Source organism: Eptesicus fuscus, chromosome 3 (genome assembly GCF_027574615.1).
Source record: "Eptesicus fuscus isolate TK198812 chromosome 3, DD_ASM_mEF_20220401, whole genome shotgun sequence".
Lineage (NCBI taxonomy): Eukaryota > Metazoa > Chordata > Mammalia > Chiroptera > Vespertilionidae > Eptesicus > Eptesicus fuscus.
The window spans coordinates 70,420,454-70,563,518 of NC_072475.1; the positions used below are offsets into that span (position 1 = coordinate 70,420,454).

At 40.0% G+C, this 143,065-nt stretch overlaps 1 protein-coding gene and 3 long non-coding RNA genes across 4 annotated transcripts; all 4 read right to left on the minus strand.

Moving 5' to 3' along the window:
* Nucleotides 1–29,139: 29,139 nt before the first annotated feature.
* LOC129148598 (uncharacterized) lies at nt 29,140–36,247 on the minus strand. Its single transcript, XR_008555593.1, has 3 exons — nt 36,193–36,247; nt 29,679–29,713; nt 29,140–29,208 (listed from the first exon to the last, which is right to left on the minus strand). It is a non-coding gene; the product is annotated as an uncharacterized LOC129148598 (long non-coding RNA).
* A 1,756-nt stretch (nt 36,248–38,003) lies between these two features.
* Nucleotides 38,004–47,047, minus strand: LOC114233411 (uncharacterized). Its single transcript, XR_003619557.2, has 5 exons — nt 46,866–47,047; nt 45,595–45,664; nt 44,226–44,260; nt 42,777–42,842; nt 38,004–38,291 (listed from the first exon to the last, which is right to left on the minus strand). It is a non-coding gene; the product is annotated as an uncharacterized LOC114233411 (long non-coding RNA).
* Nucleotides 47,048–52,036: 4,989 nt separating this feature from the next.
* On the minus strand, nt 52,037–66,740 carry LOC129148596 (uncharacterized). The gene is made up of 3 exons (XR_008555592.1): nt 66,628–66,740; nt 53,016–53,082; nt 52,037–52,209 (listed from the first exon to the last, which is right to left on the minus strand). It is a non-coding gene; the product is annotated as an uncharacterized LOC129148596 (long non-coding RNA).
* A 9,963-nt stretch (nt 66,741–76,703) lies between these two features.
* LOC103290762 (T-cell receptor-associated transmembrane adapter 1) lies at nt 76,704–110,315 on the minus strand. The gene is made up of 6 exons (XM_008146677.3): nt 110,309–110,315; nt 100,048–100,158; nt 86,980–87,016; nt 82,869–82,930; nt 80,521–80,609; nt 76,704–76,961 (listed from the first exon to the last, which is right to left on the minus strand). Exons 1-6 carry the CDS (start codon nt 110,313–110,315, stop codon nt 76,704–76,706), a joined length of 564 nt encoding a protein of 187 aa, XP_008144899.2.
* Between the last annotated feature and the right edge of the window lie 32,750 nt (nt 110,316–143,065).

Below are 143,065 nucleotides of genomic sequence, written 5' to 3' on the forward strand. Positions count from 1 at the left end.
TATATTGGATTTTTTTAGAATATCATGCCATTTTACCCATTAACTGGTGAAATTAATGCCAATATATACTATAACTATTACAAAGCAATATAAATGCCATTTGGAAAAAAAAATTGATACTGGTGGGATTTGTTTGTTTTGACAACCTCTCTTTGAAATTTTTGACTCAAACTATGGGAAATAACATTTCCTACAGATTCATGTTGCTCATTAAATGAGATCTGGTGACTCAATAGGATAGTCATCACCACAAGCTATAATGGGCCTTCAGGGGAAAAAAAGCTACACACATTTATCCATCTATTTCATCCTAGTGCTTGATGGAAGCAGGCATCCCAATTAAATAAAAAAGGGAAACATGAAGAGATACTAAGAGGTAGGAGAGAATGGAGAAAGACATGCTCAGTAAGCAGGCTTTGATTTAGTTCTACATTCAGGTAGGATCTTTCCATTTGTTCATTCATTCAAAACCTATTCAGCAGTGTCTACCAATTATCAGCTCAATGGTAAACTATAAGGATGGCATGGGTGACGTAAATAATCACACAAAGAAATATAAATCAGTGACTCTAAAAACAGAAAAATAAAAGATCTTGTTAAAGAACTTGGGTCATCAGTTCCAGGAAGTAAGACAATAGATGACTTAAATTTTCATATTTGTATTTTATTTTCTGAGTTTTCCTAATAAACATGCATCACTCTAATAAGAAAAAAAAAATGAGGGCAGTTTAAAATATTCATTAGTGCTTCACTTTCTGAAGCTCATAAACCATGATGACACTTGGCCCTTGATAAGGCTTATCCTTTATATGAAAAACATCACACAAATGGCTCAATCCTACTTTACTCATTCACCTTAGATGTCGAAATTCGGCAGATGGTAGTGGACTCAGCGATCCTGCTTGTTGGTATAAACTGAGGCTTTTATGGAAAAAGTCATTAGACAAATGTGAGTAACAAATAACTTTCAATTGGCATATTACAATAATTCAATATTCTTCATTTCTTAGAAAAGAAGTTGGAGATTGCATATCCTCACCGATAATTGGTAATTACTTAGGGGTCCCTTTTAGTTTAGATGTTCTGCTTAGTGGGGACTGAATGGTACAAGAGAACCCGATGGCTGTTGAAGCATTACAGATCAAGTGTCTCATGAGCAAGGTCCGGGTGCTCCTGCATCAAGTATCATCTCCCCAGGCCTCTCTCCCCTTTTGGAGACGCTTGGTTTCCTACTCAGAGGTCCCAGCATCTGGAATGCAATCTGACCTTCAGCAATAGCCCCGTCTAGGTCAGAGCTCCAGGCCTGAGCATCAAAGGACTTTTGAGGGTAGAGTGGCTTTAACGGTGTCCCTCCTCACTGGATGCTGCCTTAGCCCCCACATCCAGCTGCTGCCTTGTACGCAGAGGCAGGGCTACAGGGAGAGGAAGCATTTTCTCTCCCTGAAAAAGAAGCACCTTTTAAGCTAAATTGGCTGTGATGATCGTTATCCTAAAATAATGAGACACTAATGAAATACACAGAGAGGATAAAGAACCACGCAGGCTCTGCACCCCAGGCCCAGCTTCACTCCCCTTGGGTTGGAACCCTGGGTAGGGGACCACTTGCACCTCCTTTCAGTGCACCCATCATCTCTTCTGTTCCATTGCAGTATCAGCTCCGTCCAGATTCTCTAGGACAGAATATTTACCTTGCTCCTGTAAGTACCTATCCCCCAAATTGGTCCTGACTCTGATTAAGGGTGAGATCTGTCTTCTGCAGAAAATTTTTTAGATGTGGATGAAATGCAAAGATTTTGAAATAGTGCCTTTCCCTCTGTGCTCAGATCCAAATGCCCCCTGGTGCATCTTATAACTGCAGGTACCTTCAAGGCAACCCTTCCAAAACTGAATCCATTATTTTGCCTCTACCTGCACTCACCCCAACCAGTACTTCCTAGTGCATTCCTCTTTCGACTAATGACATCATCATACACCCAGTCATCCAAGCTAGGTTATCTTTGGCTCAACGTCACTCTCAATCTCTTCCACCTAATCAGTGATCAAGCCTTGTGGATTTCTCCACTTAAACATCTTTTAAATCCAAAACTTTGCACTAACCTTGCCCTGACGTGTTTGGCTCAGTGGTTACAGGCTTGGCCCTGCAGGTCAAAGGGTCACAAGTTCCATTCCCAGTCAGGGCACATAATTCAGTTCTAGGTCCCATAGCCCCGGTAGGAGCTTGATGTGTTTCTCTCACATCAATGTTTCTCTCTCTCCCTCTCTTTCTCTCTCTCCCCTGTCTTTCCTACCTTACCCTCTCTAGAAATCAATGGAAAAAATATCCTCGGATGAGGATTTATAAAAAACAACACAAACTTTGCACTAGCCTCAAATAACCACATTAAAAAAAAAGCTTTTATCTTCTCTTGATTGAACTATTTTCTATCATCTATTTTCTTGCTTCTAATTTAGAGATTTTCTAGACTTATGTCACAACCACTTTCTATACAATATTACTCCCTTCATTAAAATAAGGAAGAGGAGCCCTAGCTGGTTTGGCTCCATGGACAGAACATCAGCCTGTGGACTGAAGGGTCCCGGGTTGGATTCTGGTCAAGGGCACACCCCTGGGTTGTGGGCTCCATCCCCAGTAGGGGACATGGAGGAGGCAGCGGATCAATGATTCTCTCTCATCATTGATGTTTCTATCTCTCTCTCTCCCTCTCTCTTCCTCTTTAAAATCAATAAAAATATAATAAAATAAGGAAGAGAAGGAGGAAGAGTGGGGGTAGGTGGCATTCTCAAAATCTAATGCATGTGATTAGAATCACCTGGTAAGTCTTAAAAAACACACACAACCAAACAAAAAAAACTGCTGATGCCATGTCCTTACGCCCTAAATTTTTCACTGAATTGTGTGGAGTGGGGACCTGGCATCAGCATTGTAGAGCTCAACACATGATTCTAATATGCAGTCAGGATTGAGAATCAACAGCTAGGAGATAGATCTCATTTCTGCTGCACTGGGCACATGGAATGGCCCATACAGACATTCAAGTCCCTTAAATGGAACCAAACAGCACCTACCATAACATCAAACAATCAGCTTTCCAATGGTTGCTCCTAAACTTTCTAAATTCCTCTTCTGAGCCATTTTCCATCTCTCTGGTGCCCCCTGTTACTCTCACAGATTCAGTGCCCAATCCTTATTTCCCAGGTTCCTTTGTATAACCCATTTCCTTTGTTTGTAATAACTTTCCAATCTCCATTTGTTAAATTTCACACATCCTTCAAGTTCTAGTTCAAATCTTTCGCATTCTGAATATATCCCCCAATTCCACAAGGGAGAATTGCTTTATATTCTATGCCCCTGTAGTATAATTTATTTTTAGCTGTTTACATACGTAGTATATTCGCATGGAGTGACATACATTTTTAAAAGTCTATTTTTTTAAGTCTCCTTACTACTCCATTCTCCATCTGTCCTGTTCATGTTCCACTAACAAGTAACCACTGTTGCTACTTTTTTTATCTTTTCAGATATTTGTTTGCACATTGTATATCAGCATATGTAAATAAATGTTCTCCACTTTTTTGAGGTACAGAAAAATGGTAGTATATTATACACATTGTCTACATCTTTCTTTTTTTAAATTTTTTTTGCTGATTTCAGAGAGGAAGGGAGAGGTAGAGAAAGAAACATCAATGATGAGAGAGAATCATTGATTGGCCGCCTCCTGCACACCCCCCACTGGGTGTCGAGCTTGCAACCCTGGCATGTGCCCTTGACAGGAATCAAATCCAGGACCCTTCAGTCAGCAGTCCGATGCTCTATCCACTGAGTCAAACCAGCTAAGGCTACATCTTCCTTTTTTCTTAAAGATATATATATCCTAGAGATCTTTCTTTATTAATACTTAAAAAGCTTCTTTATCCCCTTTTTCAGCTGCATTGTATTCTAATGTATTTTGGACAACATTTTATTTAAGCAGACCTGTTGATAGACATTTAGGTCTTCTCAATATCTTACTACACAAAATATTTTGCAGTGACTGGTAAAACAGGTAATTTTATAAATAGGTGATTTCATATTTGTGTGCGTAGACCTATACAATCAATATCTAAAAGTAAAATTGCTGGGCCAAAAGGTATATGCACTTGTAGTTTTGATAAATATTGCTGAATTGTTGCTAGCAGGCTTTTGGTTTGCCTAGCATACAGTCATTCCTGTGAATATTCCAAGAGCACTTAATAAAAACTTCATTCTCTATTTTGAGAGTACAATATTATATACATATCAATTATATCATTATTAATATTAATTGTTAGGCATTCCTAAGCTGAGAGCAAACTAAAGTTTCTTATTACTAGTATGATTGTCTCTTTTTCCATGTATCATTAGTAGGTTTTGCTTTATGGAACTCAACACTACATTAACTGATGTGAGAGATTTGTAATTGATACATCTTCACTGTGAACTAATGGCTTCAGCCTAATTAAATGACCTTCTTTTCACTGTTTAAAATTTTCCCCTTTAATTTTAACTTGTCTGATTTTAGGCTGGACCCCTATTTTATTTTTGTATATTTTTCTGAATTCAACCCTTCTGAATTATCATTCTAGATGTGTATTTTGTATACATTGTAGGCTTGATCTTTGCTATGTAATACAATCTGAAGTTCCTTATCCTTTATTAAGCTAAGCTTGGGCCATTTATATGTATTGATATCATATATTTATTTGGTGTTAGTTGTAATATGATTTTATTTTTATTTTTTATAATTTCTTTTAAGTTTTTAATGATACAATCCATTTTTTTGGTTAACTGTAGACACTTCTGATATTATATAGTTTTTTTTCCTTGTGACAACCATTATAATGATAACTTTACATAATACTTTTATTCTTAGTTCTTTATATTTCCTTGTGACAGCCATTATAATGATAACTTTACATAATACTTTTATTCTTAGTTCTTTATATTTTAGATAATATCTATAATTTTCCTACTGTAAAGAGTCACAAAATTTATTTTATTTTCCCTCTTTTTTCCACACTCTGATATTTATTGATAATATTATCTTTGTTAGTGTTTATACTAGTACCAAAAAGTATGTTTAAATTGCTTAAATGATATATCTTAATACCCAAACTACAAACCTTTCGCCTTTCATTCTTGACCTCCTATCTTTGTTAGTTGAATTATTACTACATTTCCAGGACATTTCCACTCAGTTTGCTATCTAATGTCACATGAGTTTTAGTCTTATTTCTAGAATTAAATGCAATCAATGCTTTTTTCTGAGTCTTTACTGTAGAATTTCCTGATATTTCTTGACTGATTCAAGTTTGACCTCTAGTTGTTTCCTCAAAAGGAATCATAAGAACAATATTTCCTGAGGTGTTTTTTTTTTTTCTATTTTCAAAATTATTTGTAGGTTTTTTATTTGAAAATGGTACAGTGAATATGAAATTCTTGGTTTACAACTCCTTTCCTTGAGGGTCTTATAGTTTACTTCACTACCACCTGGAGCTGAGACTTTTTAAAGAAATATATATATTTCTTTATTGAGTTCAGAGAGGAAGGAAGAGGAAGAGAGAGATAGAAACATCAATGATGAGAGAGAATCATTGATCGGCTGCCTCCTGCATGTCCCTTACTGGGGATCCAGCCCACAACCCGGGCATGTGCCCTTGGCCAGAATCAAATCTGGGACCCTTCAGTCAGCAGGCCAATGCTCTATCAACTGAGCCAAACTAGGTAGGGCTGGAGCTGAGACTTTTGTAGAGAATTTGAAGCTAATCTATTTTTTTTTCCTATAAGTTATTTGATCTTTAGGCTTATTTACCAAAGGATTCTATCTTTTTCTTTCTGTGCTTGTTGTTGACTATTCTGGGACAGTTTACCCTACCAGGCAGTGCAATTTTTCAAATATGTAGTTCCAAGTTCTATTTTTTTCTTGAAAACTTGAAAATATTTTTCTGGAAAAAGGAGACATATATAATACTTTCAACAATAAAGAATATTTTTAAATATATTTTATTGATTTTTTATAGAGAGGAAGGGAGAAGGATAGAGAGTTAGAAACATCGATGAGAGAGAAAACATCGATCAGCTGCCTCCTGCACACCTTCTACTGGGGATGTGCCTGCAACCAAGGTACATGCCCTTGACCTGAATCGAACCTGGGACCTTTCAGTCCACAGGCCAACACTCTATCCACTGAGCCAGGGCAAGAATTTTTAGAGAAATTAAAGAATTTTTTTTTTTAGAAAAAGAATGAGCATTAGTTGAAACTGAAAAAAAAAAAGTGTTCTTCTCTTACTTTTTCTTAAACTTTTACTCAGTAAGTTTCCTAAAGTAGCTTATTACTCATTGCTCCCATTTCTTTACTTTTCACTGACTCCTCAACCAACTTGGCTTATTCTCTGAAACTTATCTTTTTATATATATTAGGATACTGTTATGTTCATTGCAGCATTATTTACAATAGACAAGATGTGGAAACAATTCAATTGTCCTTCAATGGATGACTAGATAAAGAAGATGTGGTACATATATATAACTAGAGGCTGGGTGCACCCTCTCACAATCCAGGACCTGTGGCTCCTAACCACTCACCTGCCTGCTGCCTGATCACCCCTAACCACTCTGCCTGCCTGCCTGATTGCCCCTAACCACTCTGCCTGCCTGCCTGGTTGTCCCTAACCTTTTGCCTGCCTGCCAGTCATCCCTAACTACTCACCTGCCTTCCTGATTGCCCCTAACTGCTCACCTGCCTACCTGATTGGCCCTAACTACCTCTGCCTTGGCCCCCGCCACCACAGCTTCCTCTGAAAGGACGTCCGGAATGATGTCTGGAAAGTTGTTTGGCTTTCCAGTCTAATTAGCATATTATGCTTTTATTATTATAGATAGAATACTACTCAGCCATAAATATATGAAATACTGCCAATTGCAACAATATGGATGGATCTTGAGAGTATTATGCTAAGTGAAATAAGTCAGACAGAAAGGGACAACCACTGTATGCTTTCACTCATATGTGGCATATAAAACAAAAAGCAACAAGGAACCAAACGTATATATACAGACAATAGAATGGTGGTAACCAGAAGGGAAGGGAGATGGACAAAGGGAGCAAAGAGGGTCAAATACTAGGTGACAGAAAGAAACTAGACTTCAGATGATAAGCACATAATTGAGAAGTCTCTAAATAAAGGAAGGATGATTCTAGAGCATTATGAACTGAAGGTCATAGACAAAAATGAGTTAGTTCTCTAGATAACTAAAGCTTATCTTGTTAGTGTTAAACATTTTTTTCCAAAAAACATTAGGGATAGAAATCCATCTGTGTATCTACTACCAAATAGTTCTGCTTATGAGACACATGGATCATTTGCATGCTGACTCAGGTTCACTGTGAAGACCTGTGAGGACTGTGATGTGATGTACTCACCGACAGCCTTGGGGGAGTAGTAGAGTTCTTCACCAAATAACCCACCAAGTACTCCCCCTGCTGCAGCGTCCTTCTCTCCTACTGCTATCAGTGTATCTGCTTCTGGTGATCACTCTGCTTCCCAACCTCACTGATGTGCTGTTTCTAATCACCAGGGTTAACACAAGTATATCATCAAATAGAATTGTGTGTAAATGACAAAAAAATAGACTGTAATGAGGGCTTCCCTTGTTATGCTTATAAAAATGCTAATGACTTTTGAGACATATGATTTGAAAGGTTTGAGGCCTTTCCCCCCTATTTTTGGTTTTGTGGCTATGTGCTGGGAGCTGAGTCAGTCACACTGTTAAAAAAATGAGAGATTATATTATTCACCTTGGAATTGAGGCTTGGCAAGAATAAGAGGTTCAACTCCCACTGGTCATGGCTTTGTTTCATGGCTGGGGATATGCAATTAAGGTCAAAATGTTAAGTCAAGTCTTAGAGCCTGCTTTACACAAGGGTTTTCTATTACACAGGTACCAAAAGGAGGTGGAAGGGACAAAATAAATGTGTATTAGGCCAGGAGAGTGGGGAGGAGGTTGAGAATAGAGAGAGGACCTTGTCCCATCTGAAATAGTATGGGAAAAGTAAAGCAGATCAAACCCACAATTTCTCTGCTTTGGGGAGCTGCGGCTTATATTTTTCTTGCACCCACCAACAGAGAAGAACTACAAGCAAATTCAAGTGCTACTGTGAAAAAAAAAACAAAAACACCACACACACTTAATTTCACCCACATATGGTATTTGTTGTTATTGTTCTTTTCAAAGAAAGGTGGTGGGTAAACAAATCAGGGGACACCTACTGTATATGTAGCCACCTGTGGTGTTGAGATGAAGACACCTGTGGGGTGGTACCTCTAAGGTTTCTATTTCATGGGAGAAAGAACCTGTGGCAGCAATAAGTTTTTATTCAAAAAGATAAACCCCAAGTATTTTATGAAAGTGTAATCCATTCAATTGTCTTCAAGTATTTTTGAAAACAAATAAAAATTTAAAATACATTCAATCTAGATATTTTTCAATATTATTTCCAAAATTCAGGGTTTTTGGTTCAGTCAAATGGCAGTCATCATTTTTGCTCTGCTGGTGATCCTGATTTTCAATGCAGATATACAAAGCACGAATGTAATGGAAGCGTTCTGCTACCTATTTCTTGGGTACTGTGACAAAAATGTCTAGCCTCCCTCTGGGCTTAAAGTGGAAAACAAAGAGGGGCTTTGGTGGTCTGAAAAAGAATGGCTCCACTTTACCCTGCCTCAGTCACCCACTCTGATAATGCCATTTATGCAATGGTGTATTTTGTCACTATAAAGTATTAGGCTGGAATTAGGCTTTCTTAAATGTAAAGGATGCCCTCACAGCGTGGGTGTAGTAAGGAGGAAAGAGTACAGGTTTTGCCTCAAAATCCTTGGCTTCAAGTTTCAGCTCTAGAGCGGCCTCCTAGGCAAGTCACTGGACCTCTCTTAGCCTTACTGTTTTCTCTTCAGAGAAGCACAGAAAGCTCATAGGGTTATTGTGAAGTTGAAATTGAAGCAGGATTTTTTGGACTGGAACACGCAGTGTTCCCCTGGGGAGGATGGTTCCTGGGCTCTTTGTCAGAAGGAGTCTAAGAATGAATCAATCCACAGACAGAAGGTGGTATAGCAAAGGTGGAAATTTATTAAAAAACAAGTACAGACTCCCATGTGGGGAGGAGGAAAGAGTCCCATCGAGTCCCTGTCTTCAGGGTTTAATAAGGCTGTAGATATTGGTGCCTTGATATCCCCTCTCATTGGTCACTGTTCCCTTAAACTGGTTATAGAGTAACTCCTGAGTTTAAAGGTCAAATCTCACATGGGACATGTGAGGTTTTCCTCCCATACTTCCTTATTGTTTTCCTATTCCCTTTGGGTTTTCTTCTTCTCCCTTTGAATGAGGGGTTTCCTTCCCTTTATTTTGTAAATATAGACCTTCTGCTGTTTCCAGCTACCTCTTCTGTGGAAATGTACCTGTTGAAGCTTTTCAGCTCCCCTATTCTATGGAAATATACCTTCTGTTGCTCTGCAGCCCTGTGCTTTTTCCATGGTCCCCTTAATTTCTAAAATTTCCTAAACCTATCTTTTTCACCACTAAAACTTCCTGTTTCAAAATGAGATAACACATGTAATTGCTTTGTAAAAGAGAGTTGCTATTGTGTTTCCTACCCAAATTCTAGGTATACTCGTTGTTTATTCAAATGCTGTTCATTGGCATTAACCCTGCTGACAATAAACTATATTTTCTGTAAATATAGACAATGCCACTTTTCATCCCATTACTCTGTTCTTCCATTCATCAAAAGTTGCCTTGTTACAGAGAACCAGAATAAATCAAGCAATGCTCAGAGAGTTTGGAGTAACATTTATTACGCGCAGGTCCAGAGGAAAATGTCTTTCAAATTCTGGACCCCAACATGGAGGAATTTTCCCTATTTATATGTTTTTACCTTCTTTGTCTCTCAAATATGGGGTGTTTCCGGCCCCTTTTGCAAGTTCTTAAAGAGCCCCTATGTGCTGGGGCCTTGAGACCTCAACCAAGGCCTGGCCTGGTGCGAGCACTGATAATTTTGTCGGGGGAAGGTTTAATGGCCTCTCTGAAGTGGGAGTAGTCTTATTTTTCTTATTATTTAAGCAAGCAATCATTTACAGAAGCCAAATAGCAGGGTTAAAATTTCAAACAGCAGTTTTTATATAAAATGGATGCTTCAGCCTAATAACTATCTATACTCCACTTCTCATCACTTTAATATATGCACTTTATGTGATTCTATCCAAATCTAATGGCACAGTTATATCAGGGTTTTGTATAAAAATGATCTATTTCACCCATATTCTCAAAGTACTCATGGCCCGTCCAGCCATACTGAATCAGAGGACTGAGTGAGGTCATCAGATCAACTTCTCTTCCCCTGGAAATCAGCATTTCTACTTGCTGTCAATATCTCCCATAAAGTAAGTATATACCTGCCTTGGTAATCAGGAATTTTTTCTTTACATCTCCCCTAAATCTCTTGCTGTCACTTTAACCATATTTTGGTCATAATCTTTTCAGTGGAAATAAAATACAGATGGTCATATGTCTGTGTATTTAAAGAATCAAGGACTTAAGAAGAAATTATAAATATAAAAATACTTTGCATTTTAGGCTTTTCCATTCAGTTTTCTGTCAGCATGCCTGTCATCACAAGTGGCACTATTTTGATGTGTGAAAGAGACAGAATTAGCACAGCTTTGAAACAGTGCTCTGTGATGGCATCCCTACTTTTCAAGGAGAAGCTGTAGAGAACAGCTTCCCAGTTCTAAGACTGGACCTTTGGAGAGGGGCCAAAACTCTCATCGCTTGTTATCAAGGGGCCCCAGTGACCAGGAACATAGCAGATTGACCGTACAACGGGCCCAGCTAGACCCAGAAAAAATGCAAAAGATTACACCCACCATTATTATACCCCATTCTAGGTGATAGAAAGATGAGTTAAAAATTGATTGGAAACATGTCCAAGGCTTCATAGCTAATGAAGCTAGGCATCAAACCCAAGAAGTATGGCTCCAGGGTCTGATCAATGTTATTAACTACCCTTTTTGTTTTTTGAGGGTTGGGGGCTTGGGTCAATTTTATTTACATTTTCAAACCCAGATCTATCCACACACAGCAATTAAAAAACAACTAATTTCTATTAACACTTGGATAAAAATAATGACACTGACTATGAAAAACTACATATCCGACTATTAATAGTGAAACTAAACCAACATTTTAGTAGAATATTTGGGAGATATTTAAGCTCCAGGTTAGGGCTGAAACCAGGTTAGGAATCAAAAGATGTTGGCAAGTGACTTCATGAACAGGTTTCTGAGGCCCCATTTGGGCTCCACTTTTCACTTCTCTAAAATGAGAGTAGCTCAGTGTTTCTTAAGCACACTCCCTGGAGCTCTAGGTTTTTTGCAGACAGTAGGGAACAGAAGTGGGAAGTGGATAGGTACCTTTGGCCTCCAGATTTCCAACCTTCAATTCAAAGCAAGACAATTCTGAATTTATCTAGTTCATATATTAGGGTCTGAAGCAAATTTTATTTGGGGGAAAACAAAATAGGTTCCACTGCAAACCAATGAAACAGGAATTTTGGGGGCATGAAAATTTTAGGAAATTTTAGAAATTAAGAAGACCAAGAAGAAGCATAGGGCCAAAGAGCAGCAGAAGGTACATTTCCATAGAATGGGGGAGTTGGGAAGGGCAAAAGGTCTATATTTACAAAATAAAGAGAAGGAAGCCCTTCATCCAAAAGGAGAAGAAAGCCCAAAGGAGAATAGGAAAACAATAAGGAAGGAGGGGGGGGGGGGGGGAGAACCTCACATGTCCCATGTGAGGTTCAACCTTTGAACCCAGGCATTATTATAGTAACCAGTCCAAGGGAATAGTGACCAATCAGAGGGGATATCAAGGCACCAAGATCTTCAGCCTTTATAAGCCATAGGGAAAAAGGAACTCAGTGGGACCCTTTCCCCCTCCCCATGTGGGAGTCCATTCTGTGGGACTCTTTCCCTCTCCCCATGTGGGAGTCTGTACTTGTTCTTCAATAAATCTCCACCTTTGCTATACTACCATCTGTCTGTGGATTCATTCTTCAACTCCAGTGGACAAAGAATCTGGGTTCCAGTCCAAGGGAACACTGTGTGTTCCAGTCTAAAAATTCTGCATCATCAAGAGAGGGAACAGGAAAAATCTGGATCAAGTGAAATATAAGAGCCCTGTCATCTATGACTTTCTTAGTTTCTAACTATGATTAACATGGGGACTCCCATGGGGTTTTAGTAGTAGTTTTTTAATGTTTTCTTCTTTTAAATTTTTTTATTTGCTCTTTTTCTGCCAAAGGCTGGATTAAAGTAATCCAACAAGAGCTATTAGAACACTGAGTAGAATAGACGTGACCCTTGCCCTCAACAACTTTCTGTTGAAGCATCCATCTTGTATGAAAACTGCTGTTTGAAATTTTAGCCCTGCTAATTGGCTTCTGTGAATTCTTGCTTGCTAAGACTACTCCCACTTCAGAGAGGCCATTGAAACTTCCCCAGACAAGGTTATCAATGCTGGCGCCAGGCCAGGCCTCTGGTTGAGGTCTCAAGGCCAGCATATACGGGCTCTTTAAGAACTTGCAAAAGGGGCTGGAAACACCCCATATTAGGGAGACAAAGAAGGTGGAATCATATAAATAGGGAGAATTCCTGCATGTTGGGTCCCAGAATTTGAGAGACATTTTCCTCTGGACCCGCACATAATAAATGTAACTCCATCTCCCTATATTGCTTTGTTCTTCTTCGGTTTTCTGTAACATTATTGGTTCCCTGAACCAGGGAATAACTGAGCTTGGCCTTTTGGCCTCCGGTGAACGGGCCAGGTTTGGGGCCCTGGGGAGCCGGATAGGCCTCCTGGAGGTACCGCTCTGCTGATTTAGGAGAATTGAACCAGGGGACTCCAGGCACTCCAGGACCTCAGCCCAGAACCCGGCCGGCATCTGGAGAGAGTGGACAGACACTTCTGTACCTGTTGACAGAATCAGTAAGGTAGGGGCCCCGTCAGTTCAGCCCACTCCAAGTGAGTGGAAGGGGGAGCTTGATCACCTCCCCGGAGGCCATAGAGCTTCCTCAGACAAATTAATCAGGAGTCAGGAATCAAGTGACTGTTTAAACTCTGGGTAAATATCTGGTAGGAGTCAAAAATTCAGACTGTTTGGTATATAAATGTAAGTGTAAGAGTCTGTGTGAAGTGAAAGCTACTTTGTGCTTTCTGGCTATACACATGAGAGTATTTGTTATCTCTTTCTATTGTTTAATTTGTTTAAAGATAGGGTGGACCTACTGTGATGGTCTGCAAATGTCTTAAGCAGCTCTGCTGAGTTATTTTTCTCAGAGACATTTGCTCTCTACCACAGTGGGAGGGAATCAGCCCATTTAGCTAATAAAAATTTCTCTCTGTGTTTGTATGTTTGTATAAGTAAGGGTTTCAGTTTGCTCTGATTTGTGAATTTGCTGTATTAAATTGAAATTTTAAAGTCCTAGGGTTAATTTAAAGGTTTAAATTTGTGACATTTCAAGGAACAAAGGACTTTTATTTATGGCTTTCTTATCTCTTTTGGTGAACGGAGACTTCCAGGGGCAGGGCTTACAGCTCTGCAGGGCGGAGAGATTTACAGGCCCTGTCCCTGCCTGTAACATCATAATCCAACGTGAGCCACCTGTGGTGGAACTAAGGCTGAAGTTATTATTAACTGTCTATGGACCCCGATTCTAATAGCATCTGTAACTGGATTAAAGATCTTTTCTTTCAGGAGGCCATCCAGGCTTTCAGTTCGCAAGAAATCTCCCTACACACCCTTATCCTCATCCGCTATCTTTCCAGGCTGACTAAGAGTCATTTTTTTCCACAGGTCGAAACTCAGCCTTCAAAAGGGAGGACTGCTACAGTGGTAGTCTGTAGTTTTCTCTGAAACTCCCACTGTTTCTATTTCTCCCTCTGTAGAAATTGTCTTTCTCTGACTCACAATCGGAAAGGGAGACAAGCAACTGGACTGGGGGATGGGACGGGTGGGGAAGGAGGGGTCGGAGAAATCAAGAGTGGTAAAGGAGGAGGATTTAAGATCATCTAGGAGTCTAGGGGCTTAGAGTAAAAATCTATGAGGGAAAACAATGATTACAGATTTGAATGAGAAAAAAAGTATCCTTAAATGTAAAAAGCCTGGTTATACAGGATCTCAGACCGCTTGCTTTATTTCCCCTGCTAAGGACAGAGTAAATGGTTAATGCAAAAAAGGAGGGGAGGGTGTCAGCAGTTAATTATGAAGCTGGGAGAGATAGGTTTTTGTTTATTTTTACTGGCTGCAGACCGCTCTGCTAGCATAGGTGTCTTATCAGAACTTCTAGCTGCCCTAGTGATTTAAAACTGGTTGCTAGGCAGACTCAGGACCCAAGAGCCAGATGAAAGAAAGGGGTGCAGGGGGCTGAATGCCTAAGCTGCCTGCAGTGGCCCTGGAAGAAGATGCAGCAGTGGGAAAAGTGGGGGACAGCAGACATTTACCTGACACTAGGGCTGCCCCTCTGCTGCCCAGTGAGTAATGAGAATTTTACAACAAGCAATACAAGACTTAGGCCTTTGGCTTGCTGGCTGCAGCAGTTAAACCAGAAGCCAGTGACTGTTACTAGCATCCTGCAGCCCCAGGAATAGAGCAACAGGCCCTGGATCTGTAAAAGCAGCAGATAGAGCTAATAAAAGCTCCCTGTTCGCAAATGTACTGAAAGGGTTCAGTACCTGTTGCTGCTCGAAGAGAAGGGGCCGAGATCCCTTTCCAGTGCACTCCCTTGGGAGAAGCCTGGTCGCTGCTCTGCCAAAGGGGACTGGCAGGAAGACATGGAGCCTAATACCCAAGCCACTGCCACAGAAGCGCTTCGCAATATGCAAAGCTGTTTCTAACTGCAACAATGGCTGTTTTGGACTGGCAGCTTAAAAGTCAAAGAGCAAAGGAAAGGCACTCTCCCTGGACCGGGGAGCCTTCAGGACTTTGAGATTCTCCAAGAGAGGAGGAGTCTGACTGAGGGATGGCAGAGACCCTGCTGGGCTAGAAGGACCTAAGGCCACATGTTAAACTTATAAATTACGGCTTTCTAGGCAGATGTCCAAGCCCAGATATGTAGGGGTTAAGCTGCCTGTTTACAGCAAAGCAACTTTCTCCCGTGCCAGAATAAAATTTAGGAAAATTAGACAGGCTGTGTTTGTGGCTAGAAAGAAGAACTGGCCACCTTGCACAGCCCTGACAGTGACCTGCAGAAAACTGTATAATAGATTTAGATGATACCTGCGACTTCATGGACATGACTCCAGAAAGACAAGGACAATTTTGCTTTGTGTGGGAAGGTCAAGAATAGACTTTAGTCCACCATCCAGAACTGAAATATCATTGCTGACATGTACACATAAGGAACTGTTTGACATTGAAATTGGGTCTCAAAAGAACTCTTGGCCCAGAAAGAAACTCACTACAGACTGATTCATTTGCCTTTCAGCATAACCATTATTGCTTGTCTCATTTTCGGTTCTTATAAGTGTATTTCTAGTAGGATATGATCTCACTCATCTAGGGGAAATGATGAACAACATAGACTGATGAACAAGAACAGACCCAGAGACAAGGAGGCATGGATCAGACTGTCGGACATCAGAGGGAGGGTAGGGGAGGTTGGGGATAAAGGGGAGAGATCAACCAAAGGACTTGTGTGCATACATATGAGCCTAACCAGTGGTCAAGGACAACAGGGGGGTGGGGGCATGCATGGGGAGGGGTGTGGGATGGGAATGGGGGATGAGGACAAATATGTGATACTTAATCAATAAAGAAATTTAAACAAAAAAAAAAAAAAAGAAAGAAATGTACACTTGAAACAAACAAAAAAAAAAAAAAAGAATAGACTTTAGTCACCTCCCTAGGATATTTGTATAGCCCTACCATGTGTCATATATGGTAGCAGAAGATTTGGCTACCTAAGGTGGCCACAGTGCCGATGTTACTGTCTTGCAGGCCTGTGTGACCATGCCCATGTCAGGGGTGGCACAAACCTCAACTTTAGGAAACCGGGTAAGGCTTGTTTAGAATAGAGGGAAGTGGTGAGTACCAGCCCTTTGTTACAGGAATTACAGACCCCGTGAGGTCCTGTGACATGTGAGACCCTGTAAAGCAATAAAGCTCCCTTAGTCCTTTCTCAGAGGGCATGTCACCCCTCTCAGAGACCATATGAAATTTTTAGGACAGGTCAAGAAGGGGGAACCCTACTAAAAGGACAGCTATAATTGTCTACTTGAATATAGACACATTTTAAATTTCTGCTTGCCATTTGAAGACAGTTATATTACTCTGAAGAATCCATAGAAAAAACTGACAAGGAAAATTAGAAGATCTTAAAACAGGTCAGTATATTTTTCTCCTTATATAATTCCTCTGAAATTTGGTAATGCTTAATAAATCATGGCAATACATTTCTCTGCATAAATTCAATAAGACCGGTTTCTAATAGTGGTTTTGTTGACTGGAAACTTTGACTGGAGTGTCATGTTTTAAAGAGCCCTGTCTGAACTCTGAAGACTTGAAGCCAATAAGAGTGCCAAGGAAAAGCCTGGTATCCTGCTTGGGAGCCCTGAAAAAGGCTGGCACTGGAGCGTCAGGCCCATGCCCTACCATCACTGTTGGTTGGTCAGAGTAGAAGGGGAGCAATAAGGACGACTCTGCATCCCTGCAGAACCCCCACACTCTCTAGGCCGCGACTAGTAGGAGGGCTACTGAAATGGGTCTTAAAACCTAGGGCATGGGCCCAGGTGGAGACACTGCAGGTGAGGGATTCACCTAACTCAGCGGATACTACAGGCAGGCCTGATGGCAGCTGGATGGCTTGACTTCCTGGCCCTATGGGGCACAATAAGATTCAATCATGAAATTCTGGCAAAGTTAGTCAGTTACCATTCTTGTTGTGATTATGCAAACAATCAGGCCAAATTAAATACAATAGGTAAATTAGTCTTTATCTGGCTCTTTTGATAAACATAGAGGTAATTTTGAGGAGAAAAATTATATATCAGTAGAGGTCATTAAAACTGAAATGTTTTCTTTCCCTTCCACCAGATCATTTGTTACAGTTTGTCTCTGCAAGGTCACAAGGCCACCTCCTTCTGTGCCCAGTCCTCGTAGTCCCTGTGACAGACAGCAAGGATCTCTTGGCTCTGAGAGAAAACTTCATCCCTCCTCAGCATGAAGCAGCTACAGAAGTAATTCAACGTCCATTTTCTCTAAAAGAATTCAGAGCCAGGATCCTTGAGGTAATATATTAGGCAGTTAGACATGAGCAGAGCAAGGACAATGGGTCAACTTGCGCTAGCAGATGTAACTAAGTATTTAAGATAAGGGGCATATCCAAAGAGGTATTCACCTAAAGTGTCAGCCCTTAGAAAAGGCCAGTAGCCTATTTGACCAAAAGACTTGACCCCTTTGCATTTGGGTGACATGCTTGACTACAGGCAGTAGCAGCCACAGCTATGCTTATCAAAAAAGCAAATAAGTTAACCCTAGGTCAGTAACTAATCCTAACTGCCCCACATGAGGTCGAGGCTTTACTCTGGAACACACTGGAGTGCTGGATGTCAAACACTCGAGTCAGCCAGTTTCATGCTCTCTGGTGGACAAAAGAAAAATCAGTAACAATTTATACTGATAGCAGGTATGCATTTACAACATGGTAAGGGTTCTCCACAGAAGCAAGAGGGAACCGGGCCACAGATGAAGCTGCCCGGGAGGCTGCCCTAAAAATCAGTGGGGCCTCTACATATTCTAGTGACTCTTGCAGACCCTGATCTACCCAATCTAGAAAAGCTGAAATCCATAACCAGTCTTTATTCAAGTTCTTACAGGCTTTGCAGTCTACCCAGGAAACATCTGAGATGCTCTGCCTGTACCAACTTCTGATCCAGTTCATCCCTTCCATCCCTGACTCTGTTTGGGTAAAGAAATTTGCCACCCAAGGACTGACTCCCACCTGGAAAAGACCACCTCCACGGCAGTCAAGGTCAACAGAATCCCAACGTGGCTTCATCACACTCGGCTTAAGACAGCCCAGGAAAAATTGAGAGTCCAGGACTCTTCGGACTCCCTAAAGATTACTCATGGCCCTCATTTTGGGCCCTTATCTTATAAGCAGTCCCACTAACTTTATTAGGCAGAAAATTAAGATTATAGTCCTCAGGGGTAAGTATAACTACAATGACTAAGAGTCAATGATTTAACTCATGTACATAAAACCAGTTGGGAATGAAGTATCCATCTTTTATGAAAACTGCTGTTTGAAATTTTAGCCCTGCTAATTGGCTTCTGTGAATTCTTGCTTGCTAAGACTACTCCCACTTCAGAGAGGCCATTGAAACTTCCCCAGACAAGGTTATCAATGCTGGCGCCAGGCCAGGCCTCTGGTTGAGGTCTCAAGGCCAGCATATATGGGTTCTTTAAGTACTTGTAAAAGGGGCCAGAAACACCCCATATTTGGGAGACAAAGAAGGTGGAATCATATAAATAGGGAGAATTCCTGCATGTTGGGGCCCAGAATTTGAGAGACATTTTCCTCTGGACCCACGCATAATAAATGTAACTCCATCTCTCTATATTGCTTTGTTCTTCTTCAGTTTTCTGTAACAATGTCATGGTAGGAGAAACAGATTGAAAGACGTAGGTAAATGAACAAGATTATTTCTAAGAGTGTTAAGTGAAGGTAACAAAATCAGGGTATGCAATAGAGAATTAACAGGAGTGTGTCATACAGAGAGAATGGTCAGAGAGGCCTCTTTCAAGGTGACAACTGAGATGAGATTCAAATGATAAGTCAGCCAGTATGGCTGGAGGGTTAAAAGCAAGGAGGTGAATCATAGGAGAGAAGGTCAGAGGGCAAATAATGCAAAAAATTGAAAGTATTACCTGTGAGTCTGAATTTTATTCTAAAGTAATAAAACACTAAGAGTTTTAATCAGCAAAATAATATGACATGATTTATGTGAAAAGAAAAAATCCACTCAGAATTTCTGTATGCGGAACAGCCTGTCATGGTATAAGACTTGGGGGTGAAAGAGTTTGGAAATTACTGCAGTTATTTTCTGTGGGTCCAGATTGATCTGGCTCAGTGTGGACAACAGATAGATTCTATTTTCAGTCATCAGATACACTTCTCCTTCTAACTTATTACTCAATTTCTAATTAATGTTAATAAAGAATCGCTCTCTCAACACTAGTGGACTTTTTTTATTTAAATACTACTCTTTACGTCAACTGACATGTGTTCCTTCTGAAGTTCTGACTATTTGTCACTTTCCTGCATTTTGATCATTTTGTTCTGGAGCCATATAAAATGAGTTGCTTCCTTTTTTAAAGAATTGCCTTAAAATGTATCACATATTCTGCTATTTATTTTAAGAGTCCAGGAAAATGAACTTCACATTCATCCTAGAAGTGGGAAACAAAATTGCTTTTTCAGTGTGGTTTTCTCACAAACTCTGCTCTCTTATTTAGTTAAACTAAAGAACCAACAATACTTACTAATCAAACCTGGAAAAATAAAAATTATCCAAACAAAGTCAGAACAAGAACTGAGTAGGCTATTTGAGCATTCCTAAACTTGGTAATAAATTACTCTTTGACTATTCAGACCAAGTGGGAACTTCCAAGACTCAGAAGAAGAAAACGGCTTTACTTTGTATTCTCAGCTACCATCAGCATGAATGAGCATTCCTTCCTCTGGGAACTGACCAGGATAGTCCTATGTTACTTATACTAGTACTCCCTCACCATGTTTAAACCTAGTGGTCAAAAAACTTGGCTTGTGTCACATTGTCCGAGTAGAGAATATGGGGTGTTATCCAAGGTATCCCTTGAGATAAACTTAATGGTGCAGGTGTTTGGATATTAAGTAGTTACTAGCGAAGAGACTACTCTAAGCAAGCAGGACCAAGGGTAGGCATCATCATCTGACCTTATATTAATACTAGAGACCCGGTGCACGAAATTCATGCATGGGGGCATGGGGGTCCTTCAGCCCAGTCTGCACCCTCTCCAATCTGGGATGCCTCTCACAATCCAGGACTGCTGGCTCCCAACTGCTCGCCTGCCTGCCTTCCTGATTGCCCCTAACTGCTTCTGCCTGCCAGCCTGATCACCCCCTAACCACTCCCCTGCCAGCCTGATTGATGCCTAACTGCTCCCCTGCCAGCATGATTGCCCCTAACTGCCCTCTCCTGCAGGCCTGGTCACCCATAAATGCTCTCCCCTGAAGGCCTGGTCACTCCTAACTGCCCTCCCCTGCAGGCCTGGGTCCCCCCCCAACTGCCCTTTCCTGCAGGCCTGGTCACCCCCAACTTCCCTCCTCTGCCGGCCTGGTCACCCCTAACTGCCCTTCCCTGCAGGTTTGATCGCCCTCAACTGCCCTCCCTTGCAGGCCTGGTCCCTCCCAACTGCCCTCCCTGCTGGCCTGATCGCCCACAACTGCCCTCCCTTGCAGGCCTGGTCCCTCCCAACTGCTCTCCGCTGCTGGCCATCTTGTGGTGGCCATCTTGTGTCCACATGGGGGCAGCCATCTTTGACCACATGGGGGTAGCCATCTTGTGTGTTGGAGTGGTGGTCAATTTGCATATTACTCTTTTATTAGATAGGATAGTTAAAACTGCCGGAGAAATTACCCCACACAAATATATGCAGTTGCAAATCACACAGCACTTTATTACTCACACAAATTAGTGGTGCCATGGGTACAGGCTTAATAGGATCCCAGAGTGTGGCTTCCTCAGTGGGACAGCTACTATGTCGTCTCAGCTGATGGCTGGCAAGGTTCAGGTCAGCAGGGAAATCTTCAGGGCTTCTAGGACCCAAGATCTCGCAGAGTTGGATCGCAGCTTGATCGGGGCTTCAGCCGTCTTTTGTCGTTTGGTGTGGAGTAGGACGCTGAGTGAGCATGGATCATCAGTTGATCTGGGATTCTTCTGGAGGTGATTCATCATCTCTGGTTTGGGTGCCCGTTATATAGCCAGGTTGTTTATCCACAGTAGTCCGGGTGCTTATCAATTAGGGTGCAAAACCAGTTTCTATCATCATGCCATAGGTATGCACTTAAAAACATGTTTTTAACCAAAGTAAGTTCAAAACAAGTCCTTATCTATGGGGTACACTCTTCTAAGTTACTTCACAAACATGTTTATCCAAAAATGTTTAAAACAACACACAGGTGTTTATCACACTAAGTTCCACAGAGATATTTTTCTACTATAACATAGTTTCACACAAATATTTTTCTACTATGACACACATACACAAGTGTGTTAAATTCGGGGTTAAGCAAGCCCCAAATACTCAAAACCCACATCAGAAGAAATAAATAACATTTCAATTCCACAGCAAACAGGTATTATGCACCTACTATGTGCTGGCTTTTTGCCAGCCTTGAAGATACAAAGATAAGGTGTGCAATGTATTGCACTTATTCATTATAATGGGTACATTCAATTGAAGCAACTAACCTTTGAACATGCAAAGAAAAATCACAAATAGCTAAAAACAAGGTGAGAGGACCTCTACCTCAGGTTAAGGAGAAAATTTTAAATAGCATTGGAAACTGCCTCAGAGGTCTCACAAGCAATAGCTGCAGGATGGTCTAAAAACCAATCTCAGAGTGCAACCAGTAACTATTTGTATTCCATTCACTGCCAGATGCTTTTTCGTACAACTAATCAGGTATCTTCTGCCTTTCATTTTTCTGGCAATATTTTTAATTACATTCACTTTTTGTCTTGGTTTTATATGGTTGCAATGAATTTATTCTGTCAGCTGAAATAATTAAGTCAAAAAAGTTCAACTATATGTATGGCAGGGTTTTATCTTCCATAATAGCTCCATACCTGTTTTTGCAGATGGCTCAATTGACTTATTTTATGAGTTTTCACACTGTTCCCTCTAACAGCCAGTTAGGTATCTAGATAATTAACTTACCAGGACTCATACCATATCCATCATCCAGGAAGTACATGAATCCACCCTGCATTTTTTCATTATCCACTGAAGGAGAAAGCAGTTATTACTAATAAATATTGAGCTTAATTTGTTCGTCAGAAAGTCATGCTGTTCACATAATTACCCATCCTCCTGAAATGCAGCCACTGAGTGACAGAGCACAGTGAAAAGCATTTGACTACAATTTCACAAGAAATTAGAGGCAAAACAATCAAGCAACAAAAAAGCTTTTTAAAAAAGGTTTGATTTAACATAAAACATCTGCACATTAATAAATTAATGACTTGCCCAGCTCTAGAAGGTGACTGGCCCATTAGACTCTATGTATTTCCTCCCTGGAGAAGGGAAGAAAGGTAGATGGTGATGTGACCCCAGGATCCACCTATCCTAACTGATCAACCTGTATTCCCATCCACCAAAGCTCAATTCCAAAGTCAAGCCAGGCCATTCTCATTACCAGGTGTACCAGTTAATAATGCAGATTTTTCTCAATAGATGGAGTTACACATATGTTGATATATATGTGATTTGATATGTATGCTATTTTGTTGTATTGACAGCAAGCTTCAAAACTTCATATGTAAAATTTGCTGAAGGTGTTAACATCATATATATTTTTACACTTAACAATGTCGAATTTCATGCCAAAAAAAAAGAGCGTTTGCAGAAACGTTTAATTCATTACTTTATTTTGAAGAAAAGTGCTGCTGAAAGTTATTGTATACTTCGGGAAGCTTATGGTGAACATGCTCCATCACAAGATACTAGTGAACACTGGTTTAAACGCTTCAATGTAAAAGACAAAGAATGTCCAGGTCAACCGAAAAAGTTTGAAGACCAACAAGTACAAGCATTATTGGATGAAGATGCATGTCAAATTCAAAAACAACTTGCAGAAAGATTAAACATTGCTCAGCAAACAATTTCTCATCATTTACAAGCAATGGGAAAGATTTTAAAGGAAGGAAAGTGGGTGCCACATCAACTGAACGAAAGACAAATGGGAAACCGAAAAGTCATCAGTAAAATGTTGCTTCAACAGCACAAAAGAAAGTCTTTTTTGCATCGAATTGTGACTGGTGATGAAAAGTGGATTTATTTTGAGAATCTCAAATGCACAAAATCATGGGTTGATCGAGGTCAACCATCAACATCTACTGCAAGGCCAAATCACTTCGGGAAGAAGACAATGCTCTGCATTTTTTGAGATCAGGAAGGTGTGGTGTATTATGAGCTTCTAAAACCCGGTGAAATGGTTAATACTGATCGCTATGGACAACAAATAATCAATTTGAACCACACTTTGATCGTAAATCAACCAGAATAGGCAAGAAGACACAGCAAAGTAATTTTGCTTCATGATAACGCACCATCACACACTTCAAAACCAGTTAAAGATAGGTTAAAAGATCTTGCCTGGGAAGTATTAACCCAACCTCTGTATTCACCAGACCTTGCTCCTTCAGATTACCACTTGTTCAGATCGATGGCACACACACTTTCTAAGCAGCACTTCAAAACGTACAAAGAAGTGGAAAATTGGGTCTCTGGATGGTTTGCCTCAAAACAAGAAAAGTTCTATTGGGATGGTATCCACAAATTACCTGAAAGATGGGGGAAATGTGTAGCTAGTGATGGACATTACTTTGAATAAAGCACTTTTTTAAATATCTACCAATTCTAAATAACACCATTCTCCCTTCCTAGGAACTTGTTGAGATGGTAAAAGCAAAGTAAACTGCTCTAGAGCAAGTACTGAATGCAAGTAGAGTCAAGAAATAACTTAAGACCATCTTTGTAGTGTGTGCATTTTTATTATAAAACTGAAATACTTTACAAGTTTTCATTCTTAAAATTATACTTATGGTGAACATTTGCAAGCATGCTGTTCTAACATAATTTCTCAGAAATCTACCATTCACTGTGGTAGTATTATCCTTTGAAAATTTGATGCAGTATTTCATTTAAATTTCCAAGTATGTATGTTCATTTTTATTTTTTTCCTTCAGGGATTGATAGCTTTAAACTTGCTAGTCTCTGTTAGTTTTATAAATATATATGTTCAAAATATTTTGAGCCTGGTTGGTGTGGCTCAGTTGGTTGAGAGTTGCCCCATGCACCAAAAAAGGTCACTGGAGATACAGAAGAAGGACAGGAAGAGAGACAGAGACGGGGAGGGGAAAGGAGAAGAAAAAGGATAGAAAAGGGGAGAAAAGGCAGATATGTTATCTATCTCCTACTAGTTCTGTGTCTCTGAAGATCTCTCACTAATATACTCTCCAAGCTCATCTCTGGTCACCCCTCCTCCACCAATACAGCAATCTTCTACTTCCACATAGATAGTTCCCATGAACTAAATCTTCACCATCTCAAACATTTTTGGAGTTCCATCAGTGTCCAGATTCTCTCCAGATTCAAGCACTGCATACGTACTCTTTTGCCTTTCAGATTCCTTATTCACCATTCCAAGGCCTAGTTAGGTCTTTAGTTCACTTAAGATTTCTTCCAGAAACTTTCCTAATCCTTCCACATCACCAGTAGATGCCCACAATGAATGTTTTCTTTATCATTAGTGGTCCCCACCTTTCACAGTATATTTAAATACCTATTCACATATCCATTTCTCTTTCATACTAGTGGTTATTACACTCTTTGCAACACAGTTGCCTCAGAGATATGATGAGAGCTATGGACCCTCTCTACCCATAAAAGTGCAGATACACACCATGTTTTCCATGGATCCCTACACTAAGATGCCAACTCCTTAAAAGCAGACACAGTGTGTACTCAGTATTTGGCCCAATACCTCTCCCTTGGTAAGCACTAAAAAAAAAAAAAAATGTATTGGCCCTGTCTGGTGAGGCTCAGTTGGTTGAGCATTGTCCCATGCACCAAAAGGTTGCTGGCTCTATTCCCAGTCAGGGCACATGCCCAGGTTGCAGGTTTGATCCTTGGTTGGCATGCATATAGGAGGCAACTTATCAATCCTTCTCTCTCCCATCAATATTTCTCTCTCCCATCGATGTTTTTCTCTCTCTCTCTATCTCCCTTCATCTCTCTCTAAAATCAATTTAAAAAACCAAAACCAAACAAACAAAAGAAAAAAAATGTATCAAATGCATACCCATGTTTACTAGAACTAATACACACATAGAGATAAAACACCCATGGCTAAACATATATTTAGTTTCAAATTTATAACCTGAGGAAAACCTAACACTGGAGAGTAATTCAGGGGCCTCAATTGAAAATTAGCCCAATACCTAGATACGCGTTAAGAGCCATATCAGTCACTGGTGACTGACACTATACTTTCCATCCAGAAGACAAAATAGGCAGGGTGCTTAACATGTTAAGTATGTATACCCATACAAATTCTATCTATTGATGCATAATGCATAACCCCTGGTCTGGTTTATTTGTTTGGAAAAATCAGATTTATGGCCATAGCACAATTTGCTGCAACAAAAAATCTTTATAGCTAGCCCTGGCCAGTGTGGCTCAGTTGCTTGGATGTCATTAGTGACATGAAAGGCTATCAGTTCCCATTTGGGGCACAAGTCCAGGTTGTGGCTTGATCCCGGATAGGAGGCATGCAGGATGCAGCCAATTGATGTTGCTCTCTCACATCGATGTTTCTCTCTCTTCCCCTCTCCCTTCCTCTCTCTCTAAAATAATCAATAGAAAATATTTTTATAAACAACTCTGTAACATGAATATGTAGTTTACAACCCAAAACCACAAATTCAGTTTTTCACAAAACACATATAACCTAAAGAAAGCAGTGCCACTTTGAACACAAATTGCAAAAATTCTTTTCCATTTGTTATGACCATAACTGAAGCATCCATCTTATATAAAAACTGCTGTTTGAAATTTTAACCCTGCTATTTGGCTTCTGTAAATTCTTGCTTGCTAAGACTACTCCCACTTCAGAGAGGCCATTAAACCTTCCCCAGACAAGGTTATCAGTGCTGGCGCCAGGCCAGGCCTCTGGTTGAGGTCTCAAGACCAGTATATACGGGCTCTTTAAGAACTTGCAAAAGGGGCCAGAAACACCCCATATTTGGGAGACAAAGAAGGTAAAAACATATAAATAGGGAAAATTCCTTCATGTTGGGGCCCAGAATTTGAGAGACATTTTCCTCTGGACCCACGTATAATAAAATGGAACTTCATCTCTCTAAGTATTGCTTTGTTTTTCTTTGGTTTTCTGTAACATAACAAGTGAGGTCAATAGTCAGGCCCTGCTTGGTGTCCTGACACAAACACAAAAAAAAACCATAATGTGTGAATTCTGATTACAGTTGTTGTACTTTGTGATTCCAGGAAATTCCTCTCAACCCTTCATCGATAACATGTGTGCTCTGAATGAAATGCAGCTTAATTCTCTTCTCTCTTATCCATTTCTAAGACCACTGCCCTAGTTCAAATCCTCATGAAATTTTGCTTAGGTCATTTCCATAGCCCCACCTCCCTGCTATCTCTTCTTTCATGCTTCTATAGACCATTCATCTTGTTATTGCAGAAGTATCTTTAAAAATGGGAAAGAGAACATTTCTAATTTCCCAGATGACATTGCTCAAAGTTATTTAATGGTTCTCTGTTAGAAGAAGAAGAAGAAGAAGAAGAAGAAGAAGAAGAAGAAGAAGAAGAAGAAGAAGAAGAAAGAGGAGGAGGAGGAGAAGGAGGAGGAGGAGGAGGAGGAGGAGGAGAAAGAAGGAGGAGAAAAACCCTAGTGTGGCATTCAAAGTGCTCATCCATTTGGCTCTAACACTCAGCTCTAGTTACCCTGACCTAGTCATTGTTCCCTGAATGCTTCTTCCCCAAGTGCCTACTTGGCTCGAGCTCTCACATCGCTCAGGCGTTTGCTGGTAAAGCACCTATTTAGCTGATTTCCCATGAAAAATAGCACATCTTGCCCATCACTCTCTGCTCTCTTATCCCACTTCATTTATTTTCTTTCACCACTTCTCATTGCCTGGTGTTTTATGTATTTGTTCGTTTCTTTAGTGTTTCTCACCATTAGAAGGCATGTTCCATGAGTGCACAGACTTAATCCAACATTCTGCTCAATGCTCCCTCCCCAGCACCCAGAAAATTACTCGGTTCATTCATATTAGGCCCTCAGTAAACTGTTATTGAATAAATGAATGAACCTGTGAACTAGTCTACTTCTGATACCGAATTTTTGGACTGGAACCCGGATTCTTTGTCCGCCGGAATCGAAGAATGAATCCACAGACAGAAAGTGGTATAGCAAAGGTGGAGATTTATTGAAGAACAAGTACAGACTCCCACGTGGGGAGAGGAAAGAGTCCCACAGAACTGACTCCCATGTAGGGAGGGGGAGAAGGGTCCCACTGGGTTCCCTTTCCCTATGGCTTATATAGGCTGCAGATCCTGGTGCCTTGATATCCCCTCGATTGGTCACTATTCCCTTAGACTGGTTACCATGGTAACTCCTGGGCTCAAAAGTTGAACCTCACATGGGACATCTGAGGTTCTCACCCCCTCCTTCCTTATTGTTTTCCTATTACCTTTGGGCTTTCTTCTGAATGAATGAATGAATGAATGAATGAATGAAAGGCTTCCTTCTCTTTATTTTGTAAATACAGACCTTTCTTGGCTACTTCCAATTCCCTTGTCTTATGAAATATACCTGTTGCTGCTCCCTTGTCTTATGGAGATGTAACTGCTCCTGGCTTCCTTGTGTTATGGAAAGGTACCTTCTCCCAGTCTGTGGCCCTGTGTTTTTTCCATGGACCCCAATTCTAAAAAATCCCTAAACCTGCCTATATCCCCCTAAAATTCCTGCTTCACTTCTATTCTTTCCTCATGGTAATTCCTCAGACAAGAATATTCTTTCTTCCCCCGACACTACTTGACAAAAATCACATCCATATTTCAAGCCCCAGCTCTTCTACGTGAGGCATTCTTTCTCTTTGTTCCCACCATACTCTGGGCCTCTCCTGGGGAAGAGAGGCTTATTCTATTTTATTCTGTGTAATTTGATATACAAGAGAAGACGGCTCTTCTCCACTACTGCTGTTTCCTTCTGTGTGGAATGGAGTTCAGCCAGTATTAGTAAAGAGGCCCTTTGCTGTCCCTGGACTCACTTTCCCTGCAGCAGTGAGCTCACTCTCTGACTGGTAATTTGGGGAGGCCCTGCTCAGATCCCTCATGTTCCCTCTGGGGAGTGAGCTGCCTGCAGAGTGCAGAGGTCCTCTGCCCTATCCTCAGGGCAGACCAGCTGCCAGGGGAAGCCTGAAGCCACTGGTGGGAAGTGCCTGGTTCTGGGTTTGATCAGCAAGTCTGCTGGCTCTCACACCAAGCTCCATACTCCCACCAAGCACTTACCAGTAATAAAAAATGACTGTTGTTTTCTTCCTCCTTTTCAGAACATGGAGGTAGAAAGGGAAGAATACTGTCATTTATAATGTTCCATCAGACCTCTCAAGATGTCCATGTCTCTCTCCTGTGTGAACCATACACACCCACCTGCACAAGATCTAAACACTTTGAACTGAGTTGCTTTTTAAATATCGATATGGATTTACGTCATGGACCGTATTCTCTCGCCTGTGACCAATAGCCAATATTAGCCAGCATCTACAGGAGATCTGACACAGTTGGGGATGGGGGTCATGTTTAACACCACGGGTGCTTCTCTAGGAGTGTTCACTGCAGGGCTGGATCACGGAACCTAACCTCGTTCGCACCAAATTCTAATGAACTAATTGAAAGATGAACTAATTGAAAGAACTAATTGAAAGATGAGACAGAGGGCCGAAAACCAGGACCACAGGCTTTATTAGAGGAGAAGGACCCTGCCGGGCTGTCTCTCAAGGGGAGAGTAGCAGCACGTGCAGAGGTGAACACGCCTTTTGAGGGGAGGAATGGGAAGGGATGGGGCTTAGGGTACTCGGCACGCGCTGATCGGTGGTTTCATATAAGGCACATGATTAGGCACTTAGGTACTTAGGAATCCAGGGCTTAGGGTATTTGGCAGGTGCTGATTGGTGGTTCAATGTGTAGTCCATATAAGGTGCCTGGTTAGGTGCTCAGGAATGTCCAGGCCGCAGGTGCAGGTTACGTCATACTCCGTCCATCAGTTGGGGGAAGGGAGGATCTATCACTAATAAGAGCAATAAATACTTGGTGACTAGAAATGAAATTAATGAAGAAAATGTATTTGGTGTGAATTTTATAGCACTCAAACATTCATACTGCACGTTCACTTACTGCAATAAGTTGAGAATGATGTATATTTAATTATAAACACTTGCTAAGTTAACACCCTTTTAAAAATAAAACTGTTTTCTCGTGGCAGACAAAGAGCCTGTTCCGAATGAGTCTGAGGCTTTCACAAAACCCTGAGAGATCTAATTTTGTAAAAGGTCCTGTCACAAGTGAACAATGTCGCCCCAGCAGCGTACTTATCTCAGCCCGGCTCCATGGGGTCACTGTGGTCACGAAGCACTTAGATTACATTACACACCTATAGGATGTGGGTGGATTTCATGTAATAAAATAAAAGCAAAATAACTACAGGCTTTTCCTGTGGAAAAAGGAAAAAAAGAAGAAAAAGAAAGCAAATCTGCTCACCTGAAAACACATCAAGTCTTGCAGCCCCGGCATCTCTGGAAACAATATAAAAATGTCATTGCTTCTGTGTGAAATTGTTTTTAAAAATTACCTTGGTCAGAACTCACGGAGGTCCCCACCTGTGGGGGGTGGGGGGCCTGGTGGTTGCGGCCCCCTGCTGGTTGCGAGAGAAACAGCCAGCGGGGAAGAGGGGCTTAGGGTGTCCCCGCCCACGTACCCCTCCCCCACCTCCACCCCTACCCCCCATGTGCCAACTCCGCACATACTCCCCGCCTCCGGTCCTAGGTGCCTCATCCCAGGTTACCAAAAAGCCCGCCTGGGCACCCTGCCTGTTGGCATCTCGGGACACAGGCGTGGCGGTGCCCCTCCCTCCTCCCGGGTGCCTCCCTGGAGGTTTTCCCTCTGTGGTCCTTCAGCAGGCCGCCTCCATCTCCCTGCAACCCCCTACATCTCTCCCTGACCTCCTGCGCTTGAATCCCCTGGGCTGCGGACCCCTACCTCCAAACCCCCACCCTGTTCTTGGTGTCCTCCCTCCCACCCCACCCCCCTCCACCTTATCCCAGCCTGTACCCTGATTCCCATCGTAGGGGGTAGGGGGATGCTGGGCCAAGGGTGAAGGGATGCGGGGCAGAGGTGGGTTAGGGTTTGGTGCCTGGCGGGTGACTTGGGTGTCAGGCAAGTTGTTGGCCTGGGCAACCCGGTCAAGGGCCAGCAGCATCAGGGTTGCCTCCATCAGGCGAACGCAGAAACTAAGGGGGTCCAGGCGGTGGAGGCTGGACTTGGGACAACTGTCCCCTGCCACTCTGCTGTTGGCTCCCTCCTTTCCAGGTACCTAGCATGTCCAGGTGCGGTGGTTTAAAGACACTGGGGGTCGCCCGTCTGCCTTAGGTCTGGGGCGTTTGGGCCTTGGGGAGTCAGGAGGGCCTGGCCTGTCTCCCCCAAAGGCAGAAACTTCCCCTGAGGCGCCAGTGGGGTGAAAAAAAGAAAAGGGGAGGGGAGAGGAGGAGGTCACTTAAATTGCCTCAGGAACCACTTAATTACTATAATGTTTCACTCATACGTTTTTATATACTAAGACTTATGATCACTCATAATTTGAGAATGTTACAAAGCCTGAAACTCAAAAATTTAAAAGAAGGATGGAATTAATGGTACTTTCACACACAAAAACTCAACAAAATAGATATGAGTATTTTTTTTAAAAATTGATTGGAGAACAATCAGAAGTCAGAGAAAGATTTTCATGATATATTTAGTTTCTTTAAAAGGTGAAAAGAAAACGCCAATTACTAAGCAATAATGTATTGCATGAATACATTTTCAAGAACATACATGGTATACATGGGTATATCTGTAATGAAAGAAATTAAAATGTTAACAGTGGTTTTCTCTAGGTCAGAGGTTGGGAATACAATATAGCCCACTAGCCAAATCTGGCCGGCTAACTGTTTTTGTAAATAAAGTTTTATTAGAACACAATCACACCCATTCATTACATATTGTCTAGGGCTGCCTTCACACTACAATGGCAGAGGTGAGTAGTTTCAACAGAACACAGGCACACAAAGGTGAAATTATTTCCTAACTGGCCTTCTACAGAGAAGTATGCTGAGCCCCCACCTCTATGTGATAAGTTTGCTGGATGAGTTTTTTCTTTTTTCTTAATTTTCTACAATTCACAGATATTATTTGTGTATTTTTAAAGTAACAACTTAAAAAGGGAAGGAGAAAAGGCCAGAATATCCTAGCTTCAATATCAAGGGTGTAAGAGAAAGGAGAAAGATAATGAAGAATAAGGTCTTAGATGCAGAAGAGGGTATGTTGAGGGAATGAAGGCTTTAAAAGGAAGCTCGGAATAATAAAAACAACCAATCAAAGTCTAATGGGAAAATCGAAGTCTCTTCCCAAATTTTCATCAATCCCAACCCAAAACTATCCCGTAGAAATCTGAATATGTGCACTGTACTTGTTCTACATGCCTAGTTTCAAAGTTAGCCCCTTAGCTCCTTCCTCTAACCTTTTGCACTCGGATGTCGAGTGTGACTCGACACGGTTAGCATCGGTAGCAGCTCGTATGTCGAATTGTATTGAATGTATCAATAATTTGAAATATAAAAAAATCCAAATAAATAAGTTTGTATGAAAAGAAACTCCAGTTTTTTATTCTACTGCCGCGCTTTGTAAAATCTGGGGTATTTAAAAAATTAAATCCCTAGTAGAATAAAGGAATCAAGAAAAAAGCAAGTGAGTGCAAAGGGCTAACCCAGTGGTTAGCAAACTGCGGCTTGCAAGCCACATGCGGCTCTTTGGCCCCTGAGTGTGGCTCTTCCACCACGTGCGGGCACAGAAGTCGGTTTTCGGCTCTCAAAAGAAATTTCAATCGTTGTACTGTTGATATTTGGCTCTGTCGACTAATGAGTTTGCCGACCACTGCTCTAACCAATTGCTTCTTTAAGCTCCTCCTATATAGAAATTCTGGTGTTACCACTGCCATTTCTTCAACATTTTCTGTGTCTCAGGTAAGCACTGAATGAAGTATTTTTGAACTATTTTTATTTTGACTATTAGAAGGATTATCTTGCTGCCTTATATCAATCAGTACATTTAGTAAACCCAAATTACTAAAATATCCCTGCTGTGTTTGCTGTGTTGGAAATGACAGATGGAGTAGAAAACACCTGCCATCTTCATCTGCAATCAGTGCATCTGACAGAGAAGCAAGAAGGCCCTGGAAATAACTAAAAAGTGAGAATTCTAACCTCAGAGAGGTCACATTTTTTTAAAGATTCTGGAGGTTACAGACACTGGAATCAATAAATTACAAATTACTCTCTGGAGGCAACTTTAATCTTTAAAATGTCAGGATATTGGGCAGAGAAATACTAGAGATGGGCAACCTTGGTGGAATGAGGGTTCTGCTGGCCTACAATTCCACAGTTTTGTTAAATGATAAAGGTAAGGCCTTCCTACCACTTGGTGTTAATGGGAGGGGAAAAAAAGGGTTTAGTCTGGCCCAGAATATATATATTTATCACTTTTATTGTTGTTTGTTTTTAAGGCATGAACAACTTTATTATTTTATATCTTTTTGTTTTGTTTTGTTTTGTTTTATTTTGTTAATCCTCACCAGAGGATATTTTTCCATTGATTTTTAGAGAGAGTAGAAGCGAGAGGGAGAGACACAGAGAGAGAAACATCAATGTGAGAGAGACACATCGATTGGTTTCCTCCCACACAAGTCCCAACCAGGGCCAGGGATTGAGCCTGCAACCAAGGTACGTGCCCTTGACTGGAATCGAACTTGGGACCCTTCAGTCCGCAGATCGATGCTCTATCCACTGAGCCAAACTGGCTAGGGCAAACATAAACAACTTAAAATAAATAAATATTTCCATATGGTGTTAAATATAAGGAAGGGCTTCATATACCAGCTTTCCAAATGGTGCTATTCACAAAGCACCAACCAAAACCCAGCTGAAACAGAATTTGTCAAAGATGCTGTATGGAAAGGTTCTGGTTGAGATGAGAAATTCGTTCACCTGGATGATCTCTAAAAATTGTTTAAACTCATTCAATCTAGAGTTAAATGACTTATAAACTAAGGTAGTTCAATAGTACTCAGCAGAGATTTTACATGACAGTTTTAAAATCAGAAGTGAGTGCCTACTGAATAAAGAACTTGAACTAGATGTGCCTGTGATTTCTGGGAATCATACAAGTAACGAAGCTCCCAGGAAAGAAAAAAAGTCAGTTTGGGGATAGTAATTCTACTTCTAAGGAAAGAAGTTTATCAGCTACTACATTTATAGGAATCAGGAGAGGAAGAGAGCATTTGAATGACAACCCAAAGGAACATGATGCTCTACTTTAATTTGAAAACTGGAAGTAAACATAAACATTTCAAGTAATTTTTCTGATTGTATTTTTGTCTTAACTGTGGCTTATATGGTTGTATTTTGATAGCAAAATTCTTTTTACTAAGCAACTTGAGCTATCTTTTCAATGTTTCCTTCATAAAACTTCATAAATATGATATTTTATTTTTATTTAATGGGCAAGAAAAGCTTGATGAGCCTCTTCTGAACTGAAATGAAGTGGAAAATCTATATCTATATCTATATCATCTATATCTATATCTATATCTATATCTAATCTATATCTATATCTATATCTGTGTAACCATATCTCCCTTGGGCCTACTGCCCTGTGAAATATCTGAGCAAAAAGGTAAGTGGTTCTATGCTGTTAGGACAATGGAACTGATGAAATGGGCAGAGAGAGAAAGAGTCATTCATTAATTTATTTTTTAATTTATAAAATATCTATTGTGAACCTATTATCTGCCAGACTCTATGAGATAGACAAAGTTAGTAAAACCAGACAAGGACCATGCCCTCTTGGAGTTTACAGGCCAAATAAATCACATTATGAGTATAAAATTGCAAATCCGGACACGTGCTATGAAAGAGAGCAAGACCAAACCAGTTCAGAATTTTATAAACAGAAGTAATTTAATTACTAGTTCAGTGGCCGTGAAGAACATTGGCAACTTTCAGAATGCATTTAGAGATCTTGGAGAAGGCATGTGCATTGCTTTTACTTATTTCTGTGAAGGCGGGTGGTTGAATTGCTGAAAAAGCAAAAGGGTGAAATTATGTAGATTTGCTATTATCAGGGTGAAAAAGAATTTGGGAAAAATATTTTAATTTTATTTTTAATTAATTACAATTACTAATGTTGGGCACAGCACAGCTTCTCAAACCTTGGAATAAGATTGGATACCACCCCTTAGTTTCTTTTGTTCCATATTGATTTTCACAAAGTACTTGCTTTTTTGTTAAACTTTTTATGTTGATACTAGAGGCCCGGTGCACGAAATTCGTGCACGGAGGGGGGTTGTCCCTCAGCCCAGCCTGTACCCTCTCCAATCTGGGACCCCTCAAGGGATGTCTGACTGCCCGTTTAGGGATCGGGCCTAAACGGGTAGTTGGACATCCCTCTCACAATCCAGGACTGCTGGCTCCCAACTGCTTGCCTGCCTGCCTTCTTGATTGGCCCTAACCGCTTCTGCCTGCCAGCCTGATCATCCCCTAACCACTCTGCTGCCAGCCTGTTTGCCCCCAACTTCCCTCCTCTGCCGGCCTGGTCACCCCTAACTGCCCTCTCCTGCAGGGTTGATCACCTCCAACTGCCCTTCCTTGCAGGCCTGGTCCTTCTCCACTGCCCTCCCTTGCAGGCCAGGTGCCTCCCAACTGCCCTCTCCTGCTGGCCATCTTGTGGTGGCCATCTTGTGTCCACATGGGGGCAGGATCTTTGATCACATGGGGGCAGCTATATTGTGTGTTGCAGTGATGATCAATCTGCATAGTACTCTTTTATTAGATAGGATAGAGGCCTGGTACAGGGGTGGGGGCCAGCTGCTTTGCCCTGAAGGGTGTCCCTGGTCAGGGTGGGGTTCCCTTGGGGCATGGGTCGGCCTGAGTGAGGGGCCTGTGGTGGTTTGCAGGCGGGCCACGCCCCCTGGCAATGCAAGCGGAGGCCCTGGTGTCTGGAATTTATTTTTCTTCTACAATTGAAACTTTGTAGCCTGGAGCAGAGCCAAGCCTGGGGCTCCCTCCAAGGCCGGCAGCCATTTGTGTTGGGGTTATAATTGAAACTTTGTTGCCTTAAGCGGGTGGGCCCGGCCAGGGTGTGCGGAAAGCTTTGCTTCCCCTGTTTCCAGCGGCAACCCTGGCCTGCTCTCTCAAGCTCCATTTTGCCACCATTTGTTTGAATTTGTTTACCTTCTATAATTGAAACTTTGTAGCTTGAGTGGAGGCTTAGGCCTGCAACGGCTGGCAGAAAGCTTGGCTTTCTCTGTTACCTAGGAAACCTTGCTCTCTGTGGCTGTAGCCATCTTGGTTTGGGTTAATTTGCATAGTCGCTCTGATTGGATGGTGGGCGTGGCTTGTGGGCGTGTGTCGGAGGTATGGTCAATTTGCATATTTGTCTATTATTAAATAGGATAATTGTAAACACACATGTAGTTGTAAGAAAAATGCAGAGTGGTTCTGTGCACCCTTTACCCAGTTTCCTCAGTGGTGACATATTTCAAAGCCATGGTACAATGCCACAATCAGACACTGACTTGGATACAGTCAAGCCACACAATATTTGCACCAAAACAGGATCCTTCATGTTGCACTTTGTCAGCCCCACCCACTTCCCACCTGCCTCCACCCTCTCAAATCCTGCTTTTGACTGTTACATCTGTAAACAAGACACTCTGCACACATTTCAGAAAAATGGAAACAAAATCATAGCTCAGTATTTATCCAAAGGATCCCTGACCTTCTGGACATTTTGTCCAGTAGAGGACATACCTTCTTGAAGAAGTTAAGAATCTTTGCAGTAAATTTCAAAAAGTTTGATTTAACCCAACTTTTGTTTTTGAAATGAAATTGAATTTCAATATAGAATAAGCAGAAAGACTTTCCCATTGGGTTTATGCATTGTCAGAAAAGTGACAACATACTCTGCTTTGTAGCACATCCTGGAAGGGCCTCACAAAACCTTTGAGTTCTTGAGGGTGGAGGGGTCGGTCCTGTGTCTCAGACCTTATGGATCCACTACAGTGCTTTGCTGAGCTCTCTCAGAAGTCTACAAAACAAAGGAAAAACCTAAGGACCAACAGCTTCCCAGCACAACAGTTGGAGACAGCAGTTTGGAATCAGTGTAGATTTTGGATTTGGGGTTTTTAGTAGTAATTTTTTTTCCTTACTCAAGGAAACTGTCTCCAACACATAGGGCATAATCTCTCACTTTTTATGCAACATGATAAATACATTATAAACAAACTGTTGTGTGACAAGCAGTTTTCAAAACATAGCAAAAAGTGAGAGAAATAATATTAAGCAGATTTTCTTCCCTAGAAAATGTCTATCACACCCAACAGCTCTTTGTTATTATGCTGTTCGCCCACCCCTATACCTAGAGATGAAAGGATGAAGCTATTGTGAAAAAGTCATGATCGAATTATCAAAGCTCAAAAAACCAGTGGAATGATTTAATTTGAGTACATTTAATTTTGGAGAAATGAGACCAATTTTAAATTTCAACAGAGCCTTTTGTTCTCCCTTTTCTTCAGAATCATTTCCTTTTCCTTATTGAATCCAAGGCATTAATTATTAAGCAAATATTTATTTACTTTTTATTGAACACCTCCAAAAGTAGAGTCACAGTTTGCCATTTGTTGGTGACTCAGAAGCAGGTATTATTAGGCAAAATGCACACACAGGAAGCTCAAATTTGTTTTCCTGATCTCCCACCTTATGAAGTTTTCCTTTATAACTGACTAAGCGTTTAACTCCCCTGATTAGAGTGTGACACTCCCCCAATTGAAAGGAGGTAGGTTAAGTAGTAGCATGTCTGTTTAGATGAATCATCTGCTGATGAACATAGAATGACAGGTGATTGCAGTGCTTTTTTCAACTATAATTTCCCCATTATCCTTACTTGTTTAAGTGTCCTCCATAGAACATGAGGCCAATAACATTTTCAAGACAGAAAGCTGTATCATTTTAGTACAACTTATATTGATAAACAGCACCTAAATAAAATAATCAGGCCACTGAACAGGAAGTTTTAGGGGTGAAAAAACAGGCTTAGGAAATTTTAGAAATTTGGAAGTTATGGAGACCATGGAGAAAGCACAGGGCTGCAGAGCAGCAGAAGGCATATTTCCATAGAATAGGGGAGCTGAAAAGCTGCAATAGGTACATTTCCATAGAAGAGAGCTGAAAACAGCAAAAGGTCTATATTTACAAAATAAAAGGAAGGAGGGGAGGAAAACCTCACAAGTCCAAGGTGAGGTTGACCTTTGAGCCCAGGAGTTACTACAGTAACCAGTCTAGGGGAATAGTGACCAATCAGAGGGGATATCAAGGCACAAAGATCTGCAGCCTTTATAAACCATAGGGAAAAGGAACTCAGTGGGACTCCTTTCCCCTCCCCACGTGGGAGTCTGTGCTGTGAGATTCTTTCCCTTTCCCCACTTGGGAGTCTGTACTTGTTCTTCAGTAAATTTCCACCTTTGCTATACCATCTTCAGTCTGTGGATTCCTTCTTCCACTCCGTCAGACAAAGAGCCCGGGAACCAGCCTGCCTAGGGGAACACCCCATGTTCCAGTCCAAAAATCCCGTTTCAACACAACAATGTCAAGATTGAAAAAGTCACTTTTATTGCTGTGTTAAAGTTAAGAACACTTACTGTCAGAGGCATCTGTTGAGACAAGGGCAGTCTGGGGCAAGCATTAAACAAATGATTTGAAAGAGGTCATGCTCCACATTCTTGCCTTTCCCCCTTCCCTCCTGCTCTAACAACACTGCAAGGCTATAAATTCCTGAGAACTGAAGCACCAAGTTGCCCAGCAGACAGAATAAGAGAAGATGACATTTCTCCCCAGTTCTGCGAATGAAGGACTTTAGGCTTCTTGCACATAATTCAGTGATGCAGCGTGATGGTGTTGCACTGAATCAGAAGCTTCTCGATGATACAGAATGTGTGATTTGTCCCTCCTCATAACCTCTGTGCCTAGAACTGTGCCTGCCACATTGTAGGCAAACAATTAAATTCTGGCAAAACAATACAAAATAAAACAAAATGAAAAACAAAACAAAACACCACCATTAATAACAACAACAAATAAAATAAGAAAAAAAAATAAAAGAAATAATAATAAGAGACAGTAAAAAGAAGAATATGAGAAGAAAAAAAGAATGGGAAAATATGAAAGAAGGGAAAAGAATAAAGGTTATGAAAAGAAAAACAGAAAAAATATAAGAAAAGAAAAAAGAAAGAAAATAGAGGTAAAAAGGAAAGAGAAATATAAAATATGATGAGTAAACAAGAAAGAAAACAGCAAAAAAAAAAAAAAGAAAGAAAGAAAGAAAGAAAGAAAGAAAGAAAGAAAGAGAAGAAAAGAAAAGAAAAAATTTTTTAAAAAAGTGAAATTTATATCCTTCTCTGATGAAGTCTGAAATCGGCCACTTGGTATGCAGGTTTCAGATCTCCCGGGAAGATCTCTGGTGCAAGTCAATGTCAGATGCTGTTCACACCCGGCCCTCAGCAACCTGTCTGAAGCTACAAATGACCTATGGTTTGTGGCTGCCTCCACTGGATGTGGCTGCACACAGGAAGGACTAAGCTTCACTTCAAGGCAGGCATTCACCAGCACAGGGCCCAGGGATGGGTCAGCTAAAGTCCCAAGGCATCTTGGGAGCCTCTTCCACCTGCCTCTGCCTGCTCACTGGCTACCGGGCTTAATCACTGAAAAGGTTGTCTGTGATAGAGCCTCTGGCAGAATCAGAAGGATGGGGAGCTGGATCTCCCATGAGGGGGAGGTGCCATTCAGACTTCAGGGAAGATAGTGGGTATATTTTTCTTCCCCTGAGTCTGACCTGGAATTTTTCCTGACCTTGGCAGGGCAGAGCACCTAGTAATCAGGCTGGTGGGGGCTACTGAGGCCAGAGGTCTGGTCTGCTGGAACCTGGGGATGGAGTTTCTATTGGATCTCCCATGAGGTTCCCTGGAAAGTGGGGGGAATGGCCCCACAGCAAAGCCAGTCACTGCCAACCTCTGAGACTGCCCAGCCTTCTAAGCCCCAGCCTATGCTGCAGCAGCAGGGCTTATGCAGGGTGGGGTGAGCAGATTCCAGAGGGGAGGGGTGGGGGTAGCTGCTTTCCCCAGGCTGATCCTGCTCAGAGGGAAGATACTGCTGTGGCATCAGGGGGTAACTCAGCCCAGGGATCCTGGTGGCCCCTCCCTCAGGTCTCTCCCCAAGGCCAGCCACCCCAGACTCTCTTCAGGGGCTCCAGTCCTCACCGCCCTCCACAGGAGCCCAGGGTGAGTGACTGTGAAGGCAAGTTTTGGCCATTGGCCATTTAAATGGGTGGCTTTGACTCCAGAGGCTCTGCCTCTCCTTGGTGGACAGAAACCCTGCTGCCTTTCACAGCTGGATGCTATGTGGGCCTGTTCCTGGTGCTGGGTCTGGGGAGCCTGGTCTGGGGTCTATGCTTCCTCCTCTCAGGGGGAACCCCTCACTGAGGTTTCCCTCCATAACCTGCACCTGTGGGAGTGGGGCAGCCCCTTCTGCACCTCTGCCCTCCCCCCCTTGTCCTTCCTTACCTCCTCCCCCCGCCCCTCACAAGCCCCCCAATCTCCAGGTGGCTTCTGTAGCCCTTGGTTGAAAGTCTCCTCCTCATCTAGTCTCCAGTTAGTAATTCAGGGCAGTTGTTTCCCAATTTAACTGTAACTGCTTGTTTGGTTCTCAGAGGCCATGCAAGCGAGACCTGCCATCTTGAACATTGCATCGGTTATTTTTAACAGTTATAGAACTATTCAGGGTGTGTGTGTGTGTGTGTGTGTGTGTGTGTGTGTGTGTGTGTGTGTGTGTTTTCCTTGAGTTAGCTTGGGTAAATTGTAGTTTTCTAGGAATTTATACATCTTTGTGTAAATATCTACATATTTTTGCATATATTTGTTCTTATTATCATTCTGTACTTAAGCTCTTTCTGTATTTGCAGATGTGACTCCCTTTTCATTCCTAATGTTGTTTCCTAAAGGCCTCTCTCAAATCATCATCCATCTGTCTAGTCAGGGCTTCTCAGCTTTGATGCTTTGGGTCAGATGATTCTTTGTTGTGGGTGCTGTACTGTGCACTATGGGATGTGTAGCAGCATCGCTGGCCTCTGCCCACTACATGCCGGTATCACTTCCAATCACTCATTCCAGTTTCAATCACAATATGTCTTCAGACTTTGTCAAATGTCCCCTGGGAAGGTGGGGGAGAGGGAAGCAAGAAGCAAAATGGGTCTCAGTTGAGAACCATTGTTCTATAGTTTGGTAGTATCAGGCCTTTTAGAAGAATGAACTTTGGCTTTGTTAATTCTACCTTTTATAAACTTAGTTAATTGCTGCTTTTGCCTTTATTTTCTTTCTCTGTTCAGTCTTATGTTTATTTTCCAACGTTTTATGATTGATATTTAACACTTTAGTTTTCACTTTATTATTTTTTCTGACACAAGTGTTTAAGGCTATCGGTTTCCTTCAAATTATCACTTAACTGCAATCACAAGTAGGTGGAATTATAGTTTGCTTTTAACTTTCAGTTTTAACTTTATTTCTTCTTTATCATGGGTTAAAATTTAAAAATACTCTTATAATTTCAAAATTTATGGATTTTTAACTTATTTTTTTAATGATTTCTAACTTCCTTTAATTATCAAGGAATATATCTGTGTAATTGTGATCCTTTGACATATGTTGGGAAATTATCAAGGAATATATCTGTGTAATTGTGATCCTTTGACATATGTTGGGACTTATGGTTTAGAATATGGTTAATAATATTTTTATAAATGTTATATGTATTCTTTATGAATTGAATTTGTTGGGGTAACTGGTTAATAAAATTATATAGGCTTCAGGTATATAATTCTACAACACATCATCTGTATATTGTATTGTGAATTTACCACCCCAAATTCCTTCCACTACCATTTATCTCCCTTTACTCTCTTCAACTTCCTCCTGAACCCCTTCCCTCTGGGAATATCCATACTGTTGTCTGCATCCATGTCTTCTTAAAAATAATATCCCATTGTTGAATACAGTCTTCAATATAAGTTCATTATCCCAATTCTCAAACATTTTCATATTATGTCTTACTGCAGTAAATGAATGAGGCTGCTTGAGGTCAGCTTAGACAGATCTGTAAGCTCAAGACACCAAGCCCAATGTCAGCTATCCCTAGAAGAGAGGGAATTAGGATCTGAGCCAACTTAAAACCCTTTCACCAAATCTTCCCAACCCTCCTTAAATGATTAATCTATTAATTGCAGAGAAAGTTGTGTTTTAAGTATCTTAATTTTATATTTTCTCTCTGTAGTTCAGCAAATATTGACTTTATATATGGTATTAGGTACATACAAATTAGAATTGTTACATATTCCTAGTAAATGTTAACTTTATAACAGTTAATAAACTGCAATTGTATTGCTTCTGTTTTTATGTTTATTTTGCTTAAAATGAATAGAGCTATGTCAGCTTTATGTTATTTGCTTATTATATTTTTTATCTTTATTTTCAACTTTTGTACCCTTATGCCATATATATATATATATATATATATATATATATATATATATATATATATATTACTTTTAGGCAGCATATAGGCGCATTACACCTCCATTTTCATAATATCTGTGAAATATTATTCCTGATAAGTTGGTAGATTCAATCTCCCTTTTTAAAACAATAAAAATTGCAGTCAATTGCAGGATTTATTTTTTTCCATCATGCCTGTCAGAGAAGAGGAAAATGCCAGTGATTCTTTTCTGATATGACTTACAAATCTTACAAGTATTCATATTGTTTAAAAACACTGAGCTATAATAATATTACCAGGCCAAGTAAGATAACCAGTCAGAATTGCAAGTTTCTTTTGGTTATTGTCAGAGGGCCTGGCAATAATCCCTAAACTCTTTAAAGTCTTATAAGAAACTTTTCTTCAAATGATACTTCCAAGGACAAATTTCTATTAATAGAACAATACAAATTGGAAACAGTTATGAATATTCACACAAGTCCCCTGTTGCAGAGGTAACAAGATTGATATTCTTGAGAATGATCTCAATTTAATAACTTATCAAATCAGGCTGTTTGAGTGTGTTTTATAATGCAGAAATCTCTATCTCTGTAACCAGGAGAGAGAGGATATCTCTTTTAGGCTGCTTTTGTTAATTGTGGGGACTTGCACTTTTTTAAGGGAAGACTCTGCTAACTTTATTACTTACCATAAGTAAAAAGAAAAAAAAAAAGCAGGCCAAAGACCTTGTTTTTTATTTGCAGAAATGAAATGAGAAAGGAGTTTACTTATTAACAGTAAAAGAAGGTGCAGGTAGCATTAGTCTTCCACATTCTGATTTTTCAAATGAGACAGTGTTATTCCTCATTGAATGCAAAGAGTTCAAGAATGGTGGAATTGACAAAGAGATGTTAAGAGACTCTGAAAAAGGTATTCCTTTCTTAAGACAATCAAAAGTTTACAAACTTACAGAGCAGGGCAAACTGAGACACTCCTGCCAGAGTTGCAGTCATGGGTTTAATTTTTTCCATCATGCCTGTCAGAGAAGAGGAAAATGCCAGTGATTCTTTTCTGATATGACATACAAATCTTACATGTGTTCATATTGTTTAAGAACACTGAGCTATAATATTATATACTAGAGGCCCAGTGCACGAAATTTGTGCACGGGGGGTGGGGGGTGTCCCTCAGCCCAGCCTGCACCCTCTCCAATCTGGAACTCCTCGAGGGATGTCCGACTGCCCGTTTAGGCCCGATCCCACTGGTGGAACTGGGATCTGAGTCAACTTGAAACCCTTTCACCAAATCATCCCAACATTGTAGATGATTAAAATATATCCAGAGACACAGAACCATGAAGAGACTGATGAATTTCCAAGGAGGGGAGATTAACTGGGGAACTTGTATGTACATATGCATAGCCCATGGACACAGACAATAGTTTGACAAATGCTTGGGAGGGGAAGGTGTGGGGAGGAGGGGGTCAATGGGAAAAAAAAGGGGGGGGACATCTGTAATACTTTCAACAATAAAGATACATTTAAAAAAAGGATTACTGCTGACATTCCAAAGATATGTTATCATAGGTGCAAAAGGACAATAGACAGGCTCAGTTAAGGTAAAGATTCACCTGCCTAGGACATGACTATTCACCAAGACTTGCTTTTAGTTAGGAAGTTTTAATTTCAGACTATCCTGTGTGGTTACTTTCAATTTTGGAATTTGTAAGACCACCATGTAAGTCTCCTCTGAGCTTGTCAAGTTTAGAATGTGACCCATTTTTAGTATCCAGAATCCTGTATGACTACATTTGCTGGAGTCTTTGTGCACATACATGGCCAAATACCCACCAGCAGCTTCAGAGGAACTTTGTGTGGAAGGAAGCAGGGACGGGATGGTGAGAGCACAGTAGCCTGTGAGCATGCAGACTGCCCAGCTGGAGGGACAGCTCACTTTGGCTTACACTCAGAAATAGTGGGCAATTACCTTGTGTCCCAGTCTTCCCTCATATGCGAGTAGTCCCTTCCACACTGACTTAAAAAGGCTCTCTTGCTGGTGGATCACTTCCTCCACCATATACAGAAGACAAGGCCAGCTTGTAGAAAACACAGGCACTTGAAGGAGAGCCAGCACCAGCGGACAGACAAAAAAGGGAGCTCCAGTTGAACTGCCAGCTGACTGCAGTGCAGGGGTGACCTCAGCTGAGACCAGATCTGTTCAAAGGAGCCTCCACCAAAGTATGAATATGAGCAGATAAAATGGTGTCTCAGCCACAAAGAATTTTATAGCATCAATATAAACATTTACAATAAAATACAATCCTATAACATAGATAATATAATATGGGGAAAAGGGAAACGTAGGGGTACATAGTGTCTTCCTAGAGTAGAGCCGTTCTTCACAGAACTACCATACTCACTGGCTTGGACTCCAGAGGTTTCTTTGTTGTCACTGCTGGATGAAAACAGTTATCTTAGTATAAGCTTACTCTCGGCACTGGACTCACCTCAATTTGTCATGAAAAATTTCTTTTTCATAAAAATTGACACAAAGCAATGAGGTATATGGCATAAAACCAAGAAATGTCAAAAATAATGAAGGAATAATGATCAATGACCAAGATTCTGCTTTGCTCCCCCTGAGAGTCCGAGAGAGTGGACTGTGGCCAGAGAGCTGTGCTTAGCTGAGCTCAGCTCAGAGAGTATGAGCTCCTGCCTCAGAGGGATTTCTGCCAGCCCTGTTTGCTTCTCTACACATTATTTTTACACCCGTTAAATTACATAATCTTGACAATAATCCCCAGATTTAGACATTGCTTTTATCAACCTTCTAGAGACGTAGGAATCCAGCATGAGTTAGAAGAACTGGCCAATGATAAAACAGCTGGTAACTCAAAGCAGAAAAGGGAGGTGTGGGGATAAACCAGGCAGTGCTCCAGATAGTTGAGTCTGGTTTCAACTAGGGCACATGTATTATGCATAGAGGGGTTCAGTTCAAGTTTTGTTTTAAAAAAATTCCATTTACTGTTGCTGCTGGAGGGCTCACAGGAGGCCAAGGGAGGCCTTAACCCAATGGTTGTGTCCAGGTTATTATCACTGCATAAGTAAGAATTTAGGTGCAGGACAGAGGTATTCAGAAAAGCACAGCAGATGGAGAGAAGTGGGGTCAAACTCAGGATGTGAGTTGCACTGAGGGAAGGGGGTGGAGGTTTTTATCAGCTATGGGCAAGGGGTGCGAATAGGGTGGTTGTCTCTGATGCTGGGGTGTGGTCTTCAGTGTGGCTCATCTCAGTCTCTTTCCTTCAGATGGTGGCTGTCTGGAGGGCAGAGGGGTTTCAAAATTGTGATGTAGGTCAGCATGGCCACCAATATGGCTAAGCTTAGTTTTAATCTTTCTCAACTATTTCTTATGTTAAGAAATTGAAAGAGTGGTAGAGAGGGGACAGGTGTCTAGCCACACATCACATCCCCAGTGGCCTAACCTAGAAAGGGAGGTGAGGGTAGAGCCCTGGGCCTCTGTTCCTTATGCTGCCTGTCTTCCCTCACCATGAGTTCTCCTAATGCCATTTTACTGTGGGTCTCAGGACATAGCAAACCCTCCCTGACCTGTGGGCCAGCCTTCTATAGAAGGAGCACGTGAAGTCATTGACCTTGGCATGTGCTCTTCAGCACCATCTGAGCATCTGCCCAACCCCCAGGCAGATTGGGGGACTGTTTTCCTACAATACCAATTCCATCCTTTGAGGTAAAGGCAGACTTTTTGCTGTTGTCACAACCCATTGGACTCACCGCAGAGGGAGGTGATGTCCTCGCCAAAGATCTTGAGGCCATTTTGGATCAAAAATTGTGCAAGATCAAACTGTAAAACCGAGGGCAAAACAGGCATCACATTAATCACATATAACTGACATATCATACATGAATCCTGGATCTCACAAAATGGAAAAGAATTCTGAGAAAAATTCGGAGTTGAATAAAAAATATATTTAAAGCAGTTTTCTCAAAGAAACAACTTTCAAGAGTACTTTGGGAACACATTTAGAAATACTTGTAATCACAGGTCTAAAGTTACATTTTGTGGCCCAGTTCTATAGCTAACATTTTATAACAATGGTTACATCTTTAAAACTAAGATAAACTTCAAGTAACCCACATAAAATATTTGGGGTGAAAACATATACTCTCTCATTAATTTGTATTTATTTATTTTTATATTTCTAATTTATTGAGGTATAAATAACATATAACCTCCTATTAAAATTTATAAAGCACCCAATAGACAAAACTAGAAAAATTCACTTCTTAAGTGAAGAAATATCTGAACCTTGGGAAGCAGAGAGTTCTGTGGGATTTTTGTGAAGGAAGCAGGCAACTGGGAGAAGCATGCCCATTTGTCTCACTGCAGTGAGTCCTCATGCACCTCCTGCCTCATGCTTGCTTGATGGTGAGATTGGGAAAAAGCTGTATCTTTCAGGCCAGTTGTAGCTCTATAACGTTGTCTGGACTCTTATACCACTTTTCTCATGCATAGCAGAGGCCAATTGGTAGTCAAATACTTCCTCAATGGGCCACACTGTATGGAAGGCCCATGTGAGTGCAGCCATGGGTACCCACATCTCCCAGGCCACTGAGGACCTGTCAGGAAAGAACCAGAGGAGCTGGTGTTGCCACTCCTGTGTCATGATGAAACCAGCACTTGGAAACTGTGTCCAAGGTTCCACATCCCTCAGTGATTGGGCCAAGAGCTAAATCCGCTTGTCAACCTCATAAGCACAGGTTCTTTCTGTGATGCCAGCCTATCTTATCTCTCCATCATTTAAACATCTAGAGTTTAATCTTCTGGGTCAGAATAGGGAAGGTACTCAAGGGCTTTAAATTTGCCTGTAAACCACCTACCTTCTCATACCCCTCGGGGGTTGGCTAACTGACCCTGCCAATCCAGAGGCCTGTGATTGAAGTGTCCACTTCACAACACTGGTCCTTCAGAGTTAGTACCTCAAATTTGGGGTTCCAAATGGGAACTCTGCCCCCCAGGGCATTCAAGTGAGAGGTCTCATTACCTTTTTTCCTCAAGTCCTTTCTTAAGTCTGAGGTGCAGGGAATGGGCATGCAGAAGATGCTGGGGGAGAGACACACGCCCAGGTTGCCAGCTGTCATCTGGTTGGTGAAGGAGTGCTGCTGGATGCTGTGCAGCAGCCCAAACAGGTGTCGCAGGAGCACAGCGTTGGCTCTGGGCAGCAGCTCTAGGAGCCTAAAGACAGAAGCACACACTTTTCAAAGTCCAGTCATTTCTCTTAGGAAGTTGGAAACAAAGAGACCGGAACCAAACCCCTCTCTGTGTTATGTAGTCATTTCTACATTACCATTTTCTTGTTCAGTGCTTACCCACATACCAACATGGACTCATTAAATTCTCTCTCAGGTCTATTATTCCCCTATGGAATGGTTACTGGATGCTTGTGATTTCACAGTATCATTTCACTGTCTATAATCTTTTTTTTTTAAATATATTTTATTGACTTTTTACAGAGAGGAAGGGAGAGAGATAGAGAGTTAGAAACATCAATGAGAGAGAAACATCGATCAGCTGCCTCCTGCACACCCCCCACTGGGGATGTGCCCGCAACCAAGATACATGCCCTTGACTGGAATCGAACCTGGGACCCCTCAGTCCGCAGGCCAATGCTCTATCCACTGAGCCAAACCGGTTTTGGCTCACTGTCTATAATCTTATATAATAAAAGCCTAAGCGACCATTACGGCAGAACAACCAGAACGACCAGTCACTATGATGCATACTGACTACTCGGGGGCAGATTCTCAACTCAGGAGCTGCCTGCTGGTGGTCAGTGCACTCCCATAAGGGGAGTGCTGCTCACCCAGAAGCCGGGCTCACAGCTGGCAAGTGCAGCAGTGGTGGTGGGAGACCCTCCCACTTCAGTGGAAGCACTAAGGAGCAGTGAGCTGAGCAGTAAGGACCAGGGGATCCCAGACTGCAAGAGGGCTCAGGCCAAGCTGAGGGACACTCCCCGCCACCAGTGCACGGATTTCATGCACTGGGTCTCTAGTCTGTAATATGCTAATTAGACCAGACTATCTTCTCGACAAAGTTGGGGCTGCGAGGGAAGCCCGGGTCCCTGGTGCACAAATTTCACTCACCGGACCTCTAGTATATATATATTAAATACATTGAGTTTTTGGCTGCCACACCAACATTAAAAGTCAGATTTATAAGAAGAGGTATGTGGTGGGAGCTCATTACCATGGAACCATAATCAGGGGTGGTGGATTAAGCATAAGAACTACTGAGAAAAGATCCACTTGGGAAAGGTGAAAGAAGGCCCCAGGGGTTGACTCACCCTTACATGGTTCTCCAACCAAAGGCCCTGAGTGATGACCATTGAGGGTGGCCAGGGCTTCCCTTGGCCTGGTTAAGAAATTTTGGATTCGTCATAAGGCACATGCTTGCTAACTCTGGTCAACTTCTATAACTATTTTCAAACAATATGAATTTTCTTTTGGAAACTCTGTTTTCACTTGGAAGTTAATGTGATTTCATCAAAAACAGGATATTTGTTTTGCTAAACATTGTGAATGTGTGTGTATTTTGAAATTTTTATTAGTATTATGATTATTAGTATTATTGTTGTTTATTATTATTTTCCAGAGAGTGTTCAGGAGTGAAGAGGGTATGTGTGCTCTGCGTGATAAAGGAAAGTGTATCTAACAAATGGGGCTTTGTATACCCAAAGAGGCTTCCTTAAATTTTGACTCAATGAGGTGTTTTTCAACTTTTCAGATTCTTACTCTATTGTGATGACTTTGGTTCTTGGGCAACGATGGCGAAGGAAGCTATTCTTGTACTGTCAGTGTCATTCTGTGTGGATAATTCTGGAAGGTTCCCTTTCTTTAGGACACATGCTGCCACAAGCACGGACTCACTGTCCAGGTTCACTTTAGCCCCAGAATTGAGTTTGTCCTTTAGGATTCTGCATGAGTCCAGATCAGCTGATTTTATGAAGATGCCTTCTGTGAGCAGCCCTTTTTGATTGATAAAGAAAAGCATGTCCTACAAGAAAGAAAAGTATGTGGCACTAAGAATCCACAAGACCAGAGCATAAGCTTTCCCCCTTGACTGGCAGACCTGGGCATGTATGGGACAGTGATGGAGCTCAGGACCTAAATTTGGATTTGTCTTTTGATATCTCTTAAGGTATTTTCTCTATTCATACACTGAAACAGGTACGGAAGTTGTTTTTACATACTCATTCCCACTTCTTTATTCCCCATGAAGTGACTGGAGACTGGCTTTTTCTTTTAAAATCAGACTCACACTCCATGTTCCCTTCCCATCAATGTCATTTCCTTTGTGGCATGTTCCTATTCTCTGCTCACAGTGTAGAGGGTCATGGGAGTCGGAGTCAGGAGGCTAAGGATTTGAAACTTATTATGCTACTCAGTATTGTGTAGTGTTGGGCACAGTACATATTTCACCAGGGCTTCTCTTTGGGTTTGTGAAGTGGGTGATTGTAGTTCCCCCTAAAGCTTCCAAGAAAGATACAGGCCTGTGGTCATAGCCAATATGGACGTACATGACGAACTTCTTCATCTCTAGAAAGAATTCCCTCCATCTAGTATCATGTTTGGAGGGACTCTGGACACTCAATAAATGTTAACACTGAGAATTCACTTTGAGATAACACAGGCCAACCACTGAGTCATTTTCTGGACACACACTGTTAGGTTGAATGGATTCTCATTTACCTGATGGTGAGACTTTATGCATAAGCCCTTGAAATACCAATCAAATCCATGTGAGATATCCGAGTTGTAAGGTTGAATAGACTCAGCTGGAAATGGAATTAATTAATGGTGAGATGAGGGAGTGTGACTTTCAAGGAAGGAGATTGTCAGGAGAGGCTGAGGGTGGGGCAGACTCCAGATTCCTGCACACAGACCCATCCTGACTGGTTGAGCCTGTGTAGGTGGGTCTTTGCTGAATCCCTGGAATGGACAAGAGTGTCTTTTTCGGTTGTACCTGCCTTATGCCTCTGGGAAACCTGAATCAGATTTTATTCTTGAAGTCATGTTTACAGAGCGTCTCAGCCAAAGCCTGGGGCTATCTAATGACAACTATTTGGGGATAAACTTAGGTGATAACACATCCTTTCAGGGTTCTGCCTCTTCCCTTCAGAGAGGCCACAGAAGACCAAAATGAGACCTACCAGAAGAGGGCCAGGCAGTGTGTCATCCTCACACAGATCTGTGAGAGACATTCCAAAGAGCTGTTTTGCCTTTGCAAGTGGTGGGGTCTGGGCCTGGTTGTCCTGGTTAGTGCAAGGGCCCCAACAGAAAGGAGATGTTATAGATGACCTTATGTTATCTCTCTTCTGCCCGGGATCTATGAAGAAGTAAGATCATTAGTAATACTAGTTTAATTCACTTAACCTTACTTCCACCCTTTTCATTTTAAGCTTGTCTCTTGTGAAGCTAGAAGAGGAAGAAGCTAAGAAATTTTTGTGTCAAATTTCCCACATTCTGAATTTGGCTGATTGCCCCCTTGTAGCACTGAGGTGTTCTTCTTCTCCACATTCTACACACCAGTAAGTCAACCCAGGCACTTCATCAGGCTGAGAGTCAGTTCTTCCTAGAACTGATGTGGGTCTTGATTTCAGATCTTTGAGGTTTCTCTCAGCTTGATTCTGAGAGTGTACTGGTCCCTGCTGGTACTGTTGCCCAGCCATTTCCACATGCAGAAGGGGTTCTGAGGCATGAGTCTATTTAAGGAATGGAGTCATGAGCCAAGAGAGACACTTGCAGGAAATAAAGAGCTCACCTCTCTCCCGCTCTTGCCCTGCTGGGCATCTGGGTTTCAGGATGAACTGGCCTTGTGTCTTTGGAGACCCCAGGATGGAAGGAGAGGTAGAGCCCTCAGGTCCCTTAGGCAGGAGGACAGTGGCTGGAAGATGGCGCTGTGCAAGGTCATAGGCATGTTTATGACCTACGCAGAGAAAAATCCAGATGTAGATTTAGCTGATGGAGATGGGTGTAATCAAACCTACTTTAACACGAGCATAGGCGCCACACTGGTGTGCCGTTCTCCTGGGGCTTCTGGATAATTAAGGCCATGGCTCTGAGTGAGCATCATGGGCACTCTTACTGGAGACACCCGCATAAGGCAGGTGCCCAAGCAGAAGAGTTTGAAAAGTAAAGACAAAAAACATGGAATTATGTTGCTTTGCTGGGAAGGCACAGATCCATCAGTATGTTGCACAATGTTGGCTTTTGCATTTTCCATCTGAGGATATTTCAGGATTTTAGTTTCTCCCGTGACATCAACTTAGACTGTACATCTTCGGTGAATTACTTGACCCCTCTGAGCCAGACATTCCTTTTTAAAATACCTCTCTGTTACCAAGACTGATAAGGATCAATGTGTGTATAGTAATCAACATTGTTGGTTAATATTTTTCAAATAATAAGACTGTATCTGTCAAGAACTGCCATTCTCTCACACCTGAAGTCAGGTTGAAAGATGTTTCATTGCCTCTGGGGGTTTCCTAGCCAGGCCTACTCCAGAGCAGGTGTCAGTTTACTGGGATCCATCCCCACTGTGCTCCACCCCATGAAGGGTCCAACCAGGCAGTGATCAAGAGGGGAGGCTGCCTGGTGCCAGGAACCAAGAAACAATGTGCAAAATAGTATGTATGTGGTGGGAAACCACACAGAGACATCTGGGGTTCTGGACACGTGATTTGTTTGGCATTTTCATGCTTTAAATTTCTTCCTTTCCATGGAATTTCTAAAGACTTTGTGCTGTGACATGGAATTCATGTTGAGGAACAGAATTCCATGTCTTCATTTCCTGATTTACCAGTGAGTGTACGTCAGGAGCCCTGTGTTTCCCTTTCAACCGAGATGGAGCCATGTCAGGGTTCTGTTCAGAGCAGGACTCACAACAACTCCCACCTTTTAAGGTAAAAGCCACTTCCATGAGAGCAGTAAGGTGCAGGCAAATCTCCAGGATAGCCAGGAGTTACTGTGCAACTGAGAATTGAGAGCAGTTGAAATATCCACTCAGAATTGGTGCTTAAGGGGTTGGTAGGATTTTTTAGAGCCAGACTTGTTGCAGGAGGCTTTCCTAAGCCTAAAAGTTATCCTCTACATTCTTTTCTCTATAGTAACACATTTTGTTAATATAAATATTTGTATTTATTTGATTCTTCTCACATTATTGCCATCGATTTTTACAAAGATTTCATCAAAGATGAAAAACAAAGAAAATACCATGAAGTGGCTGCAGGGAGGTTGTCCTCAGCTATGTAACTGGTGACTCCCTGTGTTCCCACACTGGGAATATACACTTCACAGAAAACATTTGGTCGTGTAGGATTTCCAGGTGACCTCAAAAGGAGAATGCATGCAAGAGGGGATGGTCTCAGGTTTCTCACAGAAGTCATCATTATCACCAGCACTGTAGTACAGGGTGTGCTACGATCCTGGCCTTGACCTTCTTTTAATCCCTGTATTTCCTTTAGCCACACCAAACAGTCTTGTTGGCCCAACACTTCTCGTTATATTTTAAGCTAAACTGTGCCAACAACTACTTTAGAAGAGGTGTAATGTATCAGTGACCTCAAGAACAATGCCGGAAAACTCAGCGTGAGAAATAGCACAGTACAGGCGCTTCAGTCAGTGAAGACCTGAGGTCTGGTTTTCTCTATGATGCTGAACAGTTCTGAGCACAAATCAGGTGTTAAATGATATTTGTACTTGGATTCAGAAGCAGGATGGGAATTAGAAGATTCTCATCAAAGACAGGCTACATAGTAGTTAGGAAATGGAACAGAGGAATTCAAAAGTGGGTTATAAAAAATAAAAGTATGGGGGGAAAATTCCAATCAATGTCACCTTCATATATACAGACGGACAGAGATGCTTTTCAAGACAGCTCTGTCAAGTAAAAATTTAGAGACTAAAAATTCCCAATTCTTTCTCTAATTAGTCTATGAATTGCTGAATGAATAGATGCTATCAGTGTCTGTGACAGAATAAGTATTTTGTAATTATTTATTAACTGAATGTACAAAGATTGCATGAGATCTCCCCTCTTCAGAGCATTTAAGCTTAGGCTCAAACTATTATTTTGAAACTTCAGAGTTAGAATTTTGAACCCAGTGAACTCGACTTAGAGATTTCCTGACACTCACCAATGAGTGGGTATGGGGCCTCATCCTTTCCAGAGCTGACCCACAGCTGGTAATCTCTCTCAGAGCCCTTGGAGACAAAAAGAACTATGTGTCACAGCAAATCATTGACAGTAGGTACATGAAGAACACATTTTCTTAGCATTCCTCTGTTTCCAAAAAGAGAAAGAAACGGCATCAGTGGAAATGCTATTTGGCCCATGGGGCTGCCTACATTTTTGAATTAACAGAGTTGAGTTGCCTAAGCCCTTGTCCCTTCACAGCCTCCGATATACCATTCCAGATTGACTCTTGCCTTGTCCCTTTTGGTCGGATGGGGATCTATGAACCACAATGCAGTCAGCCCCTTAATTCCTGGGTGGTCCATGGCATAAGAAATCACAGTTATGGTCCTTCATAAAGGAAAAAAAGTCCAGTCTCAAGAACTCTGCTTTCTGCTGTTTCCAGACCTCTTGGAAAAGGTTGGGCTTTGCCTTTGATGTGCCTGCCCAGACAGGCATGTTGTTCAGAGGGCCACACACACTGCCACGACTGTTTCTGAACAAAGTCAAACTTGAAAGGCATCATGAGCTCAGCAATATTGGACAAAAGTCCAGGGTTGCCCAGGATGCTTTCAGATAATGGCAAAGTGTAGTCAACCCACTGGCCTTGCTGCAAATGACCCCATTCCAGGGAGAAAAGGGACCGACCAGTCCTATAACCTAGTGTATTGGTTAGCACAGAAAACAGTTACTCCTAACAGAATTGTCATGCTGGAAATTGTAACATTGGAAATCCCACTTGAAACAATCAGGTCTGGATTATAAAGACTGATGAGTTATTTTCATGAATTCCCTAAGCAAGGACAAAGCAAAGAAATGTTTGACATGGAGTTAGTTGCTAGTGATGGGTACTATGCTTGCCTTGATTCCTGGTAAAGTATCATGGCTCTGTCCGTATGAAGGAGGGTCCCAGAAGCAATCCCCCCCCCACACACACACATACACCAAATTCAGCTCAAAAACATATTGCAAAAAACAAGTGGGAGCTCATAAGACTCTTTTCTTTCAAGGTAGGGTTTGGAAAGAGTGTGTTGTGTCCATTCATATGGTATATGTGTACAATCCAATAACCCTACTTCTTCATTAAAACAGCATTTTTCTGATCTGGTTAGATTGATTACTTTAAGCAAAGGAGTCACAAATTTGACATAAAATGAGCTCAATCATGAATCAATCTCCCTTATCGCTTCCCCGAAAGCAGTCACTGTCTTCCAAGGTTTAGTTCTTACTCAGGGCATGCATGTCATGTAGGTTAGAAATCAATGCAGAGGGGTGCACCATTCAGTACAGGTGAATTCTATTTCATTTTTTATGTATTATTCAATTCCACTAACACGTCAATCACTGATGGTCTTCTGCCAAATTCTGATTGCCCTGACATTTTAAGGGCCTCTATATACCATTGGTGAGACAGACCTTAAATACAAATGTTATGATCACACCATGTCACAACAGCAAGGCATTGTCCATGAGTCAGGAGTCTGTAGAAGGAGCAGTGCTAGAGAATGATTCCTGCAGGTCCGTCCATCTGCATGTCACCTCCCTCTCTTTTTCCTTATGCAATCTCCTCTTAAACCACACCCACCTCTTCCACCAAAACTATTTCAACTGTTCACAGCTGCACCACCAAAATATAAAGAGGTACGTAGATACTTCAAGTAAAAGCAATGTGAACCCCCGTGTCCCCAGGTGCCAGGTCTTATTCAGAACCTGTCTCTTATAAAGATTCACAAGAGACATTAGTCATCAAATTCTCAGGATCTGCACTGGGAGATGTAGTGTCTAGCCAGTAGGCCTTTATATCAAAATTTACAATAAAACATTGCATTTAGGATTCATCATACTGACATTGAGGCCTGGGGAGATAACAAGGGAGGTGTCAGGAGAGGAAATACAGAAAGAACTGTCTAATAGACGTTGTTAGTACCTCTGAGTTGGAATCATATGAAAATTGTACAATATATATATATAATGAAAATACACGTTATTATTAACATTCTAAAATTATAGCTAAATTTCTTTATGCTACAACTTTCAATTCACATACAATTTAAAAGGGACTATAAGGATAGCACCTATTTACAGGCTAATAATACAGCTTTGCTGCCATCAATTTTTAAATTTGGTGGGACATGATATGACCTAGATATCTGTAAAAATCAGTCTTAAGGAGGAAATGTATTATCAACACACACACACACACACACACACACACACACACAAAATTTCAAGAATCCAAGTTTGTGTTTAACTAAAAATAGTGCACAGGTGACTTACACTTATTCCTAGCATTAGTAGTGACTGGTTGATAATGTCATTTGCTGTGACTGAATTTGTCACTGTAATAGTTAGAGACTGTAAAAAAGAAATGTGAAAATTTGCTATAAAATGAATATTTTAAGTAGGTAAGTAAATAATTATCATCAATTTGTTAACATATTCTAAGGCAAAGCTTGCTCTCAGGTGACCACAAAGCAATGGGGAGCGATGATCAATCATCATAACGTATTGTCACATCTTTCTGTAACATGTAGCTGGTAGAAAGCATTCCATTACAACATGATTTCCTAAACAGATTTCTGGGACACAGACTATGTAACAGCTTATGAAGAGACAGATTAACTGAGCCTGAAGCACAGGCACGTGGGTTGGCCCTCACACCTCTCTCTTCAGGAGTTTATAGCAAGGCTCCATGTCTTTGCAATTACATACTCAGTTTCAGTAAAATCAGAATTGGAACTGGCAAGAAGAGACCTTTTTCAACCTGCTGCTTAGTGAGTGCCTTCTTTGTGGCAGGCAGTATGGTTACTAAGAGATTCATTATTGAATTCTGTGGAGCAAATTCAATAAAGCCAAAAGACTAGGCCACAAGACTAAAAATGTTAGAAATTTCAAGTTCCACTTCCATGTCCTCCAGTGAATAGGTTATTTATAATATTTTCTACCACACCTCACCGTGAGAACCTGCTCCATAAAAACAGGAAGACAATTATAGAAAATTACCTAAAACATATTAATAAGATTCTAGCTACCAAACTCTCTGAATTCCAAAAGACACTTTAAAATAAGACAATATGGGACCAAGAACATTTACCATGCACATAGGCTTGCTAATATTATCAGGCAGGGAGGCTGTGCTCTTTGATAAGCAGGGCTTACAGAAGACAGACAGCAGAATGGTTACTCACAGCCTTTAAACCTGGGAGTAAAAACAAAGTTAAATGAAAACCTTGTATAATTCACTACTTGCCCTTTCCTTATTCTTTTCTTCTTATGGATCAATTGCTTGATAAGACAGGTGGGCATAAAAGTTGTTTTATAATAAGATTTAAAAAAAACAACATCTTAATTTCATTGATTTTAAACTATGCTACTTCATAGCCTCAAGTATTATAAAAAAGTGTTTCAGAATCCAAGAGTGGGGCTCAGAGGACCCAGCCTCAGGGATGAGGGGCTTCCTTTGCGAATGTGTAGGAGGACTCAAACACTGGGATTTAATTAGACATCATGAATGCTTTTGTTATTTTTTTTATTATTTTAAAAACCTTTTGATACAATTTAAAAACTCTCCCATGAAATCTTTAGTAAAGTAAAAAATTCTTCTTTTCAGACAATAATAACCACTGCCTTATTTATTGGAAAAAAATGTTTAATTCCAGTAGGGAGTCTCTGCTTGTGAAATCACTTTATTACAAACCACTATTGTTCCTATTAGAAGGATCCAGAGAAACAGTGCAGACTATTAAGATGAATATACTTTCCATGCTTAAGAATTGTAGATATCATGGGTTCTTCTTATCCCTATTGGCTGGGCTTTATGTTTTATATATACAAAGACAGACATGTATTTAGAAAATACATTTTTCTACATAGTACATTTAAATATTCTCTCTTTTTTCCCTTCCAAGCCTCTGCCACCCCCCACCTTTCCCGCTCTCTTTCTCTTTCATTCTACCTAAATTAGGAACTTGGATTTCATTTTTGGTCTTGATGACACTTACAGGTGCACAGTTCTTGATGTCCTCAGTGATGATGTTGATGGGAAGGCTTTTCAATTGGTCCTTCTCTTTGACGTACCTAATCAAATTCAATATCAACCCAAACACAGGATGAATTAGCTCTTAGCTTAATTTCAAAGTAATCTATGTGACTAATATTTTCAATATACTTGGCAATTTTAAAAATCACATAAATAGACTCAGCAATAAAAATATGAGTTTAAAGAAAATATGCAAAACTATTTCAGGAAAATAAGACATGACCCAAAATTAAAAGGTTGCCTTTGTCATGGGAGGCCTGGACAGCAAACCCAGTGCTCAAAGCTTTCCTGCCTAGATTGGAGGGCGAGCATTTTCTTGGTTTCGAGGGCAGAAAGCAACAGTAGCTGTGAGAATCACTCAGTAGTGTGATCTGCCCTTGAGGAAATTTAATGTATGGTTTCTCAATAATGTTAGCTCTAAGCCATAGGTTTGGGAGAAGGGAACATAAGAGTGAACAACAGAATTACCTCAGAAATAAGGGAACTGGCATGTCAGTGAGAGCTCTTTATTGCAGGGCCAATCCAAACAAGCAGTGCTGTGAGAATACTGGTAGTCTAAGGATTTCAACTGAGAACAGGGAGAATGTGTGTGTGTGTGGGGGGGAAGGGGGGCGGGCACTGCTCTGCAGAGATGTGCATTATTTTATCAGGGGTTAAAGATTTAAAATAAGTACACAGACAAAGTACCTTTGAAGGAGTGAGAGCCATTTTTCCTTTAGTTCTGAAGAACTGCTATTTTAAAAAGGGGAGAAAAAATTAAACTACATAAAATACGTAAACTAACATTAAGACTTTTATTTCAGACTAGAGGCCCAGTACACGAAATTCGTGCACGGAGGGGGGTTGTCCCTCAGCCCAGCCTGGACCCTCTCCAATATGGGACATCCCTCTCACAATCCAGGACTGCTGGCTCCCAACTGCTTGCCTGCCTGCCTTCCTGATTGCCCCTAACCGCTTCTGCCTGCCAGCCTGATCACCCCCTAACCACTCTGCTGCCAGCCTGTTTGCCCCCAACTTCCCTCCTCTGCCAGCTTGGTCACCCCTAACTGCCCTCTCCTGCAGGGTTGATCACCTCCAACTGCCCTCCCTTGCAGGTGAAAGGGCAGAGAAGGACAGCACAAAATGTACTGTACCCTCTATCCTGTGTAACTATGTATATGACTCCTTTTTCTTAGAAAACCGCGAGAATGTAACAGTTGCATAAACCTGCCAATAGGAATGCAGAGAAGTAGACTCAGTCCAAATTAGGCAATCTCTGTAACCCACGTCACTTCCCTAAGCCCACCCAAATGACCAACCCTATATAACCTACTGCTCTCCCGGGGTTCGCTCTCTTTGGTCTCACTGCTATGCCAGAAAGAGGCCGGGAGCCAAACCAGGGTTTGAATAAAGACTCTTTGCTTTTGCATCGGAGAAAAGGCTCCCTGGTGGTTGATTATTGGGGACCCTGAACTTTGGGCATAACACAGGCTTGGTCCCTCTCAACTGCCCTCCCTTGCAGGCCGGGTGCCTCCCAACTGCCCTCTCGTGCTGGCCATCTTGTGTCCTCATGGGGGCAGGATCTTTGACCACCTGGGGGCAGCTATATTGTGTGTTGCAGTGATGATCAATCTGCATATTACTTTTTTATTAGATAGGATAGAGGCCTGGTGCATGGGTGGGAGCCAGCTGGTTTGCCCTGAAGGGTGTCCCGGATCAGGTGGGGGTTCCCTTGGGGTGTGGGGTGGCCTGAGCGAGGGGCCTGTGTTGGTTTGCAGGCCAGCCATGCCCTCTGGCAACCCAAGTGGAGGCCCTGGTATCTGGAATTTATTTTCCTTCTACAATTGAAACTTTGTAGCCTGGAACGGAGCCAAGCCTGGGGCTCCCTCCAAGGCCAGCAGCCATTTGTGTTGGGGTTATAATTGAAACTTTGTTGCCTTAAGCGGGTGGGCCCAGCCAGGGTGTGCAGAAAGCTTTGCTTCCCCTGTTGCCAGTGGCAACCCTGGCCTGCTCTCTCAAGCTCCATTCTGCCGCCATTTGTTTGAATTTGTTTACCTTCTATAATTGAAACTTTGTAGCTTGAGTGGAGGCTTAGGCCTGGAAAGGGCAGGCAGAAAGCTTGGCTTTCTCTGTTACCTAGGAAACCTTGCTCTCTGTGGCTGTAGCCATCTTGATTTGGGTTAATTTGCATACTCACTCTGATTGGATGGTGGGCATGGCTTGTGGGTGTGTCAGAGGTATGGTCAATTTGCATATTTGTCTATTATTAGATAGGATAAGGATACCAGCTATCAGACCATAGCCATGTGGATGTGGGTATAAGCTGTCCCCTCCTCATAAGGACTGTCCATGGACCCTGCTGTTTCTCAGGCAGTGTCACAGGGATGGGAAGTGAATGTTAGAGAGTGAGAGAAGTTGATTTGAAGTCTAAACACTTAATTTCAACTAGGTGATGCAGGCTGGGTGGTCCTGGGCAAGTCACCTATCTACTCTGAGCTTCAGTTTCCAGAGCTGAAATGGGGTCATTTTCATCTCAGAGTACTCCTGCATCTGCAAGTGCTAGTCAAACATAAAGACCATTATTATCCAGATGAAATCATACTTCAGAAATTTGGCATTTGGATGGAACCCACTCTACTTAGAAACCAAAACGTAGTTTTAGAAGAAAAAAACCCAGAATATTTTATTTCTTTATACATATATCAGCTTTTGATGTATTAACCCTTTGCACTCGCTTGCTTTTTTCTCGATTCCTGCTACCGACGCTAACTGTGTCTAGTCACACTCGACATCCAAGTGCAAAAGGTTAAATTATTTCCTAGAAAATTTATTCTTCATTACTATGATCCTCTGATAAAGATCAATCTCCCTATTGCTCAATTAGTAAAGATTAATATTTTATTTGTTAAAGTCCTGCAGATTTTAATACCCAAAGGGGAAAATATTTTAAAGCTCAACAAGCACAGATTTACCATTTACTAACATTTCCATTGCTGTAAATTACAGATAGCATAAATTGTATCATTAGTGACTTTTAGTACATTCTGTATGTTGTGCAACCATCATACTATCTAGTTCTAGAATATTTTCATTACCTCAAAGCAAACCTTGTATCCCTTAAGTGGTCACTCCTAATTCCCCCCACCCCTCCCTGCCCAGATCTTATCACACATTTTGTTTATCCAGCCATCAGTTGACAAATATGTGGGTTGTTTCCACTTTCTTTTTTTTTATTTTTTTATTTTTTTATTTTTATTTTTTTATTGATTAAGGTATCACATATTTGTCCTCGTCCCCCCATTTCCATCCCACCCCCCTCCCCACACATGTCCCTCCCCCTGTTGTCCTTAACCGCTGGTTGGGCTCATATGTCTGCACACAAGTCCTTTGGTTGATCTCTCCCTTTATCCCCACCCTTCCCTACCCTCCCCCCGAGGCCCGACAGTCTGATCCATGCCTCCTTGTTTCTGGGTCTGTTCTTGTTCATCAGTCTATGTTGTTCATTATTTCCCCTAGATGAGTGAGATCATGTGCTATTAGAAATACACTTATAAGAACCGAAAATGAGACAAGCAATAATGGTTATGGTGACAGGCAAATGAATCGGTCTGTAGTGATTTTCTTTCTGGGCCAACAGTTCTTTTGAGACCCAATTTCAATGTCCAACAGTTCCTTATGTGTACATGTCAGCACTGACATGTTTCCACTTTCTTTGGTTGTAATGGACAATGATCTGTGAACATTTGTGGATAAAATTTCGTTTGTTCCATTTCTTTTGAGTATATGCCTGGAGGTGGCATTGCTGGGCCATATATTAATTCTACTTTGAACCTATGGAGAAACCATCCAAGTTTTTCCAGCAATACTGCTCTTGCTGCCTCCATCCCCATTTCAGGACCCACTTCTTCAGGACAGTGGGATGCCCACCTAGCTCCCCTGCACATGGACATGGACCAGGCTTCTGGTTCCTCTGCTAGGCAGCAGAAGAGGAACAACAGTGAGAAGCAAAGCACTGGGTGCAGGCCTGGTTGCACATCCTGTTCATCTCCACACAGTGCTTATACCAATATAACATATGTGAACCATGCCCCCACATTTCCCCATCGTTAGACAAAGACATTTTGGAAAAACTTTTTTTTCAAAGACTTTCTCTATTTCTCTCCCTTCACCTGCAACATGAAGAAGACCTCAAGCAAATGTAACTGATAATCTTTAGAAAATATGTTACCAAAAAGAAGACATGCACAGAATGAGGTAAATACATATTTTTTAATAAGCTTTTTAGTATTTCTTTAAATGTACAGTCGCAGAGAGAACCAAGATAGCAGCATAGGTAAACACTTGTACTTGCTGCCTCTCACAACCACATCAAAACTACAACTAAAAGACAAAACAACTATCATCCAGAACCATGGGAAAGCTGGCTGGGTGGAAGTTCTACAACTAGAAGGAAAGAAAAGAGCTCATTGAGACTGGTAGGATGTGCAGAGGTGCGGAGGCGCATGGAACTGGCTGGCAACCTGGTGCGCTGTTGTTGTTTTTCAATCGGGAGGGAGATACTAAGCTCCCGATTGCACTGAACTCCAGTTCCAGGCAAGACTCTGGGGACCCAGACTCATACAGAGAGAAACTGGACTGTCTGGCATCGAGCCAGAACTCGAGGGCAGCTTTCACTCAAAGGTGTCCTCAGTGATCATTGTTCCTGCGCGGGGGCTCAGGACACGAAGACACGGGGACCTCTCCTGTGCAGGGTTGACTGGCAGCCATTGCTGTTTGCTTCGCCCTTGGTGATTCCCCGAGACCCCATCTTACAACCCCACCCATGGTGTGCTCAGCGGCTTTTGCATATGAATGGCCTGTCCTTTCTCACCTTAAAACCTGTCAAACTGCAGCTGAGTCAGAGAGCCCAGAGCTTCCAAAAGAAGGCCCAAGGCCCGACAGCAGCAGCCTGCCTTGCTTCACAGCTGGGCCTCTTCTAGGCACTTCCAAACCCCATACAAAGAGGAGGAATCTGCAGATGTCTCTGTAGCTCCTGCTGGGAGGCCTCAGGCAGTGGTTGACTTTGCACCTCCTTTGAGATCCAAGAGCCAGTTTACCTATGGTCAGTGTGAGACCATACTGGATTACAACTCTTAACATCCATAAGTGAAAAAATCTAGGGGCAGACTCAGTGAGCACCAAAGCCCTGCTGAATCAAGTCCTGCCCCGTAATGCCGGAAACCAAACATTGAGACATTGGAAGTTAAATGTGAAAAGGGAATCCGGAAGGCTGGTAAACCTTAATCGCTCTGAATGGTCAGAGCCATTCACTCATTGTTTAGTTGAGACATTGGTAGTTAAAGCAACTCTCACCTGTTAATCATATGTAAATTTTTGCTGATTGTCTATTATTGGAATTTCCTGCCTAAAGGATATGGGTGTATCTCAGAACCCCAATAAAAGGGATGGCAAAGGCCAGAGCAGTGAGTAGTCCTCCCACTAGAGGTGGGCTCCTGCCTGGCCCCCCATTTACCCAAATTGATTCTTTTCTAGCTTCTTTTCATTTTGATTGTGGCCTTCTCCAGAAACCAAACCTGAACGGGAACCCTGGAACACGCAGGACGTGACAAGGGATCCCATACCATAAGGGTGTCTCCTGTACACCAGTCCTTCCATTGTAGAGACAGCTGGTCCTCATAGCCAATTGGCCTGGAGGTCAATTCCTCCAGGTGATACCAACAGCAATCAAGGCTTAACTACAAGACTGTGCACACAGCCCACAAAGGAGTGCACCAAGAGTGTCCACCTTAGGTGATTGGGGAGGCTGAGCCACTGGGCCCTATAGAACACCTAGCACACAAGGCCACTCTATCAACACAGGAAAGCAGCCAAAATGTGGAGACAAAGAAACATGTCATAAATGAAAGAAATGGAGGAAAGCAAACTACTGGACATAAAGTTCAAAACCACATTTATAAGGTTACTCAAGAATCTTCTAAAAACCTCCAAGAAACCTGATGAAACCTCCGAGGAACTTAGTGAGACCTTCAAGGATCTTAGTGAGAATGCAAAAAAAAAAAAAAAAAAAAACATGGAAAGGACCAGTCAGAAATTAAGCTTACACTGACTGAAATAAAGAATAATATACAGATATTCAACAGTAGACTAGAGGATCCCAAGAATCAGTTCAAATATTTGAAATACAAGGAAGCAAAAAACACCCAATTATAAAAGCAAAAAGAAAAAAGAATCCAAAAATATGAAGATAGTGAAAGGAGCCTCTGGCACAATTTCAAGCATATCAATATCTGAATTATGGGGTGCCAGAAGAAGAGAGAGAGCAAGATATTGAAAACCTATTGGAAGAAATAATGACAGAAAAATTCCCCTACCTGGTGAAAGAAATAGACTTGTAAGTCCAGGAAGCACAGAGAACCCCAAACAAGAGGAATCAAAAGAGGACCACACTAAGACACATCATAATTAAAATGCCAAGGGTAAAAGACAAAGAGAGAATCTTAAAAGCAGCAAGAGAAAAACAGTTAATTACCTACAAGGAAGTACCCATATGAAATTATGCAGGCCAGAAGGGAGTGGGAAGCCTGGCTCAGCAAGGCCCTGAACTAACTTCATCAATGGCAGCAAATAGCCATTTTTCTGTATGTTGAATATTGGGTATGGACCATACTTATAGTTTAGACTATTATAAAAGAACTATTTATTATCATTACTAGAGGCCTGGTGCACAAAATTCGAACATGGGCGGGGAGGGGGGTTGGTCCCTCAACTCAGCCTGCACCCTCTCCAATCTGGGACTCCTAGAGGGATGTCTGACTGCCTGTTTAGGCCCGATCCCAGTCGGACATCCCTCTCACAATCCAGGACTGCTGGCTCCCAGCCGTTCACCTGCCTGCCTTCCTGATTGCCCCTAACCTCTTCTGTCTGCCAGCCTGATCACCCCATAACCATTCCCCTGCCAGCCTGATCGATGCCTAACTGCTCCCCTGCTAGCCCGATTGCCACTAGCTTGCTAGCCAGGATTGCCCTCTCCTGCAGTCCTGGTGCCCCCCAACTGCTCTCCTCTGTAGGCCTGGTCACCCCTAACTGCCCTCCCCTGCAGGCCAGGGTCACCCCTAACTGCCCTCCCTAGCAGGCCTGGTCCGCCCAACTGCCCTCCCCTGTTGACCCCGTCACCCTTAACTGCCCTCCCTTGCAGGCCTGGTCCCTCCCTACTGCCCTCCCCTGCTGGCCATCTTGTGGCGGCCATCTTGTGTCCACATGGGTACAGCCATCTTTGACCACACGGGGGCAGCCATCTTGTGTGTTGGAGTGACAGTCAATTTGCATATTACTCTTTTATTAGATAGGATATTTGTCCTTTATTAGGTATTGTCATATTGTGTTATCTTTATATCTATTAGTATTAATTTATTATTTTACTATATTTCTTACTATAAAAATATTTGAGAGACTCAAAGTTGCAAGATGTATAAAATATTTATTCAATCTTTTTGTTAATAGAGGAAAACTAAAAAATAAATGGGTAGATTGGAGAGATTTCAAATACATTTTCAATTTTAACTTGTAAAAAGATTTTCTAGTCTTTAACCCTTTGCCCTTGCTTGCTTTTTTCTCGATTCCTTTATTTTACTCGGGATTTAATATTTTAAATACCCCAGATTTTACAAAGTGTGGCAGTAGAATAAAAAACTAGAGTTTCTTTTCATATAAACTTATTTATTTGGATTTTTTTATATTTCAAATTATTGATACATTCAAAGAGTATAAAAAGAGCTGCTACTGATGCTAACCATGTCGAGTCACACTCGACATCTGAGTGCAAAAGGTTAAGGTATAGGTTATTTTAAATTTCCTTTCTTAAGTTTTTGTTCATACCATTTTCTCTTAGATCCTGGCTACAATGAAAACTTTTATTTTACTGACTCAACTTAATAATAAATCAATTCATTTATCCATCCCAGACCAGTGGCCAAGATGTGTTAATGGACGTACTGAGCAATTAACAATGGTAAATCAGAAGGTGATCAACTCTGTGAGCAGTAAAATTGCTTTATTAGCATTTCTGCCTAATCTGCCTTTGATCTCTGACATGGAGATCAAAATAGCTCTTGGTTAATTCACAACTTCAATACTCAGGTGATCGTGAACTTAAATAGCCACAGGCCCCATGAACCTATGAAGGATGCCCAGGCCATGTGGGCACACATCTGGAACTCTCTGCTATTCAGAAACCACTTGTGGAATCACCAAAGATCAAATGAGATCAAAGAGAGACATATACAAAATTTCCTGTGGCTCCCCTGATACAGGGAACAGTTACAGCTAAAATTCCAGTGGTGGCCATGAAACAAATATGCTTTTACAGTGAGGGTTAGTCAAAATATAACTATGGCAATAGGGAGAGTGTGCAGTGTAGACCTACTTGGTATTAGATATAAGCAACAAATCGCTGAACAGGAAGAGGTGCCGCATCTTCCTCCTCCTGCCTGTTCTGAGCACCACTGGGATGTGCATCAGCAGAGTGTGCCCAGTGTCCTCAGGTGGTGTAAATTATTCAATATTGGCACCATCAGGTGTACTATATTCAATATTGGCCTCCTCAGATGTTGTATGGTGCTCGACCTCAGCAGAAGGGCTTCTCCTGCATCACAGCAAATGCCACAGAACAGCCAGTCAGTGGTCAAACATATGCTAAGATTTAATGCTAAAGGTCAAAGTTGGCACAAAACTAAAAATGAGTCTCAATCCTTCACACAGAGCTCCATAGCTCAAACCCAGGAGTAACTGAGTTGTAGACAGCTATTGAGAGAGGAGGTCACTTAGGGAGCTGATGTAGATGGAGACCTACTTCCAGGACATGTCCTGGGAACTGCCAGCTATTAGAGGTGGGAAAGGAGACAGCAGGAAACTGGATCAGAGAGAGCTGTTGGGAGGGGAGAACTAAGAGGCTAATGGCAGGGAGTATTACAGGAAGGCCAAACCAAAACAAAACAGAGCAGTTTGTGGCCTAATGTAGTCTAATAAGACAGAGATGTTTGAAGAGGTAATTATTATTTGGTTTCATGTTAATGTAAAAATTTAGATTATTGAGGATTTTGGAAAATTGACCTCAGTCTTATGTAATCAATGGTGAAAACTGGACAAAAATTCTCAAAGATCATCAAATAATACTAGAAACTTCTAAAAGTTTTTAAACACAAGAAAGCACTTAGTTATGATTGGGGTGAGCGATGATTAACTCTAACAGGACTTGCTGGTCATAATAGGTAAAGCAACAATATTGAATGGAACATGAAAATTCTTTAATGATAGGACAGTTATTTTCATAGATCTACAGAAAATTCTCTCTGAGACCCAAAAAAGTGCCCCCACCTCCCACATCCCTGAACAAGTAAAGCCTGCTCTTTGTGGTTAGCGGCATTGAATAAAGTAGCTTTTCATGAAATCACTGCTGAAGTTAGGAATTAGCCCATATGTTTTAGAGGAAACAAAACAGAACACTTCCCATTACTCCCAGTCCATTTCCATGATCAAAAGTAGTATTTTCAAAGACTACCTTCTACAGCGAATCCTTGGAAAGCCATCTACAAGCCCCCAGTGCTTTCTGATTGACGAAAACATCCTTCTTTCTTCACTTTTTGGCACTGAAAAATTAGTGTGCCTCCAGGACTTGGCAGAAAACTGTCAAGTATGCCAGGAAGGCAGAGGGTTCCACAGTCTTCTAGAACACCAGGCATCATGATGTCAAGGTTCTAAGGCTCATGCCATACCTCACCAACTGTCTGACTTGTTTCCCTGGGTCATCCTCCATCTTGATTTTTAATTAATTGTTTGATTCTGAGGAAACTCTATATTCACTTGCACTTGTAAGACATAAAATAGATATTCCATCCACACTTTACTGAGTTTACCCCAGTGGTAATACCTCTCTCAACTGTAGGTAGAGTCACCATCAGCCCCACAGGATCCTTGTGTCCCTTTCTACAGCTACACGCACGTCCCTCCCTCTTTGTCCACCTTTCTCATTCCTGACAACCACTGATTTTTTTTCTCTGTTCCTACCATTTTGCCCTTTCACAAATGTTATTTACATTGGATCTTACAGTTCAAAGCCATTTTGAATTGGCTCTTTACACTCAGCATAATAGGAGGTGCATCTGCATTGTTGCAGGGATCAGAAGTTTATTCTCTATCACCTTGAAGGCCCATGATAGAAATGTATCACAGTTTAACTATTCACCTGTAGAAAGATTTTTGAGTTGTGTGTAGTTTGGGGCTACTACAGATCAGACAGCTATGAACATTTGTGTACAGTGTTTTGTATCTACGTAAGTTTTCCCTTCTGTGGCTTTAAATGCCCTGGTCTGGAATTGCTAGGCAATCTGGTACATCTGTGTTATGTTTTGTTTTGTTTTAAGAAACTGTCAAACTGTGTTCCATGGTGGCTATACCATTTCAGTATCAGCAGCACTGCATAGGTGATTCAGCTTCCTCACATCCACACCAGCATTGGTGTTGTCATTCTTATTTTAGCCATTCTGATAGCTATGTGATGAGACCTCATTGTGGATTTAATTTCTTTTTTCTTGATGGTTCTCAGGCCCTTGAGAAAAGAAGGGGAGGGGAGGATAAAGAAATAATTTGCAATTACATGTATTTTAGGTAAATACCCTAGGAAAGGAAGGTGAGAGGCCTATAGTCAAAGAAATTTGTCTAAAGTTTGTCAAGCTGAAAGCATTAAGACCTCGAGGACACTCATTAAAAATCAAGATTCTCTACTAAGGAAGAATGGGAGAATGGAAATTGGAGGATTTGCTCCAGTTGGCTTAATAATTTTTTTCCTCTCTCAGTTCTTGAAGAAAGACTAAAGAAACTCAGTATTGTTTAATTCAAAAATTAATCTTTTTTACTATATGTAGCATCTCAGAATCTATCAGTACTTGTGTAGTAAAGATTTTGTGGTGTGGGAGACTCTTCCGGTGTTCAAAATATTCAATCTGTAAGGCTGGCTTGGATTTGTAAAGTAGAAGATTTGTTAATTGACCCCATTTGTCATTGTTATGATAGTTATCAGATTAGTCTGATTAGTTATGAAGTCTTGAACTCCATTCTCTACCAACTATTTCCTCTGCTTACCCTCAGTTTCTGCCCCTTGTAATTGTGCCTTGCTTCCCAAGACCTTGATTCTGTCTATGGCATCCTTTCAGCTCTGTTCCCACTGCTCACTGTTCTGTCTCCTGTATGTAGATTGGTTCAGAAGATGAATCAACTGTCTTGATTCAGGCACTCACTTCCGTTCTGGCCAGCTGTCACTTCTTAGGTAGTGGGAGCTGCAAGTGTGTAGTATGTTTTCCCTCGGAACAGGTTAAAAGAGTGGCAAGCAGCATTAGGAGTGCACCTCTGTTTTGTGTTCTTTCTTCTCTAAATTTTTGTTTCCTGTTTTTAGTGTCTTAATATAAATTGCATATTCTGTATAAAAAGTAAAGGCAGAATTTCAGAGAGAGATTTAAAGTATATTTCAAACTAATCACACTACCTTTACTGTTCCAGAAATAAGGTTTTTAATATCACACAGAAATGATGTATTGCTCCTTTTCTTGAGATTTGAGTTGAAATTTGGGGGATCTTAAGATATTCTCAGTGAAAAGCTCAAGACTTTGAAATCTATTTGTTCCCTAGTTAAAAATTTCTCTTTATTTCCCAGTTGAAATGTAAATGTTTATAATAATACTAGTGGCCCGGTGCATGAAATTCATGCACAGGGGCGGGGGGAGGGGGTTGTCTTTCAGCCTGGCCTGCACCCTCTCCAATCTGGGACCCCTCGAAGGATATCCTACTGCCAGTTTACAGGGATCAGGCCTGAACTGGCAGTCGGACATCCTTCTCGCAATCCGGGACTGCTGGCTCCCAACCGCTCACCTGCCTACCTGCCTGTCTGATTGACCCTAACCATTCTGCCTGCTTACCTGCTTGCCCCCAACTGCCCCCTGCTGCCAGCCTGCTCACCCCCAAATGCCCCCCACCAGCCTGATCACCCCCATCTGCCCCCCGTGCTAATGTGCTCATCCCCAACTGCCTCCCAGCTGGCCTGCTCACTCCAAACTGCCCCCCCCCTGCTGTCCTGATCACCTCCAACTGATCCCCACTGATGGCCTGCTTGCCCCCAACTGGCCCCCCTGCTGGTCTGCTTACCCCCAACGGCCCCACCCCCCATCAGCCAGATCACCCACAACTGCCATCCAATCCTGGCTTCTTACTGTCTCTACCTTGGCTCTGCCACCATGGCTTTGTCCAGAAGAACATCCGGAAGGTCTCCTGGAAGGTCTCCCAGTCTAATTAGCATATTACCCTTTTTTAGTATATCCAGAGGCATGGTGCACGGATGGGGCCCAGCTGGTTTTCCCTGGAGGGTGTCCCGGATCAGGGCAGGGGCCCCACTGGGGTGGTGGCCAGCCTGGGGGAGGGGCTCAGAGCCATTTTCAGGCTGGCCAAGCCCTCCAGCAGGAACTCTCACCCCATGGGGGTGTGACCAGCCTGGGTGAGGGGCTGATGGCTGTTTTCAGGCTGGCCACAGCCCCTTCAGGGTGGGGAGGGGTCCTACTGGGGTGCCTGGCAAGCCTGGGTGAGGGGCTGATGGCCGTTTTCAGGCTGGCCACACCCCCTGGTGACCCAAGCTTCCAGCCCTTCCTTTATTTCTTTTCTTTTTTTTCCAGCACCTCCTTGAGAGGCCAGGGCTGGCTGGAAGCAGGTATCTGGGATTTATTTATCTTCTATAATTGAAACTTTGTAGCCTTGAATGAAGGCCAGGGTCGGCCAGGATGGACGGGAAGCTTGGCTTCCTCCATCACCGGGGGCAACACAAGCCTCCTGCTCGCTCCAGCTCTGTGGCCACCGCCATCTTAGTTGGGTTAATTTGCATACCTGCTCCTGATTGGCTGGTGGGTGTAGCGAAGTGATGGTTAATTTGCATGTTTCTTTTTTATTAGTGTAGACTACTTTTGGGTCATAAACTCTGAAAATTGCCACAGGTGAAGTATATGTATTTTCTTGTGCTTATTTTTTTAACCTCACCTGAAGATATTTTTCCATTGTTTTTCAGAGAGAGGAGGTAGGAAGAGGGTGAAAGAGAGAGAAAAAAACATCTATGTGAGACAGACACATAGATGGGTTGCCTCCATATGTGCCCCAAGCAGGATGAGAACCAGAAACCCAGATATGTGTCCTTGACTGGGAATCAAAGCAGTGACCCTTTGGTGCACAGGCTGATGCTCTAACCACTGAACAACTGGCCAGGGCATGCAAATATATATATATATATATTCTCAATCATTGCAAGATGATCAGTAACTAATATACTTATTAATTACAATTCAGAGGGTACTATTTAGCTCACTGAATTACACTAATGTATACTAAAATATATTGTACGATTATTCTAAGTTTAATGAGGGGCTTAGAGTTCTGCTTCTGGTCAAGATGGAATAACATCTTGCATTTATTCTCTCACTTGGGTATTCTATCTAATAAAAGAGTAATATGCAAATTGACCATCACTCCAACACACAAAATGGCTGCCCCCATGTGGACACAAGATGGCCACCACAGGATGGTAAGTAGGGGAGGGCAGTTGGGAGGGACCAGGCCTGCAAGGGAGGGCAGTTGGGGGTGATCAAGCCTACAGGGAAGGGCAGTTGCGGGGGACCAGGCCTGCAGGGGAGGGCAGTTAGGGGTGACCAGGCCTGCAGGGGAGGGCAGTTAGGGGCAAACGGGCTGGCAGGGGAGCAGTTAGACATCAATCAGGCTGGCAGCGGAGTGGTTAGGGGGTGATCAGGCTGGCAGGCAGAAGCGGTTAGGGGCAATCAGGAAGGCAGGCAGGTGAGCAGTTGGGAGCCAGCAGTCCTGGATTGTGAGAGGGATGTCCGACTGCCCATTTAGGCCCGATCCTGGTAGGGGTCCCAGATTGGAGAGGGTGCAAGCTGGTCTGAGGGACACACACCCCTATGCATGAATTTTGTGCACTGGGCCTCTAGTGTGTGTGTGTGTGTGTGTGTGTGTGTGTGTGTGTGTGTGTGTGTACATATAATTTTCCTTTAACAACTAAATCCAGAGAAAAATATGAGACAATGGTACCCAAGACATTGAACATCAGGAAATTAAGGACAATAATCCTTGAAAGATGGGGGCGGATTAGATGAATTGCCCTATCTTACTGCCTGGAGAAAGTTTCTAGGCTCTAGAGCAGGTAAAGGGAGTGTAGGTATTGCCCTCTAATCTCCTGAACTAAGATCAACCTACAGGTCAAGAGAAGCCAAGTAGGCAGAGTACTAGAGAGGAGAGAGCTGCATATACTCTGGGAATCTGTAAAGTGCCCCTGAGTATTTAGCTGAACACTGATCAGTGTATGTGTGTGAGAAAACCACCAAAGCCCCTAGCTGAAAAGATTACATAAAACAGTGCCTGTGGTTCCTACAAAACCAGGAATTGTACCTGTTTTCAACAGGCATAGTAGAAAACCTCATAATTTAATATATTTTATTGATTTTTTACAGAGAGGAAGAGGGAGGGATAGAGAGTTAGAAACATCGATGAGAGAGAAACATCGATCAGCTGCCTCTTGCACACCCCCTACTGGGGATGTGCCCGCAACCAAGGTACATGCCCTTGACCGGAATCGAACCTGGGACCCTTGAGTCCGCAGGCCAACGCTCTATCCACTGAGCCAAACCGGTTTCGGCAGAACAGCTTTTAATCTAATTACACTTGGCCTACTGCTGAGGCAAAACCCTGTTCTGGTCTTGTCTAACCAAGTTTAAAAGCAGGACTCTAACAGATTAAATTGTGTCCAACTGTATACTTCCAACAACAAAACAATGCATTTTAAATATAAAGATGTAAAGAAGTTTTACAAATATAGAAAAGAATATGTCATGCTAAGATTAATCTAAAGAGAACTGGAATGACAATATTAATATTAGACAAAGTAGATTTCATAGAAAATAATACCAGCAAGGATGAAGGGTTATTTTCTAGTGATGAGGGATTAATTCATAAAAAAACAACAACAACCATACTGCTTCTAAACATTTATGCTGCTAGTAATAGGATTTCCAAATACATGAAAGAAAAACTGATAAAATGGCATGGAGAAATAGATAAATGTCTATTTGGAAAATTATAGGCAGGCATTTCAACATTTCTCTTTTAAAATTTTCCTTCTTAATAAATAGAATAAATAGACAAAAATCAATGGGAATATAGAAGATTTGAAAAGCTCTACCAACCAAATTGACCTAATTGAAATGTATAGAATATTCTACCCAACAACAATAATGTATGCATTCTTTTCAAGTGCACACCATAACTCAACTATAAAAACTATATTCTGGGTAATAAAGGAATGTTCAATAGATTTAAAAGGATTTAAGTCACGGTTTTTTTTACCACAGTGGAATTAAATTAGAAATCAATAAAGAAAGAGATCCAAAAGAATCCTCAAATATTTGAGAACTAATTAGCACACTTCTAAACAGCCCATAGGTCAAAGAAGAAATCAAAAGGGAAACTGAAAGTACAGAAGTGAACAAAAAGGAAAACACAATATATCTGGCGTGGGATGCAGCTAAAGGAAAACAATATTGTAAAAAGGGAAATTTATGAAACTAAATGACTATTTTAGAGAAGAATAAAAGTCTCATACTAATGACTTCAGCTTCTACCCTAGGAAGTTAAAAAAAATTTTTAAAAAAGCTAAATAAATGAAGAACACGTGAAACACAATAAGCAGAAGAAAAGAATATAACATTAATTAGAGGAAAAACTGGTTCTTTGAGGAAATCACTATAATTGATAAAAAGATAGATCAGGAAAAATAAAAGCAAATTGCTAGTATCAAACAGACTTGAAATCACTACAGATTTTCAAAGGATAATATGGAAATATTTTAAACAACTTTATGACAATAAATTTTGCAACATGGATGAGAGGGACACACTCTTTGAAAGATATAAACTACTAAAGCTCATTCTACAGGAAATAGATAACTTGAATAGCCTTATATCAATAACAGAATAACAGAATTTGCATTTGTAGTTAAAAGCCTTCGCAATTATGTCATTATATATATATATATATATGTATATATATATATATATATGATGACATTATATATATATATATATATATATATATATATATATATAATGCATAAATTTCAAAATGCTATTGAGTGGAATTTAAAGGTTAAAAACCAAAAGCAAAAATTGAAATATCTTTAGGGCTAGGTAAATAATGTAAGCGAATGATATAAAATAGTCATAGGAAAAAATAACTGTCAAAAATACTATCAAACTTTATTTTCATGGAACTATAGTGTGTGTGTGTGTATTGATTAGAGGACAAGTCAATTAAACAAAATATAAAAACAATAGAAAAATCCTGTGATCAATAACTGATTCTTTGAGGAAATTACTATAATTAATAAAAATGGATAAATTGGGAAAAATAAAAGCTTTGCTATCATATTCATATGTATAAACATATGACAACAAAGCTTTTATTTTAATTTGAAAGTAAAACTTAAAGTCAATATGTAAATATTAGTTAATTATGTAATTTTATTGCTTGTGGTGTTTTGGTTCTTCTCTGGAAGAGAAATATGATTCATTTTCTTCCACCCTTAGGTATTACTATGTGTTGGATTTCCTATGACATTGTGGACAGTTTCAAATATTTTACTTTAAATTATTTAACTTCATACAGATTCATAATGGAAAATAGTTCTTGACAAAAGTAGGTACTTCCAAATATGAACAGAATTCTTACACAACAACATACTCATCCTTCCTCTCTTTTTACATGGATGACTCCTTCTCCTTCCTCAGTTCTCTGAATTAAAATTTCTTTTTCAGGGACACCTTTTCACCCATTGTTGTTCCTCATTCTTCTGTTTTCTTAATAGTGTTTTTCAGTACTAGTAGCTACACATTTTTGTTGTTGTTAACCTGATAATCATCTTTTCTACTGGCCTATAAGTTCCCTGGGAACAGGGTCTCTGCCTGTTCCCTCATCACTGTATACCAGGATCTAACTTCATGCCTAACCTACAGTGGGAGCCCAATAAAGAACAGAAGACAGAATGAATAACATGCACTAAGCTCTGGTTAGAGGGCGGGTCTGACAGCTGCCTGTACAGCCTTTTTCATCAGTAAAATGATAACAAAAACATTTTTAATAATTTTTTATAGTTAGAACCATTTATCAGAATTGAAATTGAACACATACTTTGACCAAACTGTGGACCTTTCAGTAATATATTCTATAGAGACTCACTATATGTATACCTTTTAAAGCAGCAACTCATTTCCTACTATGCAAAAAGTCAGATAAGTACCTAAACACGTGTGGAGATGCTTTCTCATCACATTGGTACTTGTAAAAGCAAAAAACAGAAGTTGGAAATTAGCTAAATATATTTAAAAATTAATTAAATAAATTCTGATGTAGTCATCAATGAGCTACTATACAAGAATTAAAATTATAAGACAGGTGGGGCAAAAGTAGGTTTATAGTTGTTCTTATAAAAATACAATAATTAATGTATAATAATACAAGAATAAATTCTGTGCTTTGCATACTCAAAACTGTAGTTAAAAATCACAGTGAAAATAAATCCACAATGTATTGTTAAATAAAAAAAGTTTAAATAAATTATATACAGTAATCACTCCTCTTTTTTATTTAAAAAAACAAAACACCACAATTGATATATGTACCTGAGCATGCCCAAGAAAAATATTTAGAAGGATATTTAGGAAGTTGCTCATAGTGATTATTTCTGGCTAAGGCTATTTTTGAATTCTTTTTGCTACTTGTTTATTGTTACAGAAGCATGCATTAATTTTATAATAATTTTTAAAACTAACAAATATATTTTTATTTGGAACAAAACACTTTTTATGAAGAGTACCCTACCTCTCTTAGGAATGTATTTAAATGCCTCCCATGCTTTTCAATCAGAAATTTCTTCTACCTTATGACCCAGCGATTTTACTTCTGGAAATATATCCCAAGAAACCCAAGTCACTGATTTGCCAGAATATATGAACTCATATTAATTGCAGCATTATTTGCAACTAGAGGCCGGTGCACGAAATTCGTGCACGGGGGTGGGGGTGTGTCCCTCAGCCCAGCCTGCACACTCTCCAATCTGGGACCCCTCTCACAATCCAGGACTGCTGGCTTCCAACTGCTCACCTGCCTGCCTTCCTGATTGCCCCTAACCACTTCTGCCTGCCAGCCTGATCACCCCCTAACCACTCCCCTGCCAGCCTGATTGATGCCTAACTGCTCCCCTGCCAGCCTGTATGCCCCTAACTGCCCTTCCCTGCAGGCTTGGTCACCCCTAACTTTCCTCCCCTGCAGGCCTGGTCACCCACCAACTGCTCTCCCCTGCCGGCCTGGTCACCCCTAACTTCCCTCCCCTGCCGGCCTGATCACCTCTAACTGCCCTCCCCTGTAGGCTTGATCACCCCCAACTGCTCTTTCTGGCTGGCCATCTTGTGGCAGCCATCTTTGTCCACATGGGGGCAGCCATCTTTTGTGTTGGAGTGATGGTCAATTTGCATATTACTCTTTTATTAGATAGGATAGCCATAATTTGGAAGCAGCCCAAGTGCCCATCAGTAGATGAGTGGATAAAAAAGCTGTGGTACATTTACACAATGGAAAAAAAACAAGGGAAATCTTACCTTTTGTGACAGCATGGATGAAGCTGGAGAGTATTAGGCTAAGTGAAATAAGCCAGTCAGAGAAAGTCAGATACCATATGATTTCACTTATATGTGGAATATAATGAACAAAATAAACAAACAAACAAAATAGGAGCAGACTCAGAGTTACAGAAAACAGACTGACAGCTGTCAGAGGGCTTGGGGGTTAAGGGGCTGGGAGAAAAAGATAAGGGATTAAGCAAACAAACAAACAAAAATCTTCATCACCTAGAGTCTACTGGGACCGTCCTAGACAATAGTATTGTGATTATCAGAAGGAAATGGGGGAAGTAGAACAGGGCACAGGGGGATAAATGATGATGGAAGGACACTTGACTTGTGGTCCTGCACACACACTGCAATATACAGATGATATAGTATAGAATTGTTCACCTGAAACCAATATAATTTTATTAATCAGTGTTACCCCAATAAATTCAATAAAATAAAAATATTTCTTTCAATTATGGGGTGTTTCACCTTGGTTAGAAAAGAGAAATGTTTTTAAAAATGGACTTTTATTCTTTTTCTAATGTGTTCCAGAACATATTAATACTTTAAATATTTTTTTGTTTTATTTCACTGAGTATTAAGCATTGTTGGTGAAGTTGTGATTTTGCCATCAAGCTCAATTTGTAAGCTTGATTTTATTTTACATTTGACTATTAGACATATTCAAATAACTAAATCAAAAAACTAATTTTCATAACATCCCATTCAGTATGCAAGAACGTAAGTTCTGGATAAGAAGGTAAACCACCATCCCACCAACAAATGATCAGATCACACTGTGTCATAGAGGGATCTTGTGTTTTTGTTGTTGTTTTTCACAATCTTCTTCAGTAAGAGCTGAATCATAATCCAGCTAATTCACAGGTTCTTTATTAGCACGAATCAATCCAAACAGTCTAACGGGATCATCGTGAATGTTTTCCTCTATTGCCTGGCGCGCGGGTGGGAGACTGTATACTAGGGTAGTCTCAGGAAGGCTGGTGTTCATTCCATGTAACAGCTCATCTTCATTCTTGTCTAATACAGAAATATTTTGCTGCCTGGGCTTTCTGAGCTTCCTCTCACAATTGTGACTCAGTGAGGCGTAAAACATCTGTGATTCATCGATTGCCTAAAAAGAGAGGCATATTAATTTTTTCATTGTTAGCCCATTCTTTCACTTTGATGACTTCTGGGAATTTCTAAGTTCTCTGAAAAGCAAGAAACTTGTTTTCTGGGCTTTAGCTGCCAGTTAGCTTATATGCTATATTCAAATTACCTTCCTAAGGCACAACTTTCATATTTTTACTGTCATGTCTCCAAAATGAAATTCTGGAGACATATAGACTAAGGTTTGAATTTCATTTAAACCTTATATTCAAGGTTTTCCATGCTTGATACTACTCCACCTTTTAAATATTGATTCCTATTACTCCCCTGCATAAACTCTGTATTTCAGGCAAATTGGATAATTCTTCATTTTCCTTTGGGAAATTCCTCTCCCTTCCCTGGTCTGGATTACAGTGCTGTATCCCAAGCCCAGCACAGGACTAAGCATGTGACCTAGGCTGGAACCATCCATCTCCCTGGCAACAGAAACTGGTCCAATAGAAGGCATGTGGTTTCAGCAGAGCCGATTATGCAGCACGTTTAGGATTGATGTACAGATGCAGGAATAGAAAACGTGCTGTTTCCTGAAGTTGGGAAAAAGAAAACCTGGGTCTTCCAGAGGCTTGACCAGCCTCAAGGGAAGAGTCTGTGGTAATGGAAGAGCATGAAGTCAGTAACAGAGGGAAAGAGGGAGGGAGGAGAAGCGAAGAGATCCCTTCTATTCAGTCATCTCAAAAACAAATATTCCCTTACAGCTCCCTGTCATGTGAGCCAGTGATTTTCCTCTTATGCTAAAGTGGTTTGAATTGGGTTTCTGCACTTATAACTTACATCATTCCCAACAATATAAGTCTGGTCAACAATTGGTCAACCTTTTCAAGTGCTGCAGAGTTCAAAAACCGTGATCCTGAGAAAGAACCACGAACTGTACATGGCATAGTCACTGTGACTTCCAGAGTGTTATTTCAGTTGAGTGCATGGGTAGAAAATATACGGCCAGAGGTAAAATAATGCTTATCTCTGGAAAGAAATGGAAACAGTAGAGAAAAGTAAGAATCAATTTAGGAGTTAAACAAGCTGAAGTCAAGTTTTGTTCTTAAATATTGGGGTGATTTGTGTATATTGGTAAATAGTAAAATAGTAATAATTAGTTTTTAAAAAGTGAAAAATGGAGACAAATGATTTAAGGTGCAAGATATGGAAATAAATGGGAGAAATGGTCAAGATCATAAGTAGTAGTGTTGGCTTTGGAAAGAAGAGAGGACGCTTCTGACTTAGGAGGGAAAGGAGAGATTCATGTGAGATTTTGACATGAAGATAAGAGAGAGGAGCAAGCACACACTGTGTCCTTCATATTGTTTAGGATATGAGAATTCTTGTGGACTCATTATATTATTAGGTTTCCTGATAAACTCTTCCTAGTTCATAGAAGATTGAGATGCTGAAATTACAAGTTCTGAACAGTACATATGATTTTCAAAGGGGAAGGAATTTATTTTCATTTTTCCAACAGATATTTCACCCATCAAGCTTTATGCGTAATACCATAGATTCCTTATGCTTTTGTAATTGACTATAGTAAGTAATGTAGTAGCAAACTGGGCAGTGTGTTTGTTGATAATCATTCTAATAAAATGGAATTGAGCAAATGTAAAGAAATTACTTCTAGTTAGTGAAACTAAATTTGTGAGAAGGATGTAATAGAATAAAGACAAATCTACTTAGAGCATTGTTAATTATCCTATATAATAAAAGGCTAATATGCAAATTGTCCCCTCGACCAGGAGTTTGACTGGGAGTTCAACCAGGGGGTGGGGCCAGCTGGCCAGCCACCGGTGGCCCCTCCCTCCAGCCGGCCCTGTCCCTGATCTCCCCCTCTACCCGAACAGGGGCAGGGCCAGGCCCCCAACTTCCCAAAGCCCCTCCCCAGCCGGCCCTACCCCTGAACGGCCCTCCCACCCAGATTGGGGGTGGGGCCGGCCAGCCAACCTTCAGTGTCCCCTCCCCCTGGCCAGCCAGGCCTGATCAGGGCGGATCTGGACCCCAACCATGCACAAATTCGTGTACCAGGCCTCTAGTATAATTTATAAAACAGCAAACTTTTAAGGACATTTTAAGGTTTTGCACAATTTCCACTTTAGTTAAAAGCAGATGTAGCTCAAATAAAGTTGGCCTATTCAAGTCATATTTACTAAATAGCTACTTCTATTCCAGATTCTCAGATTTTTATACTAGTAGCTAAGGTGCTGTGAATTTCTACATTTCAGATGGTGTGGTTATATGGTAACCTTTTTTTTTAGAGGTTTTCTTTTTGTTATCATGGATTTAGCAGGTCATCTTATTATTACATGCAGTTTTTCATTCCTTCTATATAAAAATACATTTTACAATTAATTGAACATCTGATGACAGATTTGCCCATCAGAGGGCGACTTTACCTTTCCTTAGACTTCATCACATTTTGCTTTCTTATTAAAAATTTCAAGAATTTGGGCTGTGGAGGAAATTCATATAAAGAAAAATGGAAAAATTCTGCCTTATTGGGACATTTCCAAGATGTGATCCATCTTAGAGAGGAAAATATTTTCTGTTTGATGGGACTAAATTTGAATTCTGTTTTCCCACCTAGTACCTGATTGCTCTAGGGCAAGTCTTTCATCCTTTTCAAGACTGTCAAACTGGAATAATAATACTACCTCCCTCAAAGAATTTAAGAGGATAATGCATATAAAGCACATAACACAAGACCTGACACATCACAACTGTACAGGAAATACTGGCTGGTTTTAGACAGTAGCAAGAGTGCACATCATTGAAGAAACAAAATCTGGGAGGAGAAGGAATAAGAGTTATTTTAAGTGAAATTTATACCTCAGCAGCATGTAAGCTAAGAACTGTGAATGGCTTTTGATGAAGTCAGTGCTCTGTCTGAAGATGTTGAGCTGATTGTGGTAGGAAAAGGAGAAACTCTCCAATTCTCCTAGGTTTTTATAGGTTTTTGCTTAAGCTATTTCCCTGCCTATTTCTAATTAAGCTCTGTGTAAATACATCTCTTGCCATAAGACCAAAGCCATAGGACTTGTATTAAATTTTACATTCATTTGCCTTGTAAAATAGAAGTATGGTCTTTTATATCCAGCTAATTTACCTTTTAACTAAAGACCTCTCCCTTCTTCCCTCCCTTCCTCCCTCCCTTTCTTCTTCCTTTCCTCCTCTTCCCATAAATTTCTAACATCTAGGTCTTATGTACCTTATACATGTGTCAACTTTTATATTTATCTCTGTGACACACATAATTCTTTTAATTGACTATTTAGGAAGAGAATCCACTTTTCCATTCAAATCTATTGCCTTTGTAATTGTTCACAGTTTTGAATCTTTGAATTTGAGTCTGAGTAGCATTTACTTGTCTTCCAGTTTCCCTTTAGAGTTCAGGTCCCAAAACTTGACACATTTACTCTAAATGTTCTAACAGCTACTTTAATTGTGCATCAGAATGCACGCTTCCTCTGCTCTTGAAACCTGCAGCTGTGCTGTGATCTCCACTGAACTTGACCCTTGATACAGAAAACAAAACTCACCTGTGCAGCCGGGGTAGCTTCTTGCAGTTCATTCACAGATCTCTCTGGTTGGGCTTTCATTTGTTCATAGCAATTTTCATCCATTTGTTCTTGGGAGTTGAAAAGATTTATGATTGACAATGGAAAAACAAAATATATTGGCACAAGTAAAGAGACATGACCCAAGCAACATTTAGCTGTAAATATGAAACCTCCAAGAACCATTTAACTTATCTTTGTCATGAAAATGCAGAGATTCAAATGCAAAGATTCAAAACTGTGAACAATTACAAAGGCAATAGATTTGAATGGAAAAGTGGATTCTCTTCCTAATAGTCAATTAAAAGAATTATGTGTGTCACAGAGATAAATATAAAAGTTGACACATGTATAAGGCACATAAGACCTAGATATTAGAAATTTATGGGAAGAGGAGGAAAGGAGGAAGGGAAGGAGGGAAGAAAGGAAGGAGGAAGGGAGAGGTATTTAGTTAAAAGCACAATCTGCTCTCTGCAGAAGTCTTTTGCCCAATAGCATTAACAATAAGACAAAGGAAGGTCTCTTGGGATAAGGACTAGATCATAGCCATTTTTTAAATACCACTGTAGGCCATGGCAGTTTCAAACTATCATTTAGATGTTGTAGAGATCCCAGGAGTTAAATTTTTGCCTGTGTTTTCTTCTGTTTAAGTGTAACTGCAAATGATGTATGGTGGCATAATGCACAGTGCACCTACACTGATGATTACAATCTGGTAATTATTTCCGTGAGTAAAATGTTTTACTCAGCGGCATTCTGAAACTTATGTCATATTTTTTAAAGGATTTAGAGTATGGTTTTTACTCCATAAATGAATGACAGGACAGTTCAGCCAGGCTGTTCTGAAGGTGGGCTGTCTAATGCTGACTGTAAGTACTTGGAGTTTCTGAGCAGCATCCACCAGCTAGCAGACCTGCACTCATTTCACCCTGTGGGGACAGGCTTAGTGAATCATTCCTGCCTTTCTTACCCCAGATACACCTATTTTAAAGGGACAGGAAAGAGAATTAGTGACAGGTAGGATGGCCAGTGCCTTGGCAGAAACGTGGACTGCTCCAATTTGACCCCATTGAAAAATATATATTTACTATAGTACAAAGTACCTCCCAATTACCCCTTTCTGAAAGCAACACAAAATAAAGGGTCCATAGAGTGATATTTCTCAAAGCATAGTTCATGGAAAACATGCATTAAGATCACCTGGGAGGTTTGTTAAATAGCAGATTCCTGGACCTCCTACATCAGAACCTGTGGGAGGGACCCCTGTGCTCACTTAGACATGGAAATCGTAGATGTGGTGGCTTCAAGCAACTAGAATACATAAACAATGAAGTCCTCAAATCTTACAGGGGAGCACCACGATTCCGCAAGGTGAAACAGGAGGGCAAACTCATTTTACTAGTTCATTGCCGAAAAACAGTTCCTGCTTCCTCAGATGCAGAGATTAGAGGGCACTTTGCTATGGAGGAAAGACAACAATGATATACATGCTTGACTCGTATAAAACTCTCACATTCCTAACTTTAGGAGAATTCCACTCTTTTGATATACAGAGATCCAGATCCATTTAGTCCGTTCCTGGACATCTCTGTGTTGATTCAGAGACCTACAGGAGTGAAGCCCAATTCTCCTGTCCTGCATTAAGTCAAGTGCCTGCAGGGCAAGGACAGGCTTGAGTGCTAGCATCACCCATCAGGCTCTGGGATCAGATCACAGTGGTCTGTTTTGAGGAACTTGAGGTGTTTTGTCTTGGGTGGTTGGGATGTTTCAGGTAATAAGGGGTGATGGGAATTGATGAGGACCTGTTACATCAGAACAAAAATATATAATTCACTCCATGAAGATTTAGCTCTTCTCTTTCCCCACTTGCCATCAAAACAGCCCCAGGGTCTCTACTTACAAAGAACAAGTTTCCACAAGGGAAACCAGAAAATGTATTTATTATTCCAGATAATTCACTGTAGACTTGCTTTTGCATATAGTGCATAAAACACTGTTTCCCTGGTTGGGCCATTTTCTGTTCTAGAAATAGCATTTCACAGAATTCTTTGTGTGTCAACATTCATGGTAATAGAGACTTCCTGTATTCTCATTACCGCTGGAGTGAAATGGAGAGCATATAGAAAACAGGGTGCTAAGTTACACCCAATGCTGCAATGCAATTTATAATGTGTGGCTTTGGAAATGCATACTAAATAACATGCTAACCATGCTTGAATTTATGTTATCATTGGGATATTTAAATGTGATTGTGAGAAGAATAAGCCACCTCAAATTATTTGTGGAATTAAGTGAGGAGGTGTATTAATTTCTGGAAAAATAAAACTTACCTGGGACCACATTATCTAAGTTACCATAAATTGGTGTGTCTTCAATATAATACTCATCCTCCCTATAAGGAAAAAAAAGTATTTATTTTATTAGAATCCACTTGACACAAAGTTCTTAACTAATTTCTCAGTTAAATTTGATATTAGGTAAACTATTGTTCTTGTTCAGCCTTGGCCAACCAATGTAGATACATTTATGTGCGAGTGAGTGAATACAAGTGTGCAAGCATGCCTGCCTCTGTGTGTGTACGTATAAATTTGAATAGTCATTTTTGGACCTTCTTTCAGGGAATAATGATAGCAAGTATTTATTTAGCACTTACTGTTTGTCAGATGCTACTTGAAGTGCATTTTAGATACTCATTTATTGAATCCTTATACAATCGCACAAAATAGGCACTATAGCATCCTTATATTAAAGATAAGGAATATAAGGCACAGAGCGGTCATATGTTTGCTGAAGGTCATAGGAATATCCTCATTCATTATAAATGAGAATAAGTGGCAGAGCTGAGATTAGAACCTAGCTTATCTGTGTTCTTAACTATACAGTGTATACTTCCTGTTTACTTGCCCAGACTTTCACTCTGAAAAATCCCCTAAAACTGTGTTTACTAAGTAAATATTCATTGACAAGGATGTGTAAGAAATAAAAGGCCAAAGAAATATTGGCAGATGCAATGAAATGATTGCCTATTACATCCAGATGCTATTCTATGTGTTACATACATTGTATCAAAGACCCAGGGAAATTCTGTCAAAATAATATTATCATTCCCCACTTTAGAGAAGCCTGAGATTCAGAAATATTAATGCATTTTCCCTAACTTTATATGTAATGTCAGCAATAACTAGCAATTATGAAAGCTTTTCTTTATGCCAGTGCTCACTGAACCCTCAGATGCATTTTATTTTGATCCCCACTGTGCACATAAGGAATTTGTAGCTCATAGAGGTAAATTGTCCAAAGATACACAGACAGTAGCTGGCAGTGCCGGTATTGTAATGCAAGGCTGGTCCTAAAGCCCTGAATCCTATTTGCTCTTGATGTTTGATTAAGTTTCCTTACAGCCTCATCTGAGTAATCCTGTTAGGAATACAGCGGACATCCACCATTGTCACCAGACAGTAAAGATGGCCCTGGTGACCAGCTTTCACAATAGCAGTCTGGGAACAGAGACCTACCAGGCAGTGAGAGTGACATTTCATAAAATAGTAGCAACTGCTTTAACTTTGAGATTACATATCACGGAGAGCTGGAGGGAATTGCATCGAAAGAAAAAAGAACTCTTATCTCAAGGCTTAACACCTATATTACTCACCATGCTTCTGAAAGAAGACAGAATATATGTAAATAGCAAGTAGACATCCTTAAAAAATTACAGATCAAATGATACCTGGATAAAATGGTTTGAAAAGTCCAGATGCTGGCATGTATTTTGCTTCTCTTATAAAAGGAACTCATTCGTAACCTTTCTTTCCATCAGTAATTCAATGCAGCTTAATATTGGGATACAGAGGAGACACTGCTCATGGTTTTTCTCTGGCTATGCAGAGAATTTAATAGCAAAAGGTGAAGAATTTTTAATAAGACAATCCATTTATTTTCATAGCTCACACAAATAGCAGATACAATCTGCAAATGATAAATCATATCCAAAAAAAATGAACATCATTTCATTCATTATGAATGAAAATAAGATGTGATTTATAATGCAGTGCCCTGAGTCTATAGGCAGGTCTCAGATGATTAATCATCTCAAATGAAAAATTATTCAGAAGCAGTTGCCTAACAAATTTATATATATGTGTATGTATATATATATTTTGCTTATCAATTCCAAATAGCTTCAGTCTTTTGCAAATATCTAATAAACTTTAAGCACAAATGTGTGGCAGTTTTATGTGGAAGATGAATTACTATTAAAAATAAATTAATAAGCTTATATTCCAGAGGCCAGTGCATCTTTGAGTTTTGGGTCAGATCAGATTCTCCATTGCTCAGAAGATGTCTGAAATAGTCCTCTAAAAAATAAGCACATTAAGTGGCACTCCAAAATTTAAAATGGTATTGTTTTTTTACTAGGGCCCAAATTTTCTATTTTCACATAAGTATTTCTTTAGTTTATATTTTAAAGTTGTTATTTATATTTTACTATTATTTCATTGTTAAGTCCTTTGTAGAAAAATATATAAATTATCTAAGTAAATTAAATAATTAAGTTCAATTTTTAAAAACATCATTACTTATGCCTGGGTGGCCTTGGGCATATATTCTGAGTTACAATTTTCTTATTTATAAACCAAGGATATTAAACTATTTAATCCCTATTGTTCTTTTCAGTTCCAAAATCTATGATAAAAATATAGGGTTCCGATATCCAAGTAAAAATAAAAGATATTTCTACAACACTAAATAAAGCCATTTTAAGGGGCTGGAAAGTTGTCAGATTGAGGAAAGAGCAAGCTTAGGGGTCTATCAGAAGTTGATTTGTGTAAGTGTTAACTTGATTTGCTTAATAGATATTTCTTTGAATAGGCAAATATATGTTTGGGTTCCATGACTGTATAAATGTTGTTTAAAGTCATGGGTAATTTTGGCTCCCAAAGTACGTAATCAGAAATTGGCAAGTTGAGAAGTATATACACAAATGTGTGAATTAACATGCCAACCACTTTTTATAGATAAAATGTGCTTGTATAATCAAATTTTGCCTAAATAAAGATATACTACAATAGATTGATTATTAAATCCTTGAAGGATTCTGCATCTTTTCATCTTTGTATGTCTATTGTCTATCAAAGTTCTTATTTATTGAATGAATGTTCTTAAATAAATTAATGTTATAAGAGCACCACCCTCTTTTCTGCATTTGACCTACAGCGAAGAGCCTGCTTGCTTTGAGATGGTATTTTACCAATTTTCCCTTCTGACTCTTATAATTCTCCCAAACTACTGATCCAATCTTTAGCAAAATGATCAAATCACAAGATTTTCTATCCTATTGCATCTTAATTGCCCTTCAAATGGCAAATATCAAATCAATCATTAGATTAATTTATACATAGTTACGTAGGATTGTCTTTGATACATTGTTGTATCCAAGTCAGCAAATTACTCTTGATTTAAGCTAATGACATGACAATTATCTCATGTTATAGAATCCAAGGTTAAGAGTACTACTCATAGCAGTGTGTGTGTGTGTGTGTGTGTGTGTGTGTGTGTGTGTGTGTGTAAATCTGTCTCCAAAATAGACATTTCCACCTGGAGAAGAAAAAAAAAAAAAAAGACCTTATAGAGGACAACAAAAAGTTTATAATCTTATCCTATCTAGTGAAAAAAGTTGTGTTTTTGAAAGACCTCTCAGCCTTTCAGTCTACCATTTCAGAAAGGTCTTGTAGAATCCTCAAGGAAATTCTCTATACTTAGATTTTTTTAATTCCAAAAGAGAAATCTCCAATCTAATGACACATTTGGGTCAGAATATATTAAGAAAATGAAACTTCTTTACTATAATTCACACCATTAAACCTTTTTTTTTTAAGTATCATACTATACAATTTCTCTGCAACTAGCTCAATAAGTAATAAAGAGGGTAAAGTTATAACTGCATGTTATTTTAGAGTTTATTGATCACATTTCTCTAGTGATTGACATTAACCTTAAAAACAGCATATCATGAAACATTCCAGTCAATATTTGTGTGTAAGCATACCTTTAATATTATTAGGTATTGCCAGATTTATTTCCACTCTAAATTCTTAAGGGCCACACAATTTTTATACATAGACTGCACTCTTACAATCTGATCTGAATTATAACCTAAGATATTTCCTCTTGAAATTGATGATAATTCTGTAGATAACAGGTTAGAGTCCCACTCCATTCTTCACCCATCTCTCTCATTAGCTCAGGATGTTTAAGTAAGTAGGGCAGATAATAATGCTATAGCTTTTAATTTTCAGATGGGAATAAAAATAATTAAAATTCACTTTTAATTGTATTTTAACCCAAATACAATTTCCCTGAGCCAAACCTATAAGCAATATTTCATTTGTTACTTTCCCTGGTTCATTGGGAATCACAATGCATAACTCATTTTCTACTTACCTGGGGATGTAGTAATCAGAGTGTCTGTATATTTTATCTGAAAGATATTCAAAGTAGACAAATTAAATAAATGTTTGGACATACATTTGTTAAATCTTCTAGAGAAGGTTATGAGGGTAGCTTAGCCTCAATATCAGTTAATATGTTTATTCAAGCCACTTGGCCACCACTGTTTGAAATAGAGATAAAGATTGTCTCTGATTTGGGTAAATCATAGTCCATATTCTCTCTTGGTAGTTTGGAATAGAAATATAGTGCAGCAGAAAAAAAGAAATAATAAAAATTAGAGCAAAATTGAATGAAATAGAGAACAAAATGACTATATACAAAATTAATGCAAAAGAGTTGGTTCTTTGAAAGATTAATAAAATTGACAAACCCCTGGCTAGACTCACTAAGGAAAAAAGAGAAAATTCTCATATAAACAAAATTAGAAGTGAAAAAGGAGAAGTTACCAAAGAAATTACAGATATACAAAGTGTCATACTAGAATACTATGAAAGACTATATGGCACTAAATTCAACAACCTAGAAAAGAGGGTAAGTTCCTAGAATTATATAACCTTCCGAGTCTAAATCATGAAAAAATGGAAAAATCTAAGTAGACTGAACAAAAGTGTGGAAATTGAAACAACCATCAAAAACCTCCCAAAAAATAAAAGTCCGGGACCAGATGGCTTCACTAGTGAATTCTACCAAATATTCAAAGAAGATTTGATACCTGTCCTCCTAAAACTCTTCCAAAAAATTGCTAAAGGGGAAATACTTCCTAAAACATTTTATGAGGCCAACATAAGCCTGATACAAAAACCTGGCAAGGATAATACTATAAAAGAAAACTACCCACCAATATCTCTGATGAATTCAGATGCAAAACTCCTAAACAAAGTACTAGCAAATAGAATACAGCAGTACATCCAAAAAATAATATATCACGATTAAGTGGGGTTCATTTCAGAGGCACAAGGATAATTCAACATACACAAGTCAATCAATGTAATACACCACATTAACAAAGGAAAAAATTAAAATCATGTAATCTTATCAATAGATGCAGAAAATGTATTTGATAAGATACAATATCCATTTATATTAAAACACTCAATAAAATGGGTATAGAAGGAGAGTATCATTATATAATTAAGATAATCTATGAGAAACACTCAGCTAAAATCATACTCCGTGGTGCCCAGCCAGTGTTGCTCAGTGGTTGAGTTTTGTCTCATGGACCAGGAGGTCACAGTTTGATTCCCAGTCAGAGCCTATGCCTGGGTTACAGGCTGGATTCCCAGTGGGGGCATGCAGGAGGTGGCCAATTGATTCTCTCTCATAGGTAATGCTTCTATCTCTCTCTCTCCCTCTCCCTTTCTCTCTCTGAAATCAATAAAAAATATTTTTAAAAAGAAGGAAAAAAATAAAATCATACTCATTGGTAAAGAACTGAAAGCTTTTCCTCTAAAATCAGAACAAGACAAGGATGCCCACTCTTACCACTCTTAATAAACATAGTTCTGGAAGTTCTAGCCAGAGCAATCAGGCATAAGGAAGAAGTAAAAGGCATTTAAATCATTAAGGAAGAAGTAAAAGGGTCACATTTTTAAAGATAACATGATTCTATACATAGTAGATCCATAAGGCTCAACAGAAAAACTATTAGAGACAATAAATAAATGCAGTAAAGTTGCAGGATACAAAGTCAATGTACAAAAATCTACTACTTTCCTATATACTAACAATGAAACTTCAGAAGAAGAAATGGAAAAAAATCTTTTTGCCATTGCAACAAAATGAATAAAATACATAAGAATAAACTTAACAAAGGATGTGAAGAAACTATATAGTGAAAACTACAACGCATTATTAAAAATGATTGAAAAAGACACAATGAAATGCAAAGATAAAAAAAAAACAAAAAAAACAGAACAAATAATTGTCAGATTTGTATGGAACCACAAAAGACTCCAAATAGCCAAAACAATCCAGAGAAAAAAGAATGAAGCCAGAGGTACCACACTCCCTGACTTCAAATTATACCATAGAGATCTGATAATAGAAAACAACATAGTATTGGCAGAAAAACAAGCACACAGACCAATGGAATGGAATTGAGAGCCCAGAAATAAAACCTCATGTTTATGGGAAAATAATTTTTTACAAAGAAGCCCAAAACACACAATGAAGAAAAGAAAACCTCTTCAATAAATGGTGCTGAGAAAATTGGAAAGCCACATACAAAAGAATGAAAGTAGATTACAGTTTTTCCCCATGTACAAAAATTAATTAAAAATGGATCAAAGACTTAAATATAAGATCCGAAACAATAAATTACATAGAAGAAAATATACATACTAAACTTATGGACCATGGTCATAGAGAATATTTTATGAATTTGACCCCAAAGGGAAGGGAAGTAAAGGCAAAAATAAATGAATGGGTCTATGTCAAACTAAAAAGCTTTGGTACAGCCAAAGAAACTGACAACAAACCAAAGAGGCAGCCAACCAAATGGGAGATGATATTTGCAAATAACAGCTTTGATAAGGGTTCATTATGTAAAAATATATCAAGAATTCATACAATTCAACACCAAACAAGCAAACAATCCATTAAAAAATGGGCAGAGGACCTGAATAGACATTCTCCCAAGAAGACATACAAATGGCCAATCAAATATAAAAAGATGTTCAACTTCACTATTAGGGATATGCAAATCAAAACTACAGTGAAATACCACCTTTCAACTTAGAATGGCTACTATCAACAAGATAGGTGAAAATAAGTATTGGAGAGGTTGTAGAGAAAAAGGAACCCTCCTTCACTGGTGGTGGGAATGTAAACTGGAACAGCCAGTATGGCTGTTCCTCAAAAAAATTAGGAATAAAGTTACCATGTGACCCAGCAGTCCTTCTTCTGAGTATCTATCTAAAAGAACTCAAAAACATTTATTTGAAGATACATGCACCCCAATATTCATTGCATCATTATTCATGGTGGCCAAGATATGGAGACAAGCAAAGTGTCTTTATATAGAGGACTGAATAAAGAGATGTGGTACATATATACTATGGAATACTACTCAGCCATAAGAGAATATGACATATTGCCATTTGCAACAGCATGGATGGCCCTAGAAAATATTATATAAAGTGAAATAAGCCAGTCAGAAAAAAGCTAAGAAGCATATGATTTCACTCATATGTGGGATATAAAACTCATAGACATAAATAATGAGTGGTTACAAGATGAGAAAGTATTGGGGGGCGGGAGGTAGTAAAGGGTAAAGGGTGCCAAATATGTGGTGATGTAAGATGATTTGATTTTGGCTGGTGGGTACAGAATGCAATATACAAATCATGTATCATAGAAATGTACACTTAAAACCTATGTGAACTCATTAATCAATGTCACCCCAATAAATTTAATAAAAAATGCACGCAGTAAAATAGCTTTTAGAAGAAACAGTACGCTGATCAGAGATCTGATGTAGGATTGTAAAACCATGAAAAAATGATGTGTCAATTATCAGAAAGTAACCCAGGTTGAACCTTGAAGGTGCTGGTTCAAAGGCAAATAAAAGGAAGTATTTTTATTTACAATCCTATCTAATAAAAGAGTAATATGCAAATTGACTGTACCTCCGCTACACCCACCAGACAATCAGGAGTGAGTATGCAAATTAACCCACCCAAGATGGCTGCGGCCACAGAGAGAGCAGGAGGGAGGCTTGGGTTTCCCCGGCAATGGAGGAAGCCAAGCTTTCCGCCTGCCCTTGCTGGCCCAGGCCTCCACTCAATGCTACAAAGTTTCAATTATAGAAGATAAATAAATCCCAACAAAAATGGCGGCAGCCACGGAGCTGGAGAGGGCAGGAGGCTAGGGTTGCCCCCAGCGATGGAGGAAGCCAAGCTTTCCACACACCCTGGCCAGCCCAGGCCTCTGCTTACGGCTACAAAGTTTCAATTGTAGAAGATAAATAAATCCCAGATACCAGGGCCTCTGCTTGGGTCCCTGGGGGGCATGGCCAGCCTGAAAACCACTACAGGCCCCTTGCTCAGGCCGCCCCATGCCCCAAGGGAACCCCTACCCTGATCAGGGACACCCTTTAGGGCAAACCAGCTGGCCCCCACCCATGCACCAGGCCTCTATCCTACCCAATAAAAGAGTAATATGCAGATTGACCATCACTCCAACACACAATATGGCTGCCCCCATGTGGTCAAAGATCCTGCCCCCATGTGGACACAAGATGGCCAGCGGGGGAGGGAAGTTGGGAGGGACCAGACCTGCAAGGGAGGGCAGTTGGGGGTGATCAAGCCTGAAGGGGAGAGCAGTTAGGGGTGACCAGGCCTGCAGGGGAGGGCAGTTAGGAGAGACCAGGCCCACAAGGGAGGGAAGTTAGGGGCAAACAGGCTGGCAGGGGAGCAGTTAGGCATCAATCAGGCTGGCAGGGGAGTGGTTAGGGGGTGATCAGGCTGGCAGGCAGAAGCAGTTAGGGGCAATAAGGAAGGCAGGCAGAAGCAGTTAGGGGCAATCAGGAAGGCAGGCAGGCGAGCAGTTGGGAGCCAGCAGTCCTGGATTGTGAGAGGGATGTCCAACTGCCCGTTTATGAGCAGTCGGATATCCCTCGAGGGTTCCCAGATTGGAAAGGGTGCAGGCTGGGCTGAAGCACAGCCCTCCCCCTGCCTCCCCCCCCCACCCCGTGCACAAATTTTGTGCACCGGGCCTCTAGTTAAATATATGTATTTAAATTTTTTAAATAGTTTCAAGAATATTTTTTTTTTTTTTTGGTGAAAGACATTTATAATTAATTATTGAGGAACATTAAGGCAAATTCAGAGTACAGTTTCAATAATTAAGAACAATACAGTGGTATTTTGGCCCTGGCCAGGTGGCTCAGTTGGTTAGAGTGTTGTCCTATATACCTAAAGGTTACAGGTTTGATTCCCATTCAGGGCCCATACGTAGGTTGCAGGTTGGATCCCCTTGGTGGCACATATGGAGGGCAACCAATTGATGTTCTTTCTCACATTTCTCTCTCTCTCTCTCTCTCTCTCACTCTCTCTCTCTCTCTCTCTCTCCCCCTCAAGCCAATAATTATATCTTTGGGCGAGGATTTTTCAAAAATCAATATTATGAAGTTTGTATTATCTGTTCTTCAATAAATTTTCTTTGATGTTGAACTAGGTGAATGTATATAATATGATATTTATTATATTTTTATTATATATTATTTAACTTGGTGTTAAATAAAAACAAAAATCTTGCAGAAGTTATTTTTATAAAAATGAAGTGCAGTATTATCTAAGTCTCTGACAATGATTCAGACACAGTAGTAACCAAATAGTGATCTTTAAGCTTTAACACATGAAAAACACTGTGTATTGGTAAGGAACTAGCACAAACATTTCCAAATAATTGAATGAATTACCAAACAACTACAAAGATTATTTTTTGGTAGATTTATGTGTGGCAAAGTTAATTTATTCTCCATAGAGGTCATTAACTGTTAGACAAACATTACTGGAAAAACGTATTAAAATCATTACATTGGAGGATGAAATGGACATGTCACATGTCAGTGTGTTTGGAATAATTCTGTGAAGGACCAAATGCAGAAAGTTTTTGCAAAACCAAGCAGCTATTGGACCAAAAATGATGAATGTAATTCATTGGGGATATATCCAAAATACTCTTCTAGCCCATAAGAAATGCCCCACCATGAGCTGCATATAAAAAGTGGTGTTGTTTTCAACTACCTTCAGATTAGTTTTGTCAACATGAGAGCACATAGATGCAGGAGAAGCACCTGCTGTTGCACAAATCACAGTTAATGGAAACCCAACAAAATCAGAAACTTGAGAAACTAACAGTGTCAATGAGCATAAGAATAAAAAATAGTTAACACAGGTCAGAAAATTGTAAGCTGGAAAATATAAAGTATGTGCTGATTTTTTTTATATGACAGAATGTTTATATCCATGTATCAGTGACTATTCATATTTGTCTGGAATTAAAGTATATACACAAGAATAGCCTGATGTATCATGGAACAAATTTAAGGTGAAAAATCAGAAGACATTGGATTTAAGTAGCAGTTCTTTGATGCATTTGCCATGTAACACATGCAAATCACTTTAAGATAGATTCTCATTTTACCCATAAGTAAGGATAATAATGCCCATGCCAGGTAAGCAGATGTAGAAGATAACTAAAATAAATTTTGTAATAACATCATAGAAAATGACAAAGTTGATTTTCAATATTATACATTCTAAATCCACAATTTAATTGTGCTGATTTGAATTGGGAAGTTTCTTCATTAAATGGATTAGCAAAAAACAACTGATATAATTAAGGTGCTATTTTATTGGTAAAAGTAATAAGTAAAATATAAGTAAAACTTGATCCAGAATGCAATAACCAAATCTCACCTTCGCCAGAGGGGCTGTCACCATCTGAGTGTTAAGTTGAAAGAAAGGATAAAAAATAATGTGAAAACAAAAATAAAGAGTGACATTACTTAAATAGAATAAGAAAAATAGGTATGGAGTACAAATATTTCCCCAAACAAACTAAAAGATAATGTGGGTTTTCCAGGGGAGGTAGCTGGAGTATGATATTGGTGCCTGGAAAGTCGGTTCATATAATGTGTAAAAGAACAGCTCTATAGAAAGAAAATGCAAAGAAGAGTTTTAGAAAAAAAAAAAAGCATTTGGGGAAAAAGGAAGTAGAGTCAATTATGTAAAAGATACGATATAATAATGTGATGCTTAGGTAAAAGAAAAGAGAACTAAAATAAAACATGAAAAAAAAAGTCACAGGTTAAAAAAAAAAAATTATGTGGCAAGACCAGCTGTATTGAAGAAGCACTCTGAATGGAAGAACTAAAAAAAAAAAAAAAAAAAAGTTCAAGGACACTGCACATTTCATGCTACTCTTGGGATTTAAATGTGTAATCTGGAGCAGGACACTCAGGACTTGTGTGGGTTTAGTTTTACAGTAAGGAGTTTTCAGTTTTACTGGATAGGATCTGAGCAAAGGGGGGATTAGTAATGAAGTCTGGAGGTTCCAGCTAAGGGGAAAAAAGCTCAGGCTCCTGAAAGGGCTTCCTCTGTCCTGAGGGCTTCTTTACAAATAAATGGAAGGATTTATTTATTTATTTATTTATTTTTAAAATTTCTTTATTGATTATGGTATTACATATGTGTCCTTATTCCCACATTACCCCCTAACACTCCCATTCATGCCCTTACCCCCTGTTGTCTGTGTCCATTGATTAGGCTTATATGCATGCATATAAGTCCTTTGGTTGATCTCTCCCCCTTTAACCCCACCCTCCCCTACCTTCCCTGAGGTTTGACGTTCTGATCGATATTTCTCTGTTGCTACCTCGTCTTCTCAATGATAATCAGTAAGACAAAAAACAGCTTTTATTTTGCTGTAAAGCAGTTACATTGGCAGGACTCTGTTTGAGAAGACCTGGGTGAGTTTTCATAATCCTGCCCTGTGATTCAGATACAAACACTTGTTTGTTTCAGGTTCATGGTTGGAGGGTGTGAGCAAACATTTGCTTTTATTGTTTTTCCCCTGCATAGTGTTCACCCTTCCATGCACAATACTTAACAACAAGAAACAATAGCACATGGCTAAAACTCCATAATAAATAAAAAAATCTTTGATACATTTTTAATGTGAAAAATGTGGCATAATTTTCTAGTTAACAGGAGATATACTGATAGGACTTTGATGTACTAGCCAACCATACACTTGTTTATCCTACTCAAACAGAGAAGGAAGGCTGAATAAAGTTTATTTATTTATTTATTTATTTGCTTTAAACGAGGAAAAGAATGAATGCAATTCTATCAGAAAAAACACACAATATATTTCATCTTAAGAATAGGTTTGGGCAAAGAATTACATAAAAATGAAAGATTTATTTTGCATGGAAGAAAGAACTCCATTTCAAAGCTTCTACCTAGCACAGCTACAGAAAACATCAAGGAGAGGCTTATCGTGTCTATCTGATCGAATGTGCAGATACTATACTGCTGCTGGGATAGAGATTGTCTTTTGTAAACTATTTAATACACTAGCAGAACTTACTCACTCACTGTTTGCCAAGGTGGGGTTATATTTTGCAAGTTTCTTAACCACAAAAATATAGCACAAAGATGCAAAAATAAGGTGATGGGATTAGCTAAATAATGCTTATGCATAGCCCATGGGCACAGACAATAGTGTGTGGAGGGCCAAGGGCGGTAGCAGGGCCTCGGTGGAGGTGGGCAAAGGGTGGAAAATGGGGGACATCTGCAATAGTGTCAACAATAAAAATATTTTAATTTTAAAAAAAGTTACATGAGGCCAGATACGGGGGTATTACATTCCCAGACCAAGTGACAGAAAAGCTGGCTAATGGGATGGAATTTCTTCTAGCCTGTCTGTCTGTATGTCTGTCTGTCTGGCAGAAACAAAGCAAAGAGCTAATCCCAAATCCACCTGGAATCTCTGGCGGGGAAGTAAGATGGTGCTATTTGTTCGTATGTAATAGAAAGAAGGCAGATATTACTAATATTTGGCAGAAGATGTGGGGAGAAGCTGGGGAGGTTAGAAAGGGACAGCAGACAGAAAAAGGAGAGGAAATGAGAATGAAGGGTATTCTTTCAGCATAAACATTGCTCCAAGGCTAATCTTCGGTTGCACACTAATAAAGTACAAGACCCAGCGTTTTGTGTACCACCTAAGGAAGACACATTGCATCTCAAATAAAATAATTTGCAATATGCCAATGTTTAGAGCCAATTCTTTGAAAACCTACACAAAATTCGCTAAGATGAACCTGTGACTTAAATGAAGACAACAGTTATTGCTAAAACTCAGGTGATTGTGCAGATGTGTTTAACTGAGGTGGGGACAGGAAGTGAGATGGGAGCTGTATAGGGCCTTGAGAGTGTAGGAATGGTGGGAGCAGAGAAGCCAGAAGAATTCATGGTCACTGAAATAACAGGCATTAAAATTAAGTGGGATAAAATGTGGCCATAGTAACTCCTTTACAAATGTTTGTGGAGTGAGGGAAGGAGGCACTGAGGCCATCAAGAATGGTGATGTGGGCTGCGCCCTGTCCAGGACCCACCTACTAAGTCCCTATCCCTCTGATGAGGTACAGTAGCTACCCACCCCTTACCGGTGGTTTCAGTTTCCCACAGTGAACTGAGGTTCAAAAATATTAAATAGAAATAAACAATACATGCATTTTAAATTACATGCTATTCTAAGTAGCAGGATTAATGAAGTATGGTAGCAACCATGCTTAGGTAAAAACTGCTGTTTGAATTTTAACCCTGCTATTCTGGCTTCTGCACGCACTTGCTTGCTTGGACAATAGGGTGGTTACCTCAGCTTCCAGACTGAGACCTGGAGACTCACAGAGGTCATTTTCCTGTGCCTGTGGACCAGGTCTACAGGAGATTGATTCCCACTGACTCAGTAGCTCCAGGAGTAGAAACTGTAGATAACCTTTAGAGATTACTAACTCTGCTTGGTTCTGCTTCTGTAAAAACCTGCTTTTGCAAGATAGGGCCACATTCCAATAATGTCCAGCAGGGGCTGGGAACCCCCCTGCAGGCTGTTCCCAGACTTTAGAATTTAGAACAAAGGAAAATTTTTGTGGTTTGGACCTTTAAAAGGACTGCCTACACCTGGGACAGCGCGGTCGTGAGGGTGGACTCCACCTGCGTGTGGTGCTCTCGCGGCCGTCCTGGCCAGCCCAATAAATCCTTGCCTGCTTTTTTAATCAATCAGCAGCCTCCGGTGGTCTTATTTTTGACTCCAGGGTTTGACCCCACAACAATTAAATCTCGAGCTGTCCCACTATGTCTCACCTGGGACGTGAATCACCCTGTGGCCAGCCTATCCACACTGTACACACTCCCTGCCCATTTCATTAGTCATTTAATAGCCCTGTTAGTTATCAGATCGATTGTCATGGTATCACAGGGCTCATGTTCAAATAACCCTTATTTTATTGTAATTTTTCTATATCATTATATTATTATTAATCCCTTACTGAGCTTAATGTAAATATTATACTTTGTCATAGATACATACATGTGAGAAAAAATATAATACATACTAGAGGCCCAGTGCATGATTGAATCATGCACGTTTAGGCGGGGAGCTGGGTGCCTGTCTGCTAGTGCCCTAGGCCTTTCAGAAGCCTCCAGCGCGGCGAAGGCTTCTGAAAGGCCTGGTGCCTGAGTGGACAGGCACCCAGCTCCCCCGCTTTTGATGGTCCGCAGTGGAACGTGAGCTCGCTGCCCCAGAGGCCCCTTCTATGCCGCAGCACAGCCATGGCGCAGATGCTGAGCTCGAGCCTCCGCTGGCGACACGAGCTCAGTGTCCCGCCGGCCCAATTGGCCCCCCCGGCCACCCCGAGTCCCGCCCCCCCACGCCTCCTGACCAATTGGGGGCATAGCGAAGGTACGGTCCATTTGCATATTTGTCTATTATTAGGTAGGATATGATTTGGTACTATCCACAGTTTCAGGTATCCACTGGTGGTCCTGGAACATATCCCTCCTGGATAAGGGGAACTACTGTATCTGTGTAATTCTCACAAGAACCCTATAGTCTAGACCAGCGGTTCTCAACCTGTGGGTCGCGACCCCTTTGGGGGTCGAACAACCCTTTCACAGGGGTCGCCTAAGACCATTGGAAAACACAGATATTTACATTACGATTCATAACAGTAGCAAAATTACAGTTATGAAGTAGCAACGAAAATAATTTTATGGTTGGGGGTCACCACAACATGAGGAACTGTATTAAAGGGTCGCGGCATTAGGAAGGTTGAGAACCACTGGTCTAGACGATATTTACAACATTTTGTAGATAAGGAAACTGAAACTCAGAGAACTTATACTACTTGTATAAGATCTCCCAGGAAAATATTAAAAACAGAGATCTAATTTAATATCAGGTTGACTTAAAAGCGAGGATGTTAAAATAATCGAGGCAACTGAAATTGACTTTTTAAAATACAACAATAAATGTAATTTATTATTTTCTGTTTTTTTAAAAATGTTATTTCCCTCTATACTGCTTTAAGGCAATAGATTTACTTATGGTATTGTTACAGGTTCCAGGGCAGGAGGAAGAGGGAAACTGAGAAGGAAAGTTAAAACAAGGCTAGACAGTGTGGGCAATTCCAGCCACCTTTTAACTAACAAGCCATTATCTTCCCCAGCCAAGGACAGGAGAGCAAAAGGTTAATAAAACCTCCCTAATGAGAGAATGCAGAAAGGGAGGGGAAGGGGGAAAAGAAAAAAGGGCAGTTTTACTACCTAAGCAGAGAAGCCAGCAGTTTCAAGACTTGGCAAGATGAAGTTGCCAGGTGCTTTTCATGAATTCTGGGAGGGACACAACAAAGTAAAAAGGGACCTTGGGAATTAATCTGTACCAAGATATTCAGCAGAGGAATTTTGAAACCTATAGACAGGAGGTATATAATGCCTCGGACCTCGACCCAACCTGCTCTTCAAATTAGCTTAGAGCCCAATCTATGCTCATAAGCCAAATGTATAGGTTTGCTTGCTTTGCTTTTTCAATAAAGGTGCATGCTTTAATAAAGTGGTTTTTCACTACACAGGCAAGGTTTCTCGTATACTAGTAAATTCATTTATATGAGGTTGGGAACAGCCCTCTCCATGAACTCGGGGCTGACCAGTAACACCTCTCTGTTGTTGGTGAGAGGCACTTCTAACAGTATGCTAGAGGCAGTAAGGATTTGTACAATTGAAAAGAAATAAAAATAAATCTGTCTTAAAAAACTTAAAACCTGCTACTCTTTTATCAGTGATCAATTAACCATAAGTGAACAAGTCCCCAAAGGAGTTTGTATGGTGGCAAAATGGTATGGATATGGATTAATAAATTTCAATGTATAAACTATCAAAAATGAGAATTGGAAAACCCACATGTTCTCTGGCCCCAAACAAATCTCTAAATGATCACCACTGGAATCAATGGAACAGTGGAGCACTAGTTCAGATGCTTATCATTGTTCCATTTTCCCCCTTCAATTATTTCCCTTCTATAGTTCTCAACTCAGTTTTTCTAACTCGGGCGAAAATATTACCTGCATTCATAAAACACTTTAATAAAATTTAAAATATATTCATTTTAAGCTATTGTATAAAGAAAAGTACTAATCTTAGCTCATTTTTTTCTATAAAGGAAGGAAACTTTTTAAAGAAGATGTCTGACGATGGGTCATTTGTGCATCTGATATAAACTTTGAAAAATATTTGATTTTAAAAGTAATTACTAATATCACTGCTGATGAAAAAGTGTTGCTTGTCTGGAATTTCATCTTACACATAGAAATGATATGATAGAGACCCTAAAAGAGTGTAGCATTTCTGGCTGAGGACATTTGGTCAGCACGAGCTGATGGAAGCCATTTTGGACAGAGAATTAGAAAAACTGAGCCCTTATCCTTGATTTTTCTATTAAATAGATGTGTGACCTCAGCTATGCCACTTCATTTTCTAGTGCCTCTCATTTTTTTTCAGACCCAGATGACAATGATGCACTCCTCTTCACATTTTACATTTGTTAGCAGCACTGGAGAAGACACTCCTAAGAAAATCAAGGACTCACCCAAGAATATTTTTCCATTGATTTTTAGAGTAGAAGAGAGGGGGAGAGACAGAGAGAGAAACACTGATGTAAGAGAGACACATCAATTGGTTGCCTCCCATATGCACCCCGACTGGGAATGGGGACTGAGCCTGCAATGGAGGTATGTGCCCTTGACCAGAATTGAACCCGCAGCCTTTCAGTTCCTGGGCCATTTGGGCCGTCACTGTAACCACTGAGCCAAACTGGCAAGGCTATGATTGAATTCTTAAATTAAGATAACCCTTAGGGTGAAAAATGTGTCAAGTAGATTTTCTATAGATAAAAATATCTATAACATTTTATAAAATTGTCTTCTTCTGTAGATTTTCCAGTGAATCAGTTTCAATTCAAGCAGGTCCCATATGGCTGTTTCTGAAAATGTCTTACCTTGTCGCTGCTTTTCCACATAGTGGGAAACATTGAAGATCAGTGATATAACCAGAGCTAAAACCAAGGAGGCTATAATTGCCCAGACATAAGACTGGCATTCAGAGTTTCCTGTAAAGCAAAGCACACATACCCTTAATATAGGTACTGGACTTATTATTGAATGTCAACTGTAATTAAAAAATAAATAAAATATGCTGTTCTATCTATCTATATCTATATATCATATGTATCATATATATCAACTGCTTACCTATTTGTTTTTTTTTTTTAATTTCTTTATTGATTAAGGTGTCACATATTTGTCCTCATCCCCCCATTCCCATCCCACACCCCTCCCCACGGATACCCCAACCCCCTGTTGAACTTAACCATTAGTTAGGCTCATATGCATTACCTATTTGTTTTGAACTGGGTATTTCCACAATTAAAACTATTGTATTTATTCACAATGAAGGACAAATCCTCTGCCAAGAAATTAATGAACAGGATTCCGGGAGAGGAACCAAGATGGCGGCATAGTTAAACAACTAATCTGCTGCCTCACACAACAATTTCAAACATACAACTAAAAGACAAAAACGTCTACCACCCAGAACCACGGGAAAGCTGGCTGAGTGGAAGATTTACAACTAAGAAGAGAAAGGAGCACAATCGCTGAAAAGCTGAGGTACGGAGGCGCGCGAATCGGGCCGGCAGCGGGCAGCTGGGTGCGCAGCTTTTCTTCAACCCGCAGGGAGACAAGCTCCCGATCACTCTGAAATCCAGTTTCTGGGGACACTCGGGGGACCCAGACACCTACGGGGAGAAGCTGGACTCTCGGCCATCGGGTCGGAAAGTGAGAGTGACTTTTTTGGAGAGGTGCGCCCAGCAATCATTGTTTTACTGCGCTGGAGCGTGGGGCGCAGGGACTTGGAAACGTGGAAAGGCAGAGACGGCTGACGGCAGCCATCGCTGTTGGCCACGCCCCAGCCTAGTGACGCCCTGAGGCCCCGCCCCGCACATTCTACAAACCCGCCCAGGCTCCACACAGCGGCTTTTGCATATAAATGGCCTGTTCTGTGGCAGCTTAACCAACTGCAGCTCTAGACTGCTCCAAAACCGCCCAAGCAAAGGAGGAGAAAACTAGCCCTTGCTGTAGCTCCTGCTGGGGGACACACAGTACACAAGGGTACACCAAGAGTGTCCACCTCAAGTAACTGGGAGGCTGACCTGTTGAACCAATAGGACACCTAGTACACAAAACTACCCTACCAACTTAGGGAAGCAGAGAATATGAGAAGGCAAGGAAACAGATCACAAACCGAAGAAATGGAGGAGAACAAGCAACTGGACATAGAGTTCAAAATCACGGTTATAAGGTTTTTCAAGAATTTAATGGAAAAGGCCGATAAATTCAATGAGACCCTTGAGGATATGAAAAAGGACCAACTAGAAATTAAACATACACTGACTGAGATAAAAAATATTATACAGAGACCCAAAAGCAGACTAGAGGATTGCAAGAATCAACTCAAAGATTTGGAATACAAAGAGGCCAAGGACACTCCTCCAGAGAAGCATGAAGAGAAGAGAATTCAGAAAGTTGAAGATAGTGTAAGAAGCCTCTGGGACAACTTCAAGCGAACCAACATCAGAATTATGGGGGTACCAGAAGAAGAGAGAGAGCAAGATGCTGAAAACCTATTTGAAGAAATAATGAACGAAAACTTCCCCCACCTGATGAAAGAAATAGACTTACAAGTCCAGGAAGCGCACAGAACCCCAAACAAAAGGAATCCAAAGAGGACTACACCAAGACACATCATAATTAAAATGCCAAGAGCAAAAGACAAAGAGAGAATCTTACAAGCAGCAAGAGAAAAACAGTTAGTTACCTACAAGGGAGCTCCCATACGATTATCAGCTAATTTCTCAACAGAAACCATGCAGGCCAGACGGGAGTGGCAAGAAATATTCAAAGTGATGAATAGCAGGAACCTACAACCAAGACTACTCTACCCAGCAAAGTTATCATGCAGAATTGAAGGGCAGATAAAGAGCTTCACAGATAAGAAAAAGCTAAAGGAGTTCATCACCACCAAACCAGCATTATATGAAATGCTGAAAGGTATTCTTTAAAAAGAGGAAAAAGAAGAAGAAAGATAAAAATTATGAACAACAAATACATATCTATCAACAAGTGAATCTAAAAGTCAAGTGAATTAAAAATCTGAGGAACAGAATAAACTGGTAAACTTAATAGAATCAGAGGCATAGAATGGGAGTGGATTGATAATTCTCAGGGGGAAAGGGGTGTCTGTGTGGGGAGTATAGGAAGAGACTGGACAAAAATCATACACCTATGGATAAGGACAGCGGGGGGGGGGAGGTAAGAGCAGAGGGGGGGTGGGAAATGGGTGGTGGGGAGATATGTGGGGAAAAAAGAGAAACAATTGTAATCTGAACAATAAAGATTCATTAAAAATAAATAAATAAATAAATTAATTAATTAATTAATTAATGAACATTGAAAGCCAAAGGCTTCCTACAGATTTCAAAATGGATATTGGTAAAGGTCCCTGAATTCAGCATGGGCAAAAGGAAGCATTCTTGGTGTTAATGACATAGAAGAAATTTTTAGTCTAGCTACTAAAATTTAACAACTGGTGACTGATTATAAGAACTTTGGTTCAAAATCAAGAATATCCAAATTACCCAAAATCATAGTTTGCTATATTTTTGCCCTTTCTTTCATCCCCAGACTATAAAAGCAATTATATTACTTTCATTATTTACTGAAAACTACTTATTCCCTTCAGTAGTATAGGGTACTGTATATTGGGATAAAACAATAATTCTGAAATCACAGTAACCCAGTTTTGTCAAGACTGGCCTAAGAGCTTTTCTTATATTATTTAGATCCTCATGAATGAGTAATGGAGAGTTGATTATGCTTCCCTTTCTCATCTGCAAGGATTCTTTTTTCATTCCTGAGCCATAACGGGGTTCTGTGGGATATTATTGCCTATCAGTTGCCCTTGATTATTATGGCAACCTTTACACATATATGAATGACTACTAAGATAATTAATTTGATTTTACATATAATATATATTATACATAAATTATACAACCTATATAAAATTATTTATATTTGTATATAATATTTAAATACATGTATATATTATATATATTAAATATATTATATATCATATATGTATAATTATATATATTAACTACATATATATAATTATATATATTAACCTAATATATATGAGCCTATTATAAATCAGCCTTTACATTATAATATACATATATAATTATTCTAATGATCTTAGTAGTGATACACCCATGTGAATGCTGACCCTAAAAAAGTAGCTTGTGATTCTATACTACCATATGTGTATATATTCATCCAGTATTAATGAGACATCTCTTCTGTGCCAGGAACTATACCTTATATTAGGGAATCAAAAATAAAGAAAACAGCATCTTGCCCTCAAGGAACTCTCTATTTAGTTGGGTGCAGGGAGCCGGGAGCATGGATGTATAAACACATAATTGGAAAGGCAATGTGTAAATAGCTACAACAGGGATTGTGTTCCTTCCAGTCCCAACTCTCTGTGACTACCCAGAATAAGAAATCATCTTAGGCCCTTTCAAAGAAATCCACACTGATGTTAAACACAATAAACAGAACAAGCAAACCCTTAGTAGGAGGGAAATTCAATTTTGCTTCCCTAGTCTGTCGTTAAATCATCCAACAGAGAATGCCTATACCCAAATATTTTTTGTGCTGCTCTATTTTACCTATTATCATTATCTCAAATTTGACATTTGAATTGCTGATTGTTTTCTTTGAATACTTTTGGACATTACCATGATTCTTAAACTGCCCTCAGTGGTCCTGTGTATTTTAGTTGGCTTTGCTTACTTATTGGCATCATTTATTTTTAAATGAACATAAGCATATAGATGATTAAACTTTCAAAAGAAGGTTCCTGTTTCTATTTCTGCCCTAAAAATAGAGGATATTACTATTTTCTTTCTTATCATAAATTATTTCTTCTGAATGTTATTTTAGGTTTATTGTATCTTTTAGGACTTATCTTCTATACCACCCAATAATACACCATGCTCCAATCATTCCAAAGCATTTGCAATTGTTAATAGATATCATACTTACCATTTTGTGTCTTTATGTCTCTGTTTATTTGCCCCTTTGCCTGAAATACCTTTCCCCTTTCCAATCTGAGAATTCCTAGTCCTATTCCTCAAGACTGCCTTCTCTTTGAAGCATTCACTCCTCTGAAGCTTCTTGTTCCCCACCAAATGACATCCTATATATCCCTCTGCAATTCAATTGATTACATATTAGCATAATCAAATATATATATATAAATCTCCCCAGTAGACTTCCCAAAGGACAGAAAGACTATCATACTTATCTTCATTTTCATGCCTCATTTCTTCCTTGTACCTATTATTATGCGGATTAAGTGAATTAAGATATGTAATGAGATTAGGAGAGTAGTGTTTTTCACTAATACTTAATGTTCAATAAATATTAGCTGTTGTTCTTCTTTTTATTATTACCTTATATAGATTATTACCTTATATGCCTCCTGCAATCATTTCTGCAATGTACTAGGCACAAAGTAGGTGCTCACTAAACATGTGTTAACTGACCAAATAAATGAAAGATGGAGTAAAGAAGGGTAATGTAATGACCAGGACAAACAAAAAGGTTCTGATCAAGTATAAGGTCTAGAAATATCCACAACCCAAGGAAAACAAGTTGAACATTCTATTACATTTGTCTCCCATGCTATTGAGAAAGGACCTGCCTTCCAGAAACTGGGAAACAGAACCTGTGAGAGAAGAGTAACTCATAAAGCCACTGTGGCTTTGCTGAAAGTTATCAACAAATCCTAATTTTCTCTGCCCTGAATCTGTATTTACCAAAAAACCTACAGAAAATTGGTTTGTTTTTCCCAGGAAGGATGATACAAGAAAGTTGGTGCTAACAGCTAGCTATCCGAATAGATTGATGGGGGCAGTCACCACTATAAATAAAATATTTTATTTTCTGCTTTAAAAATCATTGGGGACTTTGATTAGAGTCAGTATACTCTCTGGGAAAGACATTTAGAAAAAAACAGTAGTTGACGTAAATTGTATAAGCCCAACTGCAACCCTAGGAAATACAGGATGGGGCAAAAGTAGGTTTACAGTTTTGAGTAACTGAAACATAGAGTTTATTCTTGCATTCTTGTTTACTAATCACTGTATTATTTTCCATATGAACAACTGTAAACCTACTTTTGCCCCACCCTATATATGCTTGCATAAAATTGGGATGTTAATAACATAAGAGGTAGGGTGAGCAAAAGTAATCTCACAGACTACATAATAATTTTAAGAAGCATAAAGTGAAGTGTGCTTTCATTCTCTTTTTCAACGTTTACCTTAAGGACCTACTATGTTTATTTTGACTTGTTAAATGAACACCCTTCAACTATGAAAACAGAAAAATGATGTTTCTTATATGTTGAGGACATGGTTTAGCATGGTCTTCAGTTTTCCTTTGATGTTAGAAGTCTATATTCCTAGTGACCTCTTATTTTCTAAATTTTTTTTCCTTTTGTAATGTAATTTGAGTATTAAATAGGAAGATTTTCATTTAGAAGCTTTGCATTTCATGACATTCTTGATGTGTTTCATAATCTTTGTTTGCCAACAATAAATACCCCCATTTGAAAAAAAAAAAACAAAAACACGCAGATGAGAAGATTTTGAGTAGCTAAATGGTGAAGATTTTCAACTTGAATGGCAAGATTTGTATAAATGTTTACACACACACACACCACTTTATCCCTTCCTTACCCAGTTATTTTCCATATAGAGTACGAATATTCCCAGGTACATGTGGGTATCTATTCAGTAGAGACAGTCCATCTTATAATATTGAATGCACAAAGTGCTCAAAAATTCTTGCCCAACAAATGCAATCTTTAGTATCATATTCATTAACTATAATTACTTTCATTTGTATAGCTTTTACCAATTTAAAAAGAACTCCCACATAATTTGAATTCAGCTATTTACACTGTTAAAAAGCCAAAGGCAATGACAACTAGAAAACCATGATTTAAGTTTCTATCTAGCTTTCAACAGCCAGAGGCTATGAGAGAGAGGTTTAATTATAAGACCTCTGATTCCCTTAAGCCAATAGTACTTGGCAGGCACTGTATTTAAAATTCACAATTACATGTGCTCTGGAAGGAAGCTCAGCTAAGCAAATGTAATGCCTTCTGCTTTGCAGGTTTGATTCATACAGAAGCCTTTACTTAAACAAGTATCAACAGAAAAGCAATAAACATAAGCCTTAATTGTTTCTCCTTCAGGGGTTCTATAACTGAGATAAGTGTATGAACTTCTAGTATTGAGGTTATGGCTTCTCTTGATGGTTTCTCTCCTTGGTTTATAAACTCTGTCAGAGCAGTGACTATCTCTTCTTGCATTCCATGAATGTCTATATTTATTTTAAGCACCCCAGAAAGTTCAAAGAAAAAGTTCTGATTTAACAACCCCCATAGATTCTACTCACGAGTTTTTCTTACTGTGCAGATGGTTTGGTGCTGCACTAGGCACCTTCCTGACTCTTTGAATGTGGCCTGTTGTCACTATCCACAGAGGTCCCCCCTCCCGTAGCCCCATACCCCCCACCCCCCCCCCCCCGCACTATCTATCCCCATTACCCCTTCACTAAGAGGCATGGGAGTGATAGACAGTAGCACTGGGAGGGATTCTCAAATCCAGCCCCAGGCTTTCAAGTGAATGAGATAATGTTTTCAATGCAAATGTTAAAAGCTGTCTACCTTAAATGTCTATTATAAATGAAGGACTATTTGAGAAGTGAATGGTGTATGTCTGAGAGAGGCCACAAAAGAGAGGACAATATTCATATAGCACATTTGGAATGTCTGTTTCAAACAGCGTGGAGAAAGTGAACGAGGGCACTCACATACTAGTTGTGTGACTTTCTGCAAATCACTGACCCTCACTCCCTCAGTCACTGGTAAAACAGGAATTCAGATCCCCATCTTGGTATCATCCAGGTTCCATCCTTTTAGTACATCATGAGTGCTCTTAACCAATTCTTACTAAATAGAATTGAGGGAAGCTACTTATGAGAGTGAGATTGAGGGCAGATTTTAAGACAATTATGTTGTGATTCCTGCAGTCACTTTTATAATTAAACTTTAATTGGGATTGATAAACTTTAGAAATCCTATTGGGATTGCAGTAATGCCCAAGTCCCTGCTGTAGATGAATCTCTCTTCACGTATTTAGCTCTCCATCTTAAGTACTTATAGTTTCCTATTGGAGAAGCACCGTGGTAAGACCCTCTGAGGTTGGCATAGGTGTGTGGAAACTTTCATTCAGCAAAATACTATAACTACTATATTTCTTTATTGTCTTAAGAAGGTTTGTTAATTTTTTCTTTCTTCTTTTTAATTCAGGGATGCTGAGAAAGTTAAATAAAATTAAAAATGCCTGGAAAGCGATCAATAATATTTATTATTAACTAGCAATTCGTGGACATTTTATTTCTCAGCTGTGACCTCTAAGTGACAATTTTTCCTAGATTGATTTTCCTTAACATCATTGCCAAACTATCTAAATTAAATAATGAAACATGTTGTTTAACTTACTCTTATTTTAAAGAAGATCTGAATTTAAAAGATGAGTCATAAATCATTCCTACCTACCTAGTTTCTAAAAGAAAGGCTTTAATTGTTTTAAAAAAGGTGACTGAGGCTCAACGGAAAAGAAAATTGAACAAATACCATGAAAATTCTTTTATAGAAAAACAGCAATGTAACTACATTGTGAATCATTGTTTGAACTATATTAATGGTAGCCCAAAGGGGTTGTTTTCACCACTTGACTCAGCTAATATTGATTTTGTGTGAATGCAGAAACACAGTAAGAATTATTATACCAGCACATTTATTGATGCAGTGACTATAAGGCATGCAGGTAGGAGAAAAGGGAAGATTTGGGTTTTTATTTTCATACATGTTTTAATTAACTAGAAATTTCATTTTTTTGTTGTGTTCAAACATTTTCTTTTTTTACTTTACCTATCTCAATGTAAAAAAAAATTATCATCTGATTGTCATCTTATTTCACATTAAGGTTTTTTCTTTTGTTTTAAGATCTATGAGGCTTTTATGATGAATAGTTTGTTTTTTTGTCTCTTCTGTGGAATTGTACTAGGTCTTAATGGAGGAGCTCCTGCCTTACACCTAAAGGAAAAATCTAAATTTCAAAGTGCTATGGAGGAAATTGTACCATATCCCTTATAAAATTACCATTAGTTAATACTGGAAATAGCTGAGTGTCATATTCACTGACTTTGGCCTCTCCCAATTCCCTATCACCATTAGCTCATGGCAACTGTTTATAGAATTGCTGCATTCATTTCTTGCAGGACACTAGCAAAACCAGGACAATTGTTTTTGTTCTTTGATAATCTATGAACCCTGGAAAAGATGAAAGGCATAAAAACTGTATGTCAGCTTACACACCCTTGTGTACCTAACCCAATCAATTGATTTTAAAATCCAGCAAACAAAACACTGGAAACAAATTCAAAGAAATTATCAGATATGATATCATTATAAATAGCTCATACAAATTAACATTAAAAGTACTATATGCACAAAAATTAAGCAAAAGATGTGATCAGACAATTTACAAATGGTGGAATTATAAACAATTTAAAAACCCATGCAAAAATGTTCAACCTCATTATAATCAAAGTAATGTATATTAAACAATGGGTTAGCATGTTGTGCTTTTTATTAGTGAAGATTTTTTAATTAGATCAGCCTATTAAGGAGAAGCACTGCTAGGAGAGTGACTTGGCATCGCTGTTGGAAAAGCAATTTGGTAAAAATGGGACAGAAAATGTTCGTAACCTCTTATTCAGTAATCCCAGTTCTAGATAGAAATCTTGCCCAAAAGGAAAATTCTAAATATAGAAAAAGCTACAAAGATGCTCATCTTTCTGTCATTTAAAAATATAAAAATGGATACAACATAAATGTCCAATAATAAACAAGTAAACTTTAATTAACCCAATAGATGTTATTTTGTGCATTCATATAAAATAATCAGGCAGAAATTATTATATAAAGGGAAATAATTATGTTATAATGTTTGTGAGAAGAGCTGGATTATGATTTTATGTACATTATTATTTCAGTTATGAAAAGCAAACCATGTAGAATGTAAAGAAATAAAAATTGGAAGGAAATACAATGCACTATCTTCAGAGTTGTTTTTTTAAGGAAATGGGAACTATGTAAATTTTTTCTTTCTTATATATATTTCACAGTTCTCACCCTTAATAAATATGCATCTTTTCTGTTATCATGAAGAATTTTTTATTAAAGAAATAGAAAGCAAATAAAATAATAAAAGAGGGATGAACTATCCACATGGAAGAGACACAGCTAATCAATGTGGATTCAACTTCATTCCACAAGTGATGGAATTTCCACTGGGCTTTGCAAAATTATCATCTCTCTTAATGTTAACAATTGGATTGATTTCTGGGGATTAATATAGTTTCTAAGCTCTAAAGAATTAGAATGTGGTTACTTCTAACCTACTTCATAACTGAACTAAACTGAAGAAGAAAGTGTATTGGTCAATGAAAGTTTCTTTTAAAATAATGAGTCCTTTAAGTGTCATAATTATTTTTAAAAGCCCAGCTACAACTAGCTTTATATTATAAAACACTTCCAACTTTTTTAAGAGTAATAGTCACTTATATTCATTAGTAGATTTAAAAATATGTTCTAATTATACTAAAGGTTATTTCACATTTAAGAAGTAATGTGTAAACTCGCCCTAGTTGGTCTGGCTCAGTGGATAGAGCATCAGCCTTCAGACTGAAGGGTCCTGGGCTCGATTCCAGTCAAGGGCGCATGCCTGGGTTGCCAGCTCTATCCCTTTTAGGGGGCATGCAAGAGGCAGCCGATCAATGATCCTCTCTCATCATTGATGTTTCTATCTTTTTCCCTCTCCCTTCTTCTCTGAAATCAATTCCTCTCTGAAATCAAAAAAATATATTTTTTAAAAAGAAAGAATGTGTAAACTAATTTACTTTCCAAATCTTAAGTGTCCTTGTTGGACCCTCGGAAATTATTAAATAAAATTTTAGGCATAGGAATGGAACAAAATAATTAAAAATGCCACTTACCTGACATGCTTCTTTTCTCAGAGAAATCCTTACGCAGCCATAAGGTAAACACATGGATTAAAAATGCTCCCACCAACTTTTGTTTCCAAGTAACGTTGCTTTGTTATGTCAAAGAAGTGTGGCAGTAAAACTTGTCCCTGTCTCTACCTCAGTTTTTCTCTCATTTGTTTCTTAACATCTTTCGTGTGTACTCTGTTCAGTTACAAACAGGAAATGTGGTGACTGAGGCTTTTAGGCTTTTGATCTGAAACTAGTAGGCTCTTAGGTTTTTGTGTAACGTGAGAAAATCCCACGATGCTCCGCACTTTGGTATTTAAATTTTTATCCATACCGAAACCTCATTTAAAACTAAACAATGAAATCAAGTTTTAAATTAGACTAAGAGGGATCTCCAGTCTTTCTAGAAAGAATACAGGGACCTCTTCACTGAGTTTACATGGAAATAAAATAAAATGTACTCAACTGGGGAGGAAACAGTGAGAAGCCCCCAGGTGTGCTAAACTGCCGGTTGTGTTTTGTTGTTGTTGTTGTTGTTGTTTGAGGCATGACAGAAGAGAGGGGATTAACAGATTTGAATACTACTTATATCAGGTACCTTCTCTACATTATTCCACTAGGAGAATGAGGGCCTGCCTTTTCTCCTGCCAGCCCTCACCCCAGCCAATGTGACTCCCTCTGACAACCTAGGCCCGCTTGGCAGCAAGCTCCAGCTCTCAGTCCCCACGCCAGAGTCTCAATAATCAGAAGTTTTTAAATGTAAGTGAACATACGTATGTTATGTGGTCCTAATTTAACATGCATATTCCTGAGACCCTCTACATCAGAATATGTGGAGTGGAGCCCAGACACTTGCATTTTCACAAGCACCCCCTGGTTGGTTTAATGCAAGACTTCTGAACAACGCTCTGAAGAAACTCACATATACATCAATAGCAACATTTTATTTTTAGCATCAGTCAGATAAAGGTTGCCCCAGTGGTATCTATGAACGTATGTGGTTTCTATGAGCTTCTGTGTATGTATATCTGCTGCCCGTGCCTATGCCTATTTGCTTATGTAGTCCACCAATTTTCTTTAATGGTAGAAGAATGACAAACCTGAATCCAGTTTATCACAAAAAGAGATGTACTTAAACTTTAGAAAGGGAAACTTTAAGCTGAGACTTGATGCATAGACTCAGAGCAAAGATAGTAGGTGGCCGGCAGGATATTTTACTCTGGCTGATTTCTCTAAGATTATTGAGGGCAGGGAGGGTATTGATCTTATCCATCATTAAAATTCCAGCCTCTAGCCCTAACCAGTTTGGCTTAGTGGATAGAGCATTGGCCTGTGGACTGAAAGGTCCCAGGTTCGATTCCTGTCAAGGGTTGGGTTGCGGGCACATACCCAGTGGGGAGTGTGCAGGAGGCAGCTGATCGATGTTTCTCTCTCATCGATGTTTCTGGCTCTCTATCCCTCTCCCTTCCTCTCTGTAAAAAATCAATGAAAATACATTTTTTAAAAAATTCCAGCCTCTAGAATGATGCCTGACACATTGCAGTTCTCAATAAATATTCTCACAATGACTGAGCAAATAAAGGAATGCTAGTCCTCTGCTTTCTCCTTGCTTCATTACAGAAAACAACTCCCTAGAACCAAAATGAGGGCTTCCTTACTCTTTGGACAGAGTTGACTAAACATTAATAGATTTTGCTGCTTCGCTCACCTTCTCCAAAAACATTTATTGTGAATCACTTAATCAGAATCCGTAAAACTGAAAAAGACCATGGAGACTTCCTCATCTAATATTGTTTTTTTAAAAAAAAGCATCTTCAAAATATGTTCTGTATAACACTAGGCCTTTAAGAAACTTGGAAAACTAATGTTCCTTCAACAAATATATTTGGAAAAACTGTTATTTTCACCTTTGTGAATGCAAGCATATTAAAGGCTTGATGAGTCCTACAAAAAAAAAAAAAAAAGAAAGAAAAGAAAAAGAAAAAGAAAACAGAATAACCATTTAAATAAGCTTTTTCTAAACCTACTTGACCAGAGAAATTATTGTTCAGCTGCCATCCACTATCAGGGTGACAGGTTGGGTGAAGCAGGCCTGGGTGCCCGCAGACCAAGAGCTCAAGGGAACAGAAGTCTCAGATTCCTGTAGGGAGCAAAGGACAAGAAAGGATCAGAGGATCTATTTAACAATTGGTTAGAACACAGGAATAGAGACTGCTGGAAAGCTGAAGCCCAGACTTCAGGTAGTTTTGAACACCTGAGACATCCCTTAAGAGGAGAGAGCCCAGCTGTGGGGCAGGCTTGAGGGGCTGAGCTTTGGTCCTGAAATAGGATAACTGGCAAGGAGAATAGGAGCCTCAGGCTTGAAAGGGAACTTCATAGATGATCAAAACAGGACTTTGGAACATGGACAAGGTAGATGCCCATTTGGATCAACTGGGACATACCAAGAACATGCATGGGAGAAAGAAGTGGTCTCAGAACTGGAAATGTATGTGCAGGCATCCCCTTATTCGAACAAGGACAATGCAGAGGATAAAAAAAGGAAGGAACAAGCTATTCCATAAAGCACAAATCAGAAACAATAAGGGTGTTCAGAGAGAAACCAAGATGGCGGCATAGGTTAACACCTAAACTGCTGCCTCGCACAACAATTTCAAAACTACAACTAAAAGACAGAACGGACATCATCGAGAACCACAGGAAAGCTGGCTGAGTGGAAATTCTACAACTAGAAGGAAAGAGAGGGGCACACGGAGACTCAGAGGAGCTGCAAAAGGCTGAGGTATGGAGACACGCACACGGAGAGGATGGGCAGCTGAGTACCTGGCTGGCTTTCTCTAGTGGGAGGGAGATGGAAGCTCCTGACTGCACTGAACCCCAGTTCTGGGTGAGACTCTGGGGACCCAGACTCATATTGGGGGAGTCTGGACTGTCGAGAAAAGAGAGGAGTGCATGGAAAATCAGGGGAGCCTCGAAAGGCAGAGGTCTGGAGGCGCGTGTGCGAGTGTGCGCAGAGAGGACTGCAGCGATTACTGAGGGACACTGAGACCCAGGGGCCTCATAGGGCAGGGCTGACGGGAAGCCAAGGCTGTCTGCTCAGCCCTAAGACTCCGCCCCATCCAAGCTGAGCACAGAGGCTTTTGTAATTTTGCAAGTCTTGTCTTATAAGGCTGTATCCAGCAGAGAAGTTCTCCCAGTGCAGACACAGCTGATCCTCACAGCCAATTGGCCTGGAGGTCAATTCCTCCCAGTGATACCAACAACAATCAAGACTTAACTACAACAAGGCTGTACACACAGTCCACAAAGGGGTGCACCAAGAGTGTCCACCTCAGGTAACTGGGGAGGCTGAGCCACTGGGCCATATAGGACACCTAGCACACAAAGCTACTCTACCAAATCAAGGAAGCAGTGAAAATGTGGAGACAAAGAAACAGATGACAAATGAAATAAATGGAGGAAAACAAACGACTGGATATAGAGTTCAAAACCACGGTTATAAGGTTTTTCAAGAATTTCCTAGAAAGGCCGATAAATTTAGTGAGACCCTCGAGGATATGAAAAAGGACCAACTAGAAATTAAACATACACTGACTGAAATAAAAAATATACAGAGACCTACCAGCAGACTAGAGGAATGCAAGAATCAAGTCAAAGATTTGAAATACAAAGAAGCAAAAAACACTCAACCGGAAAAGCAAAAAGAAAAAAGAATAAAAAAAATTGAAGATAGTGTAAGGAGCCTCTGGGAAAACTTCAAGCATACCAACATCTGAATTATGGGGGTGTCAGAAGAAGAGAGAGAGCAAGATACTGAAAACCTATTTGAAGAAATAATGACAGAAAATTTCCCCCACCTGGTGAAAGAAATAGACTTACAAGTCAAGGAAGCACACAGAACTCCAAACAAAAGGAATCTAAAGAGGACCACACCAAGACACATCATAATTAAAATGACAAGAGCAAAAGACAAAGAGAGAATATTAAAAGCAGCAAGAGAAAAACAGTTAGTGACCTACAAGGAAGCACCCATACGATTGTCAGCTGATTTCTCAATAGAAACTAGGCAGGCCAGAAGGGAATGGCAAGAAATATTCAAAGTGGTGAATAGCAAGCACCTATAACCAAGATTACTCTACCCAGCAAAGCTATCATTTAGAATTGAAGGTCAGATAAAGAGCTTCACAGACAAGAAAAAGCTAAAGGAGGTCATCACCACCAAACCAATATTATATGAAATGCTGAAGGGTAGTCTTTAAGAAGAGGAAGAAGAAAAAGGTAAAGATAAAAATTATGAACAACAAATACAGATCTATCAACAAGTGAATCTAAAAATCAAGTGAATTAAAAATCTGATGAACAGAATAAACTGATGAATATAATAGAATCAGGGGCATAGAAAGGGAGTGGACTAACAATTCTCAGGGGGAAAGGGTGTGGGGGGTGCGGGAAGAGACTGGGCAAAAATCGTACACCTATGGATGAGGACAGTGGGGGAGGGGAGGTAAGGGCAGAGGGTGGGGTGGGAACCGGGTGGAGGGGAGCTATGGGGGGGAAAAAGAGGAACAATTGTAATAATCTGAACAATAAAGATTTGTTAAGTTAAAAAAAAAAGGGGGGGTGTTCAGTAGTTGGCTTTGGCTGCAGAGACGGTCAGACTCAGTAAGAATGATTCAGGTAAAAGTGCAGGAATTCAGTGCTTAGCCCAGGAGGTAGGTATACCTCTTGTGACAGCCCAAAAGGAGAGAGAGTCCAACTAAACCCACAAGTTGGGACAGTGCCTGAAGCTGCCTAAGAGCTTCTCTGCCTCAACTGTGGAAATCTGGGGAAGATGAGGGCAGAAGAGATGAGCAAAGACAGAGAAAGGGTATATTCTCCCTCTTCAGGTCAATCAGGCTATCTGTGGTACACATTTTAATGGCTTAAAGGAGTTAATGAACATGATCCATGATTGGTATCTTCAAAACAGTAAAACTTAGGCTGAAAAATTTTAACTACTTCACAATTTCCAATTATGATAATATTTTTGAAAAGTGATCTACATTATAATGTCCCCCGTTCCATAGATTTATATAATCAGGAGATAGAGCAAGATTATCCAAGGTCACACAGAGAGTTCATGTTTTTTGTATTAGATAGCTCCACTGGTGTTTGAAATTTGCCAGGGGAAAAAGTGATAGCTTTTCATTAAATATAGATGGCTGAACAAATAGAGACATTCTCAGAATGTAAAAAAAGTCCATGGATATATGCCTGTTACGAAATACATGAGCGAGTGAATTCAGAGATTTGAATAATAGCTTCATGAGCATTCAAACGATAAATACACACGAGGCTTCTGTAGTACTTTTTAATGAGATGGGTTATCAAAATGAAGTTTATAAGATAGCTAGACTAAGCAGAACTGGCCTGACAGTTAGAAATATTGTAGAAAATTTGGGGAGAAGGTATGTAGTTTTGATGGGCACCTGCCAAGAAATGAGAATTTTAAGGCCAACAAAATTGAGTTTTTGTTGACAAAAATATTTTTTTTTAAATATCAGAATGGCAGCTGCCAGTCAGAGCTTCCACACTCAGAAAAAAATGGGGCATAGAGTATAAAAAAAAGTCCCAGTTTTTAATTCTCTTTTTTATGGTTACTATTATTTGGATAATTAATCTTTATCATGATAGGGTATTTACTTATATCTTTGTATATATAAATACAAACACTCATATATATATTTTTCTTCTTTTTTTCATGCAAGGGGATCCAAATTATAAAGAGTAAGTAGTTTTTAGCAAGGGATTACCTGGGACTTTGACTTTATATTTTACTTTTTAATTCTTATCTATTTACTTACTTATTTATTTTTTATATTTTTATTGATTTCGGAGAGGAAGAGAGAGGGAAAGAAAGATACCAACATCAATACTGAGAATCACTGATTGGCTCCCTCCTGCACTCCCCTTATTGGGGATGGAGCCTGCAACCCAGACAAGTGCCCTTGACTGGAATCAAACTTAGGACCCTTCAGTCTACAGGTTAATGCTCTATCCACTGAGCCAAACCAGCTAGGGCATGAAATTATCCTTTTATAAAAAAATCAAAACAAAGACATTCCTAGATAAACAAAAAATGATAGAATTCACTGCAGACCTGAGTTACAGGAAAAAACACACACAAAGTAAACCCTTTAAGCTGAAGGAAATTACACAAGATACTCAGATGCACAGGAAGGAATGGATGTCTCAGGAATATTTGAGTAAATAAAAAGACTATGTGTGTATATGTATAATTTTTCTCTTTCTTAATTTATTTAAAATCAGGAGATTCCTTAACATCATAATTCTAACATATTATTAGTTTTATAATAGATATAGAGCTTTTTATATATGACAATAACACAAATGAATGGGGAGAGATGAAATGGAGCTTTACTGATATTATAATAAATATTTATATATATTTTACTAAAATTAAGACAGTGCTAACTTTAAGTGAATTTTGAAAGTTAAAGATGAATATTTAAATACCTACAGTAACAACAACAACAAAAAACCCTCAAAGAATACAGTTAAATAATCAACAGGGAAATTAAAATGATATTTAAAAAGTTTTCATTTAGCATAAAGACAGTAATAGAGAATAGAGGAACAAAAAAATAAATGAGATATGTAGAAAACGCATAGCAAAATGGCAAATATAAGTCCAATTATATTAATCATTACATCGAATGTGAATAAGCTGAAAACTGCACTCAAAAATCAGAGGTAGAATAGATTTAAAAAAAAAAAACAACACCAAGATTTTATAACCTACAGAATTTTATAATTTTATAAAATTTAGAATTAGAATTTTATAATCTTATCATTTTAAGAAATACTTATAATTCAGAGATACAAATAGGTGAGGGTAAATGGATGGGACAAAAATGCATACAGAGAGTGACTATATTAATTGGAGATGAAATAGACCTCAAGGCAAAAAATATTACTAGTGATGATTTTGTAGAGAATATTTCATAATGTTAATACATCAGAAACATATAAACATTATAAATATATATGCTTATAACAACAGGACCCCAAAACAAATGAAACAAAAACCAACACAATTTAAGGAGAAATAGAAAATACAACAGCCATTATTGAAGATTTAGCTACTTTTGACTCAGTAATTGATAGAACTTGAAAGAAAATGAGTAAGAATATAGAAGCCTTGAACAACACCATTAAACGGACTTAATTGACATGTAAAGAGTATTCTCCAGAGAGCAACAAAATACACATTGTTTTTAAGCACACCTAGAACAATCTTCGGGATAGAATGGTATATGCTTTTGCATAAAGCAAGTCTCACACAATTAAAGGGATTGAAATAATACCAAATATTTTTATTATCATAATGGAATAAAATTAGAAATCAACAATAGAAAGATATTTGGGAAGTCCCTAAATATTTGGAAAATAAACAACAGACTTCTAAATAACTGATGGTCAGCCCTAGCTGGCTTGGCTCAGTGGATAGACCGTCGGTCTATGAACTGAAGGCTCCCAGGTTTGATTCCTGTCAGGGGCACATGCCCGGGTTGCGGGCTTGATCCCCAGTAGGGGGCATTCAGGAGGCAGTCAATCAATGATACTCTCTCATCATTGATGTTTGTATCTCTCTTTCCCTCTCCCTTCCTCTCTGAAGTCAATAAAAACATATTTAAATAACTCATGGTCAAAGAAAAACCCACAAGAGAAATTACAAAATACTTTAAACTGAATGAAAGTAAAAACACAGTGGGATGCAGCTTAAGCAGTGTTTAGAAGAAAATATAGGTCATAAAATACCTTCATAATTAAAGCAGAAGAGCTGGTCCCGAGGTAGTGAGTTATCACAATTGATTGTACATAATTAAAGCAGAAAAATCTAAATCAATAATCTTCTACTTGACAAGCAAGAAGGAAGAAATCAAGCTTAAAATAGAAAGAAGAAAATAATAAAGATCAGAGCAGAAATCAGTAGAATAGAAACATAAAAACAATTTAAAAAAACAATGGAACTAAGAGCTGTTTTTTTTTTTTGTAAAGGTCAGTAAAATTGATAAACATAAGTAGAGAATAAAAATAATTAAAAGAAAACATGAACAACTTTATATGCCTAAAAATTAAACAGATGAATGGAGAAATTTCTAAAAAGATGCAAATTACCAGAACTAACTTGAAAAGTAATAGAAAACCTGAATAGACCTAGCAAAAGAAGAAAATTAAATTAGTGATTAAAAATAAGGGAAGAGGGAGATTGAAGGAAGGAAACTTTATAAAATTCTACATTATTTTAATCTTATACAATGAGAGTATAATGCTGAATTATTTGTGTGATGATAAAAATGTCTATTTCTGCTATTGTAGTTGTTTAGAGTTCAGCTTAAATATTAAACTCTTAGAACACATCAGGATTCACCCAACGTAAGTTTATTTAGATATAAGAAATAGCCCAGCACATACAACAACGTAGCTGTTGTGTTGCACCTCCTAGGCACAGTTTGCAATGTGATGCTTATAGAACACTAGAGGCCCAGTGCATGAAATTCATGCACTCGGGGGGAGGGAGGTTCCTCAGCCTGGCCTGTGCCCTCTCACAGTCTAGGAGCCCTGGGGGATGTTTGACTGCCACAGAGGCAGGACAGGCTTCCGCTGCCACCACTGCGCTTGCCAGCAGTGAGCCTGGCTCAGGGCTTCTGGCTGAGTGACGCTCCCTCTATGGGAGGGCACTGACCACCAGGGGGCACCTCCTGCGTTGAGCATCTGCCCCCTGGTGGTCAGTGAGCATTATAGCGACCAGCCGTTCTGCTGTTCAAGTCGATTTGCTTATTAGCCTTTTATTATATAGGATGCATGGTCATAAGGAAGAAAGCTGAAAATGTGTAGACTATGGTAGTGCAGGAAACCATCAGTTTTAGGTCTTTTGAAGTTTCTTTATTTTTCTTTTTAATTAAATAGTGACTCAGTTTCCCTATTTTTAATTTTTAAAAATTTAATTTTTTAATTTTATATTTTCTTTTTAAAAATTATAGTTGACATATAATACTATATTAGTTTTTATTTAATATATTTTTTATTGATTTCAGAGAGGAAGGGAGAGGGAGAGAGAGATAGATAGAAACATCAATGATGAGAATCACCGATCAGTTGCCTCCCGCACACCTCCACAACCCAGGGGACCAAGCCCACAACCCAGGCATGTGTCCCCGACCAGAATCTAACCCAGGACCTCTCAGTCCACAGGCCAACGCTCTATCCACTGAGCCAAACTGGCCAGGGCTACTATATTAGTTTTAAGTGTACAACATAGTGAATAGGCATTTATATACCTTACGAAGTAATCAGCACGACAAGTCCGTACCCATCTGTCACTGTGCAAAGTTATGATGATATTATTGACTATATTGTCTGTGCTGTACAAATTCCTTTAGCTTTTAATCTAGTCACACTGCTCTCTCAAATGTCTGCCACTAGCTTCAATTCTCTGGCATAGCTGCATCTCCTCAATCCCAATTACTCAGGTCTCTGTCTCCATAATGAGGGAGGTATGGCTTGGTCCTGTACCTAGTCGCTGGCCAGATTCTCTTTTAATATGGGCCTTCTTTAGTTAAATTACTAAATATTTTTTCAGTTAATATTGCAAAGAGGATTGAACAGGAGTCAAATCCTCAGACTTTCCTGAGACTAAAAAAAGTTCACGTAAACAGCTGTTAAGTCTTTTTAAATGTCTGATATCACTCCAAGTTCAATTGTGCATTAAGATTATCGGAATTTGCCCTAACCGGTTTGGCTCAGTGGATAGAGCGTCGGCCTGCGGACTGAAAGGTCCCAGGTTCAATTCCGGTCAAGGGCATGTACCTTGGTTGCGGGCACATCCCCAGTAGGAGGTGTGCAGGAGGCAACTGATCAATGTTTCTAACTTTCTATCCCTCTTCCTTCCTCTCTGTAAAAAAATCAATAAAAAAATATATTAAAAAAAAAAAAAGATTATCGGAATTTTTCTCTTATTTAAGCTTTCACCTGTTTGGTAATTTTTCAATGAGTACTAATTAATTTTATATTCAGAAAAATAAAGCTATTTCCAAAAATAATAAGTTTTTATAAACAAATCACATATTTGCTCAACTGGGAAAATGAACAGTTGGTACAGATGGCAATTATTTTCATACTTGCCAATGTTGAAAAAGAAAAGAATTTTACTGGCATGTGGCAGTCTTAAAATTACATTTTAACTTTAATAACTCTATTTAAAAAATAATTACTTCAAAATTCCAAATAAGCTTTGAAACTAAAAGAGGAAGGAACATGTTTTGAGTATGTTCAATTTCCTATTCTTTTTCTGTAGCAGGTTGAGTTTTCCAGGGAGAAGATTCTGAGATGAACATTAGCTTTCAGGTTTATTAGGGGTGCAGTTGGGATCACGAGTACCTATGGAAGACAAGGGACAAAAGCAGGATTTTGGAAAAGTCAAGCTGCAATGCAGTCTCAATAGAAGCTTCAGCCAACCCACGCCACTAATGGTGGAATGACCTTTCAGAGAGGTTCTAAGAGGTGGGGAAGAAGGAGTAGAGAAGAGGGGGAAAGGAGGGAAGGGAAGGGGCAGAGGACGGGGCAGGGCCTTTGCAGGCTCACATTGATGAAGCCAGCCCTGGCAAGGGGGCATGTCCTTGGTAAGGCTACTCTTCAGTTCAGGCGATAGCTGAAGGGAACTGTTAGCTTGAGAACTTCTTCCTTGGAGCAACCCTCCCAGCGGCTGCGTAATCAGGCCTTTATTCCTGAAGGGAGATGTGGGCAGAACATTACAGTGTTCATCACAATTTGAAAATGACAAATGAGTTATACTAAGTTTGTTTTGTAACACAGTCTGTGAAGCCGATACTATTGGTTGCATGGCCAAGACCTGGGTTCTCATGGAGGCCTAATTTGTTTGAAGCAGCCACATGCCCATGGCAGGTGAAATAACTTGAGTATCTAAAGCAATTATAAGAATCCTATTCTCTGCTTCCTAGAGTCTCCACCTGCTCTCCCAACCTCTGTAGCAGTTAGATGTGGTCAAGTAGCCTACTAATAATAAGATAGCGAGACCTAAGAAGATGTCTGCTATAGGTATGCTGGAAAATGTTTTGCTTTCCTTGTTAAAAGGAACAGATGAAGCTGATATCCTCCGACCTCCTCCTAATTCCCTCTTTCTATTACACACAGCTGTGGTGCTTGTAACCACAGAAGCTATTTTGCAACCAAGTGGAAAAGGTCAAGAGAATTATGAGTTTGTTCCGACGTTTGTGAGCCACTGACTAAAGCCACAAAGCCACATCTAGGTTTCTTGCTCTTAAAAAAAATAGCTCCTTATTGTTTAAGTAGCTAAAATTGGATATTTTGTCACTGGCTATATACATCATAATCCAAATTGAGCCAAGAGGTATAAGATAGGATGATGACATTATTGAAAATATATAGTTGATACATGTAATGTATGTATGTATGTGTGTATGTGTGTGTGTGTGTGTGTGTGTGTGTGTGTGTGTGTGTGTGTGTTTACCAAATTATGGTGTGTTTGCAATAAATTTGAAAACACCAAATACAGTATCTTCCTCCTGGAATTTCATACTGCATATATTAGCATGAATGATATCAATGAATTGCATTAAGATATTCTGCCAGAAATGAACCTACTTCAATGAACCACAAAATACCTAATAAAACTTCACCCACTAATATGAAATGGGTTGGAAAATGTTATTTAGCCTGTGTTCTGATCTATGATTCAGTAACTTGTTCCCTATTTCTATGATTATTTTCTGCAGCGGTATTCCTAGGAGCATCCAGTTTAAGTTGAGTTAAGCAAAAACAGTGAAACCTGGTTGCCCCAGATTTCTCAAGCAAATTAGTTAGCTCTGAAATATTGTCATGTTAAACTGTGTTTTAGGATGTGGTCAAAGCCCAAAAGGGGAACATGTGCAGCACATTTGCAGATCACAACTAACCTACAAACTTTGCTGGTCACAATTAACATCCTGTGTCTCTCTCTACTAGTTATTTTTATCTGCCTGCACTCAGCCTCCTTTTACTGCTGCGTGGGCTTGCTTATTGACAGTGCAGAAACAGATGTGAGGTGGAGGCATGCAGCTCCCCATGCTGAAGAAGGAGGTCGTCCTCTATTTTGATACAGGACGTAATGGTCGTGGCCACTTTAACAAGAGTCCTGCGTGTCATTTGCTCATGTAGTTTCAGAGCCTGGCATCTATATATAGCATTGTCAGAGCACAGCAGGTGCACTGCACAGCATTGCTGCTCTGAGTTGCTCTGAGTCCATATATTCTTCCACGTTCTTTCCGACTACGCCAGGGTTGGTTCTTCCTCTCACCCTGCCCATTGTACTAACTGTTGGGAACTTAGTCCAAGTTCCCCCATTATCCTCTGCTCACAGAGACACAGGTCAATTCTTGGCAGCGGGGCAGACAGAGAAGCCATGAGAAATTGTGGGTGTATAAGAATGAGTCTTTATTGCAGAAGCCAGTGGCCACATAGCCATCAGACAAGACAGTCCTTTACAGCAGTCCCAATTAGACAGGTAGCTGGACACCGACTGGTTAACTGTGGAGAGCGGCTTCAGTGTTTGGACAGGTTCAAGCCTTGGACTAATGAGAGGGCACAGTCCTCTCATGGCCACGTGCAAGTCCCAGTTTGGAGGTCAGAGCCCTCCCAGCACAATTATAGCCAACAGCTATAGTTGTAAGCTTGAACCTATGATCCAAACACGTGGCCCCACGTGCCTGAGTGATGTGGGCTTGATAGAGATCAGGTGCATATAATTGAGTAGGCTCAAAACTCACAAGAATGTTGTAAACATCTTGACCACGCCCTTACTTTGCCTCGTGGCATCGGCTATAAAATAAAGACACGGCTTGTAGTCTGTGGCGCTGTCTCTCCATCAGAGAAGCAGCATCCCACCCAGACCCAGCTTCATTCTCTTGTTTGTCTTTTCTCAATCCTTCACCGCCGCCTCTTGGGGTCACTGGCTGAGCTGGTGTGGCACATAAGGCGCCCTGGGACTGAGTATGCCATGGCCGTGCCGGCTCACCACAGTTAACATGTACATCTTTCCCATAAAGCAATAGCAGTCTCTGTACCCACAGCTATTATCTTAGCAGCCACGTGCTGCCCTAGACTCACCGCCTTACATTATAGCGGCGCCTGAGCTCTCCCTTAGAGCTACAGCCTCAGTAACCTCTCTGACTCAGCAGGTTCTCCTGTCTCCCCTACCCAGAACACTGGCTGGTTAACATGGTAGCTATATCTGAGCTCTCTATGAGCTCTTAGCCTTACATTGTAGCAGTATCAGCTCTCAGCTCCATCTGAGTTCTCCACTCTCCTGCACACATAGGAGCTACATTCTCTGTGCCTATCACCTCTGCTTCTCTAGCCTCTGCTCAGCTGCTCTCTCTCTGACTTCTTCTGGTCAGACCTTCTGGTCAGCAACTTGTATATTACTCCAGAGACAAAGAAGGCTGGTTGCCAACAGTGACATCAATCATATTTTGGCTACAGAAGGGCACAGTGTACCATGTGTCCTTGCACCCACTTGGTATCCTGGCCTGATTACGATACTTGGGCTCAGAGTTCTTGAACATCCCATTTAGGCTCATGCCAGAATGTCCTCGAACATCCCAGTGTTCAAATAACAAGGCCTCTGTTCTCTCATTGGTGTGGTTCCCACAAGCATGATCTACAAAGAGGGGGTTTGGTACACTCCGTCCAAAGTCATTCTAGTGTGAATGACTGGATATTAGTCTTGCTTCTGTATATACTAGAGGTCTGGTGCACAAAATTCATGCACGGGGGGGGGGGGGCGGGCCCTCAGCCCAGTCTGCACCCTCTCCATCCAGGACCCCATCGGGGGATGTCTGACTGCCGGTTTAGGCCCGATCTGGGGATCGGGAGTTGGCCATCCCTCTCACAATCTGGGACCACTGGCTCCTAACTGCTCACCTGCCTGCCTGATCGCCCCTAATTGCCCCCCCTGCTGGCCTAGTCATCCCCAACTGCCACCCCTGCTGGCCTAATTGCCCCCAATTACCACCCCCTGCTGGCCTGGTCACCCCTTACTGCCCCCCTGCCAGCCTGGTCACCCCCAAATGTCCCCCCCCCCCCGCCGGCCTGGTTGCCCCTAACTGCCCCCCCTCCCCCCGCCAGCCTGGTTGCTCCACACAGCCTGCGGCTCGGTCATTCAGTTTCCCCTCACTAACCCCCCCTGCCAGCCTGGTTGCCCCACGCAGCCTGCGGCTCGGTCGTTCAGTCATCCCTCACTAACCCCCCTACCGGCCTAGTTGCCCCATTCAGCCTGTTCAGTCGTCCATTCGGTTGCGATGGTCACTTAGGCTTTTATATATATATATATAGACCCTGCTTCAAAAATGATCCATTTTTCAATTGTTATTTATTCAGTCATTCACTTTTTGAAGTATGACTCAGAATGTCTCAGAGAGATGTCAAAACTTTCTGAAATGGAGCTTTTGATTCCTTCTTTATCTTTCACATTTTAGTAAGAGCGGTATCATTACTAGTAAACCTAATTCAATCCAGAAACCTAGAACTCATCATCCTTGCTGCCTTGGTGTATCTCTCACCTTCATATTCAATCTATTTTCATGCCTCGACTTCAGAAGACATATTAATTAATTCACACTATCTCTCTGCTGACCTCATGTAGGCCAAGCATCATAATCTCTTGCCCAGACCACTGCAAAGAGCTTCCCTATTCTTACACTGATGACTTTTATGATCTCTTCCCCACATAACATCCAGAATAGTATTTTCAAAACTAAATTATACCAAGTTACTTCTTTGCTTAATAGGTACTCTCAATGGTTTAACATTGCATTAAAATTGCAACTCCTTACTATGCTCTTAGGCCCCACATGGTCTGGTCACTGCACAGTCTTCCAATTTTTCAACATGTAACTCTTTCCTTTAACTCTATAGTCTGGAACAGGACAAACAATAGCCCATGGACCAAATCCACCCCATCACCAAGTTTTTCAAGCAAAGTTACATTGGAACACAGCCACAGTCATTCATTTATGTACATCAATGGCCGCTTTTGTGCTGCAATAGCACAGTTGAGTGTTTCAACAGAGAACATGTGGCCCCCAAAGCCAAAAATGTTTACTACCAGGCCCTGTAGAGAACATTTTGCTCATCACTCTTTTAAGTCTCACTAGCCTCCTTTCCTCCCTTGGTCAAGAAAGACTCTTCATCACCTCTAGTCTTTGCACTTGCCCTCCCCTCTGATGGAGAGGGTAAAATATTTCTTCATGAAGCTTCTATCTTCTCAATAACTCTGCTAAAACTTAAATATTCAGAACAGACTTCCTTTATGAATAACTAAAGTAGGGTACCCATCTCCCCAGGTACACTCCAGTCTATCATATCCTGTTTCCTGTATAACACATCAAAGTGGAAATTATTTTGCTTTTTTTTTTTATTATGGCCTACTTTCTTCCAAAAGACTCTAAGCTCCAAGAAGTCAATCCCAGTGTCTATCTTCTTCATTGCTGCCTCCCCCAATACCTAGAAAGTGACTGTAGATAGTACATGCTCAGCAAATATTTATCAATTTAATGAAATAACCATTGTAGTTGCAACCAATTTTCCAAAATGGCATCCAAACATTTAGCTTCACATCCAATATAAATTTCCCGTAGGAAAAACAGTGCTCTTTCTCTCCCTTCAAAATAGTCTAGAATATATGAGAGGATAACAATAAACATTGTTATCGCAGCTTCTAGATGTAGTCAAGTTACTTTTTGTATTCATTTATTTGTGCATTTACTCATCCAACAAGTATTTATTAATAGCCATCTGTGGGAAACATGGGGCAAGACATAATAAGCTTGTCTATTGGACGTACGTGTAACTATCATTGTCTAAATATGACTAAGAGATTTCAAAAGTCAAAGATTTTGACAGATTTTCTCAACTCACTACCATACTCATTCTAGTTATCCAGAAACTCTATCTCAAAGACTCAGCAAGAATTCACAAAATACTGTGAACCCCAGGACTAGAACAGTCTGCATTGGTCACGTGAGCCGAAGTGGGAACTGCTCTGTAGAACTAAGCATGTTTAGATAGATGTGGCTGAAGCACTCTCTAAGCAGGGTTTTCCTCTAGGCTTGGGAGTCTGGTCAGCAATGGAGAGAGAGGAGCAGTTTGTGATGGAGGACTTTTTTTGGAGCTCAGTGATATTGGGCTTGGATGTGGTTCTCCTTTGGACAGTGTGGTCACAGGGTATTTGCGGAGTTAGACAAAATGCCATCTGACAGCTAAGGATAGGAGAGAAAAGAGCAAAGGCACAATTTTTCCATCTTGGATTTATGACAATTTCTCCATCAACCACTGCAAATCATTTAATCGTTCCTCTTTGGCCAGGGTCACAGCTTATAGGATCTTACCTTATTTATCTTACCTTATTTAACTGCATTGAATAGCAACTACACTTTGAGAGAAGGGGTTTTCCCTATGATTTCATATGCAATAAATGCATCAAAAAATACTTGCATATTTTTTTTTACCAGACTAAGGTTAGCGCTCCATGCTGCTAAATCCACAACTGGATAATATAATCAGTTTCTGAAACTTTTTGTCCACTGTATGCATAACTAAATTGTCAATTGCAGCATTGAAAGGTAGACCTACAAGGCTTTTGGTTTTGCAAGATAAAGCTGCTTGATAATTGCCATCTTGTTTGGAAATGGCAACTGATGGGTTTCAGGGTGATTAGCAAGCTGTAATCTCATTAACCTGCCCTTAAGTCAGTTTTACTACAAGCTGCAAGTTGGATTTCCTGTGGGAAACCACCACTCTGCCCCCACTCGCCCTCCTTCCACCACTGAGTCTTAACTAGCATGGTTTCCAAGGAAACTCTGCAGGGTAAGCAAATAATGATAATAAAAGTAATTATTTTTAAAGCATCTACATTTCCAGACAAAAAGGGGAGGAAAGGGGAAAAGTGTGCAAGTTTTATGGATTCAGTTGATATTTGTTTAGTCTTATTGAGGTGCTTTGTATACATTGGTACCAGCCCTTCGACTTCGGCCTGTTCTTACTATGGAGAGAATTACATTTTTAAAAAGGCTATTTTGCTTGTATTTATTTTTATACTTGAAAGCCTCCCCTTGCTAACTGATCCTAGTAAATATTCACACATATTGTGTCTATTTGCCTGCACCCTTCTTAGATCAGTGAAGAAGATTTGGTATTCAAAATATCAAAACTAATTAGTAGTAATGAATGATTTATACAAAAGGCTCAATATTACCCTGTTATTAATAAAAACAAAACTGTTTGGGTGGAAGAGATCACAGCACAGGAAAATCATGTGGCTCAGAAATCCATTTGTTACCAAAAAGCTGCCCGATTGAAGCACCTAAAACCATCCATTTAGCCAGCTTTCCGGAGGTTCTGGATGATGGTTGTTCTGTATTTTAGTTGTAATTTCGATGTGGTTGTGTGAGGCGGCAAGTACAAGAGTTTACCTATGCCACCATCTTGATTTCTCCTCCTCAAGGAATCTTTGATTTCTTCCTTGATCTCATTGTTAATTTACATTTTTTGGTAACATGTTATTTAGCTTCCAGGTATTTGTGTGTTTTTCAGTGTTTTTTCTTTTTCTTTTCTTTTTCTTGTAATTGATTTCTAGTTTCCAGTTTGGGGATTTTCTCTTACCTATCTTCAGGCATATTAATTCTTTCTTCAGTTATGTCAAGAATTTTCATCTCTCAGTTTATATCATCCATCTTTTCTAGCATGTTGTCTACATTTCCTATTAGAGTTCTTAACATATTCATCATAGTTATTTTATAATTTTCTATCTGATAATTATAACACCTGTGTCATATTTGAGTCTGATTCCAGTAATCTTTCTTTTCATACTGTTTATTTCTTGCCTTTTGGCATGCCTCATTGAAAGCCAAAGATGTTGTTTTGGGGAGTAGGAACTTAACTAACTAGGTTACTAAGTATAAGGATTTATGTTAATCTGTCTGGGAGTTGGTTATCATTTAATATTTGCTGTAGCTATCAGTGACAGAGGCTTAAAGTTTCTCTAGTGACTTCATTTTTCATCTCACATCTTTACTCCAGACTTTCCTAAGTATTCCTCTTCGGACAGGTTAGGCCTCTCAGTTGTAATCCACTGCTATTATACTGGAACTTTGTGGTGCTAAGGTGCGGTGGGGTCTTGAAACATGCTATAATCTTCCAGTTACACGTCAGCCTTTTAGTGGGTTTCTGGCCTGTGACCTTCACAAATGATTTTTCTTGTATCACTTTCTTCCAACCCTCTTAGATAAAGCAGGAGGGCTAGATGGGGCTGGAATGAGAGGAATGCCTTTTTGCCACAATTCTGGACCAATGCTTTGATAAAGTCTTTTCCAATGAAAAGTGGGCCCTTGTTATGAGGGAGGCTTCAAACATGCATTTCACAATAATTACTGCTCCTCTCCATCTGCCCGAACCAAAAAGACTATATCTGTGTCAGATGTTCACCATGAGAAGTTGGGTTTCTTGGAGGTAAAGTTCATAAAATGTGGGTGTCCCCTAAAACTTAGTTTCCCAGGAGTTACTCACTCTCATGCTGGTCCATAGCCAGCTTACAGCAATTTATCAAAATAAACATCTAAGTATTTCTATCAGTTTATGCCTTCAGTGGTCTCTGCTCTAGGTAAGTAAGATCACTGTGATGGATCTACCTTTCTCTCCAGATTTCAGGGCAATGTTTTGTACCAGAAACTCAATTCTCTGATGGGTCCAAAAAAGGTGTTGATTTTCAATTTTTCCAACTTTCTTTTGTGAGCTCAGAGTGATGACCTCCAAGCTCTAAATATTGAGATTAAGCCTGCATTTAACTTTCATTGGCTATCTTTTGCAGATGGTATTTCATACTTAAATATTAAAAATGTCCGTGCTTTTCTTCTTGACAGTAAATCAACTGCTATTGATTTACATTTTTATCACCAGCAATAAAAAGGCCACATAACTGTTTTTATCTTATGCTACATGTTTTGCATCTATGGTGCTTCCTTTAATTTTGCTGAAAATGCCTGGCTTTATATCTTAAATGTACAAATGAACATAAATTACCTCAAATAGCCCTTTTAAATGTATGTATGTATGATTTCCTTATGTTAAATTTTTAACCTTTTTATTGTAAAATGCATATTCAAAAGAGTATATAAAACACACATGTACAATTTAGAAAATGATTATAAAATGATTACATCTGTAGCCACCTACATTAAGAAATATAATATTGTTACTTAAAAGCCTCCAATATAATGCTAAATGGTAATAGAAATAATGAGCACACTGGCTTTGTTTCTAACCTTATTGGGATAGTGTTTCTCCATTCAAAAAAGTGATTACTTCAAGTACCAAAGTATATATTTTTTATCATGTTAAGGAAGTATCTCTATTACTATTCTATTGAGTGTTTTATCAGAAATTGATAGTGTGTGTGTGCATTTTCAGGATTTTTCAACATATATGGAGATACTCAAATGATTTTCCCCTTTGATCTATGAATATGGTGAATTAAATTAACAAATTTTCTAATATTGAATGATCCTTGTACTCTGGGGTTAAGTCATACTTGCCCATGATGTATTTTTTTAATGTGCTGATGAATTCAATTAGTTGTATCCTTTAAAGAGGTAATGAAGATTAAATGCATAGGTCCTTGCCCTGACTGGTTTGGCTCAGTGGATATAGCGTCGGCCTGCAGACTCAAGGGTTCCAGGTTCGATTCCGGTCAAGGGCATATATCTTGGTTGCGGGTACATCCCCAGTGGGAGGTGTGCAGGAGGCAGCTGATCAATGTTTCTCTCTCATCTATGTTTCTAACTCTCTATCCTTCTCCATTCCACTCTGTAAAAAAATCAATAAAATACATTAAAAAAAATGCATAGGTCCTAATTCAATATGACTAGTGTCTTTATAATAAGAGATTAGGAAACAAGTATACACAGAAGGAAGACCATGTAAAGACACTGGAAAAAGACAGACATCTACAATCTAAAAAGAGGCCTCAGAAGAAATCAACTGTGCCAACAACATCTTGACTTGTGCTCCAGACCCTGAGGAAATAAGCTTCTGTTGTTTAAACCACCCAGTCAGTTATGCTTTGTTATGGCAGCCCTGGCAAACTAATACAATATGTGGCAGCATTTATTTCAGTGTTTATAAACAATATCAGAAAAATCACTATGATGTGTGTGATGCACAGGATTCTGAAGGCAAAGATTTCAGGCAACTGTTAACAGAATTGGGAAGTGTATAGTTTTACTGAGAAGTTCATTTGCCTGGGCCATATAATGGGTTAAGAGTTGCTCATTGTTGATCCAATGACCATTCTCTTTCAATTCTTCAAATAAATATTTTTCAGCAGTTTTTTTTTGCCAAAAAAATATGACTAATGGTAGTACCTGTTTTTATGTAAATAAAATGAGTCCCAGATAATTCATTTTTTCTATTATCAAACCTCTTAGCCAAATCTTAAATGGTTTCCTATTTGCATTTGTTTTGTTTTATGCCATTATATATGCATAGTACACTCTTGAAGTTGTGTATTAAAGGTTCAGCCTTGAAAAATTATCTGCAAAAATAGCTAAATTTTTGAATGACTATTCTAAATTAAGACATGCATACACCTTTCCTAGTCTCACCCTTTGCCATGGTGTCTTTTTTTTTTTCATTAATGAAGAAAAAACTAGCAAGTCAACCCTTAGTTTAAAAACTCAGCAACTTCCCCTTGTTAAGAAAATGTATATATTTGCAGCAAAATACTTTTTTAAAGCAAGTCATATGTAAGTCTTTTGAATTGATTATTTTTACCCCTTGTTGAACATACAAAGGCTGATTTTGAGGCCAAGTGTCTTGCTACTACACATTCAGGAAGCTTAAAACCATTAGAGCCTGCACTTGGGAATTTTGTTCCTGTAGAGTGTGGTGTCAACCTTCTGCATATCTATAATAATAACATCTTAATATGTTAATTAGACCAGACATCCTTCCAGACATCCTTCCAGACAACCTTCTGGACATAGCTGGGGCTGCGAGGGCCGAGGCAGCCTCTGCCTCTGCCTCTGCGAGGGCCAAGCCCCTTGCATGAATTTCATGCATCGGGCTTCTAGTCTGTATATATCTTCCATTCAAGGACATTGACTACATTATAACTTACCTTCACTTTTGATATTACTAGTATAAAGTTAGTAAACAAAAACAAGTGACCAAATCACTAATGTCTATATTGTCATCCAGACACATGGTAAAGAATCAAATTCACCTTTATCTCTCAGCTACTTGTTCAAATCCAGCCTCATATAAACACAATGTTTCCTCAGATTTTCTCCTGTTATATGAATTTCACCTTAACTCTGAAATTAAACTTAAGGAAAGAATCAGGCAAGTTTATTCTATTGTTTAATTGTATGTTTAATGGTACTACTCCTTACCAAGATTTCTTTCTTTTTTTTTTTTTTTGTTCCCCCAAATAGAAATTTTACTAATGAACAAATGATTAATTCATGAACATTCTAAATTTTCACACTTCTAAAGGATTCCAATTTGTTTTTTTACATGTTGAGTCACCTCCTGGCACTTATTGGTTCTAAAGAAATGGCTAATGGGGAGGGAGTACTGAGGAAGCCCAATAATTCAGCATTGGCATGTCTAATAGGGAACTAAAGAAGAACTGAGGTAGTGTACACTTGGGGGAAGCTCTGAGAGTTGGGGAGGGAGAAGCTTGGAAGGGTTGAACATGGGAAAAAGAGGACTGAAGAGAGCAGACATGTTTTGAATGAAGAATATGGAGGGGAGAGTGATAATAAAAGGTTTTTAAAGGTGCTTGTTTTGCTTTAAAATACACCTTTCTCTCACATGGTCCATTGAGAGACTGATGAAATTATTAACTCTTCTAAATTACTTTTAACTGCCAGAACCAGACAATGTGGGTTCTAGAATTGGATTGCTGTATACCAGAATGATTTTTAAATGTCACTTAGGAAGGGATCCCTCCATGCAAATATTGCTCAAGGCTTTTTCACACAAGAGTCACAACAAAGAAGAATGGGAAATGACAAAGAACATACTCTTCCCAGGAATATGACTTGGTGATGGCCTGATTCTTCACCAGTTGTTTTCCCTTTGACTACACCAAACTTCCAAACTCCTTACCGCTCCACTCAGTGGTGCCTTCAGGTTCTTTTCCTGAAAAGCCTTCCCAGAGAACCTCAGGAAGAGCTAGCTCATCACAAGTAGGCCCTTCATAAACGCTTCTTAAAAAATCATTTAATTTAAATTTATATCCATCTGCCTTTTGCTATCATGCTCAACCTGTTTATTTTCTTTTGTTTTATATCAGTTTCTTGGTAAGATTCTTCATGAATATTTCCATCTGTCACCATCGTGATAAAAGCCATACCTGCTAGCTAAATTAGACATGGAGTACCTTAAGCAGAGAAATGTCTCCCCTCCTGCTCACAGTGACAAGTTGTTTCTTAGAAGCCTGTCCAAAACTGATTGTGAAGCAAGGCTTCATGAGACATTTCCCAAACTTCATTCAAGCTGTACCGTTCTCTGGGGCAAGGGCAGGATCTCAGCCTAGTGCATGCATAGACAGGCCACTCTGTTCCATTTCCTCAGGGGCAGCTGTGCTATTGGGCCAGCTGGCTCTCAGCTGCATGGGACAGCTCCCAGGAAGTGGGCATGGGGGGATGCACCTCAAACCACACTGGCATGTGAAGCAGAGGCTGTCTGTGCCTACGTGCCTGAGTGGCTTGTCTGGATGCGGTGTTATAGTCAGGAGCAGGATAATTTGTGGTTGTGCCTATATTTATCCTCCCCTTGTCAGTTCAATCTTGAACCCACTACATTCTCCACTCAGTTGCTTTTAACTTTGCTCTCTGATGTCATTTCCTTCACAGATGGGAAATGATAGAGCACTTCAGGTAATTGTACTATTTTGAGAAGAAATTAATTCATCTCAGTAGAATGGTCCTGCAATGGGGTCAAAGGGTTCTTTGCTTTTCCCCAGGTGTACCTCACCTCTGTTAATGAGCCTGGACAGATGAAAGAGAATGGGCTGATTGCTGCTCCTGCCTTATACTGATAAAGTGGGCTATTCCTTCATTGCCATATTATCTTTTCTTTCAACAATTATTCTCTGAGTACACACAGCCACCATGTGTTTTGCTAAATATTAGGTATACAAAGATGAGAAGGTTACTGCTGCCTTTATAATCTACCAGAAACCAGACATAAAAATAACCAGTCACAATGAAAAAAGTCTAGGAAAAGACATATGTAAGATGTCAGGCTTAATCCTGGTGACAAGAAGACATCACTAAGAAATTGGCATTTAAGAAAGGACTTAAAAATGAATAGATGGAGAAGGTAGGAAAGGATTTTCTAAACTAATGAAGCTGCATAAGTTAAAGCAAACAGGCATCAAAGAGCATGACATCTGAATGCTATAAATATGGCTGCTAAGTCAATTGGATTAACTACTTTTATTTTCATTAGTAAAAAATGATAATGTCATTGAATTGTCAACCTCTGATAGAGGAGTGTCTCCAACTCAAAGTATGGTGTTTTTTCTCCCATAAATTATAACATGGAATAGAGGCAGCATCAGAATGTCAGAATTCTATTTCACAAGTACTAGTCCTTGATTTAAACTATAAATCACTCCTTGGGAAGAAAACTCAGAGGAAAGGGTAGTATGTGTCCCTTGTACTCTATCCAATACTTTGTGAAGCAAATGGATAATGAAGACCAAGAAACATAAACCTGACATGACAATTTCCTCTAGGATGTGTTAAGTGGTTGGATAGAAAGATCCAACCTGGGCTGAGGACCTACAAGGTGCTTTAATAGGAGATGCAAATGTGAATGTGATGGAAACCATTTAAATGTGATATACCCTCTGATTAAATGTGAACAACTTTTTTTCTTCTTCAAAATACTATGCCAGCCATTATTTAGCCAAAATTTGCATCCTTTGTATTGTTAGACCTTCTTAGACTTTTCTTTGCTCCCAATCTTGCATTATATGTGTGCTCAACTCCTGACTTGGGTTCTGTCTCCTGCGCTAAATGCTATACATGCCCTTGACCTCAATGAAAAAATCTCTCAAAAGCAAGGGTTAGGTTAAGTTAGCAGGTTTTCCAGCTCTTGATCCACATATGGCCCAGATCTCCAATCCTAGCACCAGCTCTCCATGGCCAGACCCCACAAAGACCAAGTAGACAAAGCTCCATGCCAACAAAGACTGACAGCTCCCAAAATATCCTGGGCCCTTGTCAAATGTGCAAAAGCATAACCTATCATCTTGCTGGCAGAAGAGTAAGATGAATGAGAGCTCAGAGGACCAACAAAAGTTAGGACCTGTCAGGACTAAAGAAAACTTAGACATCATGGAGCCTTGTGCCAAAATTGATGCCAATAGGGAATGCTGAGGTCCCACCCCAGATGTCTTAGTTGGCATCAGAAAGCTTCAGAAAGAGCCAGAAATTTAAATTCTTCCAGAATTCTGGGCCGGGAATACTTAATTCCAGGGAGGAAGTGCAGCAGGGAGGAGAAGGGGCTTTCAAAGCAGGACTAACTTTGGATTCTGATATATGGGCACAACTGCCAAGTGTGGGCATGTTGACAGTAGATCATCCTTCTTATATTTGCTAACACAACTTTGAAGCCTGATATCCAGTTCAGGGCTCTTGCCCAGGGCTCAGTATGGAAGACACAAAATAATAATTATGGAGACTGATTGCAGAGGAATCGGTCAGTGAATATGACATCTGAGAGGATGAACTGTGAAAAATAGAATATTAAAAACTAGCAGTTGTCAGAATTCTTTTCCGCAAACCCCACATGCTCCTGTTTAGTTTTATAATAAATATCAATTATCCAGTAGGAGAGGAGAGAGTCAACGTACATCACCAGACATCTGGCTTTGGAAAGGCTTTGCTGAGGAGAACACAGCCTGTGAAACTGAATCTGTGCAGCCTCCATTCTCTGGTCTCAGGCAGTCTTGCATCCAGAGAAAAGAATCACTTTGCTATTTTATTTTATGGCTACATTTACAGTATTGTATAAAACTTTTTGGCTGCATAACTTTCAGGATTTCCCTCTTCTATAACCAGTGATTCCACTGAAATATGAAATAAAAGTAAAATTAGCAAAGGCCAAGTCTCATTCCATTCCTTGGATTTCATTTGGGCTTGGAGAAGTGGGGCAACATGGTAGAAGTACAATGCAGAGAAGCAGAGACACCTGGGCATACTCCCAGCTCTGTGCCCACAAAGTCGCTCATCTGTGACCTGAGGTAGGCCATGGCAATTGTCTCAGTCTCAGGTTGAATTTTCCTTTCAATGAAGGGATAGAATTAGATCAATCTCTAAGGACCCTGGTAAGCTCTAAGAGTCTTATTCTGTACTCGGCCTGACATCTGAGACACAGTCTCATGGGCCTCATCTTCAAGTTTCTATTCCTATAATGATACATGGGTTACTAAAGGGTAGAGTGTTGGGAAGATAGATACTTCAGAGGAAAAAGTTAACGTAGATCTTTGTGCCATTTCTGCCTAATATTTCTCAAGAATTTCTCATTTCTCTGGACAAGAATTAAAGATTTTAAGAATATCTTTAAAAATACAGTGGAACCCTACCTCTCCTGTACTCCTGGAGGTCCTCCTAGGTAAGCAGCTCTGAAGGGATGAGGGAGTGCAGCCACACACCCGCTCCGTCTGCACTGTTAGGAAGGAGGATTCAAGAACTTTGCTGACATCCGGAGGGGGGGGGAGGGGTACATTCTGAGCCATCTGCATATACTTTGCATAAATTGTGCTCTTTCAATGAGGAAAGCCATACACATACAAAAACATATTCACTACTATTTGCTGACCCACTGCAGACCATCCAGTCTCTCCTCACCAGTCATTCTTCCAAAATATAAACTAAACCACAACAGCCATTATGCTTCCATTTAAACTTCTGAGGTAATATTTTTCAAGCTCCTTGGAAGCTAGATTAACAGCCAGCCTATAACTTCCGTTTTTAACATAATGTTTATGTTGCTGTTTTAATTATCTGAGTAACAATTCATTCCCAAACTTAGTGCCTAAAACAGCATTTTATTATTTTTCACTAGAAGCCCGGCACACAAAATTCATGCATGGGGGTTAGGGGTGTGTCCCTCAGCCCAGTCTGCACCATCTCCAATCTGGGACCCCTTGGGGGATGTCTGACTGCTGGTTTAGGGATCAGGCCTAAATCAGCAGTCGGACATCACTCTCACAATCCAGGATTGCTGGCTCCCAACCGCTTGCCTGCCTGCCAGCCTGATCACCCCTTAACCGCTCCCCTGTCAGCCTGATCAATGCCTAACTGCTCCCCTGCCAGCCCGATTGCCCCCAACTTCCCTCCCCTGCTGGCCTAGTCACCCCCAACTGCCCTCCCCTGCTGGCCTGGTCGCCCACAACTGCCCTCCCCTGCTGGCCATCTCATGGCGGCCATCTTGTGACCACATGGGGGTGGCCATCTTGTGCAAGGGCATGACAGTCAATTTGCATATTACCTTTTTATTGTATAGGACTAGAGGCCCATTGCATGAAGATTCATGCAAGAATAGGCCTTCCTTCCCCTGGCTTCGTTCCTGGCTGCCTGGGAGCTGCCAAGTCCCTGCTCCTGGGCCGGCAAGTCCTCACTCCTGACCAGAGCACCACTCCTGTAGCTCCCTCCACACCCCTTCATAGCAGGCGTCCTGCCCCACCCGGCCACTCCGCACCTGTGTATGCAAATTAACCTGCCATCTTTGTTGGGTTAATTTGCATACTTGCTCCTGATTGGTGAATCTGAGAAGTGAAAACTGACATTGCATACTTTAACCCTGGTGAATCTGAGAAGTGAAAACTGACATTCTCAGCTATCTGAATTTGTATATCATTGTAAATTAATAAAGTTGAAGGTATGGTCAATTTACATGTTTGTCTATTATTAGGTAAGATGATTCTGTGGGTTGATGGGAAGTTTTCTCTGCTGGGCTCCTTCAGGCTCACTCATAATGCTGCATTTAGTTGAAGAGCTGGCTGGCCTGGAAGGTCCCTGGTGCCTTTACTGATGTCTGGCGGTGGTCTTGGCTGTTGGCTGGGGGACCTTGGTCCTTTTCTGTGAGGCCTCTTCTCCTCAAGTTGGCTGGACCAGCTTCCTACACAGTAGTTTCAGGGCAACACTTCAAGGAAAAAAGAGAAGGCCACAAGGTTTGTTATGGATAGCCAAACCTTAAAAGTTGTACAACATTACTTTTGCTACATCCATTGGTCAAAGCAAGTCAGATTCAGAAGGTGGGAAAATAGGCTCTGTCTCTTGATGGGAGGCACGACAAAGTCAAAGAGGCATGTGTGCAGGAATTGGAGGGCTGGTTGCAGCCTTCTTCACCTCTATCTACCACAAAAGCTTTTAAAATAATAAGAAAGTAAAACATCATAATAATAGGAAAAGTAGAATGTATCAGTAATTATGAATAAGGAAATAAAAATCACCCTTCATCCCACTGTCCCTGGACTGTTAATATAATCAGTACATATATTCCCAGCATTTTTTTGGTCATCTTTATACCAGGTCTAAAAATACATACTGTTTTGTGCCCTAATTTTTATAACTTGAAAGTATGTTCTAAACATTTTTTCATGATGAACCTTATAGCTCATGTATTTAATGTGCCATCATTTATTTAAATATTTTACTACTATAAATAGTAATGTAACAAACTTTTTCATATAAATCTTTGTGCACATCTCTGATTATTTCTTTAAGATTATGTCCATAAAGTGAAATTGCTAGGTCAAAAGAAATGTATTCTAAAACTTTGAGATATTTTGCCAAATGATATCCCATAAAAAATTTTAAATAATTTTATGTTCCAAGTTAAAGAATATCAGAAATCCCTGTTTTTCCCTTTTCCTTTATTTATTTATTTATTTATTTATTTATTTATTTTAATTTCTTTATTGATTAAGGTGTCACATATTTGTCCTCATCCCCCCATTCCCATCCCACACCCCTCCCCACGGATGCCCCCACCCCCCTGTTGTCCTTAACCATTGGTTAGGCTTGTATGCATGCACACAAGTCCTTTAGTTGATCTCTCCCCCCTACCCCCACCCTCCCCTACCGTCCCTCTGAGGCCCGACAGTCCGATCAATGCCTCCTTGTTTCTGGGTCTATTCTTGTTCATCAGTCTATGTTGTTCATCATTTCCTCTAGATGAGTGAGATCATGTGTTACTAGAAATATACTTATAGAACTGAATGTGAGACGAGCAATAATAGTTATGCTGACAGGCAAATGAATCAGTCTGTAGTAAGTTTCTTCTAGACCAACAGTTCTTTTGAGACCCAATTTCAATGTCCACCAGTTCCTTATGTGTACATGTCGGCACTGACTTTTCAGCTCTGGATAGTGGACAAATGGTGGTAATGCAGGTCCGACTCCCTCTGGTTTGGTCTCGCCTGGACGCAGGGGCGCGGCTTCACCCAGACTCAGGGGCGCGCGGCCTCACCCAGACCTGGGACCCAGCATCACCCAGGCCCCGGGGCGCATGGCCTCACCCAGACCCAGGTGTGAGCGGCCTCACCCGGTCCCGGGATCCAGCTTCACCCGGACCCAGGGGTGCGTGGCCTCTCCCAGACCCAGGGGTGCGTGGCCTCTCCAGGACTCAGGGGTGCGGCCTCACCTGGACCCGGGACCCAGCCTCACCCAGATCCAGGGGCGCACAGCCTCACCCGGACCCGGGATTCAGCTACACCCAGACCCAGGGGCGCATGGCCTCACCCAGACCCAGGGGCATACGGCCTCACCTGGACCCGGGATCCAGCTTCACCCGGACCCAGGGGCGCGCGGCCTCGCCCGGACCTGGGATCCAGCTACACCCGGACCCAGGGGCGCAGCCTCACCCAGACCCGGGACCCAGCCTCACCTGGATCCAGGGGCGCATGGCCTCACCCGGACCCGGGGTCCAGCTACACCCGGACCCAGGGGCTCACAGCTTCACCCGGACCCGGGACTTCCCTTTTCCTTTAACCCTGGTGAATCTGAGAAGTGAAAACTGACATTCTCAGCTATCTGAATTTGTATATCATTGTAAATTAATAAAGTTGAACATTTTCTCCATTTTCATCAGCCATTTCCATTCTCTTACCAGTTCATCAGCCAATTTCATTCTCTCTTACTTCTCCTTCTGGAATTATAAAGGAGAGAAAATAGAGTTAATGGAAAGCCCTTGCTTTGTCATTATATTAGTCTCTTTTCCTCTAGACAAGTGGTTAACTATAAATGTGAGTGCTTAAAATTGGTAACAATAATTATAGTTTACTAGTTAAAGAGACTAGTTCTGGTAAAGCAGAGGAAAAGGAAGGAAGGAAGGAAGGAAGGAAGGAAGGAAGGAAGGAAGGAAGGAAGGAAGGAAGGAAGGAAGGAAGGAAGGAGGAAGGAGGAAAACAAAGAAAGAGAAAAGAAATGAAGAGTTTGGTGGAGGGAACGAGAAAGAAAGGTAAAAAGTTATAGGCTCAAGAAAAGGCAGGGAGGTGGGAAAGAAATGCTAGAATTAATATAATAAGCATAGATGTATCCGGGAGGTTTAAAAAATTAATGCTGGCTGGATGTCTATGCTGAGCTAGATGAGGGAACACAAGTCCTGAGAAATATGGAGAATGGGCAACCCATTACTGCATCTGGAGTATGCCAAGGTTGACCCTGTTCAACATTAATTCAGTGGTTGCCTTTTAAAAAATGACAAAAGCTTTAGAATCCTCATGGTATATTACAATAGCATGGTAAACTCTAGTTTGGCCTTCTAGTTGAGGCAGGATAGAACCAGATAAAAAGGTAAAATAATCTTAGGCCAACATTCATCCTTTCATTTATTTACCAACCAACCAACAACTATTGACACCTGCCATATGCCAAACACTCGGTGCTGGAGGTATAGAGAAGAATAAGAAATGATTCTTGCCCTAAAGCAACTTAAAGTCTAGTAAGGCATTGAACATTGAGGAAAAGAAACGACTAGGCAGTGCAGAGACATCTGTTCATGTCTAATTATTCAGGCAATGAATCTATGATGTATCTACAGTGAGACCCTCGCTTTTGAAGTTATTTGTGGCATTAAGCTTGACTTACTACTAAAAATAAACAAGTCAGAAACATGGCTTTTTCCCCCAAAGCATAACTTAAGCTAAGCTCCCCCATCCCAAATCTTCCCAGGTGTGTTTGTTCTCAAATCACAACCATTACCAAAGAAGATACCTGGCTCAGTCACCAGCTTTTCCAGAACCAGTCTTCAACTGTGAGCCTCTAATTCCTGGTATCAAGCAGGTCACCCAATTCAGACTCCCTCCTCCTTCATGTGAGTTTTGGATCTTGGTGTCCTTTTGTGGTAGTAGAATTCAATCAGAATCAACTCAATCCTCTACCTTTGAGTCTAAAGGATAATCTCAGTCTTAAAAGTCTGACTCTAAACCTAAGATTCTAAAGAGTTTAAACATCAAAGTCAATGTTTTGGAGTCTCTTTCCTTTCCTCCCAGAAACCTCTTTGGCCCCTTTATAAATGTGCCTCCCTTCTCCCAATGATTAGTTCTGCATTCTAGGAATTTCAAAAGTAGAAGGAATCAAAAAGTAGCCAGATATTCACCAACCATGTTCAATTTCTGGGTACATGAAAATGATTCCAGTTAAATTTAATTCAGTGATTATGATGAGAACAGAACCTGGTATCAGGAAATGCTATCAACATGGACTATTATAGGTGACCAAATACATAAAAAGCAAAAATCAAGAACTTGATTAGACTCTGTAAAGCCATATTTATTAATCATGCATATCAGCTACCTATAATAATAAAAGTATAATATGCTAATTAGACCGGGCAGCCAAATGACCTTCCAGACGTTCTTCCAGATGACCTTCCAGACGAAGCCGGGCTGTGAGGGCTGAGCCCCTTGCATGAAATTCGTGCATAGGGCCTCTAGTTTACCATATATATCCAATTACCAGGTAGCACAACAATAGCATTAAAATGTATGTAAATAAAAATTTTATAGGTTTTATTTGTCTTTCTATATATACATATAGAGATGTAGAGATATATAGGTATATAGACCTCCAAGCTTGTCCCTGATCAGTTCAGCTCTTGTCTTACAACTTGAAAGAACCAAAGGGTACATGGCTACTAAGCCGCTTGAATTATTGTGGAGGCATCTCCCTGATCCCATTTAACCACAGACATTCAGAGTTTCTTTCAAAAAAGCATTGATTGGAGACTCAAGTGGCTGGTCATCCACTCTTAGGAATACGGCAGAGCAATATGACCAGAAGAACTTTCAGTAGCCTACTACCATTTGTCACTTCTTCTTGGGCATGGAACAGTGTCTTCTTTTACAGTTGTTTCTGTCACTCTCCCCTGGGACCCACCCCCTTCCTGAATCAGAACACTGGAATCCTTAATTGCTTATCTTTAGCCAGCACATGGAGACAGAACAACAGGTGGGGGAAATAGCCCTGAGCTAGGAGAGTTGTCATGGCAAGTGATCCCAGGGTGAATCTGTTGATGTAGGCTTGACCTATGTCACCTTTAAACTACTCTCCTGAAATGTTGTATACTTCCACAGGCCTGTGGCTCTTCTCGCCTCTACCAAGCTCATCCTCATTCTTTTCACTTCCTCTTCTCTATTATCTCCTTCCTTAGACCTTTTACTTTCATTATCCCCTTCCCAGTGTTCCCACCTTGTAATTATTCTTCACCCATAATCTCTGTCTCTTGCCTCTGCTTTTGTCCACACTCTACAGCTTAATCTATTATCCAAGTATTACCACAGCTAACTTTACAATAAATAATGCCAAGAGCATACTGCTGTCTTTATTAGTTATTTCCAATATCCAAAGGGACAACATCTTTGGACAAATCAATTTGCTCAGCCATTGGGGGAAACTCCTTCGACTACTGGAGTGCAAATTTTCTTCTTATAGCTGACTTGTGCCTGATTGGAACCTTGATGAGTAAGAAGCCTTTATGGTTTCACAGCTAATTGAAAGCATCAACTTATCAAGTTTTAAATAACCAATTTTTCCCTGCTTAATGATACAGAACTCTACAGTCTTAATCAGGTACCTATATAACCCTTGAGCGGATTCCAAGAAAATTTGTGAGGGACGTTTTGCTCTGTCTCCAAGCAAACCTATGATTAATCTCTATTCAGGGAAGGTCAGCTTTTCAATTTTTATCTGCATCTAATTTTTTACATATAATATCAACCTGGCTGATTTCTCATGTACTCTCTAAAGTATCTGAATCAACAAGATAAAATAGCAGTACTTCAATGGTCTGAGGCTCACCAACTCTAGAGAAAAACAGACCTAGAAACTCCTGTTTGAGACATCTGCAAGCTTCCTGTGGCTCTTGGTTTTCTTGGTCTTCTATTTTTTTTTTTTTCAGATGCACCATGAGGTTTAAAAATTAATTTTACATTCAAATTCAATTTATAAACTATAAACATGTGTTAATATGTTTATTCTAAACCATATATAAAACAGAAAATATTAAAGAATAATAAAAATAAATAAAAATAGAAGCTCTGTTATTTTCTTATGACCCAATGGATCATTTTGTATACCTTTAGGGTTCTACATTCCACAC

Excerpts from the sequence above, each read along its gene's own strand:
- LOC103290762 (XM_008146677.3), bottom strand. Across the intron at positions 80,610-82,868 it reads CTTAGATAATGTGGTCCCAG|AACAAATGGATGAAAATTGC; the intron begins GTAAGTTTTATT and ends TCAACTCCCAAG. Across the intron at positions 76,962-80,520 it reads AAGCTACCCCGGCTGCACAG|GCAATCGATGAATCACAGAT; the intron begins GTGAGTTTTGTT and ends CTCTCTTTTTAG.